This window comes from Bidens hawaiensis, unplaced genomic scaffold (assembly GCF_021521415.1).
Source record: "Bidens hawaiensis isolate Kalapana, Puna unplaced genomic scaffold, B.hawaiensis_p1.1 tig00022693_1, whole genome shotgun sequence".
Classification (NCBI taxonomy): Eukaryota; Viridiplantae; Streptophyta; class Magnoliopsida; order Asterales; family Asteraceae; genus Bidens; species Bidens hawaiensis.
Window position 1 is genome coordinate 163,765 of NW_027493547.1, and position 143,249 is coordinate 307,013.

At 36.5% G+C, this 143,249-nt stretch overlaps 12 protein-coding genes, 1 non-coding gene and 2 pseudogenes across 15 annotated transcripts in view; 8 read left to right on the forward strand and 7 right to left on the reverse strand.

Annotated features, from left to right (window-relative positions):
• LOC143566102 (protein SIEVE ELEMENT OCCLUSION B-like) overlaps positions 1-2,973 on the forward strand; it is a 10,211-nt gene extending 7,238 nt beyond the window's left edge. The window contains exon 7 of the mRNA XM_077052886.1: positions 2,353-2,973. Within this exon, the coding sequence (XP_076909001.1) occupies positions 2,353-2,973 (621 nt within the window). The remainder of the gene's footprint in view (positions 1-2,352) is intronic.
• Positions 2,974-18,757: 15,784 nt separating this feature from the next.
• LOC143566115 (protein SIEVE ELEMENT OCCLUSION B-like) lies at positions 18,758-22,661 on the forward strand (annotated as a pseudogene). Its single transcript, XR_013141182.1, has 7 exons — positions 18,758-19,364; positions 19,443-19,565; positions 19,634-20,069; positions 20,349-20,458; positions 20,535-20,677; positions 20,779-21,276; positions 22,003-22,661. The product of XR_013141182.1 is annotated as a protein SIEVE ELEMENT OCCLUSION B-like (transcript).
• A 130-nt stretch (positions 22,662-22,791) lies between these two features.
• Positions 22,792-22,870, forward strand: TRNAT-UGU (transfer RNA threonine (anticodon UGU)). The gene has a single exon. It is a non-coding gene; the product is annotated as a tRNA-Thr (tRNA).
• A 2,002-nt stretch (positions 22,871-24,872) lies between these two features.
• Positions 24,873-26,804, reverse strand: LOC143566103 (protein JINGUBANG-like). The gene is made up of 3 exons (XM_077052887.1): positions 26,344-26,804; positions 25,115-25,939; positions 24,873-25,021 (listed from the first exon to the last, which is right to left on the reverse strand). The coding sequence occupies exons 1-3, from the start codon at positions 26,774-26,776 to the stop codon at positions 24,873-24,875; spliced, it is 1,407 nt and encodes a 468-aa protein (XP_076909002.1). The 5' UTR covers positions 26,777-26,804.
• Positions 26,805-45,414: 18,610 nt separating this feature from the next.
• Positions 45,415-49,218, forward strand: LOC143566104 (uncharacterized). Its single transcript, XM_077052888.1, has 2 exons — positions 45,415-45,530; positions 48,980-49,218. The coding sequence occupies exons 1-2, from the start codon at positions 45,426-45,428 to the stop codon at positions 49,064-49,066; spliced, it is 192 nt and encodes a 63-aa protein (XP_076909003.1). The 5' UTR covers positions 45,415-45,425; the 3' UTR covers positions 49,067-49,218.
• Positions 49,219-51,448: 2,230 nt separating this feature from the next.
• On the reverse strand, positions 51,449-54,569 carry LOC143566127 (protein terminal ear1 homolog). Its single transcript, XM_077052906.1, has 5 exons — positions 53,993-54,569; positions 52,876-53,308; positions 52,657-52,764; positions 52,382-52,523; positions 51,449-51,745 (listed from the first exon to the last, which is right to left on the reverse strand). The coding sequence occupies exons 1-5, from the start codon at positions 54,567-54,569 to the stop codon at positions 51,449-51,451; spliced, it is 1,557 nt and encodes a 518-aa protein (XP_076909021.1).
• Positions 54,570-70,236: 15,667 nt separating this feature from the next.
• On the reverse strand, positions 70,237-75,618 carry LOC143566105 (oxysterol-binding protein-related protein 1D-like; annotated as a pseudogene). Its single transcript, XR_013141180.1, has 8 exons — positions 75,172-75,618; positions 72,910-73,263; positions 72,560-72,644; positions 71,756-72,217; positions 71,437-71,592; positions 71,048-71,356; positions 70,606-70,950; positions 70,237-70,499 (listed from the first exon to the last, which is right to left on the reverse strand). The product of XR_013141180.1 is annotated as an oxysterol-binding protein-related protein 1D-like (transcript).
• Positions 75,619-81,873: 6,255 nt separating this feature from the next.
• LOC143566118 (uncharacterized) lies at positions 81,874-84,678 on the forward strand. Its single transcript, XM_077052898.1, has 2 exons — positions 81,874-83,878; positions 84,275-84,678. The coding sequence occupies exon 1, from the start codon at positions 81,949-81,951 to the stop codon at positions 83,812-83,814; it is 1,866 nt and encodes a 621-aa protein (XP_076909013.1). The 5' UTR covers positions 81,874-81,948; the 3' UTR covers positions 83,815-83,878; positions 84,275-84,678.
• A 6,082-nt stretch (positions 84,679-90,760) lies between these two features.
• Positions 90,761-95,033, forward strand: LOC143566120 (T-complex protein 1 subunit epsilon). The gene is made up of 9 exons (XM_077052899.1): positions 90,761-90,971; positions 92,695-93,013; positions 93,084-93,432; positions 93,578-93,710; positions 93,801-93,853; positions 93,971-94,073; positions 94,187-94,353; positions 94,429-94,542; positions 94,707-95,033. Exons 1-9 carry the CDS (start codon positions 90,773-90,775, stop codon positions 94,875-94,877), a joined length of 1,608 nt encoding a protein of 535 aa, XP_076909014.1. The 5' UTR covers positions 90,761-90,772; the 3' UTR covers positions 94,878-95,033.
• Positions 95,034-95,656: 623 nt separating this feature from the next.
• Positions 95,657-99,247, reverse strand: LOC143566121 (ultraviolet-B receptor UVR8-like). Its single transcript, XM_077052900.1, has 7 exons — positions 99,143-99,247; positions 98,616-98,660; positions 98,117-98,389; positions 97,685-98,034; positions 96,925-97,326; positions 96,220-96,610; positions 95,657-96,113 (listed from the first exon to the last, which is right to left on the reverse strand). Exons 3-7 carry the CDS (start codon positions 98,330-98,332, stop codon positions 95,871-95,873), a joined length of 1,602 nt encoding a protein of 533 aa, XP_076909015.1. The 5' UTR covers positions 98,333-98,389; positions 98,616-98,660; positions 99,143-99,247; the 3' UTR covers positions 95,657-95,870.
• A 4,105-nt stretch (positions 99,248-103,352) lies between these two features.
• LOC143566106 (very-long-chain 3-oxoacyl-CoA reductase 1-like) lies at positions 103,353-105,586 on the reverse strand. Its single transcript, XM_077052889.1, has 3 exons — positions 104,919-105,586; positions 104,220-104,289; positions 103,353-103,614 (listed from the first exon to the last, which is right to left on the reverse strand). Exons 1-3 carry the CDS (start codon positions 105,545-105,547, stop codon positions 103,360-103,362), a joined length of 954 nt encoding a protein of 317 aa, XP_076909004.1. The 5' UTR covers positions 105,548-105,586; the 3' UTR covers positions 103,353-103,359.
• A 12,978-nt stretch (positions 105,587-118,564) lies between these two features.
• LOC143566107 (very-long-chain 3-oxoacyl-CoA reductase-like protein At1g24470) lies at positions 118,565-121,225 on the reverse strand. Its single transcript, XM_077052890.1, has 3 exons — positions 120,541-121,225; positions 119,020-119,089; positions 118,565-118,804 (listed from the first exon to the last, which is right to left on the reverse strand). The coding sequence occupies exons 1-3, from the start codon at positions 121,158-121,160 to the stop codon at positions 118,565-118,567; spliced, it is 930 nt and encodes a 309-aa protein (XP_076909005.1). The 5' UTR covers positions 121,161-121,225.
• A 2,189-nt stretch (positions 121,226-123,414) lies between these two features.
• On the reverse strand, positions 123,415-125,026 carry LOC143566128 (uncharacterized). Its single transcript, XM_077052907.1, has 6 exons — positions 124,650-125,026; positions 124,504-124,565; positions 124,337-124,405; positions 124,105-124,207; positions 123,771-124,013; positions 123,415-123,537 (listed from the first exon to the last, which is right to left on the reverse strand). Exons 1-6 carry the CDS (start codon positions 124,785-124,787, stop codon positions 123,415-123,417), a joined length of 738 nt encoding a protein of 245 aa, XP_076909022.1. The 5' UTR covers positions 124,788-125,026.
• Positions 125,027-130,690: 5,664 nt separating this feature from the next.
• On the forward strand, positions 130,691-138,705 carry LOC143566109 (ATP-dependent DNA helicase Q-like 5). The gene is made up of 20 exons (XM_077052891.1): positions 130,691-131,989; positions 132,081-132,134; positions 132,215-132,327; positions 132,408-132,620; positions 132,708-132,786; positions 133,387-133,440; positions 133,551-133,625; positions 133,737-133,790; positions 133,887-133,931; positions 134,343-134,437; positions 135,000-135,129; positions 135,218-135,316; positions 135,430-135,485; positions 135,895-135,997; positions 136,537-136,665; positions 136,746-136,915; positions 137,539-137,563; positions 137,648-137,763; positions 138,019-138,152; positions 138,676-138,705. The coding sequence occupies exons 1-19, from the start codon at positions 130,691-130,693 to the stop codon at positions 138,104-138,106; spliced, it is 2,997 nt and encodes a 998-aa protein (XP_076909006.1). The 3' UTR covers positions 138,107-138,152; positions 138,676-138,705.
• Positions 138,706-140,213: 1,508 nt separating this feature from the next.
• On the forward strand, positions 140,214-142,489 carry LOC143566110 (uncharacterized). The gene is made up of 5 exons (XM_077052892.1): positions 140,214-140,342; positions 141,394-141,550; positions 141,629-141,679; positions 141,841-141,933; positions 142,181-142,489. The coding sequence occupies exons 1-5, from the start codon at positions 140,215-140,217 to the stop codon at positions 142,256-142,258; spliced, it is 507 nt and encodes a 168-aa protein (XP_076909007.1). The 5' UTR covers position 140,214; the 3' UTR covers positions 142,259-142,489.
• The last annotated feature ends 760 nt before the right edge of the window (positions 142,490-143,249 follow it).

Here is a 143,249-nt window from a genome sequence, read left to right on the forward strand (position 1 = left end):
GTTGGGTGGCGGAGCTTGAATGGATCGAGGGAGTTTGAACCGGTTGCACGGGAGCCATGAGTTGAGGAACTTGAGGAGCAACGAGTTTGTGGGACTTGAGGTTGATAGGTTTAGACTTGGTAAGCTTGAGTAGTGTAGTAAGGAGCGGGTATAACTTGGGCTTGGTGAGCAAAAGCGAGTTGGGGAGGGGGCAAGAATTTCGGAGATGATTAGGGCCGCCACAATTATAGCAAGCCCTAGGGTGAGCATTGGGTTGAGAAAGTGACGCGACACGAGGTTGAGAGTTTTACAGAACGAATCGTTGTGGAGCGGTTTGTCCACGCGTAACTTCGCGGCAAGTGTTGGCAAGGTAACCAGAAAGTTGCAATTGGTGCATAGACGGTATGAAGAGTAAGCGGGATGATGACGTCGACAAGTGGTGCACAACATGTGACGCCTGGTATAGGGTTTCTTGTTAGGATTGGCCTGTTGATGTGGTGGTGGATTGGATTGGGTTAAAGCATAGTTGTGGTGATCGGCCTTGCGTTTGTTCTTGTTGATGGAGTAGTGGTTGGCATGGTTATTGGTCTTTGAAGATGACTCGGCCTTGAACTCTTTTGCGGGTTCGGTCGAGGCCTTCTCGGAGGGTTTCTTGGTATTCTTCCTCGTCAAGGTCCCGGCCTTAACGTGGTTCTCGGCGAGAGTAGTAGCAAGTATAATGGCAACATGAAGGGTTTGCGGATTGCTACTCAAGACGGAGCATTGAATTTGCATGGCCAACCAGGCTATGTATTTGTCAATGGAACGGGAGAGAGGAGTTATCAAATAAGGAACCAATAGACTAAGCTCATGGAAGCGGTTATTGTAAGTGTCACTATCACTGCTTTCTTGCTTGAGTATCCAAAATTCCGCTTTTCAACCTTTGTATCTCGTGTTTTAGGCAGAACTCTGTGAGAATGAGTTCCTTGAGATCACCCCACTACATAGCTATGGCGAATTCATCTCCTTAGGAGCACTTCTCATTGTTCCACCAAGTAAGGCCTTTCAATTCGAAGACACTCAAAGCATAGGTGGTTTATATGAGATCTGTCCAACATGTCCAAAACATAATTACAAACATGAAACATTGAAAAGTCATAAGCTAATTCGGGTTAATTCCTAGTGTAATTGAAAAGCCCCAATTTAGTTCTTGACATAAACGCTAGATTGAAATTAATTCAATTGAACATGAAATCACCCAAATCCATTGAAGTTGGATGTGGGCTTTCATTTCAAGGGTTGATAACTAACAATAAAAACCAAAAGTTACTTGAGGATTGATGGAAAAACAAGATACTTGATGCTTAAGAGACCCATTTGACTTTTGAAAGTCAAAACTTGAAGAGCATTTGATTGAGCCTTGAATTTGTGAAAGTAAGAGAGGATTGAGAGCCTACCCTTGTTTATATAGGAATTAGATTTAGGCTTATGGTTTATCAATAAATCACTAAACTTGCTTAAACCTCAAAAATGGAATAAGATAAACACTAATCTTGATTAATAACTTGAATTAAACGATAAAATTCGTAGGATCGTGATAGGATATGCTTAGGAATGTTCTGGAACTGAAAGGTTTGAATTAACAACGAGATTAGGATGAAGAGGTTGAATTTAAATAGGTTAAACGAGTTGAAAAACGAACTCTGATCTGATCAGCGCTGTAGGCCATGCCACGCGAGGCAATTGGCCCATTCCTATGTGCCACATTAGGAGGGTCTTTTCCCTAAAGTTTCATTTTGACAAGAATAGCCCTACAATTAATAAAATTGCTTCTAATTGTTATAACTTGATATTGAAACCACGTAAACAAGTTGTAACGCTAGTAACATATGATAAATGAATAAAATAAACTTTTATTAATAATTCAAGACCTGAATTATAATACTGATCGGCTACAAAACGAAAAAATAGTGGATGTTACATTATGGGTTTAGAGTATAGAATTATGCTTTACGCAAAACCACATATTTTTTTCCACAACGATGTCCATTAGTCACTTTCATATTTGTTTATTATTTTTTTTTCAGTTTCATATTTAAAAATATAATTATTGGTTTCTATCTGATCATCGTTATTTTTGTATTATTAAATACTTTAATTTTAATATATGCAAAATAAAGATTAATTAAAATTTTATAGTAGTTGATTTATATTAATCGTAAAAGTATGTCATGATGTGGAGTGTGAGGTGGAGGTTTGTTGTAGAAAAAATTGAGGTTTTTGAAAAAAGTTTGGAATCTGACGTGACACCTAGGTGGAGGTTTGTGCAAATTTGTTGTCTTGGATGTTGTCCATGGTTCTGCTTTATATAATGTATAGTAAAATTTTTGACAGGTTGATGAGGGAAAGTACATTTGTTTGTATGGAGGGGAGGATCTGAAGTGGATTCGAAGATTTACAACAACCGCTCAAGCAGTGGCACGTAAGGCTGGAATCCCGCTTGAGATGTTATATGTCGGGACAAGCGACCAAAGGGGGAGAGTAATGAGGATCAGCGATATAATCCATGCTGAGAATCTTGGCCACGTGCTCCAGAACCAAACTCTAATGCGGTCATTTTGGTGTCGACTCAAGAGCATGTTTTACTCAAAACTCAAACAGGGGAAATCATTTGAAGACGACCCGATTCTACATGAAATAAACGTGATGCTTACGTATGATGGAAGTGAACAGGGTTGGGCTGTGATATGTCGTTGGTCGAATGATTGGATGAGTAGGTCTGATGGTATCACGCTTTTAAGGAGTTTGAACAATTATAGTGAGTGGCAAGATGTGGCACAAGAAATCGGTTTTCTACCGGCCTTAAACAATCATCTTGCGGTTACCCAGCAACTTGTTCATTGCAACCGTTTAATCTTGCCTGAAACCACTGGGAATGTGCCGGAGAGAGTTGTTTGCGTTCAATGCGGGCGGCCAATGGATAGGTTATTATTGTACCGATGCTGCGTTGACTAAGTATGATTATTGTATGCTTCTTGAATTATAGATGGAGGAGATATTGGTGAGTCAGTATAATATGTTACGATTAAGTGGTTTGTTATTTATTTTAAATTGTGATTAATATAGTTGTATTGAATCCATAATACAAGTGATGTGTTAGTGAGTAAGAATCCCCTATAGCTCACTGGAATAGCGCAGTCTTGTAAACGAATTTTTTTTTTAAATAGGAAAGTTGAAGAGCATAAAATAGTTTTTAGGAGAGAGAAAGATTGTTGATTGAAAATAGGAGATCCGTCATTTGAAATGACGGATGTCAGATTACATATAGGGGTTGTTAGTTTTTGTCTGGTGATGTGGACGAGAACCATGAGTTCCGCCATTTGAAATGACGGATCTTGAATATTTTATTCGTGTTCTGTCATTTCAAATGACGGATGTCAGTTACAGCTAGCCGCCAGTCACCTAAATATTTTTGATTGACATCCGTCATTTCAAATGACGAATGTGAATAGTAACTCGTACTTTCCTATGACCCACCTATGTATTTTTTATTATATTTCAGTGACATCCGCCATTTGAAATGGCGGGTGTCATTTAAATATAATAAAATACATAGAGTGGTTGTCATGTCAAGTACGAAAAGTCACTGTTCACATCCGTCATTTCAAATGACAGATGTCATTAAAATATAATTGAATACATAGAATGCTAAAAGGTTAAAACTTGCACTTGCATTGTTGATTACTTTGACCATAGCTATAATGATCCTATAAACCGTAAATTTGTTTTTCTAGGGATATGACCTTTCACCCTATGTTGAGTTTGTGTAGCATGCTTTTAAAAAAAGTTGGTAACAATAACTATTTTTAAGTAAAAATGAATTAATAAGCAAATTTTCATGTTGTTCCAAATGATAATAATTACGTAAAAAACTTATAAATAATAAATAATTAAACTTGTTAAAAAAATATAGATAAACTAATATTTAAAAAAATAATTATGTAAAAATTTTCATGTTGTTCCATATGCTGAATTAACAAATGATAAGAATTAAGTAAAAAACTTATAAAGTAAATAATTAAACTTGTTAAAAAAAAGATAAACTAACATTTAACGGTGATGATAATTTGGAGTTTGGTGAGTCATGGCCATGGGAGTTCACTCCATTCAAAAGCTTAATATCTCGGTTGACCGAGTCTTGTTGTCACGTCAGTCACTGTTCATATCCGTCATTTGAAATGGCGAATGTCATTGAAATTAGGGATGAGCATTTGGTACTTGGTATCGGTACCATACTGGTACCGATTTGGTAACGTCGGTACCGAATCGGTACCAAAGTTTTGAGTTGATAAAGACGGTTTAAAACTGATGTTCATTAAATATTGAAAGTAGCTTTTGTTTTATTTCAAAAGGTGACCGGAATTTACGGTGTTTGTGGTGCTCAAGAAACTCAACTTGAGAAAAAATATTAAAGAAGAAAGTTTATTTGGGTATGAGATTGAAATTGTTGGCCAATAATGATGAACATTGAGTTTTATATAACGCATTGGATCTGCAAGAATTGTATTAAACTATTTCTTTTGAAGGACAAGAGTATGCATAATTCCATATGCAATTATTTTTGTATCGGATTACTATCGACTAATTTTCTGTAACAAGACTAAAGGTGTTACGAATCGTACTGTTATCTTCAATAGCATGGTAGCTAAATATTTTTGCAACGACTACCTAACTTAACATCAGTTGCTAAACTAAGTAAATAAGTAAAGAAATAAATAACAAGTGTCTTCAATACAGTTTCTTCTTTTAATATTTTAACAAGATGGAAGACATGATGATAAGCTCATGCATTTGTATGTTTATCTATCATTCTATTATTTGTTTGCAGAATGATAATAGAAATATGTAGCAATTCTACAACTTAGATCACACATAACAAGTATTATTTAAATAACTTGTTTGCATGCAATTAATAATTATAATTTAAAATATATTATAAATGCAAATTGCATATGTTTAAGGTTTGTTGACCTATGAAGGTGTTGCACATGACCACTAGCTCAATACTTGTGCTGAAGTTTGTGTGCATCTTTTCTTAATTCCATATCTTGTGGCTTTTCAGAACAATTTTATGCATCTATATGATGCTTCTTTTGTCACATTCTTTATGGTATTTTGCTAAAATGCTAAAATATTGTATCTATATTCATATTTTATAGATTGACAAAATTAGCTTATAAAACGAGCTAGATGATGCCAAATGTTGGATTTATTATATAGTTTGAATTTGAATAGTAAGAGTAGTATTTTAACTATTAAAAAACTAATAAGAAGAGTGTATTATTTCTTTCGAATCTATTCTATAAACCGCCTGGAGTTTAAATGTTTAATACGCTAATTTTTATACTAGATTAAAAGTGGAGTTTAAACCGCCTGGAGTTTAAACTAATAAGAAGAGTGTATTATTTCTTTCGAATCTATTCTATAAACCGCCTTGGATTTATTGTATCGTGATTGATTGTGTTCTATACGAAAACATATATTTTTTTCGAGCGACTAAATTATCTGTAAACTATAGTGTTTGAACCCTTAACCTCCTATACAAAAAGCATATTTACTGTAACACATATTGTAGTGTACAAAGGAAACAAAAACATTGATAGTGGTTTTCAAGAATATATTTCTTTTATCCCACAAGCATAGTTACTTCCGCCCTTCCAACGATTTCATTAAATTCTATTTAAATTTGTATTATCCTAATTAATTAGTTTATTAACCAATTAAGTTATAAATTATGTAAATTATGATAGTTTAACAATTAATAGCCGCGCAGTCCGCCGAATCAATCCAAATATTTCTTTTGGCCAAAGATGTCAAGATTGGGACCCTACCCGACTCCGTCGACCACCAAGCTAGGATTGCCGCTTTTCGTGTAACCTAATTATTCCCCTCCATTTTGTAACCCGGACAGGGGAACATACCTCAATTATTTTTCTTCTAGGCTAGAAGTAGAGAAGCAACCAAAATTATCAAGTTGCCAAATAATTTTACTTTGCCCTCAACCAAAACCACATCTCTACAAAGTAACAGAAGTTGTCAAGCTAAACTCCTCCACCTCCAAAATGGACCTTGGCACCCTCAACTAGTTCCATAACTAACCAATCAGCCACCGTGCACCCTTTGTCCCTATCAAGGTCGAACAGCAAGGGGAATTTTAAACAAAGAAGTTCGTCACCAATCCAAAAATCAAGCCAAAAGAGAGTGTTATTTCCACTTTTAATCACGTGTTTTAAAAGTGGATCTAACCGTATTTTTAATACATATATTAAAATAGAAAGTGTTCGTATTATGACCACTAGCCAGCGATGTGGCCTCCACAACTGCAAACAATACCACCATTGTGGCGGTATTGACTCGTAGGTCCTAGATAAGAGAAGGTAATACAGTCGCTAGTTAATTAATTGACTCACTTGGGTTCAAGACCATGACAATCTACTTTAAGTGAGAACTTTAGACTTGTTATAAAACATAAACTAAGATTTCAACAAAAAGGGAACCATCAAAACACATACAAAATAGTTCATAAAAGTATTACGCAATGATAATCCTTAATCCTAACCAAAGAAATTAAAACAGCTTTCATCAAGAAGTTTGTGGGCGTACAATGGTTAATTTTGCAGAGCACGGAATTGATGATAGCAGCAGCATGTCTCTAAGTATCTCAAGTTCTTTATCAACAGAAACATCTTCATCAAGCTCAATTTGTACATTATTTAGCACAGGTGACTTAGTCATGACGAGCTTCACAAATTCCATCTCAAAAGGTAAGCTACTAAAAAAACTTATCATTAACGTTTCAAGATGATCCAACTTCAAATCTGGGTGGTTTTCTGAATCGAGAAAAGTTGGTGTGAGTTTGCTGAATATGCAACTTCTCATTATCATACATCTAATTAGAAATCGTGCTAAAAATGTCAATAAAAGTGTAAAAAAAAAAAGCACTATCATAAACAACAATAATAAAAAAACCATTTACCTGAAAAGCAATATGCTCCAACTGTAGGGCCAATATTATATATTATTTTTAGGATTGTATATGTCGTTTTATTTTGCTTTAGTCGGTGTAGTACGTACTCGGTACGTTTATTTTGTAGGTTTATTGTGTAAAGTTTGGAGAAATGGAGACCCTATATAAAGGGCACTTTACCCATTTCTCCATAACCCTTTCTCATTCAAGATAACTTTAGGAAATAAAGTCTCTCTCCACCTTCACCTTTTTCTCTCTTTCAAGCAAATAAACCAAACAAACTAAGATCGGAGATCCGAGTGTCGTTGGTGATTTCCGCTAATCAACAACACGGATTGATCCGAGTCAAGTCTTGAGATCCATTTAGAGGACCTACAAGTGGTATTAGAGCTTTCGGCTCGACTTTTTGTGGTTTTCGGGTCAAACTTTTCGGGTTTTGATCTTAGTATTTGTTGGATTTGAGGTTGATTTCATGTTACTCATCTCTTTTGGAGTCCCTTACACCTTGGAAATACACGAGAGTCACTAAATCCAAGTTTTGTGTCTGAGCTCAGATTCGGCTTAAAACTCAGATCTAGGCCGATTTATTGATTTTTATACTAAAGTCTTTTTGACTTTTTGGAAGTTTGGGTGCTATATTCTTAAAAAAAAATTTCGCATCTGGTACTGTAGCAGTCGCTTCCGAGGTACTGTAGCAGTCGCGCGAGGGGGGGGGGGGGGGGGTACTGTAGCAATCGCTTCGCCGAGGTACTGTAGCAATCGCTTCGCACGGGGGGGGGGGGGGGGGTCTGTAGCAACCGCTTCGCTTCGCACGGGTACTGTAGCAATTGCTTCGCATCGGCACTGTAGCAACTCATGCGAAACACTGTAGCAACTCATGCGAAACACTGTAGCGACTCGATACTGTAGCAACTCATGCGAAACACTGTAGCGACTTGGTACTGTAGCAAAAAAAACTTAAAATTTTTTTCTCTTTCCAAAAAAAAAAAATCTAATCGAGTTAAAAAAAATGTCTTACGAACCTAAGCTTGGAGGAAATATGGATATGGGAGAAAGCCCAAAGGAAATATTGAAAAGAGAATTCGACATGTTTACACATATTAAAGGAGAATCAATTTCCTCTCTCATCAACAGATTTGAGTCACTCGTCACCAAAATGAGAAGTGTTGGTATCATCAATGGTTTGTTTCAGATCAACATGAAGCTGTTGAGTTCACTGCCTTATACATGGAGCATTATGTGGTTACCATCAAAAGAACCACAAATCTGTATACCATGACACTCTCAAAGTTGGCTTCTACCCTCAAGTCTTTTGAAATACAAGCATCAATTCTTTTTCTAGATTGGAATCCTTAAAAGAGGTCGAGCTACAGCAATTGCGCCGATTAACGCAACTAAAAGAATTATTGAAATAAATTCAAACGGAAGAAAAAAATCTGTTGATAAATGAATGGAAGATAAGCTCCAAATGAACATTCAGTTCAGAGAAAATAAAGTTGAGACAAGTGCTGCCGGTAAAAGTAGTCATGCATATCCTATCATTCCCGACACATCACCAGTTGATGAGGTAAATCACAATCTTTGTTCTCAAGCATGCATCAACAAAATCACATACTATAGACATCATCAAGATGAAGTTTTGAAAGAAAATGCAAAACTTCGTCAGTTAAATGCTGAATATGTAAAAGCTGACAAGATCTACGTTGAAAAGATTAAAACTCATCACGATGATGTAGCTAATCTTATACTTGAAATTTTTCAAGAAAAGCATAATGTCATTTATTATAAAGACATAATTAATGATTTAAAAGAAGAAATTAAGAAATTAAAACTCGAAGTTTCTGATAAGAAAGAAAAGGAAAAACAAGTCGAAAGATTTGAGGCATCATCTAAGAAGTTAGATAATCTTATTGGAGCCCAGAGAAGTACTAATGTTAAAGCGGGGTTGGGGTACGATTACACTGCCGTACCACCACCATTCAATGATAACTACACCAGTTTGCCCCACTTTAACTATAATACTTTTCCAGAGGAAGAAATGGAATACGGGGTTGGTAGAATACCGTGAAATTTGTTCCTGCTACCTCTCAAACTGCTGCTCCAGTCCCATCATCTGATAAATCTGACATCAATGTGTCTTGTATAGCAGCTGGTGATGTAAATGGTGTTGAATGTGGGACGGTTAACCTGGGTTGTAAGCTAAAAAGAAAGTTGGAACCACGTTTTGAATCATGTGTGGATCTAACCAAAACTATTAACAATCCAGTTTGTAATAAAGTTTGTGAATCCATGTTGGGATGTTTGATGTCGGAATCAAAAACAGTATTTTGCGAAACCACTAGTGAAGACAATTGTAATGATGTACGTAATGAAAGTGAATGTTCTTCTTCTGACTCAGATTATGAAACCATTTGTGATGAAACTTTTGTTGAAAAATGTGTCAAAGAAAGTAGGCGTGTTGAGGTGAACATATCAAGTTGTTCATCATCAAGTTGTGAGACTGAGGATAATTCATGTAAAAGCAAAGTTTTTGAAAATGAAAAGACAAGTACGTCGTGTAAATATGTTCCACCAAATAAACGATCATTTTCTCAAACAACCAATCAATCAAGAAACCCTCAGTCATACAACTTCTGTGATAACAACTACTATGGTCATTATCAACAAAATTTTGTTGATCCATATTATACAAATATGTTTTATAATCATATTCCTTTCCATGGATCACCTTTCTCACCACACCAACCACATTACAGTTCAGATGAGTTCTTTGGCACTCCCAGGAGAAAGTGTTGTTTTGTGTGTGGTCACTCTTCTCACCTTGCAAGACATTGCAAGCACTGGTTCAAGCAACAGCTTGATATTCAAAGGCGGCTTAGTCAGTCCCCAAAAAGAGCTTTTAGTAGCCCTGATTCAAGGACTGATCAAGCTGATAATGAACCTAGTGAAATGGATGTGAGATCCAAAGTAAATAAATTAAAACACAAAAAGAAACCTTTTTGGAAAACCAAGAAGGATAAAATCAAAAAGGATCCAAAGACTGTAAAGTCTGAGGATTTACCAAAAACAGTTTCAAAAGCAAGAAAAGAGAAGTCCAAAATTGCCAAAACCAAGGAACAAGTTTTTGCTTGGATTCCTAAGGACCGCTCTTCATCAAGTGAGGCTCCAACAAGAAATAAATGGTTTTCAGGAAATAAAATCAAGTTTGGTCGATTTACGGTCGACCTTCCCGGGACAAAAGTATCCCGGGAACCCATGTCTATTTGAAAGCTTAGTGCATGCACGGTCAATCAAAGAGGACTATCAATAGTATTAGGTACTTAGATAGTGATTGCACCCGGCATATGATGGGAGACGAACTCTTGCTATTTGATGTTAAACCATTTGATGGCGGATTCGAGTCTTTCATAAGCGACATGGGAGGACAAACTTCATGGAAGGGAAGCCTTGTTTAAATGGTTCAACAACAACTTTTCGAGCGTTTCTCAAACCAACCTCGTCCAACTGCTTCTCTCAAGTGATGGATCCAACATCAGCTGTTGGATCTCGGTTTGAATCTCTTCAACTTTGTCATACAATGTGATAATGCATGCTTAAGATAGTCCATCTGACAACAACTTTGCTGACCTTTTCACTAAAACCATCGATCATGCTCGATTTGAATTTCGGGTCGAATAGATCGGCATGATCAATTTTGATTAAAACAAACTATCTATCTTTTTGTATATAAAATTGTAAATATTTTTCAAATATGTCACAATTTTAGAGGGAGAAAATGAGTTAAGTTTAACTCACCAAAAAGATTTTCAATTCATCTTAAGAAAAGCAAAAACAAATCATTCGATTTACCAAAAAAAGATTTTATCTTACTTTTAAGAAAATCTAAAAAGAATTGTCCCGTTTAGAGGGAGCCCCTTCTTAGAGGGAGTCGGATATTTACCAAAAAGATTTTACCTTACTTTTAAGAAAATCTAAAAGAATTGTCCCGTTTAGAGGGAGCTCCTGCTTAGAGGGAGTCGGATATTTAAAATTTTGAAAAATTGATCCGACCATTGGAATATGATAAGAAATTATCTCTAACGATTCTAGCACATGAAAAGAGTAGATAAAAAACCAATAAGATCATTGCGTGATGTGTAGATAGGCTTGACAAATGAGTAAGTGTCATATTGATATAAACTTAAATATCTGCCTATGCTAGTGGTTACACGTTATGAAGCGGTTGCCGACTCCAACTAAAGTCATATTAATGAAGGCTGAAATGCAATTAAACATGTCATACCCAAGCCTCTCTTTACCTTATCACAGTTGTCTTATGAAAAATCAGTGTCATTTTTAATTTTTATTGAGTATAATTTTTATTGAGTCAAGAAAAGAGTCAAGTAAAGCGTCAAGAAAAGCAAGAAAAAGAAAAACAAAAGAGTCAGAAAAGAAAAAGAAAAATCAAGAAAAAAAGTCAGAAAAAGAGTCAGTTCTAAGAATTTTAATTTATGTTTTATTTCTTCATTTATTTTGATTCAAGCCTTGGACTTTCTCCTGCGCGATAATATGGTATTATCCGACCTAATTGTTAAGGCCCTGAATCTTCTGCTTTGTTTTATTTTCTTTCTTTTGTTCAAGCCTTGGACTTTCTCTGCGTGATAATATGGTATTATCCGACCTGATTGTTATGGCCTGAACTTGTGCTTTATTTTAATCTTTCTAGATTGAGTTAAGTGTACAAAGTTTCAAGTGCACAAAGTCAAAGTATCAAGTGTGTTAATAAGATTACTGTGATCAACTAAGAAAGGTTTAAGTCAAGTTGAGGTGACATGTGAAAGCAAATTAAGCCTGAGGTATGATGGAGTCTGTAATTTGTCGGATTAAATGGGGACCACACAAGCGTCGTGCCTAATTGTACCTTAACGTATCATGTTGACATCAAAATACTTGTTAAGTTTAAAGTGGACAAACTATATCTACAATCGACTTTGGGTTCTTGACATAATAATGTCCAAATAGAAGTGTGATCTAGAACGTTAACAGATAATGTGATTCCATGTTGTGATCTTTCTCATCGTTAGAAAATTCTGTAAATATTATTGATATATAATATTAATTTCATCTTTACTCCTATCTTTTTTTGTTTATTTGGATTTTGTTTTATTTTAGTTTCAACTTCAAAATGCTATGTATATATTTTCGTAATATTAAAATATATGAAAATGCCAAAAAGATTGTAAGTTTTTATTGTGTTCGTACATATTTTATTAAACCTTGTTTATTCAAAATCACGTGTTTTGTGGTTAAGGTCGTTCATGAAAAGTTTGTTGGAAACCTAGGACTTAAACAAATCACTTACAAGTTGAGGGACTAAAATTGGGAGGGCCGGTGAATGAATTCTTCTTTGACCCTCGAGAGGGTCTGTAAACAAATCTTATTCGTTCTAAGTTTTGTGCAGTTATACATGGACAGGTAGATCAAGATCAAGTCTGCTTGGAGTTGCAGATGTTGAAGCACTTAAAAGAAAACGAGAACGTGAAAGTTGGTGGTTGAACCTAAAAAGGAACTGATTGTATCTGAAGACAAGGAAAGAAACCAGTCGGCTCAAGAAAGTCAACAAGAGAAAATTAGATGTCGAGCCTCCCGCATCTGATGTTTCTAAAATTTGCTGTTGCCGATCCTTCCCAGAAAATAAGATTGAAGTTCAAGTCTATAAGACTGGAAAATAAAGAACTGTTCAAGATCCAATCTGGTTCAAGATCCTGGATCAAGACAAGTACTAAGTTTCAAGAAATAAAGATGAAGCAAAGAACTTGACGAATGTTCCACGACATACTCAATCCTAAAGGGAGATTGTAGGGCCAATATTATATATTGTTTTTAGGATTGTATATGTCGTTTTTTTTTTTTGCTTTAGTCGGTGTAGTACGTACTCGGTACGTTTATTTTGTATGTTTATTATGTAAAGTTTGGAGAAATGGGGACCCTATATAAAGGGAACTTTACCCATTTCTCCATAACCCTTTCTCATTCAAGATAACTTTAGGAAATAAAAGTCTCTCTCCACCTTCACATTTTCCTCTCTTTCAAGCAAATAAACCAAACAAACTAAGATCCGAGATCCGAGTGTCGTTGGTGATTTCCGCTAACCAACAACAAGGATTGATCCGAGTCAAGTCTTGAGATCCATTTAGAGGACCTACATCAACATAGGGGAGCTCCTGATCACACAAAGGACAGAAGAAATATGGTTTTGTTTTGCCAAGCACACATCCATACTGAGAAATTTGAGATGGACTAGTGAAGTTGGAAGATTGTGTGGTGAGGCGTCTGCACACAAGTACTTTAACCGAATGCGAAAGTCAAAATTAAGTATCACAATATTCTTATGTTATTGTGATTAATGTTTAACCTAAATTAATATTACCTTCATATAAGACTTTGATATACTCAAAGTCCTAATCAAAGGCACACAGAGTAAGAGCTTAGCAAGCGCAAGCTTGAATCCTCTTGCTACGAAGCCATCTGTATAAGGTCCCCTCTGCATTCATTAAAATACCTTTATAACAAGGGCAAATAATTAGTTGAAGGAACTTCATAAATGGTTGATTACAAGCAGCGGGCATTGGGAGAGGAACCGTTTAAGCGCTTGAGAAGTAACCCGAACACACCTAAATTCCATTCTTTTTAGCTTACTAAATACGTTAAATGTCTTTGGTGGTTCAAAAATACATAATTCAAGACGTATAAATTCTAGTCCTTGCATTTTAAAGAAAGCATGGGGAAGCTTGTAGAACCTATCATCATTAGCGAAAATCAGATCACTCACACAATTTCTCATAGCAAGAAGACTTATAATCTGATTCCAGATCTTTCACACACCGAGTCACAGCAAGATAACGTATCATCGGGGCAAGCTCAGGTTTCGTCATCTGAAGAGGAGCATATCGAAAATCGAACCCAACTATTTGCGGACCCTCGTGTAGTAACAAAACATGGAAGATGGCTTTGGCAAGCTTACACTTCCACTTGGTGCGACCAAAAACAATTGATGGTAATTTGACTAGATGCCTTGTAAATAAAACTTCGGGCATGCCCCGCCAGCTATACCGCCATTTCTTTGAAAGACCGCTCGTTCTCACTGCATCTCGAAGTGGCATAAGACTTAGAATACTCTCAATTATGTTTTGAGGAAGGTTGTTGATGATATCTGAATTTAGGCGTTGACCGCTTGCTGTGTTTTCATACTCCATACTGATACTCCTGCAAGGCGCAATGCAAAACAAAATCAAACAGTCTCCCCTTAAATTCATTCAAAATTTTCTACTTGACAATACCGGTTTTTGATGTCATGATTTAAGGCAATTATAATCTACCTATCTAAGTCTAGGGTTTAAGCAAATTAAATAAAATACAATTTTACGCCTGCCGTTAACAAACTGAATAATTCCCAAGTTTGGGCCAAACCCGTTTTGTGGCAAAAATCTCAAGAGATAATATATATTTAATATGAATTTTATATGGAATTCAACGAGAAGACAATAAATTTTAAAATATTCGTTAAAAGATAGATATCTTATAATAAATCTCGATATAGCCTAAAAGTAAATTGTATAAATTATAAGACAGATAATTTTGGGAGATTCAAGAGAAGAACAAATTACGATATAGTTTATGTTTAAGAGAATGGTAAACAATAAATAGATAGGTTAATATGAAAATACCTGGGTTGGTTCACGCATGCAAACGAGCACTCTAAAAGCAATGAATATGAGAGAGAGAGGTAGGGAGAATGATATATATTTAATTGAAAGTGTAATGTTTACAATGAATACATATATACATGAGAAGAAATCTTGAAGAACAAGATAAACTGTTTTAGTAGTTGATAATAATAATAATAATAATAATAATAGTAGTAGTAGTAGTTGTAGGTCCTTAGAACGGATCAAACAACTAAGTTCTTGAATCAATCTCACTCGTGAGCTAGCGGAAATCACTTGCAAGAACCGAGATATCAGATATTGTTGATGCTCGGTTATTTCCCGAAAGGGTAAGAAAAAGAGAGAGTAGAGAGGCTTGGTGAGAAAGTAGAAGATAAGGTTTTCGAAAGAGATATATTATGCATGCACATGCCTCCCTATTTGTAGGAGAAGCATGCCATGCATTTCTTCATTATTTCCGGCCTGATGGGCTCCAAGTATATGGCCTCGGGCCCAAACATACACAAACGAAACCGAAAGCTAATAAGTTACATCGTGAATAATACAAAAGACTACAACACAAAACAGGGCCCTACAATCTCCCTCTAGTCTTTAGTATGATTTCTTCAGCTTCCGTCTTCAGTCGGTTTCGTATTCGAATGGAGAGTCATAATCAAATATTTGATTGTCAACAAGATAGCGGACGAACTTGTTGAACTTCTCAACTATCTTGTCAGTGTTGTCCCATTGAACGTCTTCAACAGTGGACAAAGGAGAATTGTGAAGCTTCAACAAATCCCTCCTTGCTTATGTAGGTCCTGAAACCAGATCTAACAAAAATTATTCTTGGATCAATCTCTCTAGTGCTAGCGGAAATCACACTAGAAGAATCGAGATCTCGGATCTTGAGTTTAGTTATTTTGGACAAGAGAAGATAGTAGAGAGAAAGTGGGAGTAGTTGGAAAGATAAGGTTGATAGTTTTGCAAAAGGTTATGTTGTACATGATGAACTTATATTATTTATAGTGCAAGTCTCATGCACGTATATTATTCACATTGGGCTCAAATGGGCTTACACTACAAGAGGCCTTAGGCCCACTTACATAAGTTAATACAAAGACGAGAACTTACAAATATAAACAACACAAAAGACTTAAATATACAAAATAGGGCCTTACACATTACACTACTCATGTCTGATGATTGGATACTAACTTATTTGTAAATCTATGCAAGCCAATGTATTTGTATCGAGTCGCTTCTAAATTGAGAAACTAACGAGAGTACACACTATACAATATATTCGAGATGACTGATAAACTATCAAAAACGACTCCCGGTATGCAAATTGTCGTAGCCGCCGCATCGCGCGAGCTTATACTAGTATTAATACAAAATAAATGTATCATGAACAGGATTGTTCGCAGGTAGTGTGATATTTAAACTTGAAAATACACGAGCCAACTCACCTCAACTCAAAATCTCTATAAAAGCAAGCTCGCCTCGACTTAAAGTTTATTAGAGCCAATTTAATCGACCTAATTTCAAACAAGTTTCTTCAATTGAATTACAAGTTTACAACCCTAACTATGGAATCAAACCAAAACCATAACACAAATTAAACAATGTAATTGGTAAGATAAATAATAGTAGCTAATTATGAGAATTTTGTTACAAATTTCATTCTTCTAACTAAAACACATCACCATTAATCTTGAAACTTTTATTGTATTCATAGTTTCACTTTAATAAGAGGAGTTGACATGGGACTGCTTTTTTGTTTAGCTTTTAACTTAAAAAAAAAAAGATTACTATTTTTGTTTAGCTTAATTTGTAATAAATATATAATATTATTTTTTTAAATTACCAGTTGCGGTACTGGTTTGGTTACAACCCGACCCATTAAGGTCAACTAAATAATATAGATGATAAATCATACAATGCATTTCTTGATTGTGAAGGTTCTTAAATGGATATATAAGGTGGTCTCACTAACGCATTCAAAATTTGATGAAAAATCATACAAAGCATTTCTTTTGGTATGTTTGATAACTAAACCAAGCACAACAAGTAAAGGTAAAGGAGAATAAACAAAAACAAAAGGCATACAAGCAAGAAACACGCACAACCATTTAATAATTAATATCTTATAAACACACTATATTAGTGTATTTAGAGATTTATACCTATGACTAACAAAAGCTTAATTATTAAACACCATTAGTGAAAAGATATGATGTCAAATACATCAAATTAGATCGTTTAATCCATATTTTAATCAGAGACCAGTTATTACTTTTTGAATGGTCTTTGTCATGACTCAATGGTTATACCTATAATCGTGGACCTTTTACTGACCCATACTCGACATTGGACAACGAAAGGTAACTATAAATAACATAAATAAGGGATCATGATAAGGATTCAGGATATGTCCCCTTTCCTTATACTTACATTGTGATAATAATTATTCTTACTCATACATCTTATTCTCACATCATAAGTTGGTCACGTCGAGGATAACAATGGTTTGATTTGCAGTGATTCAACTCGCTAGAAATTTCAGGACCCATACCCGTGAAATATCTATCCAGAACTGATCTGTGACGGGAATTTGATTTTTAATTTAACAATTAATATATAAAAGAAAATTAATAAAATGAAGTATAAATAAGTTAGAATAATGATGGAAAAAGAGGAAAAGTAAAGTCTAATGGTTCAAAAAAACCAAAGTGAAGTTTAGATGAAGCTATACAAGCAAGGTACAAGATTCATTCTATTTTTATTCCAAAAATTGGTGTATATGTATGACATCTTTCTGTACTTCATAAAACCACAACACAAAATCTCATTATTCTAACAACTTACTCCTTGATCTCCTCCCCGCCCTGCCCGACAAGATCAGCAACATTCATGATCATCTCAAGCATCAAGTGGACCAATGCAATCACAATATCAGTAAGAAAAAAAATAATATGATAATTTACTTATCAATATAGATGCATGTGTCAATCACTATATTTTGAAACTAATATTGATGATCAGACAAGAAGAAGCGATGGAAGCATACCTAATGATTATCCGCGTCATGGAGACTCCTCATCTCGATAACACGAAGCCTCTAAAGCATTTGATTTACCTGAAAGATGATCAACTACCATTGTACGCGTGCTTTACAAAGAATCAGGTGCGTGTTCATTATTCGTTGTTTATTGTTCATCCATTGGTTTATTAAAGAAAACTAGATATAGCGATTAATACTTTGATCAAAATTGAGTATTTGTGCGTGATTAGGTTAGCATTGATATACTAAAGAAGAAGACGGTGTTGCTTTTCATTTCGGACCTTGACTTGCAGGAAGATGAGCTGTTAGTTCTTGACCGTATATACCAAGAGGCAAGGCTAAACCCATCAAGAGCTGAGAGCCATTATGAGGTGGTCTGGCTCCCGGTTGTGCCCAATCACAGGACAACACCGTGGACCCAAGAAAACCAAAGCAAATTTGAGGCGTTAAGAAATATCATGCCATGGTATTCAGTGTTTCATCCCTCATTACTTGATCCAGCAGCGATCAAGTACATTAAGGAGGTGTGGCACTTTAACCATAAACCGTTGCTCGTGGTGATGGATCCTCATGGGAGGATTGTCAATACCAATGCGCTACACATGATGTGGATATGGGGAAGCGTGGCTTTCCCGTTCACTAGCATGAGGGAAGAAGCCCTTTGGCGTGAGGAAACTTGGAGGATTGAGTTGCTTGTCGATTCCATCGAGCCAAATATTTTCACTTGGGTATGTTAGCGTAACTCATATTTTATCTTAAACTTAACAACATAAATACATTTTTATTTTTATAGGTTTAGTGTTCTGAGTTTAGGGTTCTTCTTTACTTAAGCGCACACAATTTGTCTTAATGTTAATAACAAAAGTACATTTTTATTTTATGAGTTTGATGTTAAGGTTCATGGTTCTGCTTTATATAAAGTAATGTAATTTGTCGACAGGTTGCTGAAGAAAAATACATTTGTTTGTATGGAGGAGAGGATTTGGAGTGGATTCGAAGATTTACAGTAGCCGCTCGAGCAGTGGCGGGTAAGGCTGGAATCCCGCTTGAGATGTTATATGTCGGGAAAAGCGACCAAAGGGAGAAAGTGATGAGAAACAACGATATAATCCGAGTTGAGAAACTTAGCCACGTGCTCCCGGACCGAATTGTAATATGGTTCTTTTGGGTTCGACTCGAGAGCATGTTGCACTCAAAACTCCAACACAGGAAATCAATTGATGAAGACCCGATTCTACATGAAATTAATGTGATGCTTACATATGATGAAAATGATCAGGGTTGGGCGGTGATATGTCATGGGTCGAACGATTGGATGAGAAGGTCTGATGGTCGCTCGGTTTTAATGAGTTTGTACAAGTATAGTGAGTGGCAGGATGAGGCACAAAGTAGGGGTTTTCTACCGGCCTTAAATGAGCATCTTGAGGCAAACGGGCGCCCGATGGCACCTATTTTGAGGTTTCCTACACGAGGTGACCGACACATGTTCTCCTCCTTGGACGACAATGCCTTGATGAAAAACATACTTGCCACACACGCTCCCGATGGCACCTATTTTGATGTCAAACCACTTCTGCAAATCATTGAGGACATCACGCATAGAGCCAATCTAGACAAAATCCCTATTAATGTTTGTTCTTTCTTTCTTTATTGTACTTGGTTTAATAAATCATCTTAATATTGAATATTAATTCCTTTTTGTTTGTAGGGTACTCAACCGGAAATAGATGCCATAGTTGAGATTGAAATAGATGGTATAGTTGAGAGTGTGATTGATAACGACGTTAGTTAGATGCTTGAATCCATGGCACTCCCGACGTTAAGATCAATGGTCATAAACTTATAATGTATTATACGTATATAGAGCAGGTACTGTTTTATAATCAATAATATGCTGAGAACCGCGTGTAGGTTTCCTGCAAAGGCATTGGAAGTAGCGACGCACATGCAACCACTACAGGGATATCCACATGCTTTCCCACTATGAGTGGGATGCAAAAGCAATTATTATACTAGCGTCTTTTATGGAGAACTATGGCGAGTTTTGGTTAAGGGTTCAGCAGTGCATTTCGGATCCACTGGCTAAGTCACAAGCCCACCTCAAGAAAATGCATGATGTGCTCAAGCGGGATGAGGCTACTAACCTCTTCAAAGCCATGCTTGACTTGACTCATTCTGTTGTTCAATTTAAGGATCTTCCCAAGCAATACATTAACCCGGATACTCCTGAACTCGTTACGGCAACTGCTCTTATTCCCACTGCGGTTTACTGGATCATTCAAAGCATCGTCGTGTGTGCTTCCATTCTCAATAATCTAATCGGAACAGTATATGAGTATGTTTTCATCTCATTTTTTTTTCGTTATACATTCTCTTATCTAGAACTATACAACATCACTGTTAGAAAACTAGACAATTGCGATCGAAATTTAAAAACAAAAAAAAACAGTCACAAAATTAGCAACTAATTTGCAACTGGAATTATAGCTGTAGTGCTTGCAAAATTCAAGACAAGCACAATAAAGTCGCAAAATGGTCACAAATGCCCATTTTTTTAGTAATTTAATTTCCTTTACAGATTCTCAAGAACCATAAATAACACATTTTAACATAGGCATATCACCGCGACCACGGAAGTTTGGGAGCTATCATGTTTGGCTCACAAGATCAGCAACATTCATGGTCACCTCAAGCATCAACTGGATCTATGCAATCGCCATATTAGTAAGATAATATATGTTAAATTAATAAGGTCATTTACCGATAATCACTATATTTTGAAACTAATATTGATGATTAGATGAGAGGAAGCAGCTTGAAGAATACCTAATAATTGTCCGCGTTATGGAGACTCCACATATTGATAATACGAAGCCTCTCAAGCATTTGATTTACCTGAAAGATGATCAACTACCATTGTACGAAAGCAGTACAAAGAATCGAGTGTGTTTTCATTATTCATTGTTCGTACGTTGGTTTTATTAAAGATCATTAGTTATAGCGACTAATAGTTTGGTCAAAATTGAATATTGGTGAGAGATTAGGTTAGCATCGATATACTAAAGAAGAAGATGGTGTTGCTTCTCATATCGGACCTTGACTTTCCAGCAGAGGAGCTATCAGTTCTAGACCAGATATATGAGGCAAAGCAAAGCTCGAAAAGAGCCGAGAGCCAGTATGAGATAGTCTGGCTCCCGGTGGTGCCTAATCATATGGCAACACCGTGGCCCCCCCAGGTTTACCAAAGAAAATTGGAGGATTTAAGATATATAATGCCATGGTATTCGGTGTTTAACCCCTCATTACTTGATCCAACAGCGATAAAGTACATTAAGGAGGCGTGGCACTTTAACCATAAACCGTTACTTGTGGTGATGGATCCTCAAGGGAGGATCGTCAACACCAATGCGTTACACATGATGTGGATATGGGGAAGTACGGCTTTCCCGTTCACTAGCATGAGGGAAGAAGCCCTTTGGCGTGAGGAAACTTGGAGGATTGAGTTGCTTGCCGATTCCATCGACCCATATATTTACAACTGGGTACGTTAGCATTACTCGCATTTTACCTTAATCTAAACAACATAAATAAATTTTTGTTTTATGGGTTTAGAGTTGAGTTATGCTTTACGCAAAGCCACATTTTTATCCGACGGTGCCCATGTGGCACCGTCCGGATCTATGTAGAAAAGGCAGACAAAGGGCGTTCAAACTTTGTTGATGTGGATGTTTTTGAATGCCGGTTGTCTATAGAAGCTGACTTGAAGCAGCCCTTGAAACTTGAGTGTTTTAACGAATGAAATAGATTAATTGCACATTCCACTAGTATTCCTCCAAATTTATGTACAAAAGAACCAAATTTATATATATGTCTTTAGAATGTTTTTAATACTTTAATTTAAATTTACTACATAATAATCATACGTAACCATATTTAATCTTGCACTTCCATATTTCTTCTTTTTTTTTTCAGTTTCATATTTAGCAATATATTATTGGTTTCCATCTGATCTTCGGTACTTTTGCCTTATTTAATACTTTAATTTTAATATATAAATTTTTATAGAAGTAGTTGATTTATAATTGTAAAAGTATGTGATGATGTGGTCCTGTGGAGTGAGGTGGAGGTTTATTATTGTAGAAAAAATTAAGTTTTTGAAAAAAGTTTGGAATCTGACGTGACACTTCGGTGGAGATATGTACAAATTTGATGTCGTGGATGTTATCCATGGTTCTGCTTTATATAAAGTAAAGTAAAAATTTTGACAGATTGCTGAAGGAAAGTACATTTGTTTGTGCGGAGGGGAGGATTTGGAGTGGATTCGAAGATTTACAACAACCGCACAAGCAGTGGCACGTAAGGCTGGAATCCAGCTCGAGATGTTATATGTTGGGAAAAGCAACCCAGGGGAGAAAGTGAGGAAAAACAACGATATAATCCGTGCTGAGAATCTTAGCCACGTGCTCCCGGACATAACTCTAATATGGTTCTTTTGGGTTCGACTCGAGAGCATGTTGTACTCAAAACTCCAACAGGGGAAATCAATTGAAGAAGACCCGATTCTATATGAAATACACGTGATGCTTACGTATGATGGAAGTGAACAGGGTTGGGCTGTGATATGTCGTGGATCGAATGATTGGATGAGAAGGTCTGATGGTATCGCGGTTTTAACGAGTTTGACTAAGTATAGTGAGTGGCAGTATGAGGCACAATACATGGGTTTTCTACCGGCCTTAAACAATCATCTTGAGAGACTTGCGATAAACCGGGAACCACATCATTGCAAACGTTTAATCTTGCCTGGAACCACTGGGATTGTGCCGGAGAGAGTTGTTTGCGTTGAATGCGGGCGGACAATGGAGAAGTTATTATTGTACCGATGTTGCATTGACTAAGTATGATTATATTATGCTTCTTGAATTATAGATTATGAAGATATTGGTGACTAGTGAGTATAATTTGTTATGATTAAGTGGTTTGTTGTTTATTTTTAAATTGTGATTAATGAAATTGTATTGAATCTATAATATAAGTGATATGTTAATTAATAAAAAGCCCCTATAGCTCAGTGGTAGAGCGCTAGTCTTGTAAACTGGAGGTCTGTACTCTGTAGTTCGATCCTGCATAGAGGCAAGCTGTTCTACATATTTTTATTAAAACAAAAAATCAATTTTTTTACTTGATAAAAACTGTTTAAAGCTCATGTTGATTAAATATTGAAACTAACTTTTGTTTTATTTCAAAAGGGGACCGGAATTTACGGTGTTTGTGGTGCTCAAGAAACTCAACTTGAGAGAAAAATATTAAAGAAGAAAGTTTATTTGGGTATGGCATTGAAATTGTTGGCCAAAAATGATGCACATTGAGTTTTATATAATGCATTGGATCTGCAAGCATTGTATAAACTATTTCTTTTGAAGTATAAGAGTATGCATAATTCCATATGCAATTATTTTTTGTATCGGATTACTATCGAGTAATTTTCTGTAACGAGACTAACGGTTGTCTGTCCACGAGAGTATGCATAATTCCATATCCAATCTTTGTTGCTTCTTTGCATTATTATTTGCTTCATGCTTCAAATCTCTTGTTCACTTTTCACCATGCCACCGTTTAGCATCCTTTCAAGTCACTTGTATCTATAATAACAAAATACACCGTAGTCATCTAATTTCTAAAAGTTAAACCTTAAAGCACACATTTGTTATTATAATTACTACGATTAAGGGTTTCCCTACGGTCCACCCGTCAATCGTACTGCTATCTTCAATAGCATGGTACCTAAATATTTTTTGCAACTACCTAACTTAACATCAATAGCTAAACTAGTAAATATAAATAAATAGCAAGTGTCTTCAATACAGTTTTTTAATTCTTTTAATATTTTCACAAGATGAAAGACATGATGATAAGATCATGCATTTGTATGTTAATATATCATTCTATTGTTTGCTTACAGAATGATAATAGAATTATGTAGCAATTCTACAACTTAGATCACACATAATTGGTCAAACATCTATTTAAATAACTTGCTTGCATGCAACTTTGATAATTTAAATACATATTATAAATGCAAATTGCATATGTTTAAGGTTTGTTGACCTATGAAGGTGTTGGCACATGACCACTAGCTCAATACTTGTGCTGAAGTTTGTGTACGTCTTTTCTTAATTCCATATTTTGTGGCTTTTCAGAACAATTTATGTATCTATATGATGCTTCTTTTGTCACATTCCTTATGGTATTTTGCTAAAATACTAAAATATTGTATCTATATTCATATTTTATAGATTGACAAAATTAGCTTATAAAACGAGCTAGATGATGCCAAATGTTGGATTTATTGTATAGTTTGAATAGTAAGAGCCGTATTTTGACTGTTAAAGCTATACAACTAATAAGAAAGCGTATTATTTCTTTCGAATTTATTCTATAAATCGTCTGGAGTTTAAATGTTTAATACGCTATTTTAATACTAGAATGGCGTTGATAGTAAATCATGTTTGATTGTGTTATATACAAAAGCATATTTACTGTAACAAGAACATTGTGAAGCTTAATTAGTTGTGCTAGAACAAGAACAAATGGCTATTGTAACGTACAAAGGAAACAAAAACATTGATAGTTGTTTTCAAGAATATGCTTCTTTTATCCCACAAACATTGTTGCTTCCGCCCTACCAATAATTTCATTCAATTCTCTATAATTTTATATTATCCTAATTAATTAGTTAATTAACCAATTAAGTTGTAAATTATGATAGTTTAACAATTAAAAACCTTACATTAATACAAAATAAATGTATTATGAACACGAACGTTTGCAGGTCGTGCCACACTCAAGCTTGAAAATATAAGAGCGAGCTCGCCTCAAATCAAAATCTCTATAAAAGCAAGCTCGCCTCGACTTAAAGTTTATTAGAGCCGGGTTAACTAGAGCTAATTTCAAACGAGTTTCTTTAATTGAATTACAAGTTTACAACTCTAACTATGAAATCAAACCAAAACCTAAATACAAATTAAATAATGTAATTGGTAAGATAAATAATAGTAGCTAATTATGAGAATTTTGTTACAAATTTCAATCTGCTAACTAAAACACATAACAATTAATCTTGAAACTTTTATTGTATTCATAGTTTCATTTTAATAAGAGGAGTTGACATATGACTGTTGAATTTCAAAACCTCAACTTTCCATATCTTAATTTCCCCTTCAAAGCTCCCACTAAAAACCTTAATCGTAGTTACAGATTCAGATTCAGTAATCTTCGAATCCGAATCTGCTTCTAGTGATCGAACTGGTTGTTTATGGCCGTCTAATACGGCCATACTTTTAGAGACAAACCCAATTCTCCCCGTTGTTAATCGTATATTTTGAATATCTGCCACCAGTGATCGGACTGGTTGTTTATGGCCGTCTAATACGGCCAAACAGCAAAACTTCCCCGCAACTCCACGTTGCCAAATCCTAATCGTCCGATCAGCCGAGCCACTTAACAACAAATCCGAGACGTTGATCAAACACAATATCGCCTTCGAGTGACCACGCAATGCACCCGTGACCGCCATATGATTCGCACTGTCTTCCTTCTCCCATACTAATATCGAACGGTCACATGCGCCCGAAAATAACACGGAACCGACTTCGTTTATTGCAAGTGCATTCACTGCTGATTTGTGCTTCTCTAACGTGGCAGTAAGTACATATTTATTTTCAGTTTCAGCTTTTCGGTTCGGTTTCAATTTCCCCCAAACTTTAATCCGCCTATCAGCGGATCCCGTGTAGATTGTCCCATCCACTGCCACGACAACTGCGTTAATCGCATCGTCGTGTGCTTTAATACTCTCCACACATCGGAGACTCGAAGTTCTCCATATCTTCAAATACTTATCCCATGAAATCGAACACATTAGCGTGTCATCGATCATCGCAAGTCCAGAAACCGCATCGTGATGCTCGATCCATAGCCTTCGTCTATGACGACGTACATTGACATAATTCTTTTTAAACACAGATCGGAGCAACCGATCTTCTAATGTCGGTAATGTTCCAATCTGTTTATGCCGTGAGTTCCTGGATGGGCCATCCATAACGGAAAATTTATGTGTATTTTCCTTTAGCTTCCATACTCGGATTTTAGTGTCTTGATGAGATGTAAATATACTTTCGTTATGAAACGTTACGGACTTAACTGTACCTGGTAATATTTATTTGATCATAAAAAAAATGTCAAGAAAAAAAAAAGAAAATATGATTTTTATAAACAATCATTTGATATGAAGATTGTTTATACGTTTTATTAAATTTTAACAAAATGTTATAATGTAACATAAGGACTTTATATAAGTTCACATCCAAATTCAAGTAACAAGATATTGATGGTATAAATTTTGTATTTTTGATTAATTTTCATACCCAAACCTTATTGTCTTGATGAGATGTAATAACTAAATATACATTAAGAAATTATGATTTTTAAAAAATCATTTAATATGAAAACCTTTTATATTAAATTTTAACCGAATGATATAATGTAACATAATATATCATATATGAAGTGTACAATATTATTTGTGGTACAAGAGGTCAGATGTTAATTACCTGATGAAGAGTCGTTGACACTGAATGTGTCCATCAACATAAACGACGTTGTGTCGTATACGTGGATGAGGTTTCCAGTAGCGGCATAGAGGAGGTTATTATTTACGGCTAGGAAGTTAACGTGTCCGGCCTGGGCGGGTTTGAGGGACGTGATATACCCGTGGGAGACGGCGAGGTTTAGAGTTTCGGGTGAGAGTTTTTGAAGGGAAGCAACCGAAGGTAGTGTTTGAATAGAGAGGTTGCTGTGTAGGCTGTTGTAACTAGTGTCAAGTGATGGACTAGTGGTTGTATCGGACATGATGCTGCTTGTGTCGGAGAATAACCGGTTAGGTGTTGGTTGTTTAGATTTATGTGGATGGTGTACGGTGGTTGTGTCGTCGGTGGCGGTGCAGATGGTAGCTGAGCAGGTGGAGAGAAGTGAGCGGAGTTTCATTTTTCCAGCGACCAGAGATCAACAGAAGTTGGAGGGGATAATACTAATAATATTAATGTTTGAAATTGTGAATTAATGTTGAGGCAAACGAAGGTAACGATGATTGATATATAGAGCATTGAAATTCCCACAAACGTGGATATATTCTTTTTTTTTCTTTTACTTTAATTTAAATTATTTTACTTTAAATATTATATGAGGCCTTTTTAATAATAACCTCTTTAAACTTGCTGTACACAGACAAGAAAATTTTGTTAAAGAAAACAGACAAAAATAAAAATAATTGTAATTAATTACACAAAGAGGCGGAGGTGAACTCACATTTAAAGTCTGTTAAACATCAGCTTGATTGTTGGTTTAGAGACAAAGTCTTTTAAACATCTAAAGATTTGAGATTGAGTCTTAAAAAACAAAAAAAAAGAGAAATTGTCTTTCAAAACAAATGGTAGATGTGTTGTTATTTATTAGTGTAACTTTTTTTGTTTTTTACCTTATTTTCCGTCTGCTAGATTGTTTATATTCAATATGTTGCCAATATTTAAAAAAAGTGTTACCACTAGTCTATTTTAAATTAAGTGACATTCAATGTATGTATATAAAATTCTTTTAATCTTTATAAATAAGTATATGTTATACAAGTTTAATAGCGTTGTTGTATCAAATTTCGGTTTAGTGGGTTTTCTTTTTGTATTTTCTTATATAGTTAAAAGAATTTAATATATACTTATTCATAACTTACAGAAAAAGTAAAAGTAAAAGAGGAAAGGCAATTATTATATTAATTACACTAGAGTTAAAGATTAATTAATAAATATCCGGTATTTGTATTTGGGTAGCATTCTCTCAATTCTCAACACTCAAAGTTTACATTTAAACATTATTTTAATTAGTTTTTTTTTTTTAAATATTAACTAGAATCAAAGTTAGTACCTTTATTTTTATCCTAACAAAAACTTCAATTACACGATTTTTTTTTTTAAAAAAAATTGAATGGTTTAACACACCATAAGGACATAATTTAAATCCATTGCATTGACTCTAATGCTCTAAATATTTAATAATTGATATAGACAGGTGAAAAGGGCATGAAAATAACTGAATTTTGTATGATAAAAAACTTTAACCAATTACTATAAAGGCTAGTTAGGTAAAACATAAAGGCTAGTTAGGTAAAAAACTTTATTTATGATGTCAAACTCTATAAAAGGGTCAATCCTGTTTTGAAACAAGTATACTATTGTCCCCGGTCCCACTGCATTATTGTCAAGAAATTAAGATTTATATGAAAAAAAAAACATTTAATATATATATTTTGTGTATGTTTGTTTAATTGTTTCTTAATTTTAACAGGTTGATATAGTGTGACTTATGTATTTTAAGCTTAAACCAATTTTAAGCATAAAATGTTTATTCATAAGTCATAACCAACCCATGAAAGGTACATCGACTTTCTAAATGAAATGGGATTTGTTAAAATGTTTTTCGTCCTGCTTGTTTTGGTGATTATCCATTTGTCGACGTCTTGTCCTAAGAACAAAGATAATTTGTGTTGTTATGCGTTGTTTTGGCTCTCGGTCTTCGAAATTTAAAATTGTGTAGTTCGTTATCAATGGTAAAGGCAATTTTTGGTATATATAAACTAGTCCTATAATTTGGCCATGTCAAGGCCGTCTTGGATTAATTAGTAGTGCTACTAAATGGACAGTCTTTCATATTTAATACTTTAAATGTTTATTTTAATCCAAAACTGCAACTAGTCTTTCAACTTGCCATATTAAAATCTTTTTCAGGTTGATTTAAAACATGAAAAGGCGTGTCTTGACAACCAACATCTGGTTAGGGATGTGCTCTTTGATATATTCAGGCGAGCTGGAATTTCTGTTAAGAAAGAAGCACCTGTGAATTTCCTGACTTACCCGTCGGAGGGAAGATCATCTCTTCGGCCGGCTGACATTTTGGTGTTTGGATGGATAGGAGGGAAACACGTGTGTGTGGATTTAATAGGGGTTTCTCCTTTGGTGGGCTTGGGGAGTAGTGGTTTCGCGGTCGGTCAAGCAGCATTAAAAGCTGCTTCAGGTAAGGTGGCAAAACATAAAAAGGCGTGTCTTGACAACCAACATGTATTTATTCCTTTTGCTTTTGACACTTTTGGTTTCCTCGCACCTGAAGCTGTGGAGCTACTTACCCGTGTTCAGCGGGTCATGCATACTAATGTTATGACTCCAAGATCAGCAAATATAGTTTTTAAAAGATTGGGTTTTGCGATTCAAAAGGGGGTAGCGGCGCAGCTTGTTGCCCGCTTGCCCTTCTGTTTCGATGAAATCCAATAAACAATTTATAATTTAGTTTATGAGATTTAAAACAATGATAGTGATTTATATCAAAGAAAACACACAAGAGCATAAAACTTGGCATATAAGAGTAATAAAGGTATAAACTGAATAAACATTTCTATATCTACAACCCTATTCTCTCGGTTCGGATTTCAACTTTAGTGGCCGGCCAGATGTTGAGTGACATGGTGGCGGTGTTGAGGTGTTTGAGATCGGTTCTTCGTTCCATCGCCAGAAAACCTTAAGTCTCTCCCATTTGTGACAAACAGAACGACGACCACCACCTTTGCCGGGCTCAATTTCGTAACCCTATGTAGCGTTGGTGGGAAGCGGCGAGTTCTGTAGTCACCGGCTATCGTTGCCGGGTTATATTTTGTAACCCTAGGTGGCGGTGGATGTTGAGACTTAACGCTTCGGCTCCTGAGACCGGAAAACCCTAATGGATCCGGCCGTTTCATTGCTTGAATTAGGGTTTTTGTTCATCTGGTCAAAATCCAAAATCTTCGGTTCAGATTATTATATGGATATATAATGCCGTGAATGTAATTCATTGATTAATTTGTGAATTTCGGATTATTAGGTCCCTGTCATGATATGATTTACTCGCATTTTTTGTGTTTTGGTGTCTTTTTATGTAGTTAGATATGGGGACTGACTTGAAGAGTAGCTTCTTATAATGATATTTTTATAACATTTTTTGTGTTATTGTTGTTGAAATATATGGTCTCTCTTTCTATCCAGCATCACACTTGCAATTAAGATTCTTTGATATCATGATGAAAGTTTAAACATTACTGGATTAAACTACAGTTTTAGTTAATATATGTGTGATTGTCGTCATGTAATTTGCATTTACTTTGCTTCACAATGTTTTTGTTAACTAACGTTTGAGTTGAATTTATGTGCATTCAACCGAGAAAAGTGGGGCAAAAGCGGAGCTTGAAGTTAAAGATTTTCAACTTTGCATTTTGCAGTTCCGTTTCTTGACATACAAAAGATCGTATGATTTTCCCGCACTAACATAAGTCAAATTCTGAAATCCTAAAACGGTTTTGTGCTGCCAGATGCCGATTTAATTCACAGGCGTGCGAAAGAAAATGACGAAAAAATTGAAGACGAAATCGATTCAGAGGGAGAAGATGAAGTCGCTTCAGAGTCATCTGTTCCGAATCGAGCGTACTCTACACTTTTTGAGGTAATCAACTACTTTCTAAGCTTTAAACTTTGATTTGATTTTAGGAACTTTACGACATCTCTAGATTTTTTTCATTACTATAACATTTTTTTAATAACCGAGTACGAGTACGAGTACGATGACGATGACGATGACGATGACGATGATGATGATGATATATAACATTTTTTAAAATATTTTGACAAATTATCGAGAAGTTTCTACCATAAATTAGATATTTATTGGAAATAGTACTTACGTTGAATATTGGCCTGTGAAAAAATCTATTTGCATATTTATCACTGTTAAAGATGAACAAATGTTGCCAAAATTTAAATCATTTCTTTGTTTCCACTTTAATAAAATATTTTTGTAGTTTCCTTACACTCTTCCAACTGAAATATTTTGGAAGAACATACATCCTATTGCAGAAGGATCTCATGTTAGCTATATGCACACTTCATAAGTAAGTTTATGAATATAACAGTTTGTTACTTTTGTGTTATGAATATCACCATGATTCTTCTATAATTTGTTCTTTTGGTACGTTTCCCTTCCATTTGGTGTTTAGTTGGATGCTGTAAAAAGGAGTCTTATAATCAGACCAGCTGAAGCTAGGAGTAGCGTTTCCAATGCAAGTTTGAAGCCTAAGTTGGATAAAAAACCGGATTATCTTCATGTGAGGCACGTCATGGGCAACAAGCTGATAGCCATAACTTAGTTGAAAGAATGAGATACCAAAATCAATTCTTTTTTATGTTTATGCTTCGTAAAAATATAATAAACAATACATTTCAGTTTTGTGAAGTTGGCTGAAATCCAATGAAATGCAATCATGAAGTGTGCTTTTTGTCAATTAATTGTGTATATTTACTTGCCTTACTTTATTCTTTGGTTTGAGTTTTCTCAAGTTGGAGTTATGTATTACAAATCACAAACCGAAATATAGTTCAAACTAACATGCTCCTTTTTGATGTCTGCAAGTGGCTACTTCTTAAAATGGGATTAGTTTAAGGTAACCATGTCGCATTCTAAACCTTAGTGTTCCAAACTTGTTCAAGTTAGAAGCCAATTTGATCAAAAGTTTGCGTAATTTATTACGTGTCAATGTTTCCAGGGTTTATCGGTCAAAATATGCTATTTTACACCCTTACACCCCTCCCCCCAAAACACAGGGGTTCAAAATACTAGTTTATATATAATACGTTACATATATGGCCGGCATGAGGTAAACCCTGTAAGTATAGCACTTAAAGTAACAAATACATGTGCTTATGCGTCTTTTACCAAGAATGGCTTTGTACTAAATGACTATATATATACACACATACAGTATAGAGGGCTTCGCCATGGCGGTGACCGAAGTCACGGATCCAAAAATTTTCGGGTTGGCGATTCGGTTCGTGTCGGTGGTTCAGGCCATGTCGGTGGTTTGGTTTGGTTCGGTTCGGTTCGGGTCGGATCAAACAATATGACATCCATATATATAATTTTTTTTTCATTCATTCAAAACGATTGTTCTTATAACTAAAAAAAACTAGACCTAATTAAGAAGATTCAATAGGGTAAATTAGAGTAAAATTTTATCATACAGTACCTATTACAAGCTTAAATGACTAATTTTCCTAAATCCCCAATTCACAATTACAAACCCTAATTTTATAATCATTGATTTAACAACACAATAACACAAAGGAAGAGCCGAAAAAGTATTACCTTGCGGTGGTGGATGAGTGGGGATGAGCGGCGGAAGTGGATGAGCGCGGATGGGTTGGTGGGCGGTGGCGATTGGCGAACTCAGACAGAACAGAAGGCAGAAAGGAAGCAACAGGTTAGGGCGATCCTTTTTTTAAAATTCCCGTTTGTTTTTTTTTATTTAAAGTTATGTTATCCAATAATTTACAATAAGCCCCTTCAAATTCAAGTGCTATTAAAAACTAAGTTTTTTACAATTTTTATAACATTTGTTTATAAAAATCGTGAGGTTTTATAAAAAAAAATCAAACGATAGGGTATTATATTTAAAAAAAAATTGGTGGTGACCGGTAGCTCTTTGGAAAAATAATTTGGCAGTGAATGCGCTTAATACCTATAAAAATTTTCGAAAAAAATCACAAAATTTACCCTATTAACGGAGAAAACGGCAGTGACCGGGATCACCCCCGGTCCCTCTTAAGCTGCGCCCCTGAGTATAGATCAAATATAGCCACAAAAATACTTATAAAAACTTTACAAAAACATTATTAAACATATTTTTTTCATTTTTATACTATCATTCTTTTTATATGTTACGTACACTCGATCTTTGCCAAAACAAAAAAAAATGAAATTATCTATAGCTCGCGAAAGTAAATGCATGTAGTTCGTCATCTACATATATACACACCCCATATGTGACAAGTGTGTTTTTGCGCACTGTCTTTTTAATTCCATTGAATTAATTACAAGCACAACATATATGCATTATATGATGTTTATGTTCTATACTACAAATTATTCATTATAAGCTTTGGTTGGAGATAGAGGTGTTCAAAAAAACCGGTTATAGAACCGGTTTGGTCGGTTTAACCGAAAACCGGTTAATAGAAAAACCGGTTATTAAAAAACCGGTTAGACCGGTTATTGAACCGCCGGTTAGTACTTCGGTTACTCATTCGTGGACAAAAACCGGTTATTGAACCGGTTAGTAAAAAAAACCGGTTAAATTTAAAAACCGGTTATTAAAAAACCGGTTAACCTAAAAACCGGTTAACGGTCAAAAACCGGTTAACCTAAAAACCGGTTAACCGGTTTTTAGGTTAACCGGTTTTTGACCGTTATAAAACGGCCATATGACCGTTTGGGTCCTTTTTTGCCCGTTTTTTCTTGATTTCTAGCCGTTTTTTTAACATTTTACCCCCACAAACAACTATATATAGTTTAGGTTGGGTAGGTTAGCTCACACTCGATTATACAACTCTACTAGCTCTAAACGTTTATTTCATACGCGATTATTTTGTTATCTCACACTCAATTATACCACATTACCACTCCATACGCTCTTATTTCGTAGTCGTTTATTTCATACTCGTACTCGTTTATTTCATACTCGATTATACGCTCTTATTATCATGGCCTCCCAAAGTGCTGCTTCATCCGTCAACATGGGTGCCTCGAACACAGACATAACGGTCGTTCGGATCATCCCCACGAAACGAAACCAAGATGTGTGGCAACATTTCGACCTATGCGAACTGTCTAACGGTCGCCAAAAAGCTCGATGCAAGCACTGTTTGAAGTTCTATGCCAAAGATGCAAACTCCACTTTAAAAGCGCATATACAACAGCGCTTTTGCAAGGCCTTGAAGGACGAAGAGGGAAGTAGTTCGCAGCCGGAGATGACGAATCAAGGAGGGGTGTTTACGTACGACGTTGAAGCGGTACGTCAACTGTTTTCAAACTTTGTGATTCAACAAACACTTCCTTTCAACCACTTCGACAACCCTCAATTCACGGAGATGATGCAAAACTATGTTCAACCACGCTACCAACAAGTAAGTCGTTCGACCCTTAGAAGAGATTGTCTTAAAGCATGGAAAAACGCTAAATCCGAACTAATTTCATACTTTTCAAACTTACAAACTAGTGTAAACTTAACAACGGATGTTTGGTCGGTACCTCATGGTTCGTCCGACTCATACATTTGTGTGACGGCTCATTGGGTTGACCCCGAGTCGTGGCAAATGATGAAACGAACCGTTGCGTTTCAATTGTTTGATTACCCGCACACGGGTAGAAATATTTTTCAAATCTTGGATAAAGTCATTCGACAATACAAAATTGAAGATAAAATCTTTTCAATTTCGTTTGATAACGCGTCCAACAATACGGCCGCGGTTGGCCATTTAAAATTAAAGTATAAACCTATTTGTGATGAAGCGTTTTTTCATAGCCGATGCATTGCACATATTATCAACTTGGCCGTGCAAGATGGGTTAAACGTGATCGAAACGCAAAGAAACAGTTTTAAAAGAATGTTACGAGATGTTTTTAGCAACAATAAAACATTTTCAAGATACAAAAAATTTTGTGTAGAAGCTAATTGTCAATGGTTGGGGCCAAATTGGGATTGTCCAACAAGATGGAACTCGACTTGTAATATGTTTGAGAAAGCCATCCAACAAAAAGAATCATTAATTGCGTTTCATCAAATTTTGTCAAGTAGGGGTAAATGTGCACCATATGATCCTAGAAACTGGTTATTGATTGAGATCGTTACGGAGGTCCTTCAAATTTTTAAATCTTGCACAACTAGTTTATCCGGAGTTTACTATCCAACAAGCCCCATTGCTTTACCAAAAATTGCTGTCATGTGCACAAAGTTGAGTGAACTTGATTGTAGGGGTGCACCTTATTTTGATATGGGTGTAAAAATGAAAGAAAAATTTAGAAAATATTTTCAACAACTACCCGCTGTTTTGACATGTGCTGCTGCGTTAAACCCTTGCATCAATGTTGGTGGTGTTGAAGCTTTAATAGAAAAAATTTGTGATGAGCTTGGGTTAAACGACGATCAAAACCCCTATTATAGTCAAACTTTAAAGAATGCTTTCAACACCACCTTGTCAAACATGTATGATGTCTACCTTACAAAATACGGGTCGTCTTCCCAAATTCATGACTCGTTAAGAGCTGTTGCCCAATCCCAATCCCAAACCGACCTTGAAATGGGGATGTACTACATGATTTGGGAAGACGCCGGTAAACGTCAAAGGGTAAACACCCCAAGCAGTGAACTTGGAATGTATGGTGGTACCAACTTTGTGAAACACATGACTCCGGATGAATTTAGAAGTCTTGATTTGCTGGCTTGGTGGAGAGGTAAGGAGGATGAGTTTCCGATCCTCGCCGCCATGGCCAAAGATTTACTAACGGTCCAAGCTTCCACGGTAGCTTCGGAGTCTGCTTTTTCTGTTTCTGGCAGGGTTATATCGATTAGGAGGACTCGACTCACTGCACCAGCTATAGAGATGTCGATTTGCTACAAGGATTACTTGGACTCTTTAGATAGGGCACAACATCAACGCTCACTCGATGGGGAAATGGAGTATGAAGCGGGCTTGTATGAAGACGAGGTCAATGAATGACACACTCAACCAATGACCGATGAAAAAGCTGCGTACGACGATTACCTAAGAAATAGCTCGGGATCGGGTAGCGAAGAAAATTAGTTAAAGAAACAGCAAACATGGAGGCAAATCATGAGTAAGAAACAGCAAGTTGTTCATGTAATCGTGTCTAAGCATTCTTTTTCCTAATATGTGCTCTTATTTACTTGTTGATTTGGATTTTTCTAATTTAGTTAAATAAACAGCAAACATGGAGGCAAATCATGAACAAACTGCGATTGGGAACAACAGGAGCATCTGCTAGTTCACGATTTAATGTTTGTATTTTTGAGTTAAATCATGAACAACAGTTATTGGCAGAGATTTCTTCAGTGTTAATGATTTAATGTTTGTATTTTTGAGTTACGAATATGCGATAACGATTTAATGTTTGTATTTTTAATGTAAAAACTATAAATGAAAGTTATGTGTTTTTAATCTTTGGTTTGTTGAAAACACATTCACCAACACACACTCATACTCATCTTCCAAGCAAAGAACCCTAACAATGAAAGCAAAGAATGGCTTCGGTCAGTCCGTTTTGCCTTGTAGTTACCGGTTTGCCTTGTAGTTACCGGTTTGTTTATACTGTGAAAAAATAATGGTCTTCATTAAGTACAAAATATAAAAAACAAATATTCGTATTTGAAACCGCGAAATTTAAAAAATAAAAATAAAAAAAACCGGTTAATAAAAAAAACCGGTTAATAAAAAAACCGGTTTATTAACCGGTCCTAACCGGTTTCTAAACCGGTCCTAACCGGTTAGACCGGTTAGGGTTTTGACAGAAAAAAACCGGTTATTAACCGAACCGGTTTTTTTCCGGGCCAAAAAAAACCGGTCCGGTTAATAACCGAACCGGTTTTTTTAAAAAAACCGGTTTGTGCACCTCTAGTTGGAGACCTGCTGCCTACTCATATAGTCATACTAAACTTTTCTAGTTAAAAAATGGAACGTCCATTAAAATTATGTATCATTTTTATTGATGATGACTCCATGAAAATTGATAAATAATTCTAGGAAACTGCTAACAAAAACGACAACACTAGGCTTTATATATATCAAAAACATGGATGTCGTATGACATGACGATACTTTTACATGTTAAATCTTTCTTAGAAAGTGAAATCTGATTTATTTCCCTAATGATTTGCTATTAAATAATTAGTTAGCATTAAACCAATAGGAACACTTCCATAAAGCCATGGACGTGGTATCTTTTTATTGGTTAGCCGATGGTATTATATATTTAGATGTAATTCTAATTATGTAATAGTGTACGGTATAATTATTTAATCAAGGTATACTTTGTTTATTGTCCTATTATTCACACTTCCTATCCTACAAGATAATATAGTTAAAAGTCTTGAGTTTTAAATAAGTGATCAATAAGAAAAAAGTATAGTATTATAACAGAGAGTTAACAGTCAAAAATCATAACCCTTGAAAAATAAAGATTTTGAATTTGTTACTAAAGTTTTTTATATCGGGTAAGGGTATAAAGGGTGCATGCCTTCAAACAAAAAAAATGTGGAGTGTTAACAACTAATTATTTGGAGACAATTCATATTATTTGAATATATCTAAGTTCGATTCGTATAATATTGTATGTTTTAGTTCTAACTTAATTAAGGTTGGATAATTATTAAGCAGGCTTGGAGTTGATACTAAGTTATGTTGTTGGACTTGTAGTTGGGCTTAACCGGAGCTTATAGCATAATGCACAGTACGCTATTTTGACTATACAAGGCACACGGTATAATCTAAGAACAAACATTTATGATATGTAGATTATAAAAGAAGATAGAGAGAAAACTCATACATTATTTAGTCTACCCGTGGAAAACATATTAACAACCAATATAAAATATAAACTACGTATTTAGTCAATACAAATATTTGACGTAAGTTTTTTACCCTCAGATGTTATAAAAGATGTTAAACTATGTCTATAACATAAAAAGAAAATACTTTATAAATATACAATACAATGAATAAGAAATAATATATCATAAATGAACTATTAGACCTGAAAAAAATAAAAAACACATATTAGTAAAAGATTTTGTAATATTAATTGAAAACTAAGTTTACAAATACATACCAGCTTTAAACTCTATCACATTAAGTTTTCAAAAATCGCTTTGTAAACAGCATTATTTAATTTTTTTTTAATGTTCCTAATTGTTCTAAAGAACATTTTTTTCTTTTTTCTTTTAGAGTATTTTTTATAAATAATTTTCAAAGATATCTATATCTTTATAACATTTTTCATGTCATTTCTTAATAAATAAATAAATAAAACTTAAAAAACATTCGGTTTGATCACTATTCACCGGCTCTTCTTTTTTCCTCAAGAGTAAATTAAATCATTAACAAGGTGGTTATTAATTGGAATAAAAGACTTAATCATGATGGAGTTAATTGCATTAATTTGAATAAATAGATTTAATTGTAGAATTAATTGAATTAAATTGGAATTTTGATTTTAATTTAGTGGATTAAAAATAATTGTGAATATATGGAAATTATTGATATGGAAATATGATTACATGGAATCCTATATGAATAGGCTAGAATAAGGACATGTGAAGAATCATCTTGCGTTAATATATTAGTAAGATTTGTAAAATAACAAGCATATTGGCATCCAAATGCACTTCATTCGTGATTGTTTTGATCCCGATCATAGGACCTGCACTTTATCGGTAGAGCTGTGAGTACCTACGTACAAAACGCTTTTGAAAAAACGTCTTCCACTAAACTCAAAGTTTTTTTCGAAATTGTTTCATTATTTCACCAACAAAAAAGAAGTAAAACATGTTTATCATTCGTTTAAAACCAAGGTTAAAGGTGTTGTTACTGAGAAGCTTGAACTCCTCGGGAACGAGGCCGCTCGAGACCTCGGTTCTCTCCTCGAGGACTCTTCTAGGTTTTCTGGGAATGTTTTAGTTCGTGGTGTGAGTTTTGTCGGTCATTTGGTTACCGATGTTGCTCCTATGGTTGTTGTCGGTGTGCCTGTTATGGTGATTGGTGTTCCCACGGCGTTAGCGGGTTTTTAAGAGGTTTATGGAACATTCAGGTTCATTGTTACCGTAGGGTGCACGGCTGGCTCCTTCCCATAAATCTCTTTAATGGGAAGGGAAGGCGATATCTTGAAGATTTTTTTTTATCTAAGAACCAAAAACTTATAAGTAAGATTCGAGTGTTTTACCAAGTAAGATTGAACTATATTTCCAAATAATTCTGCAATTTCAAAGGTACATTTAGATAGACTGCAACTCGCATAATGAAATAGAAATGCTATCTAATTAATATATTAAAGCAAAACCAATTTGTCCTTGTCCTTCTCCTATGGTGTCCACCTAATGTTTCATGTCATCCACTTTTTATGTTTATAATTTTCACATAATTAATCAATTAATTTTAATCCTAATGCCTGTTAACATTTAAACCAATATATAACACAAGCATTGGTCAAACTTAACATTTAAACCAATGATTTAAAATCCGATTTTGATTACAATTAATTATTTATTACTAATTAAAGAATTCTTATGATAGCTATATATGTTTTTCCTACATTTATAGTTTTGCAGAAAACAATGTAAAGAATTCTTATGATAGCTATATATATACATATGACGTTTTCCACCCATGTGTAACACGAGCCACTATCCTAGTTAATTAACATATGTATGGAATTAATTTGTGATTTATGAATGAATCTAACTTGAGTACTCTCAATAAGTGCAAGTTAATTATTAATTAAAAAAATCCTAGTATAAATTACATCTTATTTAGTATGCGAAAATAAAAAGCCCTAGCACAAGCAATTATATTATTTTATGTACTGATCTAATTATCATGGTTATTGTTGATTTGTCTTTTATGTTTTTTTTTACCTTTTTTATATATTTAGTAAATGAAATATTGGGTGAAAACATCAAATTACGACTATACCCTTGTTATTGTTGATTTGTCTTTTTTTTTTTTTACTTTTTTATATATTTAGTAAAATGAAATATGGGGGTGAAAACATCAAACTACGAATATACCCTTGTTCTAACTTTGGCAACAAGCCAAGGTTTAAATATAAAAAAGCTATAAACAACACAAAGTAACACACACACACTCTCCTACACACATCAAACCCTAACAATGTCTGAATTAGTTGGAAACGCCATAGGATCCTTTGTCGGCAAGGCCGTTAGCAAGTATGTCCAAAATGCATTGTCACCTTTTGCACTAAAATGAAAGCCGTTTCGAAGGTTTTTACTGAAAAAAGAAGCAGTAAAACCTGCTTATGAGTCCTTTAAAGCAAAGGTTGAACGTGTTGTTGATGAGAAGTTGGAAACCCTTGGAACCGAGGCCGCTCGCAGGCTTGGTTGTCTCATAGAGGATTCTGGTCGATATTCCGAGAAGCTGTTGGTTCGCAACGTGCAGTATGTGGCAACGGACGTTGCTCCGGTGGTGGTTGTCGGAGCTCCGGTCATGCTGATCTGACTTCTATAGTTCAATAATTTATGAGTCTCCCGATCTCATTCATCGTCCATCAGCACCGGCGTCCGGTGGTTAGACGCGTTCACCGGACATCACGACGGTTCAGATGTCAGATGTACTGAGTTGAGACGAAATCTGACTTCTATAGTTCAATAATTTCTATACTTCTAGATTGCTTCAATTTATTCCTTATTTTTTTGATTTTTTTTTTAAATTCGGATATCCGTTTCACTATCCGAACGGATATTTTCGGATATCCAAAATTTTGGATACGGATTTGGATAGTGAAATCCACTATCCGAAACTCAGGATATCCGACTTTGAACACCCCTAGTGCCAATGGGTCGTCAGAGCTCGGTCCGTTCAACACGCGTTTGGTTTATTTTAATAGCAAGTATTTATATATAACTAAATTGGTTTTACCTTATCCGTGGGGTTGAGCAAATTTATGACAAGCCTTGACCAGATCTGACTTTTGTTGACTTGTGTCCACACACACCAATTCTCATCCAAACAGCAGCTAACGTTTACGACTGTCACCACCACGTCGGCCACGGAGAAACCCTAGCCGCCGTTGCAGCTAGGTTTCACTGCAAACTCGTCTTTTTGCTCGCTTGTTGCTGTTCGCAAGATAATGTTGCAGCCGGCCAAGAGATCCTAATTACCCGTCATTGCAGCCATATACCACCAGGAGGTGGTGGCGGCCGGATTCTTTGGCTGCCACTCTCACAATGTGGATTCAAGGAGAAATATATATATGCTTATATCAGACCGACCCAACTCGAAAAGCAAGTACCACTGCTTGTTGTTCCGCCGCTGATTGGAGTCAGATAAACCACCGAGTGTTCTTATGAGACAAGATAAACAGAATGTTGTTTGTATCCTGAAAAGACTTTTGTATTTTTAATGTTTGGGAGAGAGATGATTGAAAAGATAAATGGGAATAAAGCTGGTAAGTGTACCAACTAGTAAAGTAGATGTTGACTTATCATGATTATCGTTACTTTTCTCAAATTCATTTAACAAGGGGATTTTTTAGGGACACCGCCCAATTGCTAAAACACCGGCCTATACGTCGCGTATATGCCGGTGTTCCTAGAAAATCCAATCAATTTTGTCTTATTATGTTTTTTTTTATTTTTTTTATTTGTTATTTTGTTGTTATTATTATTATTATTATATATTAATTATTTATTTATTATTTAATATCCTTTCGGTGAAAAACAGTTAACAAATATATATACCAAAAATCATTGTTAAATCTGTACAAATAAAAGAAAATACGACAACTAAAATATAAAATCTACGTGAAGTCCCCCATGTCGTCGTCGTGGCCCACGAGTCCCCCGAACGCGTCGCCAACGTCGGTGTCGTCCTCTCCCCTGCGCCTTGGCCCCGAACAGTCCGGGGCATCCACGTGGTCGCCCCGTCCGCGTCTCACGCCAGACGTGCTCGCCTCGTGGTCAAAACTGGGGGGTGGTGGTGGTGGCGGGGGCATGGTGTACTGCTGTCCAGACAGCTCCGCTACCCGACTGGCAACAAGCCAGTCGATCTGGCGCAAAATCAGGCTCATCCGCCAGTCCATCTGGCGCGACATCCGCCTCATCTCCAACTCTAGGGCCTCCAACCTAGCGTCGGTGGCGGGACAGCAGTACACCAATCTTGCCTTGTTGCCAAAGTTAAAGGGCAACATTGTACTTTCATTTTTTCAATGTTAAAATAAAAGGTAAAATAACAAAATACAAATCAAAGACATCTTTCTTTTCTTTCTTTTTCTCTAAAACAAACAAATCAAATATATTTATTAACATGTAGTAAGTTAATAATTAAGTAGGTTACACACAGATGAAAATATAGAAATCGTCTAACAAACACATATAATTTTAAATGACAAGATAATTTGTATTATATATTTTTTGGGATGACAACATAATATTTATCACATACGTAACTTAAATACACAAATAAATATAATGTAAAATCATATAAACATGAAAAAAAAAATCTAAAAAAACATATATATTTCACAAATAAATGTTGTAATAAATACTACAAACACATAATATAGAACTTAATGACTTAACATAAGAAATTATATTGTCAAAAAGATAACTAAAACTTATTATGTTGGTCGACTTACGAAACATCATGCCGAAAAATACGTACACGCTATATAAAAATTATAATGTAATTGGATTTAGGCGAATTGACTAAGTATTTATAATGAACCCAAAAAATGTTATCAATTGTACTGAGTAAAGTAAAATAATGCGGTGTTAATATCTGTAGAAATTAATATATTTTTAAAAATTCATAACTTCAATAGGAATATCTAAACAATATACTTTAAAATTTTAATAGTTAGTATTCATTACATCACTTAAAATAAACATGATAATTTAATTGGATTTATGTTGGTGACATTATTACATCTTGTGTTACACTTTTATTTATGGGACAATTTCATAGAATAGCAATAAGTTTCAAAAGTGTTCCAATTAAGTTACTCAACTTTAAAAAGTGTTCCAATTAAGTCACTCAACTTTCATATTTTATTAAATTAAAGGTTTTAACATGTTTTTTAGTCCTTTTCTTTTTTGTTTCACATAATAAAGCTTTTTATCTTTTTTTTTTATGTTAATGATGAGTGGTGACATGGATTTTATTTTTTATTTTTAAATTTTAATATAATTAACACTTTTTTATATTTTTTAAATTTAAATACATATATTGCGAATTCCAACCCCCACATCTTATCCTCCATTTCTTTCTTGACGCACAAAAAAACCGGTGAGACTCGATTTGAAGATTTAGTGACCCAATTTAAGGAAAAATTACATGAGTGACTTAAATGGAAGACTTTTGGAACTTGGTTACTATTTTATGAGATATTCTCTATATTATTTATTACAAGCTAACAAAAACAATCAAAATTGAATTTCGTCATAAGTGTTAAAATGCATTTAAAATATGTTGTCAATCAACATCGAAAAGGATGGTTACAACATATCTCATTATGTTAGTTTACTTATTTTTGACAAATTATGTATGTTACATTTTGTATAATTGATAGTACATAAAAATCAATTGTTATTTGACAACACATACATACATACATACATATATATATATATATATATTAAAAACCATTATTTTCTACACTCACACATTTACTATTTATATCAATGTTCAAATCTTCCTACATAATGTACAACTAACAATTGCATAAGTATTATATATGCATTTAAAAGGTAAAGACTAAAGTTTTTTTTTCTTATAATCTTATAACCAGTTTTATTACAAACTTTAGTTTATTAGACTTTTGGCATAAAGGTTTTTACACTTATATTTTCTTGGCCCCTCAACTTAGTTTCATATATTTACTTTTTGGCTATCAACTTTGTTGATGAAACTTTTGCCACAAAACATTTACCATAACAATCAAACCAATATCAACTGACTTCTCGTCGCGTGCCCGTCACAAAACGTGATAGCCTTCGAACATGTAATGCATTTAACCCGCTCCGTCACAGCGCCCAGAAATACTTGTTCACGTTTATAGTATATTGTATCCTTTGATGTAAGCTTTAACTTGAAGCTAATAACATAAAAAACATGAATTTAAATATATGTTACTGTATTAAAGCGTTATAAATAATTTGTTACCATTCAAAATGCTACTCGGTGGTTCTCTTGGTGTTGACATTGCACTTTTATATAAAAAAATATTATTATATAACATTTGAAGGGTAAATAAAGAATATTAAAATGACTAACAGTTTGATTTACTCCTTTTATTGGAAGAGGTTAATTGAACAAACCTCTTTGATTTTAAAGACATTTGTAATATAATATAACAAAGTTATTATATGAAAATGAGTAACGCTATAAATGTTGATAAAAAAAACGTATATAGCGTGCTATTTAATTTTGCTGTTTAAAAGATTAGGTTTTGCAATTTAAAAAGAGGTAGCAACGCAGTTTGTTGGCCGCTTGCCTGATGTAATAAAAAAAACTTTTAATTTATGAAGGATTTAATACACAAAACGTAACAATTAGAAAAACGGGACAATAGAGAGTATTAAGTTAAGTCACAATTGTGACTTTTTTATTAGATGTTCATAATATAATTGTAAAAACATGGAAGTTATAAACATTATCCGGAAAACGTAAATAACATACCTTAATCTAATTGACATTCAATAACGGTTAACTTCAAAATGACATAGAGTATTATAAAATCGTTACTGTAAAAGTGTCTAACCCACCAACATTGCGTGTTGAATGTATATGACCAAAATGTGTAGAGTTAAATAGTATTCAACTTTACATGTGTAAATTAGGAGTTACTATTTTATTTAATATCATAATCATTAGCATTAATATATGAATTGAATTGTTACTTTTGAATAATATTATTTATTTTTGAATTATTTAATTATCAAGAAAATTTAAGAAGCCTTGGTATATATGGAAACTATAGTAATGAACCAATAGGAATGAGCCAAAATGAATTTTTTTAATAGAATATATAGATATAAATTAACCCAATTATCCAACAATTATCCAACAAATTAACTTGGTATGGTTTTATCACCATTATCAATAGCGTCATCATACGTTTATACTTATATAATCGATGTTAGTTTTTTTTTAGTTTCATCCATGTTTATGTTGCGTTATTTTTCATACCAATGTATAGTTTTCATTACACTACGTATGTGTGATGCTTGTATACTAAACATATTTGTAAATTGAATTGGTGGTCAACGTATTATACAATATATTACGAGAGGACCGACAAACTATTAGAAATGACGGCCGGGATACAAATTGTTATCGTCGCCGTATCGAGCAGGTACCTAGAAGTTAACATGGGTGTTCAAAGTCGGATATCCAGACTTTCGGATAGTGAATCGAATATGCGAAAATCTGAAAAAAAAACAATAAATATTAAAAAGTTAAGGAACTACTTTTAAAAATATTTCGGATATCCGAAAAATTACACGAAATATCCGAAAATTATTCGAAATTTCAAAGTATTATCCGAATTTTATTAACAATATTTATTATTTAATAATTAAATAATATTTCGGATAGTTTGGATATCCGAATTATCCGAAAATTTTCAAAATCACTATCCGTTTTCTAAAATTCGGATAGATTCGGATATCCGAATTTTCTGATAATTCGGATTCAAATTCAGATTCAGATTCAGATTTTTATGAAAACCTCTATTAGTTAATAATAAACTGAGTTAAGCCGAAGCTTGAATAGAAAAACAGACGAGCTGAACTCAAGCTCAAATCGCTCGTAAGTCAAAACAAGCCGAACTCCCGGTCGAAGTTTTTTTTTTCTTTTATACGACGACGTATCACACTCTCGAGCTCCCTTCCGTGGTCGTTGTTTTACGCATCGATTGAAAATTAGGGCTCAGATTTACGCTCTGATCGAACACGAACACGAACACGAACGCGAACGCGAAGAAGAAGATGGTGAACATGACGACGTTTTTTGGTATGTCACTTGGCGCATTTGTGTTCTGGCAGTCAATGGACAAAGTTCACGTCTGGATCGCTCTTCACCAGGACGAAAAGGTCTAATAATATCTCATTATTCATATACCTATCAATTTATAGACATATATAACTATCTGATTGTGTTGTTCAATTTCGATTTGCATAATTCGTTAACTTAGGTTCCGATTTCAACACTCACTACAACAAATTCACGTATTTCGATGCAAACGCGTTGAGACGCGATTGCAAGTTACTCGAGATCGGATCGATAAGAAGCTCGAAATGAGCCGAGCTCGAGCCTAGTGTATATTTTTAGTTATGCCTATGTATTAGTTTTATACTGTGTAGTCGAGCTCGAGCTGAGATTTGGCTCATTTAAGGAACTACACGAGCTCAGTTTACATATTTCGATGCGAACAAGTTGAGACGCGATTGCTAGTTACTCGAGATTGGATCGATAAGAAGCTCGAAATGAGCCGAGCTCGAGCCTAGTGTATATTTAAGTTATACCTATGTGTTCATTTTATACTGTGAGTCAAGCTTGAGCCGAGATTTGGCTCTTTAAGGCACTACACGAGCTCGAGCCGAGATTTGGCTCGTTTAAGGTACTACGCGAGCTCAAGCAGAGCTTAGGCTCGTTTAAGGTTTTTCTCGAAATATATAAAATTAATTAAAAAAGTATATAAATTAATTGATAAATAATGAACGAGTCTAGCCTGAGATTGAAAAAGTACTCATGAGCTGAGCTCGACTAGGTAATGTAAAACTAATGCACATATATAACTATGTGATTGTGCTGCTTGATTTTGATTTGCATTATTTGTTAACTTAGGGTTCCGATTATATAACTATTTGATTCTGTGTTGTTCAATTTCGATTTGCATAATTTGTTAACATAGGGTGCCTTATACTCGTCGAGCCTTAACGAGCCTCGTGTATATTTAAGTTTTATATATTTTAGACTTCTATGTATTCATTTTATACTACATACTCGAGCTTGAGCTTTGGCCTGTTTAAGGTACTACACAAGCTCAGGCCGATCTTAGGCTTGTTTAAGGTTTTTCTTAAAATATGTAAAACGTATATAAGTTAACTAATGAATAATGAGCGAGCCGAGCCCGTAACTCCCGAGCCGATCTTGAGCTCTGTTAAGTCAAAACGAGCCGAGCTCGGCTCGGCTCGTTTACACCCCTATTTTGGACTTCTATGTATCTATTTCACACTACACAGCTGAGCTTGAGCCGAGCTTTGGCTAGTTTAAGTACTACACGATATCGGGCCGGGCTTAGGCTTGTTTAAGGTTTTTGTTTTCAAAATGTATATAAATAATTTAAAAATTATTTAAGTTAATTTTTAAATAATACATGAGTGGAGCCTGAGCTTGAAAAAAACAACTCATGAGCTGAGCCCGGGCCGTAGAAAAAGATCTCGAAACAAGCTTTGCTTAAGCTTTCGTACATCAATTGTTAAAACGAGTCGAGCTTGAGCCTAGTTGAGTTCGGTCTTGGCTCATTTACTACCCCTAGTAATTCTAATGAGACGAGTAGTTTATTCTATTATTAATGAAAATTTTGGATTAAGGATTGAAATTGGTGTAACTCCATGGATTGGAGATAAATCAGTTCAAATTGTATGCTAGCTTGTATCCTGTTTCAACTCTGAGACCTTAAATTGGGTGCAAACAGTATGTTAATGAATTTAGTTATACTGAATAGTTTCAGATAAGTTGTTGTTAGTTATTGTTTTCTAGGGTCTAGGGGTTTAACCAAACATATTACAGATTTTGTTCTTTGCTGCTAAGATATTTGAACTTAAGCATTGCAAGGTTATTATGATACGTCTTTTTATTAGATCACATCTTGATTGGTAGCCTACGGTTTTGGGGCATTCGGGATTTCTTGTTGAAACTGTTTATATGATTATTTGCAAGTGGAATAAGTTATCTTGAATTCAAGTGGTTTGAACTAGTTTGTTGTGGTTTCCAAACTGCTTATGTTAAAAGGCAATAAGCTGATAGCATACGTGGTTTTTTTAAGTAATCCCAAATATCTGCTAAGTATGTGAAACGCAAAATATGTATCGCTAATCAATGCTACAATATTGGTTACAATGATGGTTAGGTCACTTTATCACTTCCGAGTTAGAAATGTGCGTAGACATGATACAAATTGTTATCGGTATCTTTTCACATTTTTAGTTTTATATTATAACTATTGCTAGCACCACAAATACTGCTTTTCTGAAGTTGTCCTATAATTAAGTTGGAAAAAATTGGGGCTTTCCCTGCCGAAAACAGTTTTTAGTTACAAGGTCAAAGAGGCCTGTTTTTCAACTTCAAGATTGTGAGTTCTTTGAGCTTAATTAATAGGGAAAATGTTACTGAATGTTAATCAAGTACCATCATCGTTCCATGTAGGTCACTTAAACATTTTGTTAAGAGATTTAACCAGTCATGTTTCAATATATGTTCCTATGTAAATTGGCTACTATTTTCATGACATTTGTGCATTTAAATACCTACAATAAGTTTGAGGGAAGATACTATAAACGGAAAGGTTAGGATCTAACTATGTGTGAATCAAATAGGGCCGATGACATACCTGTGCATTGCATTTGTTTGACGAAATTGCAAATGCTTCCAAAAGGTTATAGAGTATTGATGCTTCTAGACTGTGATGGGACAATCTTCTTAAACGTGAACTACCCTGATCATGCGTACATGTTTGGTACGGTAATGATTTGACTCCAATCAAGATTTGCACGCAAAAACGATCGAATCTTGTTGTTCTTTCATATATAAATGCAAGCAACGCTCAGAATCTCCGTTGCATGCTTTCCGATAGCTGTTGCTTCTCTAATACGCATAGATAAAGTATATAACTTTTAGTTTGACAAAGTTATACACTTTATTTACACATCTTTCAGTAACAATTGATGTTGGTAAGCATGTGACGAACTTTTTGACTGTTGATCGCGTCTGTACATGAGATTAGATCGATTTTTGCATGTGATTCTTGATTGGACTCGGATCAATACCGCATCAGACATATACGCAGGATCAGGTCATTGACGATTAATGAGAGTGTCAAAAACATCACTGCTCGTTTCTCTTTAAAAGTGTTTTAATTTCATCGTACAAATGCAATGCGCAAGTATGTTGTTCGTCTTGTTTCATTCACACATGGTAAGATCCTAATGGACGGTAAGGATCGTGAGACGTTTGTTTAACTTAAAAGTTCATATGTATTCGCGTGGCAATTTTGAGCCTTTATATAAATGGTCAGTTTTGGTCTTCTTTTTTTATCTTTATTAATTCAAAACCAAGTACAGTAATTAAAAAAGGATCAATTTAACTGAAAACGGGTCAAAGGTGAGCCTGTTTCAATGGGTACCAGTTAACTGTCTATCCCAACCCTGGTAACTAACCCTCCTGACCTATGTATTACCTTCATGGAATTTGAGTGATTATATGATACAAGTGAGAACTGAACAACAGCATATAGTAAATTGTTTGTATACATCTTCAGAAAGAAAGAATGGAAAAGGAAGCAGAGATCAGGAGAGTGAGAGAACAGTTGCTACAAGAAAACAAAGAGAGAGGCCCGCTTGCTTGATTTACATAATCGCTCAATTTAACGGGTCATTATCGTTTATGATTTCCCTTCAAAATGTTGTTTGATTCGCTTGAGGATCAGGACATAACTTTTGTATTAAGAAGATACTCATGTTTGTTTGTTGTTGAATAAGTTTTATCTTCTCTATAATAGCTACTTTGTGCTGGTAATTTACTTTATTGCACAAGGATGAATTTCTGCACCTATTAATTTTTAGGGGTGTGAATGTGTTTAGTTTTGAGCTCGGTTCAATCCGAACTTTTAACAAGCCGACTGAAAGTGGCTCACGAGCGATTCGACTTGCTTACAACTCTACTGTTAGGGATATTATTGTAGAGGCTAATCCGCTATCCAGCTCTTTGCAAGTGGCTCACGGTGGCCGGTTGAACGTGTTTGCAAGTGTATCTACCTCTTTGCATTGAATGCTCCTAAACTTGTGGGTTTAATCAAGTACCGAATTCAAATATTCAGTACATATTGATATTGTCATATTGTTATCAATGTAATGGGCTTTGCCTAAAGATATGGCCCATTCAATGATGCTATGCGAGGTAGAGGTGAAAAAAAACCTGGATTCGGGACCGAACCCGAATAAAAAACTTGGGACCGGGTTTTTAATACTTGAACCTGTACCCGACACTACTTGTAGGGTAGATAGGGTGTGCATTTCAGTATCAAAACCTGTACCCGGAACCGGACCCGATTTATAGCAGGTAATACCTGAAAACCGGAACCGGTTTGATATATACCCTGAGCCAGGTATTTGAAAAAACCGATTTGTGCACCTCTAATGTGAGGTTCTTATCAACATGAGACTTTAATGGCCCAACAATTTCAGTTGGAACTTAGAAGAAACTCAAAACTGTGATTGAGTTTTAGTGTTTCTTTACTGACAGTGGTTAAATACTTTACAATCAGTATCCATAATAGGACGATTTTAAACATTTGTGAGGAGAGATGAAGTGGTGGTGATAGGGAGGACGGACGTTCTCGTTCAAGAACGCGGCAGGCGTGGTTAAATGCCTATACTCATGTACTAATTTTAGTTCGAAAATAATACATGAATATGCTTCGTTTATTATGGAAAGAGAAATAGGCATTTAATAATACACTATAATCTTAAATGTATAGAAAGAATTAAATGTTATAGAATGGTGGTGGCTATTCACGTCTTTTGGGAAGAAATGAATGTTAACCCATGGGTGTATTTCATACGTGTATCTTTATATTGACAAAAACTGTAACAGGTAATGCTCTATACATATACCTTAACAACATACAATGTCATATACTGACATATTGTAACATACAATCATACATTGTCCTATTTGGACGTATACCGTAACATACAATGCCTTGTAGGCGTTTTACCTTAGCATTCAGTGCGTATACTAACAAATCGTAGCCCCGTGTCTTGTATAACATCAAATCATAGGATGGTACCTCTTTCAATAACACCGTGACGGGTTGTTGACATCCAAAAGTATGCAGAATTAATTCTATACATGGGAGTTCTTCAAAATGAAATTCACAAGACATACATTTTGCATTTGTTCTTCAAAATAAACAACCAAATTAAAACTTATTTCTTCAAGCTATCTCTTAAATTATCTAACTTCAAGTTTCTAGAAAAGAAAGTTGATATTTTCGGTATTTCGATCTTCGAAAAATTACGAATAATGCAAAATGTAGTTTCCTAATTGTTCTTTTATGAGACGAAAAACAACTTTACAGATAGACGAATACAAAAGGTAGATATTGTAACTGGTTTCGCATAACATTTATTTATGATATTCTCTTGTATTATTATGAGACGTAGAGGCTAAAACATGAGTAAATGTACACGATAATGACTACGCATTAGCTGCCATAACACAATCCTCAAATAATCATATACTGAATTCAAATATTCATATGAAACTTATAATGGGCTCTCCATAAAGTTATGGCCCATGCAAAAGTCTCAACCTAAGAACTTGATGGCCCAACAAGGTAGACATTTTTCTTTTTAATTTATCTTTTAGTTATTTTTTCCCAATACACACACTTTTAACACATTATTATTAGCTTATTAACATTTTGTTATTGAAATTCTATTTTTCTATATTTGAAATTAGAATGACTTATACTAGAGAATATATTTAATTAAGTGTCTTCGAGTTTCAGTTCTTGAGGTAGTTTGTGCTCCCTTTCATATTTTAAAAACTAAAATCCAGATAGATTCTTAGATTCATATAACGAAGTTGAGTGTATGACGCTTTAGGTTGCTTTACGGGTACAATCTAATAAACGATTGATCGACAAAGAAGCTTTCAGTGTGAAGCCCATATCCATGCACAGTACAAAACAACACATCCACATAATAAATACACTTTAAATCAATCAGATTTTGTTTGCCGTCGTCATCTCCGCCGCCGGTGGTGATTCTGCCGTCTGATTGATATCTTTTACAAGCAAACTATCATTATTATTATTATAGTCAGAAGATATGGTGTGTGTCAAATCATGACACCCGACTTCTGGTGACGTGACGGTGGCAATGCTGGTGACGCTTACAACCGGCGTAGGCTCGGTCAGTGTCCTGCCGTCACGCGGGGGTGTGAATACTACCGGCATGTACTCCTCCGGCGACCCCGGAAACTTTGAGTTCTTGAAATGTTCTTTTAATGCCTCTAGACCCTGTATATATACACATACAAGTTTTAAAATACAAATAACTAGCATTTTGAGTCTGGTATTTTTAGACGGTTTGCTAAAACATCAAACTGGCGGTTTTTTCTAACATATAAGTTTAAACCCTAGATTTTTGAAATTTCACGACCTACATATTTTAAAAATTACTTTTAGCTTAGTAATTAGCATTAAAACGAGTAAGCTTTTAGATTATTTTGTGAAAATCGAGTGCATTTGTATTATTTATTGATTATGGATCACATTTCGTTATAGAATCATATACTTTTAGGTTATTTTATTTAATGCTGCATTTATATGAAATTACAAAGTAATTATTCAACCCAGTTAAACTTTCCGATACAACCCGATTTAACCAGTTATACCATTTTTTATCACAATCCGGTACGAGTTAAAAATCGGGTTTTAAAACATTGCAAATAGCACCAGTACACTAGTTGTAAATATTTACATACATATACTACCTGTATTCTAGTTGTAAATGTATTTCAAAATAACAATTATTTAATGTATGTAAATAACATTTACATACTATTTGTAAAAGATAAATTATAACTACAACTATAATTTCAAAATAACATTAATACAATGTAATGCTCTAATATTTGCATATAAATAATGTACCTGTACTCTAGCATAAGAAATTTGGCATATTTTCTTGGAATTAAAGACCTCCCAGTTTTGACGATCAAAAGCTTTGTATAACCTCCATGTCGCCTCCGGAGACGTCATGTTCACAAACCCATATCCGACATTGCATTTGTTCCTGTCGAAAACCGAATCTTAATGCTTTCTAAACAATATACTTTTGTTATTCAAAAAGGACTAGCGAGATTCTGTTACAGTTAACACTACTCATTTAAATGGAAAAAATATAACTTAACGATATTCCAACGTACACAAAATCGATCGGTAGATAAACAAAGTCGTAAGAAGACACCAGTTGATTTTCGCCCTCGTTGCATTGAATGCAATGGTGGTCCAACATGTTTAGCAACAGTTTTAGACTGCATAACAAAAAATAAAACACATGTCTGAGTGTAGCTGCCTCTGTATTATAATTGGATCTTTTTATTATAAACATGAAAGCCATTAATAAAGAATTTTACAAAAATAACCTGTACTTATTTGGAATGTTTTTGATCATCACAGTTGTTCTCAAATCTTCAAAACTGGAAACAACAGCATCAGTACCACCTTTAATCAAATACCTTGGATCCGCATTTCGATTGTATCGGGTACCCTTCCACGGCTTGCTACGGGCAGCATTCTCCGGTGACTTCGGGTGCTTGTTAACATTTTTCTTTAAATTAACATTACAAGGTGTTTTGTTTTGAACTTCATGGGATATAATATTGGAAATGTGTTTATTTTGCTTATTAATATTAAGTACATTCCCGTTAGGGCGAATGAACTCTACCACCACCGGCTTACCATTAATTTCTCGGCCATTGAGTGCGGCCACGGCCTTGGTTGCATCTCTGGTGTCGTAAAACTCGACAAACGTTTTATTTTTTTCCGATGGAATTTCACTAATTTCCTTCACATCTCCTGAAAAAAAAAATAACAACAATCATAATATACATAGAAATGAAATAATAGATTTTTATTAATGGAATTTCACTATAATAATAATAATATACATAGAAATGAAATAATAGATTTTTATTAATGGAATTTCACTATAATAATAATAACAACAACAATAATAATAATAATAATAATATACATAGAAATGAAATAATAGATTTTTATTAATGGAATTTCACTAATTTCTTTCACATCCCCTGAAAATAAAAATAACAATAATAATTTGTTTCCAAAGGAATTTTACTAATTTCCTCCACATCCCATAATAATAATAATAATAATAATAATAATAATAATAATAATAATAATAATAATACGTCGGTGGTTTTAATATATGATGATATTTAAAAGGACTAGTGTCGCAACTTCTTTCTCGTTAGCATTTGTAAATGCTACAATTTAATTAATAAATACATGATAATAAAAGCTTCAAAACATAATAATAATAATAATAATAATAATAATAATAATAATTCTTGAACCTTAAAGAGTATAAAATTTATGACACAAAACAACAAAAGTATCATCATCCTCAGATATGTGTTCAGATACATTCGAAAGCGACATGTCTAAATATGTTATCAGTTTATTACAATTTAAATATTAATTTATTAAAAAATAAAAATAAAGTTGAAATAGAATTACCAAAAGATTTAAAAATGTCAACGGCAGCCGTAGATACGTCGGAATCCAAAGTAATAACAACACCGCCTTGATTATACCGGTCCGGAAGCCCGGCCGCAACCGGGTACGCAAACTGTGCCCAAACCACTTGACCCGAAACCAGTCCACGCGCCTGCAGTGCAGGCGGTGGACCGGAAAAGGACCAGACCATGTGTCCATCAAAATACTGCCTAACACGGCATTGTTGTTGCATGTACTGTTGTCGAATATTATTCAACGCTTCACATGCGTGTCTGATATCATAAAAATGAACAGTTACCGTCCCGTCTCTGAGTCTGTCCGTCTGTACGGCGCGGACATCACCAAACAGTTCTAGGTCCCGCCGTATAGTGGATTCACTCACGTGCGTTGGAACCGAGGTTAAAACTAGCGCACGTGTGGGTTTTGGTGGGATTATTATTGGAAATGTGTAGTACATAATATTATTATTATTATTATTATTATTATTATTATTATTATTATTATTATTATAAGTTGGTATGAATTCTTGGGCGGTTGGGTTTAGTGGCGGAAGCCGCTGAACTCCGGCTTTGGCCATGGCGGTTGGTGGTGGGAGCTGGTTTTCCGGCTGAGGAAAGTGAAGAGTGTGGGTTGGTTGAGTTGGTGTATATATGAATGTATGTGTGTATTTATATATGTGTGATATGTCTCTTGGAAGGAACAAAAGGAGGTTGAGTTTGAGTAGTTGTTTAATGGTTGATGTTGGTATTAATTATTAATGGTTCATATCTTTAGCACTATGTTTTTTACCATATATCAAAAGATTGATATAATGTATAAGTCATGGTTCATTGTTTTTCATTTACTTATCATTAAACTTTGGAGTTGTGTAGGTTTTCTAGAAGATTGTTTATTTTTGAATAAGTAAAGATGTTTCAAAAATGATTCGGAAAAGATTATGTTTTACACGGATGACAAACAGATATTTCAATAAATCTGTTAAATTTGAATCGAGAAGTGTAGAGTGAGAGTCCGACGATCCATAATTATGGCATGATGCTTATCGAACTCATTAGGCATTGATTGCTATTGTCATGTTAGGTTACTCACTAGTGTTATTACGGGCAAGTAATCCTGATGTGCTTTGAGGTCATTCTAATACCTGGTATTTAATAAAAGACTGTCATAGCAAAAGAAAAAGTAAAATCCTAATATCATCTTTCTTTACTTAACATTGAATCATTAACCTAACACATTCATAATACTAATATACTCCCATTCTATGTAGAAAGTAGTAATAGGAAAAAACATTGAGTATGTGTTAACATCGTCAAGGTAAAAAGAAAAAACATATATATTGAAAATAGAGGAAGCAACCATTCGTGAGTTCAATTGTTCCCCTATAAAATGACACATTATATTGGGTCCCACTTCATCTCTACATGACCCACCTCGAAAATATGCATGAGATTAAAGTCACTTTGGAGTACTTTTGATGCCCTACATTAAAGGGGTATATAAGAGCATTCTCATCCCATCCATTATCCCCATCCCTATAATTTAGCTAAAAACTCATATTCTTTAAACTTATTTCTCACTTTTAAAAAACCTTCCACATCTAATCCCCCATTTCCTATCTCTATATTATTTTTTTATTATTTGTTTCTTCTTTTTTCATTCACAACCTTAACCACTATCTATTTTGTCTTATTGTCTATTTTGTCAAACAATCAAACCCATGAAACCGATTTGCGCTACTCATAAAAAAAAAGATATTATACTTGCTATTAAAATTTCTATATAAATAGGAAAACGGATCATTGAAAGGCTAATCATTCAAAACCATGCAATTAAAGTAAAACTATATCACAGAACGCAAACAATTAGATCATAACAAAGCATTAATACTCAAAAACTTAAATTCGACAACATATTATAACTTCACCAAAAGAAAGACTGCCTTTTTAACTTACGGTTATCTAAATTCGTCAACATCGATTAACGCTTCACTTGATGACGCTTAAAAAAACCACCAAAAAATAGTTAGCATCAAGTAATTACTAAACATTCAAAAAATAGTCTTCGGTCTTCAAAGTTGATTATCTAAATCATGGTGATGCCTCATTATGATTTCCCTTTGAAGTCCCTCAAAATATAGTCGTTGAATTTTAGACATGACACTCACATCCATCATCATAATTCTTTGATCTGAATCCTTCTTTGCAAGCTCCGCTTTCTCAGCTTCAATCCTCAACTTTTCTTTCTTTAACTTCAACCTTTCATCTTCAAGATGTAACTTTTTTTGCTCATTTGCGTTGTCATGCTCCATCTTCTCAGCCTTAAGACGATAATACTCTTTCTCTTGAGCACTCGACTCCTCTAAAAGGGTATATTTCATCTTTCTAAGTTGGATTATTTCCTCCGATTGAATGCTTTGGGCCTTTCGTTTTGCTTTTTCAGCTTTCCTACCCATTGGTCGGTCCAACTCGATAACATTCTCTGTGGGGGATGAGGTTGTGGTCGGGGTCGGGGATGGTACCGTCGTCTTCTTTTTAATTGTGTCATCTTTTGTGGTATATGAAATCCACTTAGGTTGGTCCTTTAATAGGTGCCAACAATGCTCGAACGGATAGATTTTTTTACGTATTGATTGGTACATAATCTTTGCCCTGTCAAACTTTCATTTAAACCAATAAAATTCATGTCAGAAAAAACAAAATATAAATTAAAATACTCTCAACACAAGTAAGAACGAAATTTCTACCTTATCATGGTCAGTCAAGCCACTTTGATTTAACCGTTCAACTTGATCTAGGTACGAACAAAAGTAATTTGTGGCCTTTTGAATACATGACCATCGATGTGTTAAAGACTTCAATGACCGCTCGGTTGTGGTTTTTTTATATTGGTCAAAGTATTCCAAGACTTTTTCCCAAAATTGAGATTGCTTTTGATCAGTACCATGAATGGCATCAACGCTACAATTTAGCCATGCAGAGACAAGCAACTTGTCTTATTCAGAGACGAAGTTAGTACCCCTCACTGATTTCTTGACGTTGGTTGGATAAGTAAGAGGCAAGGGAGGAGAGTCATCTAGGGTCATATGAGAGTTTCCAGTAAGAAGGTTGGTGTAGTATTGGCTTTGTGAGTCCATATCTTGACTTTCCATATCTAAAAGATTCACACACAATATATATGAAATGAAAAGATAAGACTATATTGTTTAGCAGGCTACCTAATTGACATGTTTAAATTAGTTTATAGTTTATAACATGAACAGCAGACGACCGTTTTATCATTTTCATGTTACTCCAACAGGTGACATATAACTATATAAGTATAATAATGTAACACCCCGACCAAAGGCGGATTATACATCGGGGCGCCACATATTGTTTCATTACTCGTGACACTATTGGGTGTCAATATTTAATAAATACATTCATTCGCGCACGCGCAAGGTAAACAAGAGATATAAATAAACCAACATAAATCAATATATTATAAATCATAATATTCGAACAGCAATAACTTGTCTTGATACATTTTAATCTAGGTCCAAAAGTAAAAACGTCCTATGTGTCCACAAGCTCCAAAACAGCTACTGCAAACCTGAACATGTGTTAAAATAAACGTCAAACACTTGCGTGTTGGTGAGAAATCAAGTTTAATACAATACATAGATAACAATAAATCTGCGCGCAACATGTGTATGTCTGGTTTTCAACAAGGGTGTAATCTGATCGGGACCAACTCTAAGATTCATAAGACTGCCAGTGCTCACAATTGAGCTCACAAACAAGACTAACTGTGCATGTGTAAACAAAAGAGAAAATCATAAACGATAGTTCTCCCGTGTTCATCTAATGGTACCATGAGAACTGCGGAATAGACCGACAAGACGGTTAATGATCCACACATACAAATAAACAGCCAAGTCTACGTCCTCAACACATGGGATACTGCGCGACTAAAGTTCATAAACAAGTTTAAGACTCTAAGTTTGTATGAACACATGAACATCCCAAAACATTAAAAGCAAAAAGGGATTAGGTACGAGATTACTCACTTGATAAACGATGCGGTGTAAGATAAAGCAAGAACCAACTTTAAACAAGCACAAGTTAACCTATAAATAAGATTATTGTTTTAATGATTTGTTTTAAGTCTTGATTATAAGTTAGCATAATTAATAAGTAAATTATTATATATAATATATATATATTACCGGAAAAGCAGGGCAGAACAGGGAGGAAGACGGAGGCAGAGAGGAAGACGGCAGAGAGAGCAAGGAGCAAGAGAAAAGGAGAGATTAAGTGTTTTGTGTGTGTAGTGTTGAAATATTATTATTATTTATAGGAAAACCCTAGGAGACATAATCCCTAGAAAAGGGGAAAAGATCTTTAACAGGATCAAGCAAAAGATATCAAAAAGCATAAGGATCCAAAAGCAAAAGATATCAAAAGATATGGCAGCTGCAGGGGGCAAGATAAAGCTGTCAGGGAACAGTAAAAAGCATGGGCGGGTAGATAAAGGTACAGGTCAAGCATGGCAAAAGCAGATCTCAAAAGATAATGTCAGTCACTTTTTCTGCCAACCAATGGGGTTGGTGCGCATGCTGCGCCGAAAGTAACTTTTCAGACATAAAGCAGATTAGGTCAACAGCTCAAAAGATAAGACAACTAAAAAGCAAACGGCTAGATTAAACAGAAGAAAACTCAAAGGGTTTAGCGCGAGAAGGCTGACACGGAAGGTCAAGAGAGCGCGAGCGCGAAGGCAGACAGAACTAACCTTAAGGCGTCGCGGAAAGAACTACATTTCTAAGCGCGCCGCGGGAAGAATCACATTTCTTAGCGCGCCGCGGGAGGAACTAAAATTCCTAGCGCGCCGCGGGAAGAACTAAAATTCTTCGCGCGTCGAGGGATGAACTACGATTCTTAGCGCGCTGCGAGAAGAACTACAAATCCTTAGCGCGTCGCGGGAAGAACTACCGTCCTTCGCGCGCTGCGAGAAGAATTACAATTCTTAGCGCGCTGCGAGAAGAGTTCGTCTCGCGTATCGCTGAAACAGGTGGTCTTCACGCAGGATTCCTTGTAAGGGGTCTGGCGCGTGGAGCTGCGCAGACAACCTTAGGCGGGAAGGAACAAAGGACAAGCAAAGAGTTAGAAGAAAAAGAGGGAAACAAGGCTTAAGGGCGGGACGGCGACAAGAGGGAAAAGAAGGCGGAAAGAGAGAAGGAGAGGGACGGGACGGCGGAAGGAAAGAGAGAGAAAGAGGCGGGAAGGAAAAGTATATTATTATTATTAAAAGTAAAATATAAGTATAAATAAATATTAAATCATAAAAGAAAGAGATCGGGTAAGAGAAACGGGTACCTGGGTCGGGTCGGATCGGGGCAGATGTCACAGTCTCCCCTACTTTAAGAAATTTCGTCCCGAAATTTATCTCGAAGTAGGTTGCGCAGAGAACAGGTGCGGGTACTTGATCTTTATTTGATCTTCCCTTTCCCATGTAAACTCGGCTCCGCGCTTGGACTCCCAGCGAACTTTAACAATAGGGATATGACTGCGCTTGGTTTGCTTTACCTCGCGATCCATAATCTCAACAGGCTTCTCAACGAAATGCATAGTTTCATCAACTTGAACTTCATCAAGTGGAATGTGAAGGTTCTCGTCAGCTAAACACTTCTTGAGATTGGATACATGGAACGTTGGATGCACATTACTGAGCGCGGGCGGCAGGTCAAGTCTGTAGGCAACTTTTCCCACACGCGCGAGAATCTTGAATGGACCAACATAACGAGGAGCAAGCTTACCTTTCTTCCCAAAGCGAACAACACCCTTCCAGGGCGACACCTTGAGGAGAACAAGATCACCAACTTGAAATTCGAGAGGCTTTCGCCTGCGATCTGCGTAACTCTTCTGTCGGCTTCTGGCAGTCAGCAGATGATCACGGATCTTGGCGATTTTATCGGTTGTCTCTTGAACAAGTTCGGGTCCTATGATTTGAGCTTCTCCCACTTCGCTCCAACAAATCGGGGAGCGGCACTTACGACCGTAAAGTGCTTCAAATGGGGCCATACCAATACTGGAATGATAGCTGTTATTATAAGAGAACTCGATCAAAGGCAGGTGCGAATCCCAATTACCTCCAAAATCAAGAACACAAGATCGGAGCATATCCTCAAGAGTTTGAATAGTTCGCTCAGACTGACCGTCAGTCTGAGGATGATATGCCGTACTCATGTCCAAGCGAGTTCCTAGCGCAGATTGGAGAGATTTCCAAAAGCGAGATATAAAACGGCCATCGCGATCGGATATGATGCTCAAAGGAGTACCATGGCGGCAGACAATTTCCTTGACATAAAGCTGCGCGAGTTGCTCAACACGGTAGTTTTCACGAATGGGCAGGAAGTGAGTAGACTTAGTCAATCGATCCAATATTACCCAAATGCTATCATGTTTGCTTGTTGTCAAAGGTAACTTGGTAATAAAGTCCATCGCTACACATTCCCATTTCCACGTAGGAATTTCTGGTTGTTCGAGCAAACCAGATGGGCGTTGGTGTTCAGCTTTCACTTTAGAACAAGTCAGACATTTAGCTACGAACACAGCAATATCCTTTTTCATACCGGGCCACCAATAAGTAATGCGCAAATCCTTGTACATCTTATCAGCGCCGGGATGAATAGAATACCGAGATTTGTGTGCTTCACTCAGGATATCAGCGCGAAGATTCTCATCAAAGGGAATCCAGATGCGATTAAGATAACAGAGAATTCCACTCAGATTAGGGACAAAGTGCGCTTCCGCGCCACACGCTAACTCGGCGCGAAGGTTACCATTACTGATGGATGCGCGCTGCGCGTCACGAATGCGCGATTCAAGGTTGCTTTGGATCGGCGCGAAGTGAAGCTGGGTGCGCGGCAAGATACAGTTAAGTTGGCAGGGTTTTCGGCTGAGCGCATCGGCTACCACATTAGCCTTACCAGGATGATACCGGATCTCACAATCGTAATCGCTGATGAGTTCGTTCCATCGGCGTTGTCTCATGTTAAGTTCCTTCTGATCAAAGATATGCTGAAGGCTTTTATGGTCAGTGTAGAGGATACACTTAGTACCATAAAGGTAGTGTCTCCAGATCTTCAAGGCAAAAACAACTGCACCAAGTTCGAGGTCGTGAGTTGTATAATTCTTTTCATGAACCTTGAGTTGCCTTGATGCGTAAGCGATAACCTTGCCTCGTTGCATAAGAACACAACCGAGACCTTGGTTTGATGCATCGCAATACACGACAAAATCTTCATTACCCTCAGGTAGCGCAAGAACAGGAGCTTCACACAACAAACGCTTGAGCGTCAGAAAGGCTTCTTCTTGCTTCGAGCCCCAAATAAACGGTTTACCTTTGTGCGTCAGAGCTGTTAAAGGCAAAGCGATCTTTGAGAAGTTCGAAATAAAGCGCCGGTAATAACCAGCTAAGCCCAGAAAGGAACGGATCTCAGAAGGAGAGGATGGCGTAATCCAGTTCTTGATTGCTTCAATTTTGGATTGGTCGACATGGATACCCATCTTGTTTACAACATGACCAAGAAACTGTACTTCATCCGACCAAAATTCACACTTGGAAAGCTTAGCATAGAGTTGCTCGGTTCGAAGCTTTTGCAATACCAATCGGAGATGTTGCTCATGCTCGGCCTTGGTCTTAGAATAAATCAGAACGTCATCGATAAACACAATCACGAATTTATCCAAGAAAGGCCTACACACCCGATTCATTAGATCCATGAAAACGGCGGGTGCGTTGGTTAAACCGAAGGACATGACCAAGAATTCAAAATGGCCATAACGAGTTCGAAAAGCAGTCTTCGGAACATCTTCATCGCGGATGCGCAACTGGTGATAGCCAGAGCGGAGATCAATCTTGGAAAAACAAGAGGCACCTTGGAGTTGATCAAAGAGGTCGTCAATACGCGGTAAAGGATACCGGTTCTTAATGGTGAGTTTGTTCAACTCGCGGTAATCAATACACATGCGAAACGATCCATCTTTCTTTTTAACGAACAACACCGGAGCACCCCAGGGCGAAGAGCTAGGGCGAATGAATCCTTTAGCAGTCAACTCTTGAAGTTGGCTGGCCAATTCTTGCATCTCAGCGGGTGCAAGACGGTAAGGAGATTTAGCTACGGGGGAAGCACCAGGGACAAGATCAATACGGAACTCGACTTCACGAGCGGGAGGGATACCAGGAAGATCATCAGGAAAAACTTCAGGGAAATCACGCACAACAGGGATATCGCGAAGCTTCTTCTCTTCAGCAGGTTTAACCACATGGGCTAGAAATGCAATACACTTCTTCCGCATGAGTCTTTGGGCTTCGGCGCAAGACATAAGTTTAAGACCGCGGGAGGGTTTCTCGCCGTAAATATGAAGATCACCATTTTCTCGAGGTATGCGAATCATCTTCTTGGCGCAAATAACTTCGGCGCGACTATGCGTAAGCCAGTCCATACCAATAATAACATCAAAGCTTCCAAGAGGCATGGGGATGAGGTCGATCAGAAAATCGTTTTCGTTAAGGTTAAGCGTACAATCCTTAATCACGGAGTTAATTAAAACAGTTTCACCATTAGCCAATTCAACTGAAAAATCTTCTTTTAAGTCGTTGCGCGGTCGCGCAAGCTTCTGCTCGAAGGCGCGAGAGATAAAACTTCGATCGGCGCCAGTATCAAAAAGTATAGAAGCATAATTTCCGTTAAGTAAAAATGTACCATTAACTACGTCATTATTCGCTTGCGCTTGGTGCGCGGTTATGTTAAAAGCTCGTCCACGCGTTACTTGGTTCGAAATCTGGTTCACCGGATTCGCTTGTGTGATTTGCACTTGTAGCCTTGGGCACGCGTTCCGGAAATGACTGGGATCACCGCAGTTAAAGCACGATCTGGGTCGTGGGTTTTGGTAGATTGATTGTGGGTTCTGCGGGTAGACTGGTGGTGTTGGCGCAATTGGATTGGCGGGAAGGACTCTACAGTTTTCAGCAGTGTGACCAGTACGGCCACATCGGTTACAAAGTCGACACGGGGTTTGGGTTGGGTGGTGAAATCTACAGGTTGGGCAAAAGGGATGGTTTCCTGTGTAAGGTTTCTTAGTTGGCGGGGCAGGGAGTGCTGGATTGGTTAAGGCATAGTTGTGGGCTACAGGAGGTGTTGGGTAAGCTGACAGTGGGTTAGGCGCGTAAACTGGAGGTTGATAAATGGGTTGCTGGACAATGGGCGGGTTGGTAAGCGCGTAAGCTTGTCTGCGCCTACGATTCTGGTTATGGTTTGAGGGTTCAGGTTTGGTTTCTGCGGGTTCATGGACAGTTTTGGTGGGTTTGGTCTTTTCTGTTCCCCGCAGGAACAGGGTTCCTGCTCTGACATGGTTGTCGCTGAGCACAGCGGCCAACTCGATGGCGTCAGAGAGGGTAACTGGGTTTCTGGCCCATACAGAATCTTGAATTTCCATGGGGAGACCCCCAAGGAATTTCTCTATGGCTCGGCGGGAAGGGGTAACAAGGTGAGGGACCAGTAAGCTTAGCTCGTGGAAGCGCGTCGCGTACTCGCGCGCTTCACCGCTGTATTGCTTCAAGTTCCAGAATTCTTCCTCCAGGCGCTTAACTTCGTTGGGAGGGCAGAATTCTCGCGTCAGAATTTACTTAAATTCCTCCCAGAGCATGCTGGAAGCAGCTTCTGCGCCACGCGCATGAGCTACTCCATTCCACCATGTAAGCGCTCTAGATTCCAGGACACTGGAAGCATATAGGGTTCGTCTGTCTGAGGGGCATTGGGTGTGGAGGAAAGTGTTTTCTATTTTCTCAAGCCACTGGAGCATCACGGTGGCTCCTTCAAGACCTGTGAACTTTGGAGGGTTACCCGCGTTAAAGGACTTAATGTTGTAACCAGAGGTGTTGGTATTGTTTTGGCTCAAAGCTTGGGCTATTGCGGCGGCCATTTCCTGGGAACGTTGCTGTCTACGCATGCGCGAGGCTTCTCTTCTCTGAAATCGGTGAGATAGCGGAGGCATTCTATAAAAGTTTTAATTTTAGTTAATATCTTGGTTTTATCGCAAAGTATAACTTTATAAAGCTTGGTTTCGCAGAGTTAGATACTATCAAAAGTTAAAGTAGATTAAATGACCCTAAATGCAGACTTAATAAAGGTAACAAATTCGAATCAAGAATCGACAATTCATGTATCACCATGACTTTCCGAATTCCCAATTTAAAATATACGGGCAAACGAGTATTGGAGATTGACGATTCATGTATCACCATGACTTTTCAATCTTCAATATAAAATATATAAGAAAATGAGTATTGGAGGTTGACAATTCATGTATCACCATGACTTTTCAAGTCTCCAACCTCAGAACATAATCGTAAATGGAAATTGAAAATCAACTATTCATGTATCACCATGACTTTTCGGATTTTCAATCCCAACAAACGAATATGTAAGTAAAATCAATAAAAATCGAAATATCGCGGAGTAAAACATAAAATCATATACCGCGCAAGCGCGAGCATATTCATAAATAACGAGTAATTAACAATAAGCGCGCAAACATGAGATTTCTCTCATGCGCGATAAGGGACTCTTAGGTATTCTAGGCCGTTACGTCTAACCACCTATCCTAAAGTCAACGAGCTCTGATACCAATCTGTAACACCCCGACCAAAGGCGGATTATACATCGGGGCGCCACATATTGTTTCATTACTCGTGACACTATTGGGTGTCAATATTTAATAAATACATTCATTCGCGCACGCGCAGGGTAAACAAGAGATATAAATAAACCAACATAAATCAATATATTATAAATCATAATATTCGAACAGCAATAACTTGTCTTGATACATTTTAATCTAGGTCCAAAAGTAAAAACGTCCTATGTGTCCACAAGCTCCAAAACAGCTACTGCAAACCTGAACATGTGTTAAAATAAACGTCAAACACTTGCGTGTTGGTGAGAAATCAAGTTTAATACAATACATAGATAACAATAAATCTGCGCGCAACATGTGTATGTCTGGTTTTCAACAAGGGTGTAATCTGATCGGGACCAACTCTAAGATTCATAAGACTGCCAGTGCTCACAATTGAGCTCACAAACAAGACTAACTGTGCATGTGTAAACAAAAGAGAAAATCATAAACGATAGTTCTCCCGTGTTCATCTAATGGTGCCATGAGAACTGCGGAATAGACCGACAAGACGGTTAATGATCCACACATACAAATAAACAGCCAAGTCTACGTCCTCAACACATGGGATACTGCGCGACTAAAGTTCATAAACAAGTTTAAGACTCTAAGTTTGTATGAACACATGAACATCCCAAAACATTAAAAGCAAAAAGGGATTAGGTACGAGATTACTCACTTGATAAACGATGCGGTGTAAGATAAAGCAAGAACCAACTTTAAACAAGCACAAGTTAACCTATAAATAAGATTATTGTTTTAATGATTTGTTTTAAGTCTTGATTATAAGTTAGCATAATTAATAAGTAAATTATTATATATAATATATATATATATTACCGGAAAAGCAGGGCAGAACAGGGAGGAAGACGGAGGCAGAGAGGAAGACGGCAGAGAGAGCAAGGAGCAAGAGAACAGGAGAGATTAAGTGTTTTGTGTGTGTAGTGTTGAAATATTATTATTATTTATAGGAAAACCCTATGAGACATAATCCCTAGAAAAGGGGAAAAGATCTTTAACAGGATCAAGCAAAAGATATCAAAAAGCATAAGGATCCAAAAGCAAAAGATATCAAAAGATATGGCAGCTGCAGGGGGCAAGATAAAGCTGTCAGGGAACAGTAAAAAGCATGGGCGGGTAGATAAAGGTACAGGTCAAGCATGGCAAAAGCAGAACTCAAAAGATAATGTCAGTCACTTTTTCTGCCAACCAATGGGGTTGGTGCGCATGCTGCGCCGAAAGTAACTTTTCAGACATAAAGCAGATTAGGTCAACAGCTCAAAAGATAAGACAACTAAAAAGCAAACGGCTAGATTAAACAGAAGAAAACTCAAAGGGTTTAGCGCGAGAAGGCTGACACGGAAGGTCAAGAGAGCGCGAGCGCGAAGGCAGACAGAACTAACCTTAAGGCGTCGCGGAAAGAACTACATTTCTAAGCGCGCCGCGGGAAGAATCACATTTCTTAGCGCGCCGCGGGAGGAACTAAAATTCCTAGCGCGCCGCGGGAAGAACTAAAATTCTTCGCGCGTCGAGGGATGAACTACGATTCTTAGCGCGCTGCGAGAAGAACTACAAATCCTTAGCGCGTCGCGGGAAGAACTACCGTCCTTCGCGCGCTGCGAGAAGAATTACAATTCTTAGCGCGCTGCGAGAAGAGTTCGTCTCGCGTATCGCTGAAACAGGTGGTCTTCACGCAGGATTCCTTGTAAGGGGTCTGGCGCGTGGAGCTGCGCAGACAACCTTAGGCGGGAAGGAACAAAGGACAAGCAAAGAGTTAGAAGAAAAAGAGGGAAACAAGGCTTAAGGGCGGGACGGCGACAAGAGGGAAAAGAAGGCGGAAAGAGAGAAGGAGAGGGACGGGACGGCGGAAGGAAAGAGAGAGAAAGAGGCGGGAAGGAAAAGTATATTATTATTATTAAAAGTAAAATATAAGTATAAATAAATATTAAATCATAAAAGAAAGAGATCGGGTAAGAGAAACAGGTACCTGGGTCGGGTCGGATCGGGGCAGATGTCACAAATAAGGACCTATATCATTTTCATTTTCATATAATATGTTTATAAATTTGTAATTTTGGCCCATTTGTTTAATGTAAAGTGGTTTTAAAAACTATCTTTTGATGTCCGGTGTATAAATGTGGAAACTATATGAAGTTAGTTGCTATTTATTGATATTTTCCTGTAGTAAGTTTTGGATTAGTTGAAAGGTGCTTACTTGTCTTACAATTTACCAAGGATTCAGGGAATAAAGTGGAAGAGTGCAAGCTAAAAGTGGTATATCTACTTACAACTTACAAGTCCATGAACTTCATATACTGGTAAGTTAAGAAAACTTTAGTGACAGTATATTTACACATAATCATACAAGGTTCGGTTCAGTTTCAGTTAAAGTCGAGCAACGAAGACACATTAACCATAACTGAATTCACATATATTTACACTCAAGTCACAAGCATAATGAAATAATTCAACAAACATACTCATTCTTCATAATGCAATAATACAACAAACAGAATCATACTTCATGGCATGATAGTCAACAATGTTTGGTTCAGTTAACTCTTGGTTACTTTAAAGCTCAGGCATATGCAGTTGCAGCATGAATTCAAATTTGGTAAAATACAAACATATAAGATTCGGTTCAGTTTCGGTTAAAGTCGAGTAACGAAATCACATTAAGCGTAACCATAACTGAACAATCATTTCGGTTGGTAGCGATTTGGTTTGGTTCGGTTTTACATATCAACGGTTCGGTTTTGGTTTATAATTATCAAAAACCATTACTAACGGTTTGATTCACGATTAATATATCAAACACCTGGTGGGCATCAAAGTATTATGCTATATATAATTTTCAGTGGACAACATTGCCCTATACAAAACCCTAGAAATTGTACTATAGGGCTTGCATCGAATTGGGAATATATAAACCAAGAATACGAATTAATTACAAAGGATATATGAAACTCAAGATGAATTACCCGTGAATGAAGGCATTTTTTTGAGAGAGTGGACCGTTTGATCGATCACTGGCCAAAGAACGAAGGTGTGAATTCGATTAACACTATCCCATTTGGTGAAGTCTTATCAGAAGACAATTTGGTGAGGTAATGTAAAAAGATTGAGGTGGAGAAGATAAAAGAGAGGAGATAGGCGGGAAAGACGAGCGGGAGTTGGAAATAGGGGAAAGCTTTCTTGTTTCTAAATATGGGGTCAAGTTTGGTATTTTCTTAAATTTTAGAAATGGGGTAAAGGGATAGAGAATAGGATGGAGTAGCTTTTTAACTAATTTTCTTAAATTATAAGGATGGGGATGAGTTTAGGGGATGGGATAGGAATGCTCTAAGTGGAAGGTATGTCTTTTTGCCGAGTTTGTTTTTTTTATAAGTTTCATAAGAAATAAATAAATACTATATACAAAATTTCAAGAATGGAGAGAAGAGTTAATTTATTTTTCATTCTTGAAAATTTGTTGTATGAAGTATTTATTTATTGCTTAAGAAAATATACAAAATCACACAAAATCTCCTGTTGAATGATTTGAAAGAGCCAAGAGCAAGTTGACTTTCATAAAAACCTCCTTTTTATTTAAATGTTCATCTTATAAAAAAAATATGTATTTTTTCTTTAGTTTGAGTATGTTATTTGTTATATTAAAAAATAATCATGCTCAATATTTTTAGTAAAAATTTTAAATATGTAATATTACATATTGCAATATTGAATATCATATTTATGTAATGACATATTACATATTTAGCATCATAAATATTTGTAATACCATTGATATTTCTTATCAACATAAAGTTATTATTAAAGTTTTTATTGCGTGCGTGCGCATACACACATGCACACTTTTATATAAATGTATGTAACATTGTAAATGGTTGAGAAACACTAGACAATATATAGTAGTTTAACGAGAAAGTTTTAGGGTTTTTGTAAATAGAAAGACACGAGAGGTACTTTTATCAATTTGTTTTAATTATAACTTTTTCCTCATATTGAGGCCAATATCTGTATTATATATAAAGCATTTTAAAGAGGTGCGTTAAAGAACTTTTGGATTTTAAAAGTTTTAAGAATGTTTATGCATATGATGTAACACTTGATGCGTTCAATTTAAGTAACAAAAAAATTTTCAATAGGTAAAGTTGTCTTTTGAAACAACTAATAATTAGTATACATTATTTTTTAATGCACATTTAATTCACTATATTAAGTGCATTTAATATTTCACATTTAATAATAATAGTTTAAATGATAATACCTAAATATTAATCAATGTTTAACTTAAACCGGTTAAAAGTCGGGTTAAATTTAACTCTTATGAACCCACCGCAAAACGCAGAGCACCTGCTAGTTTTTATAAATTTTAAGAGTATCATTAATTGATTTAAGCTTTGAGTTTATTCTTTTCTTGTATGTGTTTTGTATGGAATCTCACCCATATATACATTCATATAAAGTTTAAATCTTTATTGTTGTTTTAATCATGTTTTCAAGTGACTAGATTTTTTTTTATATATTGTACTAAAAAAAACTTAAAACCGACACTTAGATATGGAGAACATAAGTGCTACAAACACAAACTATTTAAAACACAAAGACCATAACTAGAGGACATTGATTCCATAAGACCATTCTTGTATGTTAGTGCTTGTGAACAAGGGTTGATGGTGGCAGGCATAATACTAAGTTTAAGTTAAGTGGTGCACCATTTGTGTCTCAAGGTGTACCTCGGTAACAACGTTTTTGACGTACGTGTGTGTGGGTGCCTTGGTAGTGCCAAAAGGCTTTTGTTTCATGGGTTGGAATCTATGTTCATGTTTCCTAGCAAATTCAAATATTAGACCAACACTACATTCAAGAATGGTCTTCATTTGTTTATTAGAGCTTCAATTAGTCTAGATATTGGTGTTCCGAAGACACGAAATCGTGTTTATTATAATAAACAAAGATGTAACAAAATAACGTTTTGACTCTACCTGCATCCCGTTTAAGATATAATTATTTAGTTCTTCAATGTGTGCTGTGTAGATCCCCGTTTTTTAAATTTCTATTCACATCATCATAACCCAATCTAGACTATATTTAGGAATAATAGTAAAAAAAAAGGTTAATATTAACTGACCTATACGAGCGGGGCCTATCGATCAAGAACAATATAACATGCCAAACATAGTGAGAACGGCATGTGTATGCAAACCGTATTGATACCATAATGAAACTGTACATTGTAATCTCATCTATTATTCAAATCAAGCCTATACATTCAGAAAACTATAAAAACCGTGTAATGCATGATGAATAAAGAGTTGGAAAGAGAGTGAGATAAGCCAAATGCGTTTGTCACAATCCTCTTGGTTATGTAATGAAATAAGTTTGTATTTTAAATTTATAGAGCTAGAGCCCAAGAACAAGTAAAACTACAAAAGCATGAATAACAACGTGTTGGTAGGTACAAAACATATTGCATGACAAGAATTTAAGAGCATGTGTTCATTGATCATGCAGCCGATGGGTAATCAAAATCATCGATAATAACAAGCGCGCTTTGAACATAATGTTTGCACGATTACCTTTTTATTTATGTTATAACATTTTCAATGCCTAAAACATCACCACTCTTCCTTTTCTTCTTCAACATTCTGCCCAAATATATCGGGAATTCCCTTCCAGTCTTTCTTTTCTCTCGTTTCCCAATAACCACCCGTGTATCGAAAACAACCATCTTCGTCTTTTTTAAACCACCTCGGTTGCCATCCTCTTTCTTGCAGTTTTCTCGCCTATTCACATAAACAAGATAATAATAATAATAATAATAATAATAATAATAATAATAATAATAATAAATGTTCATGTAACGGACTTTAGGTATTTCTAAAAGCACACCTGTCTCTGTAACTGTTCAAGTCTTAGTTTCTCTTTATTTGCCAGCTCATATTCACCGTTTTCCAAGTGGCGTTGGTCAGGTCTAAGTCTAGAGTCAGTTGGTGGCAGTTTATCCCTTAGACCGGGCGTAATCTCATTCAAAGATATCGCAAATGGTGTGAGATTGTATCTTGTTTTGGTAGCAGACTTATCTCTTTCCCATAGTAACACGGCTTCTGTCATAGGATCATATCCTTTCGGTTTTGTTGTCGGGTCTCCTAATACGTAGTACATGGCTTCGTCCCATTTTCCTATTAACATTGCCACCTTTTCTCCTGTTCTGTTATCATGCACAAATCCATGTACCTGTATATTGTATAACAACAGATTTTGGTTATCGGACTTGAGTGTTACAAGAAAAGATTTTGTTTAATAGACCCCGATTTATAAAATTATTCGTTACCTGATGTGGATTTCTGTCGATAATTGACTGCTCTTGGAACTTGAGTTTGCAAGAGTACCTACCACTACCCTTAATCCGCATGGTACCATAGTGATCACAATAAATTTTACCAAGAATAATATTGTATATAGACGTGGTGACTTTGCTCCATTGAAATGTCTCGCCATCTTCAAATTGCAGTGTAAGGACCCCCACAGGATCAAGCTGAATAGAGCGTCCCCAAAATTTGCCCTTTAGATTGGAATTTGCCCAAAATTTCCAGCCTCGGCCCTCACAGTGACACGCAACAACCATCGGATGGTGACTCACCTATAAAAATGCAAAAAATCATATCATGATAAAGAAGCAAATGGCAAACCTTATATTGCGTTTTAAACTAAATAATTTACCTTTTCAGAAAAGAAACGTAGGCCCTTGTCTGGATAATCTGCTTCATAGGTTTCTCCAAGAAGAGGATTAAAAGGTTTGCATTGTCGACCTTCGGTTGATGCATAACCAGAAACAGCAAAGGCTGCAATGCTTAAAATTCTCATCAAATCATTCCCCTGCATGGAATATCAAACTTCAAAAGACCAAATATAAAACGCGTTTTATAGCAAGTTAAGATGTCAGAACGCTTATTAGCTAAACATTTTGAGAATGTTGTATATTTTCATGGAGTACATTAATGTTACAAAACCGTATATAAGCATAAGTAGAGGACCTGACCTGCTTTCCCCATTCCAATGCTCGATCAACCAAACAAGAATACTCCAAATCCTCGAAGCATTTTTGTAACGAAGAAAGCGGTTCGTTAAAATAAACGGGGAGACAAACACCAGATAAATCCTTTCCAATGTTATCTTTGATTATGGACCAAAAACCAACCGGTTTTTCTTTTTTCCTTTGGTTCAGGTAAATTGTCCCTTCTTGTAATTTGAGGATACTGAATTAAATTAATTTCAGTTCCAACCCGGCCAGATGAGGAAGGATCTGTTATGTTGGATAAAGAACTTGACCCATATTCTCTACTTCGATAAGAAGCACATCTTAAAACATCAGCTGACATGAATTCATTTGTATCGAAAAAGGTTCCGGTCTCTTCGTCTGATTCAATGTCGACTCCATACCGGCTTTCGTTGTCAGCATCAGAATCTGTTCCGCTGCCTTCGGACATGATGGAATAGAAATCTGTTTGCAAAATAAGTGAACAATTTTAAAACATATACGCAACAGTCTTTTTAGTTTCGTTTAACGCAAACTGTATGAGATAGTTATTTCCTGATTTTAGAGACCATCTTTAAATTAGGCAGTAGGCACAAAGTAGAAACTAGGCTAAATTTTATCACCAATTTTAGCAACCAGGTAACATTACTAAGTGCGTCAAGTATCGACAAATGAATAATGCAATTTTCTCAAATCAATTGGTATCTTATACTATCTTAAACGCATTAATGTTAAAATTCGCATTACGCTAATTAAAATTTAAAACTGTAATAAATGTAAATATCTCAAATCTCTTAATTAACTTACCACTGAATCTTCTATCTTGCCCACAAGAAGAATCCCTCTCTTTTGTTTCATCAACCACAGTTGTTTCCAGTTCAACTTTCTCGGTCTGCAAATCAAAAGTGTAAACCAATCAATCCAAGATTTTGAAGTAAATCTTCATGAAACAAATGTGATCTAAAATAAGTGAACCAGTTTGTGTTATCTAGAGTTTGGTTAGGTGATGGAATTGAAAAATCAATTCATAAATTGCATGCATAAACTATCCTTTTACATACACATGTATATAACTAAAACATGAATGACCTCAACATACAATATCTCTTAAAAAAAGTTCATATCAAAATTAGATATCAAAGCCTCATATGTAGTACCTCCAATTGTCTTAATGTGTCCAGAAGAACTATATGTTTAAGTTGTAGAGCCTTCATTTGGTTTTGCAGGGTGGTGAGTTCACTCAACATAATCGATTCACAATCTTTTATTATTTCCTCTGTTATTCCTTCTTGTGATAATCGTGACCGTAATTTCTCGGTTGAAATAACCATTTCTTCTGAAGGAGCAAGATCCCCTACAGATAATCTAGGGAATTTATGTTTAGCAGCTAAAAGGGACTCAATCCATGCAGCTCTGTCTTCTCTAGATATGCACCTTAGATGAAGAGTTTTTGTCCCAGAAAATATAGATAATCTTTTGTCATCAGACTTGTTTGCTCTAACAGATGACACCTGTAGGTCATATTTTTTTAGCAACCAGAATAAATTAGAAAACAGAAACAAATTGGAAACCACCTTACAGTTTATTCCAATTTTAGCAATCAATATTATGCATTATTACAGATTCTAGCAATTAGTTACCAAGTCAGCAGGTGGCAGGTCCTTATTGTGAAATTGCCAATGTTAAATCTTATATATCATTTTAGTGTATATTTACAAGCCATGTCGCATCTGATTCTACATTTAACCATTATTGTAATACATAGATTTCTTTAAAAAATACCATTTTCCCAAACTTGTATATTATGCTACCTGTGGTTTACACTTTACACATAAGTATTGTTTTCATATGTGGCATCTTGATGTGACAGTCTGTGTAACAACAACCAACGTCACATCAGCAATTTATAAGCAAATCAGTCAAAATGAATCAGATTGCTAAATTTGGTAATAAAATGTAAGTTGGTTTCTATTTTTGTGGCTTTGTGCACAATTTCATGTTGATTGCTAAAATCATAAAAAGAAAATAAAACTAAAGTGTTTGTTTTTGTTTCTTGCAGTTAGCAGCTAGCCTTTATGATAATGCCGATGCCCATACAAAGATATATACAATCAAAATATGATTCCATAGCTAGTTCCTAAACATGCATTCAGAAATTGTAGATATCAAAAACAGATTAAGGAGAAGGATATCTATTCCGTCTTCAGCCTGCCAAACAGCAAGCCTGATCCGTATTTTCTATACTGTAGGTTATCTACTACTCAAAATCCAACTTCAACTATCGCAACCAAATGACCAAATTAGCGTCATTAGATCGGTAGAAGTTGACGCATTTAAGAAAATCATTTAATAATTTAAGCCTATTGATTGTGCCCAAAGTACACAACTTTTGTTTCACAGTTAAGAGCCAACATTTGCTTCAGAGGTAAGAACCCTCCACTAAATGTACTACCTATCATAGAATCTTTAAGTTTCCCATAAAGTACAAACAACAAAAACCATAAAATCACACCTAACCAAATGCCCTGCTGTCTGTTTTTATGGTAGCAATTAAAGCATATGGAATCCTGTTTCTTTCCATTTTCCCCATTTTATCCCACATGCCAAATCAGCTTTTTTATTATTTTCCCGGTTTTTTCCCAAACAAAATCGCGATGTAATCCAACTTTTTCCCAATTTTCCCATTTCTTCCCAAAGCCCAAAACCACTCAAAAATAGAACCAGGAGAAACCGGCTAGTACATCCCGGTTTCCGTGGAAAAATAATTGGGGCAAACCAGGGGACGGTATTCCCGGCTGGCCCCGTTTTTTCCCACCCATTCCCCAGCTCTCCAAGCACTCCACTCCGTATGCTCTTACATAGTAAAGATTTATAATAACAAATATGCCAAATAGTTACCACCAGTGTTGTTAAAATCTCGACTAGGCGCCGATTAATCGGATTAATCCCCGATTAATCGCTACTCCCCACCCCATCGATTAATTTTGGGCTAATCGGTCAATGGTCAAATCTGGCCAAAATCAGGATTAATCGAACTTAATCGGCTTTTTCTGCCAAGGTTCTGACCAAAATCAGTGGTTTCCAGCGAGATTCCCAATTTCTAGCCAAAATGTGTTTGTGTGTATATAAAATGAAACTCACATATAAAAATGTGTCTGTGTCAGCGTGTATATATAAAACTAAAAATTATACATCAAAATCCAATCCCCATCCCACCGCCCGACCAACGATTTTTACAACACTGGTTACCACAAAAACTTAACCTAACAATTCTAATTGCTTTAGAATGCAAATTCAATCCTGCATTCTCGCTACATTATCGATCAAACACTTTAACTTACTCTTACAAATCTACAAAATATCAAAACACAAAATGCACATGATAATACGAATTACCAATCTGTATAATAACAGTATACCTTCAAATGTATCTCTCCATACGGCTTCCACCGCTTCGAACCAAACCGACTCTGACCGCCAGCACCACCACCGCATTTCCTCATATACCGAACCGACTCGTCTCCGATGACCTTAAAACCTTTCTCCCTACGTAAACCAAACACAATCTTATCCGGTCCATGCGTCTTATAATAAGACAACACTCCATCCTCTAACGTAAACCACCTAGATCTCCATCCTTTGCCATAATTCACCCACTTATACAATATTCCGGCCACCACACCACCACCGGCACCGCAATCGTCCGGTTCGTTAATCACATTGTCCGATTCAGACGCCGTGAAGCTCGTGTCAAACCCTAACCCTAGCTGCAAATCTGGCTTTACAACGGCGGATGGTGGATAGTCCGTACGGTCGTTGTCCAGTGAGACTGGAGCTATGCAGCATAACGGATTCATGATTTGGTTTGGTTGAATTGAATTGAATAATAGCGTGTATGTGTATGTGTATAGATTCATTATTATTAATGTAATGAATGTGTGTGTACTGGTGGTGCTAGTGTTGGTTTGTCAGAGGCGTAGGTTAAGCGAGAGGCGCATTCAAGTGTAGGTCCGAGTAAATGCATGGTGTGTGGTTCAGTTGAGTTGAGGTGTAATCATTGTGTGTTCAGCTAATCTACGCATTGGTGTAATGTAGGTGCTGTTTGTTTTTGCAGACATAAACTGTCTGCAAGCTGATTTCATCTGTTTTCATGTCTGCAACTGAAGATGTGGTCTGAAGATCTGCAAGCTGAAAATATAAGACTGTTTGTTTTTATAAGCTGATACTGTCTGCATAACTGTCAAACTTATCTCACAAGATAGAAGTCATTTATTCAAGTTACATCTAGTTTTTAGTCTTTGCTTGCCATGCCGATTTGGTTTTGGTGGGTGGTGGAAGGTGGTGGTGGTGGATGGTGGTAGTGGCGGCGGACGGTGGGTAGTGGCGGTGGATGGTGGTGGTGGACAATGGGTGGTGGTGATGGATGGTTTTGGTTGGTGGTGGACGGTGGTGGTGATGGATGGTGGTGGTGGTGGGTGATGGATGGTGGTGGTGGTGATGGATGGTGGTGGTGATGGATGGTGGGTGGTGGACGGTGGTGGTGATGGATGGTGGTGGTGGTGGCGGACGGTGGTGGTGATGGATGGTGGGTGGTGGACGGTGGTGGTGATGGATGGTGGGTGGTGGACGGTGGTGGTGGCGGTGATGGATGGTGGTGGTGGTGGGTGATGGATGGCGGTGGTGGCGGTGATGGATGGTGGTGGTGGTGGCGGACGGTGGTGGTGATGGATGGTGGGTGGTGGACGGTGGTGGTGATGGATGGTGGGTGGTGGACGGTGGTGGTGGTGGTGGCGGTGGATGGTGGTGGACGGTGGCGGCGGGGTACGGGGGTGGTGGTGGCGGCGTACGGTGGGTGGTGGTGTTGGCGGACGGTGGTAGGAGCAGTGGATGAGAGGGTGGCTGCAAAGGGAGAAGAGTAGGGTTTTTTTGTGAAGATGTTTTAAGCAAGATTTCCTTGCTTTTCTTTTAAGATGAAAGAAGATAACTTCAGATCTGTTTTAAGAAAAAAAACAAACAGTCTTCAAGGGTAATGTCTGCGCGCCTGCAGACATTAGCTCCTTGAAGATGTTTGAAGAAAAAACAAACACCCCCGTACTCTCTATGGTACTATGCATTGCAGCATTGGATGCTTTAAGCAAGGACATGGTGGTTTAAATGCTTTTGTAACTAAAATATCTCTTTTTATTGTGTGTTGCTTTTGGATTTTGGATGTTGGGTTTGATGGTTTAGTTATAGCCCGGTTGTTTTTACTGGTAGAGGCTGACGGTTTGAGCGTCGATACAGGGAGACGGGTTTTACTTGAATGTTGGGGTTTCCACCTATTAAAGGTTTTCAAGTTGAACTTAAAGCGTTGGAAACAAGGGACGGTGGAAATCCAGCCATGGTTGGGCTCGAAAAAAACGTTGTTCAAAAGTAAATTTATAGGTTTTGTGAGTGATGTGGAGAAGGGAGGTTGGAAATTTCATGGGCATGATTGAAAGAAGGTTGGTTGTGTGTTAAATCATGTTTTGGTAGTCTGTTGTGAACTCAAATTAACACGACTAAGTGAGAATCAAATATGAAGTAACCATTGTGATTAGATTGATTCAATAGTACGATTACAATGAGAAATCAAAACAATAACGTAGAAGGAGATGAGAAATAGATTCCCAGAACGTGAGATGAAAATAACAGATAGACCAATTTCTAACAATTTTCATTCCTACTCACTCTCAATCGTTGCAGCTTACATCCTCCCTAACTTCATTCACATTTCCACATACTTGTTCTTTTAGCGGGCTTATGCTACTAGGTTGGGCCTCATTGTCATCTAGTCGGTTCATAACATAGTCAATTAAAGGAATGGAAGTTAAAGTTTGTTTTAATGGTTCTCTTAATTAATGGAATTTACTTTCTTGAAACTAAGGTGAAGGAATTCTAGTTTGAACGCTTAACAATAGCTAAACGGTCTATTTGAAACTATGATTCTACATCATTTGACTAACATAATTCAGTCCATGTTATAAAACATAAACCAGCCTAGTTATAATGTCAACCATCCCACGGGACTAATGAGTAATGATGAAGAAAAAGGCTTAGAAGATTAAAAGACAATGAATCTAGAAATGTATATCAGTCAATCAAACCTAATAACAAATCAAACAAAATTTGTATATTCGTTGTTTTTTAATGAATAAGATGTGTGGTTATGCAACATAGAAGTGGTGTGGTGGCCGCAAATTCCATTATTTGAAAACCGTAACTGATCGTAGAAAACCAGCTCGCAAATTTGAAAACGAATACCAAATATCGGTTTAAGTGATAGAATCGTCTTCGTTTACATCACAGTCTTTGAATAGGGAACAAATTTTGGTTGGGGGAGCGAGGGGTTAAAAAATGTGGAGGCTTTTAATGGTAGTTGCGTCAAATAAGCTTTTTATGTTAGACATTCGCACTCGAATTTGATATTGTAACTTGTATATTTTAATGTGCAACTTTACCATTAGTCCACTACACATACGTACTAATGATTACTTTGCAGGCATAGCACATGTAACACTTTCATCACAAAGTCACAAGGTGATTTTTCTAAGTCATCCAGAGTTGAAACTATTACAAGTATGTGATTCAAATAACTCAACAACTAAGCATATGGGCAAATCCATAACATTAAACATTAAATTGTTACATAGGAGTCTAACGTTTTAAAAGTTTTCACACAAAAGAGTTTTATACAAACACTGCTAATTAAACCTGCACCTCAATTGTGGTTATGGATTGTTGACCTCGCATTATCACAATGAGATGGTGAGTGTAAGTGGAAGTTTAAGGGCCTTTGTCACTAAATTAACCAATCACAAATAACATCTCATTATATCTAACGTTCAGTTTTACTAACATGTATAAAAAAAGTATACTAATGGCCAAAGGCATATAAAAGAATGTTTTAGTATGAATATAATATGAAAATTTTCATATATAAAAAAATGTTTATTGGTTAATTTCGTATTTGTGTGTTGTAAAAGTTGTTCTTCCCTTTTTTATACCTAAATGTCACTTAATCCCGAATAGCTATAACTTTAATCTTTGACTGTTTTGTCTAAAAATGGTTCATCACTATAAACTCAATATCGATATAACATTGGCCTTTAACTGTTTATAATCTTAGGGGGTGTTTAGTCTAGCTTTTATTTTTTGACTTATGCTTATATTTTAAAGTAGCTTGTAGTTTATTTTCTATTATTTGATAAGCTTTTTATAAGTGTTTGGATCAACTTATATTCTACAAGTTGATAATAAGTTGTTAAATCAATCATTCTTTAGTTTGTTAGAGTAATAAGTTGCTTCAATAATTATTAATCCATCACCATTTGAAAGCAAATGAGTTACTTACATCCTTACACAAATAAGCTAAAAAACCATCTTCAAATTAGCTTATATAAGCTTATAAGCATAAGCTTAAAAAGCTAAACCAAACACTAAGTTAAGCTTATTTTGTAAAAAAAAAAAAAAAACTAAAAAAGCTATAAGCTTTGTTAAAAAAGCTAGACCAAACACCCCCTTATTAAAAAAGAATCTAACACTTTTATTAAAAGCTATTCCAACATTGGCCGAATGGTATACAAGATTCTTAAAAAAAGAAGGTTATAGTGTTCCATGCCATTAATTAGCCTTACCACAATACGTTGTTTGTGTCTACACACAAGCAAGCAGATTCATTTAGCCTTTTTGGTTAAGAATTCAAAGCCATCGGTTATTATTGGTTCAGGAGCATATGACATATATGAAGTTTGTCTTGAAATAATTGACGAGGCTTCAACTTTTTCCCTTTTGGTGGTTGTAGCTTTTGTTCGAGGCTAGCGTCTAGCTTTGTCTTTGTTTTATTAATGCATTTTGTTGGTCGTTTAAAAAAAAGAAATATTATTATTATTATTATTTTATTAATATTAATTGGGCATGAAATGAAGGAAGAAAATAAGAAATTAGTTAGGTATGTGAAGGAAATTTCCACATTATTACAATTATGAAACCAAAGCTGTGGAAAAGATAAGATCTCGTGATTTTGCTTCGAAGCTCTACACACACACACACACAGATACATACATACAGATAGATACAGATGATTCAGCTTTCAATTTCTTAACACCTCGTCCGTCCGATCTTCTCGTAACACCGGTTGGTTCGTTAGCATATCTCTATTTTTGTTTTTACATTTCTCGTCGTTCGATCTGTTTACCCTTACTATTCATCGTTAGATCGTTAGGTTTTGAGGTCATGTAGCTGCTGCTTGTAGTTAGTTGTATGCCTGACGAGATTAGGCTAGTTTTATTGTCATTATTATTGTGATTACTTAGGTGAATTTGTATTTGTGTGTAATTGGGTTAGGTTAGATGAAAGAAATTGGGGAAATTATGATCAGGATTCAGGAACATAAGTTTTATGTGTTTATAAGGTTTAGATCTGTTTCTATATCATGGAATTTTTGTTAGGTTGACTTTTCATATTTTACTCAATACCAGTACCGGTACAGGTTCATCGTACGCATTTTTCATGTTTTAGGTGTCGGGACCATTTGGTTTACGGTTTTTCAATGGTACCGGTAGTGGTGTAAACAAGTTGAGGTTAGGCTTGAGCTCGGCTCGTTTTGACTTACGAGTCTGTGAGTTGTTTTCTCAATACCTGTACAGTACCCCCTATGGGTACCCACTTTTGATGTTTTTGTTATCGTACCATTCGGTTTTCAGTATTTTCAATTGTATATGTAGACTGTAGTGGTGTAAACGACCCAAGCCCAAGCTCAATTAGGCTTCAGCTCGGCTCGTTTTAACTTACGAGAGCTCAAGATTGGCTTGTTTATTATTTATTAGTTAATCTATATACGTTTTATTAATTAATCTATATAAGTTTTGTAATTGTTTTTATATATTTTGGGAAAAACCTTATAAACTTAAAATTACACAAGGATCGTTAAGACTTGGCTTGATTCGAGCTTTTTATTGATTCGTGCCCGAGCGGCTCTACTCGTTTGCACCCCTAGGTACCGGTACCAGCACAGTACCCCCCCCCCATGGGTACTCACTTTTCATTTTTTCGCTATCTTACCATTTGGTTTTCGGTTTTTTCAGTGGTATCGGTTGTGGTGTAAACGAGCCGAGCGCAAGCTCGACTAGGCTTCAGCTCGGCTCGTTTTGACTTACGAGAGTTCGAGTTTGGGTTGCTTATTATTTATTAATTAAGTTATATACGTTTTGTAATTATTTTTATATATTTTGGGAAAAACCTTAAAGTTTTAAATGCGCCTAAGCTTGGTTCAAGTCCGCTGTGCAGTGTGAAATTAATACATACAAGTCCAAAAGAGGTAGTAAAACTTAAAAAAACACAAGGATTGTTAAGACTCGGCTCATTTCGAGCTTTTCATTGATCTGAGCTGGAGTATTTCGTGAGTGGTTCCACTCGTTTGCACCCCTAGGTACCGGTACCGATCGATAACGAATTTGGAGAAAACGTCATTGGTGTATGGCTTCACTCGTTTTTGGTATCAGTATTTTTCGGTACGTACAGGTTAGGCCGGATCTAATCCCTTGGATATGCTTAATTGAATCATTTTCTGATTGATTCTAATAAAACAAAGTCAACCTTGAGAGAACTTGATTAGTCAGCAAACTGAAATGAAATCATTTGTTTGGTTCAATGGCGTCAATCAGTTGTTATAGCCCTTAGGTTGTGAGTTTAAGTTTCTTTACGGATGTCATGTCAATTATACATTTGCTAATCGTATCGTCAACGAATTAGCAAGTAAGTTTCAAAAGTTCCATCTTAATATGCAAAAAAGAATGCATATGAGTGTGATAATACAAAGTTGTTATTAATAAATCTTTTTGTTAGGATATGCAAGTGAAAACCATGAAACTTAATATTGAATTTGGCCATCTTAATGTTGTGGATTCTAAGCTTTCTAATTAGGTTAGCTAAATTACAGTTTATAGTTAGTATTATTAGTGTAAAAATACTGTTGTTGGAATAGAGGGCATGAGCTGTTATAAGATTTGACGTTATAATATTGTTATAACTTTAGATAAGATATTCTAGTCTTCTTTGGTATGTGGTTTATGTCAACCAGGATATGCTATTAATTCTTTTCTTTTTTGTATATTATATAATGCAGGTTAAGGTAAATCATTGTTTGACTCATCAGGGTGTTGACTTGAGTTGTCTTGATGGCTGAAGAACATTTGGATTTTGGAGATGAGGAGTTTGGTGGGTCCCAAAAGCTGCAGTATCATGGTGATGGAGCAATTCCTGCACTTGCAGATGATGAAATTGCAGGTGAAGATGACGAGTATGATGATCTGTACAACGATGTTAATGTTGGTGAAAATTTTCTTCAAATGCAACGTGCTGAGTTACTACCGTCTACTAATGCTGGAAATGGAAAATTCCATGATCAAAAACCGAATGCTCCGGAAGCCCGTTCCGAAAGCCAACCCGAACGCCGACCCGAACCAATGTCACAAGACTTAAACATAAACACAAACATACCCAAACCTGTTTATCCAAATGCCGGTTTGAATAAAGAAGGGCTGACTGTTGACCTTTCGCAAAAACGAATTGCTCCTCAAGTGAGTCACGATACAGGTTTTCACGGGCATCAAAACACCCAAATCGAACCCGTTCCTGGCCCAATTGGAAATGAAGCTGGTCCTGTGTTGAATACAAATACAGGTCATGATCCAGTTGGCGTTCCTCAAATGCCAGGTCAGCAGATGGGTGTAAATCAGGTTCGACCGCCAGCAGACAATGGTGCGACCACTCTGTTTGTTGGTGAGCTGCACTGGTGGACAACAGATGCTGAGCTGGAAAATGTTTTATCTCAATATGGAAGAGTTAAAGAAATAAAATTTTTTGATGAACGGGCTAGTGGAAAGTCAAAGGGATATTGTCAAGTTGACTTTTATGATTCGGTTTCTGCCGCTGCTTGTAAAGACGGGATGAACGGTTATGTTTTCAATGGAAGACCGTGTGTGGTGGCGTTTGCTTCCCCACAGACTATAAGACAAATGGGTGCTTCTTATGCTAACAAAAATCAAGGACAACCGGTTCAGTCTCAGGTGGAACCACCAGGGCGGAGACCGGGGAATGACATGACGGGAAGAGGTGGTGGAAATAACTTTTCCAGCGGAGATGCAGGGCGAAATTATGGGCGGAGTAACTGGGGCCGAGGAGGAGGGCAGGGCGGTATGAATCGGGGGAATATGAGAGGTAGAGGGGGTGTGGGACCGAAGAATGTGAACACACCCGGGTTTGGAAGTGGTCCAGCTGGCGGCGGTTTTGGGGGACCTGGTTTTGGTGGGCCTCCTGGTGGGTTCATGCATCCTCAAGGTATGATGGGAGGTGGGTTTGATCCGACATATATTGGTCGTGGAGCGGGTTATGGTGGTTTTCCAGGATCGGGTTTTCCCGGTATGATGCCTCAGTTTCCAGGTGTGAATACCATGGGACTTGCTGGGGTGGCGCCACATGTGAATCCTGCTTTCTTTGGGCGGGGGATGGGTGGCGGTGGTATGGGGATGATGGGTGCTGGCGGGATGGAGGGACCGCAATCGGGAATGTGGGGTGACACCAGCATGGGTGGGGGGTGGGGTGGAGAAGAACAAGGTCAAGGTCAAAGAACTCGGGAGTCAAGTTATGGCGGCGAAGATGGCGGTTCAGAATACGGGTATGGTGGTGGTGTGGCTAGCCATGAGAAAGTAACCGCCAGCAGGTCGAACGCGGTTTCTCGTGAAAAAGAGCGTGAATGGTCTGGAAATTCAGAAAAAAGGCACCGTGAGGAGCGGGACCCGTCGGATCGTGATCGTTACAACAAAGATTACAAATACAAAGAGGAAAAAGACAGTTACCGGGACCACCACCGTCAGAAGGACCGCAACACTGATTATGATGACGACTGGGACCATGGTGGTCAGTCTTCATCACGTTCCAGGAGCCGGTCCCGAGCTGTACCAGCAGAAGATGACCACCATCACCACCGATCACGGTCAAGGGATGCGGATTATGGGAAACGGAGACGCATGAGGTCAGATTAACATTAACTGGTGGTCAACTTGTTGATGTGTGTCATTTGCAGAAATCAGCTTCAGAATTGAAAAGGTAAGTTGTACACATTCGGAAGCAAGGCGTAGATTATATGATATAATATCATCCCTACAGACTTCCATGCTTTATTTATCGTCCTCAAACCGTATAATTACATTTGTAGTTTGTGTGAATTTCTTTATTTTGGTTACTAATAATCCTTCTGCAACCTTCATTAGGCATGTGACCTTGAGAACTCAAAACTGTTTTTCTATTATTATTCGTGTTATAGCCGAGTTAGATGTAGATGATAGTTTTTATAGCTTAGTATAAATATGACCATGATATACCGTATTAATGTAGATTTGAAATGACTTTATGACATTGTAGATACTAAATTGCATGATGTGGTGATCATGAGCATGATAAAATATATATATAATTATAATATTTAACATCTGGTGTATTCAGGGAACAGTTATGACTTGGGCGAAGCAGACCTGATTCATTGGTTTCTTTGGATTCTATGAAATTGGCTTAAGTTATATTTTGCATCAACTGACTGCTGGTCCACACCAAAATTATAAGTTTTTATTTTTCATGTATATCATGCTGTCACTGAGTATTTGATTCGTTGTATCGAGAATCTGTTTATGTTTGTTTAGAATCGAGTATCGGGTATGCAGCCCATTCTTCAGTTGTAATTACCGATGTAATGTATGCAGCGTTTAGCATATGTAAGCTCCAAAATGGAGATGTAATGTGTAGGTCATGTTAATTTTCAGGCCGCGGGTTGCTTTCTGTATTTTTAAAACGGCTGCAATCCAAACAGTTTTCTGCATGCTTGTATGCTGTAGGTTTCTAGTTGTACATTGTAACATAATGTGTTTTTTTTGTACATTGTATAACATATTACAGTTAGGAAGACATGTCCTGTATTAATCTTTTTTTGTAAATTCCACTGCTTTTGGGATTTGATTTTCCCGGAATGTATCCTATTCCTTTTGTGTTTTCATACTAGATCATTTGCTTCACCGTCGTGTGTTTTGTTGCCTGTTTTTTCCCCCTGATTGGGATGTAGTAATTGTGTGTTAAGAACATGTCGCTGCCTGTTCTGTTTGCTAAGTCTGGTGATTGACATGATTATGTTCTCGATGCGTCTTCCTTGCTATTTCTGGCAGTTGTGTGGGGAAGAAAAATTGTGCTACTTTATAGAATAACTTAGGGTGTTTGCATCATATTATGAACAAGTAGAACAAAGATGATAATGATATGAGAAGAACATACATATATGCTATGCATTATCGAGTATATTGATTGCAAACACACTTTGTATTTTGTTTTTCTGTTGTCATGTTAGTTGATGTGGTCTTATGCTTTTCTTGATTGATACATTATAAGATGATAGTGTTACTAATTAGATTTGTACTTCATTTGCATATGCATTAGAAATACAATGAATCAGTATTGTAAGTAAGACGTTAGCTCTACTAATTAGTATCGTAAATAAGTTAAAACATTAATAAGTGAATAACAAACTCAACGCACCTGTCAACTTAAAATTGTTTCGATATTAAACATTCAGACGTATATGTCTATCACGAATAACAAACTCACACACCTATGAACCTATCATATCGCTAAACCATTTTGTTTTCGATGAAATATAAAATTGACTACCATCTGATTAGAGAGTTGCCAACACATTGTTACCATGATGCCTTTCGATGAAATGCTTATACGTTGATTAATTGGGAGACTTTGTCATTTCATTCATTTCGTAAACCTTAACAATCGAGGCTTCTTATAAGTTAGAGATGTTCAAAACGGTTTGGGACTAGGAACCGGAACCGGTCCCTAACCGGTTCCTATATTCAAAACCCCCTTTGAAACCGGTTCTAGGCTCGAACCGGTTAGGGAACCGAACCGGTTCTCCCACCCTCGGACCCCTAACCTATGGAACCGGTTCTTACCGGTTCCTAAACCGGTTCCTGCACTAACCGGTTACAGTGTAAATTTTTTTTTTTTTTTTCGTTTTTCGTTTGCGATTTGGATTCTAAACTACGATTCGTATTTGTATAGCATGAAAAATAAACAAAACAATTAACATAAAATTCATTTTATTTACTTTAAGAAGTTCAAAAAAAAAAGGTTACATGTTTTAAAATCTTCAAAAACAAACTAACAAAACATTAAACTTATAAATATAAAGTTGTGACATATTGTTTCTAGAAAAGCCTTCTTGTTCATCGTAATTATTGAGCGACGACTTCTTCCTCGGAATTACTTGTAGAAATGCCTTCTTGTTCGTCGTGCACTCGAACATCAAGTGGTGTTTCATCTTCGAGAGTGGTTAAGTGTTGAATACGATCGATTGAGTCTAAGTGATCCTTTAAGCAAATGCACATCTCCACCGACTCCGAATTTAGTCTTGTTCTTCTCACCGATATTACCCTGCCACTAAGAGAAAAAGCGGATTCCGAAGCTACCGTAGAAGCTTGGACGGTTAGTAAATCACGGGCCATGGTGGTAAGAATCGGAAACTCGGTTTCCTTTACCTTCCACCAAGCCAAAACATCAAAAGTGCCATATTCCTCTTCGGATAAACCGGTAGAGTAATCATTTGCACTATACCTTCCTAGTTCGCTTGAAGGGGTGTTACCCCTTTGTTTTTTAGCCGTTACGTTGCGAACGGTGTTCATAAGGCTAATCATGGGATCTCGTACTCTAGTAGCACTTGAACTTGATGAAGACCCCCCCGGCATAGGCATGTGTATGTTTGACCCATATTTATTTAAATAAAAGTCATACATAAATTTAAAATTCAAGTTAAAATAATTTTTTGCCTCTGTTGAAAAGTTTGGGTCAATTTCATGCATATCTAAGGCTGAAAAAATTTCGTCTATCACACATTCAACCCCCGTAACATTTAACATTGGGTTTAAAGCGGCGGCGCAAGTAAAAACCGGTGGCAATTCAAGAAAGTATTTTTTTAATTTAAACTTCATTGGTAATATGATGTTTGAAAACATTGGACTTTTATTTTCAAATTCTTTAAGATTGTTAACCATTAAAAATAACTCCGAAAGAACCAAGGGACTTGTCGGATAATACGTTCCCGATAGTTTCGTAGTTGATGTTTTAAAAACTTCAAGAAAAGTCGATAAGTCATTGATAATTTCCCATTTCTCATTTGAAAAGGGGATTGCCAAATCATTCTCGACAAGACTAGAATGAAACATTTGTAAAGTTTCTCTTTGTTCCAAAGCACTTTGAAACATTATGCAAGTGGAATTCCATCGATGAGGTACATCCCAATTAGCTCCCAAAGCTTTTCTTCCCGTATCTTTACAAAATTTTCTATAATCCATTTGTCTTTTTTTACTTTTCTTAAAAACTTCATGTATCATTAGTCTAAAATCGTTTATAACCGATGTAACCTCATCCGAAGCAAGTCCGTCTTGCACGATTAAATTAATGATATGTGCAACACACATTGAGTGAAAAAATACACCATTGCAAATCGGCGTATATTTTAATTTTAATTTATCAACCGCCGATGTATTATTCGACGCGTTATCAAATGCCATTGAAAATATTTTATTTTCTAGTTTATAAGTTTTTATAACATAATCTAAAATTTCAAACAAATTATCTCCCGTATGTGGATACTCAAAGAGTTCGAAAGCAATGGTGCGTTTCATCATTTCCCACGATGACGGGTCTACCCAATGAGCAGTGACACAAAGATAAGATTCGGGTAGACCATGTGGAGCCGACCAAACATCACTAGTTAAGTTTATTCCCGTATTTATATTTTCAAAATATGCAATTAGTACCTCTTTGGCCTTCTTCCACAATTTTAAACAATAACGTTTAAGAGTATGATGACTTACGTGAGTGTATTGTGGTTGAAGCGTATCTCGAATCATGGCGGTTAAGCGAGGGTTGTCGAAGTGGCTAAACGGCAAAGCTTCTTGAATCACAAACTTCGCCATACGATCTTGAACTCGATCAATTTGGTATGTAAATATTCCGCCTTCACTATCCATTTGCGTTTGTTGCGAATCGACGTTCTTTTTCAACGCCTTGCAATACGGTTTTTCGATGTGTTTCTTCAAATTTGAATTCGAAAGTGGGTTAAATAAACCACACAAAACTTGCACCGAGCCTTCAATGAATGGTCACTCAATTCAACCAAATCCCAATTGCACCAAATCTCTTGATTACGATTATGAGGTACAATACGAACCTTGTTAGATACACCATATCAAGTTATAAAATATATAACTTATATATATTTTATAACTTGATATGGTGTATCTAACAAGGTTTTCTAAAGAGTAATAATAATCCTACTGCTTAACTATAGATCGCTACTTACTAGAGAATATAGCAGTAACATACATCTACCCAAGTGTGTTTATGTAACAAAATGGTAATTTGATTGTAATTTTTTTTAATAAAATACATGTTTGCAAATGCAAAAATCTGATTGTTGTGAAACAAATTCATGGTTGAAACTCTATTTCCAATTTCTATATTTATATTTACATTAAGGATAGAGGATAAAAAAATCAACCACAAATTTGTGTGGTTTAGCGACATAACTAAGCAGGGGCTATTAAATTATTACTAAATTTAACGGCCAGTAAAAATTCTCCCATGTATAAATATGAATTGCATCATCTATTTCATCGTGCAATCATCACACAAAAACATCTATAAAAATCATCTTTTTAGTTGATTTAAACAAAGGTAATAAAAATGGCCATCAACCGATTTGTTGTTCTTGCACTCATCTTTGTTGCCATGGTTGCATATGTCTCGGCTGGTGCTGATGCTGATACACCCGCTGCGGCAGGGGAAGCCCCTAGTGATTCTGCCGGTGACGACGGAGGGGATATTAGCGGTGCCCCTTCAGGGTCACCTGATGCCGCCGAAGGTGCTGGGGGACCTGATGCTGCCGGCGCAACCAGTGCCGCCGCTCCAGCAGAAGGTAATGCTCCGTCCTTCAAGGCTTGTGGAGTTTACGCCGTCGTAGCAGCCACTGTTGTTGTCGGGTGTTTCTTTTAAATAGTTTATGTACAAACTATAATAAAGGGTGTTGTCGATACACACTATATCTGTCCATTGTATCATTTACCACTGTGATTATTGTTGTAAAATAATGCTCCCCTTTGGATGTCATTTTTATGACTCCTAGGGATGTATATATGAAAAAGAAACAGTTATATTCATAGTATGACCCGCAAATTTCGTGAAAATTTGTTTCATCAGAAAGAAAAAAAATCAGTTTACGGCTTGATCATATATATATATAATGATATAATGATAGATAACATTTTCATTTTGCAACTTATGTTAATAACCTACATACAAGATTATTCTTATAATTGTTGGTGTATCTTATAACCATTGTATTGTAATAAAATACACAACCATTCCAATTTACACTTCAATTTACTTATTACTTCTTTGTTAATTATTATAAGTGATGACATAAACAAGTGACAATGCTAAACCATATGTACTGCTCTATAGTTTCAATATATTTACCTTGTTGACGACAACGAAAGCGAAAAGGTGATAAATGTGACCGGTAAACGACGGGTTAACACTAACAAAAAGGAACAAGAAGTCGATAGAAACAAAATGTCACATATCGCCACTAGTGCGTATGATTATGGTTGATGGTCCAGCTACAATGCTTTTATTTAGTAATTAATGTATATTGTACTTATAAAAATCTAATCTAGTTTTTTTGCAAATTAATGATTAAAAATTTTTCTTGAACTCGTTAATCAAGCATAATGATATTCAACTTGGTCTGGAATCTTGGAGACATTTCAATATGTTGTATCTATGCGTTTTTTATGCATTTGAAGAACCCAGTAGGAAAGACATCGGTATACACGGCATAATACTTATTTTATTCAATAAGTATTCTCATGTTACGAAACCATTTCAAGAGGTTTTTAGCATCATATTTGTTTCGGTATATGATGGATCGAAGAGCAAGATTAGGGATTGGGGAATTGTTTGAAGACGTCTATAAAATTAAAATTAAGTAATTTTCGTATTTAAGATGTTTTTAAAACCTTAATAAACAATGACTATACAATAGAGCATTATTTTTTTGTGAGGAAATTAATCCATACATTGTGAATGGAAAAACACTATTCACAAATTAAGGCTATGTAAGTAGATAATGATAACCTCATAAACAATTTGCATTAAGTAGGTTTATTGTGTTGCAAAGACAATGGTTGTCCATGACATGGTATGTTTAATCCCATGGGTATGCTTGCTTTTCCCAACTAATCCGTTCTTGTATGGTTGAGTGATAAAAATCGCTATTTACCAACGTGCAGCTACTGGTCCAAAACTCTTGGGATACACAACACTACCTTTTTTAATACCCGTAGGACTAAGTGTAAGCCACTGGCTCATCTACTCAGAGTTCGAGTATATCAGTTAAACTATTTTAAATAAGGGTGGCATATCGTTAAAATCAGGGTTTGCTGAGTGTATAAACCACAACGGTGCTTGAAAGCCTGTGTCCTACGTGGCGATGACGTGGAGTAGAGGTTGGCGAATAAACCGGTTAACCGAAGGGACCCGAAAGTCGAATTGATTTGAAACAAATTATGCAGAAACCGGTTTGGAATCGATTGAACCGCAAGTTTGAAACAAGTTTGCAATTTTCTTTACCAAAACCGGTTCTAAACGGTTAACCAAACCGAAACCAAACAAAACCGGGGAAAAGAATTTTGTTGATCAAACAGAAGCGGGTGTTAAGTTCTAAAGCCCCTCCATAACAGATGATAATCTAATAAATCTCATTTATGAGTTTACCCGACCCGAATGGGTAAAAGAAGGTCCGATCCGACGAAGCTATATAAAAGGTTTAGGGCAACACATACACACATATACATACAGTGTTCCTTGGATCTGAGTGCAGCGACAATGGCGTTAGCGTTCGACGAATACGGGCGGCCGTTCATAATACTACGTGAACAGGAAAGCAAGAGCCGGTTAAGAGGTCTAGACGCTCAGAAGGCGAACATCGCCGCCGGTGTAGCCGTCTCTCGCATCCTCCGTACGTCGCTTGGACCCAAAGGCATGGATAAGATGCTTCAGAGCCCCGACGGAGACATTACAATCAGTAATTAATTATTCTCATTTCATTTTCACTTTTTAACGCTTGTTATTACTTATTAGATCTGGTTTAATTGGATAGCTAGGGTTTACTGTTACTGTTCATGGTGTGGTTTGTGATAATTCAATTGTTTAGTGCCATTTCACTGTAACCGAACCGAACATTTTTTGAACAAAATGTTTTGTTCATTTAGTTAAACGAACACGAGCACACGTTTATGTTATATTCGTAGGGTGTAAACGAGCTGAGCCTTGAGTTTTGACTTACTAAAGCTTGACATCGGCTTGTGAGTTATTAGTCAAGCTAAGGCTCGGTTTATTAAGTATTAATTAAACAAACTCAAAACATACGTCTTGTTTATTCATTTATGTTTGTGAATGTTCGTTTATGTTCATTTCATTATATTTGTTTGATCTAAGGGTGTAAACGAGCCGAGGCTAACTCTCAGCTTGTTTTGAGTTACTAGAGCTCGAGCACTCGAGTTTTTTTTCTTTCTAAAGCTTGACATTTGCTTGTGAGTTGTTTTTTCAAGTTAGGGCTTGGATTGTTTATCAAGTATTAATTAATTTATAAACGTTTATAATTATATTTATATATTTTGAGAAAATCCTTAAAACAAGCTTAAGCTTGACTCGATCTCGACGGTGTAGTGTGTAATTAATTAATCAAAGTCCAAAAGAGGTGAAAATTTAAAACACACAAGGCTCTTTAAGGCTCGACAAACCTAAAAAAGCTTTTCATACAAGGCTCGAGTTCAATAACTAAACAAGCTTTTTTTGAGTCTCGAGCTTGAAAAAGCTAGGCTTGTTTATTAAGTTTTAATTAATTTATATATGTTTATAATTGTTTTTATATTTTAAGAAAATCCTTAAACAAGCCTAAGCTCGACTGTGTAGTTTGTATTAATACATCAAAGTCCAAAAGAGGTAAAACTTAAAAATACACAAGGGTCTCGTTAAGGGTCGACGAGACGACGAGCCTAAAAATGCATCTCGTACAAGGCGCAAGCTTGAAAAGCTCGGCTCGTTTTGAGGTTTTAAGGATTTGATTTCGAGTAGTTTGTGAGCAGCTTAACTTGTTTGCACCCCTAATCATGATGGATATTTTGAATGAATCATGCAATTTAAATCACTTGTTTAAATGTGTTTTTGGATGAATTGTGTTGTATTAGACTTGTCTGTTTGTGTTCATTAATGATTTAATGCTAACTTGTGTTTGGCTGTGTTCATTTATGTTTGGTCAAATATGTTCATTTGTTTTCGTTTATGCTTGTTCGTTTAAGTTTTTTGTGTTCGCTTACATTTGTGAACCATTTGTTTAGGTTTTGTACAAACGGACAATAACGTACATGAGCAAAAAAATGTGTTTGATTATATGCCATGCTTGGTTAAGTTAAATTGAACGAACATGAACATGGTGACCGTTTGTGTTTGTTCGGTTCGTATACAAGGTCTACATTTGACACGAATTATGCATAAGTAGCTTCATAATGAGCTCATCAAACAGAGTACTTTTAACATAAATTTGTTACACAATTATCACCATCTAAAAGTAAAATACTGATTACTTGTTATGCTTCTAAGTCATGTTTCCTGATAATGAATGGAGCCACAAATCTTGTGTGTATTAGGTGTTTTGAACTGAGCTACAATTTTGCAATAAAAGTTGGAAGCATCTGTTACTTTAACTGTTATTTTTGTTCTTTTTCTAATTTTAATTTCATTTCTAGCAAATGATGGCGCAACAATCTTGGAGCAAATGGATGTTGACAATCAAATTGGGAAGCTTATGGTTGAACTGTCACGAAGTCAAGACTATGAAATCGGTGATGGAACAACTGGTGTAGTTGTTATGGCTGGTGCACTTTTAGAACAGGCTGAGAAGCTTCTAGAACGTGGAATTCATCCCATTCGAATTGCAGAAGGGTTTGAAATATCTTCAAGGATTATTGTGGATCATTTAGAAAAAATCGCACATAAGTTTGATTTCAGTGACACCAATATTGAACCTTTGGTTCAAACTTGCATGACTACCTTATCCTCCAAAATGTAAGTTTGTGCAATTTGTTTTAAACATTATATTGTTTCGCCAGTAATCTGATTAACATGTACCTCTCAGTGTGAACCGATGCAAGCGTAGCCTGGCTGAGATTGCTGTGAAAAGTGTGATGGCTGTTGCTGATTTGGAGAGGAAAGATGTTAACCTAGATCTGATTAAAGTGGAGGGAAAAGTTGGTGGGAAATTGGAAGATACAGAACTTATTTATGGAATTATTGTGGATAAAGATATGAGCCACCCGCAAATGCCTAAACAAATATCAGATGCAAAAATTGCTATTTTAACTTGCCCGTTTGAGCCACCAAAGCCTAAGACCAAGCATAAGGTTGACATTGATACCGTTGAAAAGTTTCAAACTTTACGTAAGCAAGAGCAGAAGTACTTTGATGACATGGTTCAGAAATGCAAGGTAACATTGATTTTTTAGTTAGTAGTTTGTCACTCAAACCAGTCCATTTTTCTTGCTTTTGTTCCAAAGTATCAATTTTACAATTGAGTTATTGGATTTGTAATTGGTTGTTGGAACTTTACGCCCTTACTTTTAACTCATTCAGGATGTTGGGGCAACTTTGGTAATTTGTCAGTGGGGGTTTGATGATGAAGCAAATCACTTACTAATGAACAGAAATTTGCCAGCTGTCAGATGGGTTGGTGGTGTAGAACTCGAGCTTATAGCAATAGCAACAGGTTTGTGCATACTATTACTAATTAACTATTTAAAACGAAGTTTTGTTTGATATCACATTGTTAATATAACTGCTATTCCGTCTTGTGCAGGTGGTAGAATTGTTCCCAGGTTCCAAGAACTAACACCTGAAAAACTAGGAAAGGTAATTACTACCATAATTAACACGAAAATATGAATGCTTTATAGTTTGGTATTATATAGAAAAGGCACGAGATAAACACATGTTACATTGTAATATAGTTATCTTTTTGAATGACAGGCTGGTTTGGTTAGAGAAAAGGCATTTGGTACCACAAAAGATCGAATGCTTTATATTGAGCATTGTGCAAATTCAAAGGCTGTAACCATTTTTATTCGTGGAGGTAAGTTAACTAACTTTATATATTGTAAGCTAACCTTATGAAGATGTTAATCAACAATGATCGTTTTTCAAACATGCTAGTTTATTTACTTGGGTTATTTTGTGAGAAATCAGGTAACAAGATGATGATAGAGGAGACCAAACGGAGTATCCATGACGCATTATGTGTGGCTAGAAATCTCATTCGTAATAACTCGGTTGTATATGGTGGCGGGGCTGCAGAAATTTCTTGCTCAATTGCAGTTGAAGCTGCTGCTGATAAATACCCAGGAGTTGAACAGGTACTGACCGTTACTCTTTTGGCGTTTTCGTTTTGTGGGTCCCATTTATACTGAGTTTTTGTTTATTGTGTACAGTATGCCATCAGAGCTTTTGCAGATGCTTTGGACTCTGTCCCCATGGCTCTTGCTGAGAATAGTGGTTTGCAACCCATTGAAACACTATCTGCAGTCAAAGCCCAGCAAATTAAGGTATTTTTTACAGTGGTTTGTTTTTTTAATGTATTTATAAGTTCTCTATTATTATAATAACAATTATTCAATTTCCATTAGTTAAATGATTTAGATGATATCTTTTGTATTTTTGTTTATTTGTCTGGTTAGAAAGAATTAATGTTTTTGGTTTAAATATGCAGGAGAACAATCATTGCTGTGGCATAGACTGCAACGATACTGGTACGAATGACATGCGTGAGCAGAACGTATTTGAAACCTTAATCGGCAAGCAACAACAGATTTTGCTTGCTACACAAGTCGTGAAAATGATTCTGAAGATTGACGATGTCATTTCTCCGTCCGAATATTGAGATATCTGGTTCCTACGTACCTTCAAGTCTTGCTCAATGTAGAACCGATTCATTGTTGGAAAACCTAGTGTGCGTTTTAAACTACGGTCGCTGTCATTTGTTTCGTCGTCATGTTTGTTTCTTTATTTTTGAGAAAAGTTTGTTTTTAGTGTCTTTTGGTGTTTAGGATTTTGATTACCTGCATATTTTATATAAATGCATCTGTTTATTGTGTTTAAAAAACAATTTAGCATTTTTGAAAAATTTGTAAGTTGATTGTGTATAACGTCTTTTTCCTACACATTTTTTCCTTTCCATAACGTCTTTCGGGACACATTTTTCTTTCGATAAAGTCTCTCGGGCCACGTTAATGACTTATTTGGTCGTGTTTCTCACGATTTCACTAGACCTTGTGGGCCTATGTACTGTGGTTGAACTTGAACTTGGACATGGCGAAAGAATAGGATGCATCACATAAACATTTATCTGTTAAGAACTGTAAGAATCGTATAATGCACTTGTATCTCTTGTTTTAAAGTTGATAGTAAGACAGTCACGTAACGATCCTTTTCAAACTCTTGTACTTGTCATGTACTATGTGAGCGTGCATTATATGGTTGACGATGCCCGAGTATCTGAGTCGTTAACCATGCCCTCAAGTTAAATTGACGAAAATATCATAGTGTAATTACATTATCTACACTAAATTACCCTGTGTTGTATATATATTTACATTACTTAATTTGCACAGTTAGCATGTTAATTTAAAAATAATAAACCACGAATCGTAAAAACAGGCAACTTATGAATATTAACTTGTTTAAATCAAATGCAGTTGAAATATTTACAAGTTTAGCATTATCTACCCAACTATCTACACATTCTTTACAGATCCTTCTTTTGTTACTATGTTACACATGGAAGGAACATACAGCAAACTGAAAATAAATTAAATAACAGAAACAAACAAATTCATCATGTTCAGAGATTAGTAATAGTCATCGTTGGACTCCGCTAACTGAGATCGATCTCAACCCGTCCAGGTGTCGGCCTTTCGGTTTGGTTAACCGCAAGTTCCACACCGAGTTGGCCTTTGTCACCCGCCCCAAATGCATATAGTTCCCCGCTTTCTGTAAGTGCAAACGTGTGTGCGTTCCAGTAGATCGAGTTTGTAAGGCTCACTTGTACCACCCTTTCATTAATTTGCTTTAATGATGTCACTAACTTTGGGCTCAAGATTTTAGCATGCTGATTTTCCTATGTACCAAACACAAAAAAATATAAAAAAAATAAAAAATAAAATAAATATGCATTAAAATCACAAACTGGAAAATGTAAAAGATTAATTAATAATGTCACTAACCTGTGCATCATCAGCATCTGCAGTATTGTGGCCGAGACTCGACGATTCACCACATCCAAAAGAATAAACATCACCATCATTAGAAACAACAAAAGTGGTATAGTCCCCTGTGGCAACATGTACAGCTTTCACATTGCTTAAAGATTCAACCACTTTTGGAACCGAGTTACAATCTTCATTCCCGTGGCCTAAACAACCGTACCGGCCCCACCCCCACGTGCACACCCTGCCATCAGTCCCAACCACGGCTGCATGCCACGCACCAGCTGCAACCACCATGGGCTGTAGGTTTAAAGTTTGAAACTGTTCTATTAGTCTTGGCTGTTTCTCATCAGTTTTGGTCCCATGTCCTAGTTTGCCTCCTAATCCACATCCAACTGAGTACACTGACCTGTTTCGTAAATCGACTTAACATGGTTAAAATGCACTCATTTTGATATGAACCATTTGACCGCAAGTAAAAAATTAAAAACCAAAACTATTCACAAAAAAGTTCTTGAAACCGTTTGTGTCAGTTGTCTAATCTTGACCCGATGCCATTTGTCCCACGTGTCTATTTTTAACATGCACAAAAAAAATACTCATTTTGACTCGAACCCATTTGACCCATCATCAAAAATGGTCAATGCAAACCCAAAAGTTTTGAAACTATTAAAAAGCAATTTTTAACATGTATTAAAAGGTACTAAAGCTATTGAAACTCACATGCCACTAGGTTGACAAGCCAAAGCAAGAAGATAGCAATATCCAGCCACGATCTGAACCACGGGTATGTTTTCAAGTGGGCCCAACAACGGGTGTGGCTCAAGATCAGTTGGTTCGGTCTGGTGACCGAGTTTATTCTCCTTTCCCCAAGAAAACGTGTAGACTCTTCCTTCTCGTGATAAAACAGCTGTGAAAAAATTTCCAATAGCAGCTTGTACCACGAATATGTCTTTCAAAGACTCGACTATTCGAGGAGTGTTGACTTGTTTACTTCCTTGAACTCCATACTCCGCTTCCCCAAAAGAGTCTTTTCCAAAGGCGTAAACCTGCCCGGAATCACTTATTAGCATTGTTCGGCCCGCCCCTGCTGCTGCGTGTATTATGCGTATTCCTTCCAATGATCTACAACATACAAAACACGTTAATATAATGGGAATCGGTAAAGACTAAATGTGGCAATTTCGACCGAGTTTACCAAAAGGGTAAAAGGGTCAATATAGTTTATGGCCATAGGGTCAAAAGTCACTTAAAGTGAATTCTTAACTGATAAATATTCTTATTTCTATTTAAAAAGTATACTAGTATTTAAAAAAAAAAAGGAAATTTGCTATTATAGTTTCCATGCTAACTATTTACAAAATGTTGGATATAATATGCCAAAAATACCCTTTTTGACCCGTTATCAAACCTGCATGATCCGTCCATATTGCCACCTCTAGAAATAAAATGGGTCAAATATTAACAAAATTAACAACTGAACCTGATTATGCGAGGCCGAGGCTCCTCTTCGGTGGTTCCATGACCTAACTGGCCCGAGCTATTTGACCCGAAAGTATAAACGGAACCTTTTGAAGTAACAGCGATACTGTGGCCCGGCCCGGCTATGGCCTGAGACTTTTCCCTTCTAGAACATGTTTCTCCAGCCAACAAGAATCTTAAAACTAACTTCCAAGAACCCCCGCATCTTAATTTCAAATCTTCGCGCTTTTCTAAACTCATCGGTTTAAAAATCGCTCTTTTTTGGCACATATCAAGAGCTGCAAGCTCCGATAAACAGAGTTGATGATCAGGGGCAAAATGGGCAGGTTGCCTAAAGAAAGAACATGTAGCCTGCAAAAAGGAACATTTTTTCACAAATAAATATTGGGTTAAAATCTTTTTATCTTTTAAATATATAAAAATGTTAACTTGCCTCTAGTTTTGCTAAATCTTGTGGATCAAGATTGCAACCAGTGAGAACATGAAGGACAATTGAAGGGTTTGCAGATAATGGAAAATCTCCTGGTGTTGCATCTCCAAAACAATGTCGGGTTTGTCGGTCGAATGACAGGCTCGTGGGACCGGGCACGGGTTGTTCGGTAGTGTTGTGGTATTGAATACTTGGCGTTCCACTCGTGGTGGCATCCATGGGCACTGCTCAAGCACTGCAGTGCGGTGCCCTAATTAATCAAGATGAGAAGATTAACTGCTAGAATCCAGTCACATCAAAATATGTTAAAAAAATAACCACATTATTGTTTTTCGTTATTTTTCGGTCTGAAAACTACTCGAATAACATTATCTCCTTAACAAAAACCTTAATTTCTACATACAATCTATAGGGGTGTTTAGATATGGATCATTGCAATGGATTATAATATTCCGTTGCAGAAACACAATCCGAAAACTCGATTAATTAGAAAACAAATGACATACCTTGAAATATTGCTTAATGCAGAACCCTCAAGTCCCAAAAACTACAAAAAGACAACAAATTTAGAATCAGAAACAATAATAAAAATGGAATCTAAAAAGTAAAAACACACCCATTGCATATAATAATATTCAGATTCAGAAATTATACTAAATTTGATAAAATAATTTCAGGGAACATGATTTAACAAATTCAAATAAAGGAGACAAAAGGTTATTTAAAAACATGATATGAACCAATACAATTGCTTCACGGAAAGATATTCCATTCATATCCCAAAAAAAAAAGATAATTTTCAATCAAAGCATCTAACAATTCTTGGAATCTTGAAAACAATGAATTAAAGACAAATTCTTGATCAATTATAAACATACATAATCTTGATCTTCATCAGATATTATTAAACAAGTTAAAGAAATAAGAAATTGGGTACTTTAAATTTCAATCAGATGAGATAAAGATTGCACATTTATGATGATCAAAGATAAAAGAAAACAAGAATAATAAGTTTTCTTGAAGACCCACCAATAAAAATGGAAACTTTATGGAATTAGAATGAAATTGGTGATGATCAAATATAAGGGTTCTTGAGAGAAAATGGGATTTTATTGATTGAAATGAAAGAAAGAATAGATGATAAATAAGGATGGAGGTTTTGTTGTTGTTGTTGTTGTTTGTGTGTTGTATTAATCTTGCAATGGATGGATGGAGGGTCAAATCCAGTTTTGTTGTATACGTCTCTTAATATTTCTTTTTCTGTTTTCTTAAAAAGCGACTTTCTTATGTGTCATGTCGTCAGATTATGTTGTGTTAATCGGGTTTTTTATGTTTTAGTTTGGATACAATTAGATAAGAGTACTTATAGATTTTTTACTAGTTGGTTATAAAATACATTTAGTGGTACACAATCGGTGTGTTGCGACAGGAAAACAGAGGAAATTTGATCGATATCGGATCGGTTCGTTACGGTATCACTATGCATTTATAACAATCGAAAACGAAAACCCAATCCTCTTCATTCGTAGATTTAAAATGCATTGAAAAATTTACGTAGAAGTTAACTTTTCTTTCAAATAATAAATAGATTGGAATTAATAAACTTAGAAATCTTAGAAATCTACTGTTGTAGCCACCACCATCATGGTCGTTGGCTCGTTGCCATCAACATTCCGCCTCATTACCTCCGCTACCACATTCCAATGTTATCTAAATAGTTGGAAATCATACGTAATTATTTATCAACCAAATGTGTTCGAAATTTCAGTTTCTTTACCATTCTTGTTTACTTATAATTCTAAAATTTTTAACAAATATTAATTCTTTTGATTTCAATTCTTTTGACATATTCTAATTTATTGATAACTAATTATGAACCAAACGCCTCTTTGTTTAAAATGTAAAATCTTTGAATAATCACAATCAACTATCTAATTAAATATATAGATCATCTTATATGAACCATATTTGAAATGTAATTGAAAACATTAGAAGCAATTTAAATATGCTAGATTTGTCAAGTATAATATATTTCTTAGTAACATATAAAGAATTGTATGATGATATTAATAATTAGAAATTGTAATATTCATGGATAAGAGTAAAAGATATTCCATTTCTTCTTTTATTATTTTATTCCACAACTATTCAAAACTAGATACTTTCATTAACAACCCTTTAGTTTTACACTCTTTTACATTGACATCCTCTTCAACATCTCGAAAACCAAATCAATCTCATCGAGCAACTGCACGATACAAATACAACGATGCCAAGCTTATAGCTCTTATCATCATTATTATCATATTGTGTATCATCAATCGCATGAGAATTTAAAAGATTGACCCATAAAAAACTACCAACTTTAACAAAATTCCCGAAATCTCCCGTAATAACAGGTGAATTTCTTCTAAACCTTAAAAATATACTTTTCTATCATCTTATATCTGGCTTGGATAGTGGACTGACTCTAATCATGCAATTGACGAGACAAGGATCAATACATTGATACACACCACATAAAAGTGTTTTGTAAATACAAGATAATATTATTATGTTTTTAATGACAAACTAACATACTGCTAAATACTTAAAAACAATGATATTCGTATTGCATGATCTGAAATATTCAGTCTTTCACGTCTAGGATACATAATATAATTATTTATGTTGTTTTACAACAAGATACTTTAATTTTACCAAACAAATCAAAATTCAAATGCTCAAATTATGATGCTCAAATTCATATTTTTTTCCTACATTATTAATAGGTCAAAAGTGAAATGTTTTTAAGTTTGAGGGTGGGAAATTGTACCAATACTTATTTGGTGTTACTTAATGGTAAATTATATTATTATAATGATTTAAACAAACAATCACTTGTTTGAAAGATAACTGACAACCTTTACACCTATATATTTCATTATTAATAGAATCATCCTCCATTTATTTGTTCGTCGACCGGGAAATTAAGATACTCCATGAAACTTGACGTAGACGGCAATCCATCATGTTATGGGTGACGTCATCTTTTCTTTTTTTTCTCTTTCTTCTTACACTGGTTTTTTGTTTTCTTTTTCTCAAATGATTTCTTAGATCAGGTCACCAGAAATAGAATTTGAATCTCTAACCTTTAATTGAAGAAAACAGTGGTAACCACTCCATGTGTCGGTTTTTACTTATTCCTCACTGTTTATGTTTATAGGAATCAATTTGTGAGTCGATTTTAAATTCATGATTCAATGCCACTGAGAGTTTGAGACTGTCCTTGGCCAAAAAAAGAAAGTTGGATGGTGAGCAAGCTAGCAAATTGTCAGTATTAGTTATTATCGACCAACGAGTAATAGTTTGGATTATTAAAATTCATTTTTTAAATATGGTTAACCAACACTGTTGGGTTTTTTTATTTATTTATTTTTATTTTGTAGAGCTTGACTCTCAATTTATTATTAATTTTTTAGAAAACGAGAAAAAAAATCATTGAACCATACTTTCAATTGATTAAAATAAGACTATCTCTTATGGGACACATCTCCATGCCAAAACCCATCTCTCTCCTTTCCCTCTCACAAAACCGTCATGGGTGCGCCCTTGTGCAAGGGCAGCCACGCGTGCCTCTCCCATCTACGTCGGCATCCTCTTGCCTCCCCTCTCTTTCTTCTACCCCTCTCCACGGGCGCCTCAATTGCGACTAGTTGGAAATAGTCTAACAACATTACTAGCAAATAAATCATGTTAGATTAGATATTAGACTCTCACATTAACAACAAATAAAAACATCTAGTGAAAGAAATCATGTTAGAGATTAAAGTGACAGGCTTTGGAATTTGGTTATAGAAGAAAATGAATGAATGTACGTGATTATTCTAACCCATGCCATCAAGGAATGCAGTTGTTTTCATATGCTTTTAATGTTATAGGGTTAGAAAAGTCAGTATTTGAGTGCAACTTAATTTGGAAGATTGTATGGTTAACATGAAGATAAAGCTAGCTACTTGGACAAAATTCTTTTAAAGATGACACAACACAATTAATGCATCTGTCTAACATGCAAATGAATCATTAAACTTAAAAATAAATAATAAAAACAGCTATATATGATCCATTGGTTTTATGTTATTAATTATAGGCTAAACAAGATCAAATAAAGGCAAGCTAAGTTTTTTTTTTTTTTGTAAATTTATTATTATAAGAGCCAAAATAATTGTACACATATAGTGATTTTTTTTCATTTTTCTAATAAAACGTTAACAATTTATAATATTTATATAAATCTGAATATACATCTTTTAATTTCTTTTGTCTACATGGCAATATAAATTTTATTAAAGTATAAGTTCTATCTAAAATAACGTACTTTTTTTATTACATGACTAAAAATACTCTATTTTTAGGTTTTTGCTACAACTGACTTTTTAATGGAATCATTTTTGAGCTTCTATTTTTTTTTTTAACTTGATAAACTCATTTTAAGACTTTGATAAGTTGGTCTTATTTTAGAAAGGAGTTTTTCATTTTCTTTAATTTATTTTCTATGGTTTGAGAAAGTTTTTGGGCTCATCCGGCTTTGAAGGTTGGGCTGGCCTTTTGGGGTTAGATCTTTCAAGGCTAGATTTTGGGCTTAAAGTGGCAAAGGTATAGTAGGTATAAATAATGCCTCTTACACAAGGCCACAAGGCCCACAACAATATAATAAGAGACTAAGAGTACAAAGGCCCATCTTTTAATAGGAGTTAAAAGTTTATCGGTTTGGATAACGGTTTAATCGATCGGTTAATTCAGATTTGGATTTTTTTGTCACTGACCGATATACGAACTGGATTTGCAAGTGGGATCGATTTTTCTTTTTATCACGCATATGGTTTGGCTTCGGATTGTGGTTTTCCGTTCTTTTTTTTCACACTCCTAGTAGGGGTGTATTAACGAGTCAGGCAAAAAATAAGTTGCTCAAGTTTGGATAGATCAAACTTAAGGGAATAATAGTCAATCTCTAGCTTAGCTCGGACAAAACCTATCGCTAGATTAATTTGACGAGGCGAGTTTAAAGTTTCAATATTATACTCGTTCGAAATCCCATTTCAGTAAAACGAAATAACATTTTAAAGTTAAATTAACAAAATGAGCAAACGACACTATTAAAATTATCTTGTTTATCATCCACAAAAAAACCAAACTGAATTCACTGATAAAGTAAAATTACAGAAAAATAAATAATAATTAAAAAAAACAGAGCAAATATCATATGATTACTCTTTCTTCCTTGAATCCTTGAGTTGTCCTCTCTTTCTGATTTTGAGGCAGAAATTATATCTCCAAGCATCGACGGCGGATTCTGGCAACGAGTAAAGCAAAGCCCATATGACAGAGTGGGGCCAGTACGGTGTGCAACGAGGCTCGTACCCTAACCACCTCAGCCCTGCTTTCGCGTATCCTGTTGCAGACGGTACGAAAAAGGAAGATCTCTTGATTGACGCCATCTTTGTTGCAACGTATAACGGGACCTGTACAATAGTTTTCAAATATAAGCCAACAGCAGTCACCTTTATTCACTTTTTAGTTAAACCACTACACATAGTCTAACGAGGCTGGTTGGTACGAGTGGTCGGATGTTATTGTATGACTTAGATTTCTATTGTATAAAGCCTATAGAAACTTAAATGAAACAAAAGGCGAATATCACCAAAATTTCATAGCACAATATCATAATACTAGCAAAGATAGCGTGTGTGTAGACTAATGAACGAACAATGTAATTATGTGTATGAAATTTGGTTTCTTACAAACAAATACGCCTCTAAAACAAGTTAAATGCAAAGTTGAAGAATCTAACATGCAAATATTGTTCGATTAGTATGCCTCTTGGGCCCTAAGCCCAGCCCGTTTAGTGATTTCTTAATCATGAAGTTATTTATCTCTATATATTTCTCATGTCCTGTAGTCAAAATTGTCACTCAAAATAAAATGTGGGAGGTCAGTTTAGACCGAATCACGTTAAATTCTTGTGTTTGTTCAGTTCGTGTGTTTTAATCCTAACAAATATGCGACTAAACTAAGTAACTAACCAACCCAAAATGCAAATTAATAAAGCATCATGACAAATATGTACCTGGCACTGCACATCAATGCCACTATTCTTGTATTCAACATAAAGACACCTCGAAAACTGATCAACATACCTAAACAAATGAACAAAAGACATCAATTAGCACTAATCAAGATACATAAAGCAATAAAAAAGCTTGAATCTAGCCAAGGCTTAAACGAACTTCAGCCTAAAAATAATCTTGTTTAACAAACGTGCCCAAGCTTTTGCTGGTCGAAACAAGTCTATATTTATATAACTTTTGTATAATATATATTATGTAATATATAAAATTATAACTAAAAAATATATATGTAAATTAATTAATAAATAATAAACAAGCCAAGCCCAAGCCGAGCTCTCTATAAGTTACCCTAGGGCTGTTCGGCTCGCTCGAATAAAACTAGCTAAAAAAACTTGATTTAAAACATCCTGAGCTGATTTGGCTCATTTTTGTAACCGAGCCAAAATCGACCCAGACTCCGCTCGTTGGCTCGATCTTAAGCTCATTTAACTTCAAAATCGAGCTAGAGCCTAGCTGACTTGCCTAGTTTAATTTCAAGCCCGAGCTCGAAACCACCCTGGCTCGACTCGTGAACAACCCTATAGCCAAGCCAAGCTCAATACTAGTCAATCTTGGCTCGTTTACACCCCTACTACTAATCAAGATTCATAATGCAATAAGCAAAATCGATAAAAACAAAATCTTTATCGAAATCTTACGCTTTCGTAGCAGCATAAACTGCATAAAGCGGATCCGACGGGATAACAATAGCCGCACCCGACCCAATATTCACAATTGCACCTCTTTTCCTCTTCAACATCCCAGGCAACACAGCTTGAGTCACTCTAGTAGTCCCCTCAATGTTGACTTTAATCAAATTAGTCAACAACTCATCATCCACCTCATGAAAGAACCTCGCATACGGGTACGAAACACCCGCATTATTAATCAAGATCCCAACATCCAACCCATCAATTGCTTCACTAATGCTCTTGATTCCATCAGACAAATCACCAGAAAGATCAAAAACCACTTGTTTGATCTGGGTTTTCAAGAATCTTGATTTGATTTCTGAGCTAACAGCTTCTAATTTGCTAGGGTTTCGACCCACCAAGATTAAATTGAGACCCTGTTTGGCTAATTCAAAGGCGAAAGCTTTACCGATGCCGTCGGTGGATCCGGTTACGAGTGCCCAAGATCCGTATTTCTTGAGGTCTTTGGCGGGTCGGAGGAAATTGGTGTAGACCCATTTGAGGATTGAGGCTGAAGACTTGAGAAATGATAAGAGTCCTAAGAGGAATAGGGTTGTAAGCCATAAAGGTTGGGTTTGTGAGAGTGTGAAGAACATCTTGATTTGGATAAAGATTGGATCTTGAAGGTGGGTTTTGTAGATGAAAGAGTATAAATACAGTTGGTGGCTGGTGGGATTAGTTGGAACTATAACTCTATTAAGATCTTCATGCATAAGGTGACGAATGGATGAGATCGGGAAGGTTCCGGTACATAAATTTGAAATTATTTGGTACCGGTATTTCATATAAAATTCAAGAATTACTGGTACTGTATTAAATTGTACCGGTATCGATATCGAAAATTCAAAATTTGGTATGGTTACCAGTGTTGAATATCCTCATTCTTATTCATGACCGATAAGTATACGGAGGGGACATAAAAACAAAAAAAACAACTTTTTGCAGCTTAAACGGCCCGTGCAGCTCTGTACGAGTCATATAAACGAAAAATAGTGTGTAAAAATCTATGATTGTGTGTGAAGTTTATGTGACAGTCTTATATAATATTATATGATTATATGAGAGGACATGAAGATTTAAGGAGTTGGTCATCCCCTAATCATGGTGCATGAATTCTGTGTGTTTTGATTTTTGTTAAGAAAACAAAACAAAAAATTAAAAAAAGGTCTTAATATATATTTATATCTTTTGGATTACATCGAAACAGAAGGCAAGCGGGCAACAAGCTGCGCCACTACCCCTTTTTGAATCGCAAAACCAAATCTTTTAAAAACTATATTTGCTGATCTTGGAGTCATAACATTACTATGCATGACCCGCTGAATATGGGTAAGTAGCTCCACAGCTTCAGGCGCGAGGAAACCAAAAGTGTCAAAAGCAAAAGGAATAAATACATGTTGGTTGTCAAGACACGCATTTTCATGTTCTGCCACCTTACCTGACACAGCTTTTAATGCGGCTTGACCGACCGCGAAACCACTACTCCCTAAGCCCACCAAAGGAGAAACCCCTGTTAAATCCACACACACGTGTTTCACTCCTATCCATCCAAACACCAAAATGTCTGCCGGTCGAAGAGATGATCTTCCCTCTGACGGGTCAGTCAGGAAATTCACAGGTGCTTCTTTTTTAACAGAAATTCCAGCTCGCCTGAATATATCAAAGAGCACATCCCTAACCAGATCGTGTCGGTACTTGAACCCCGGGAGCTCTTTACAGTGCACCGCGTGCTCCCCATATGAGTCTAAACACGCCTTACGACAAACAGGACATATCTCATCAACCGGAAATAGAGGAATCATAAGGCGATACTTATTTATATTACAATAATGTAAATAACCCAGCAAGATCAAACCCTGGGTTGCGACAAGCGTAAACTTTTTTGATTTTGATGTAGTTATTATAACAAATGAGAGAGATCTGAATATAGTCGTGGTATAGGTAAAACATGTTTGTTTTGGTGTTTTTTTTTATTATGTAACATCTAATTCATGCTACTAAGCTCGTGCATTTCGTCGGATGCCAAACAAAAAAATAAAACTCGGAAAAAAGTGTGGTTGTTTTTTTTATTGACCAACTAAATAGTGTATTAATCCCCCACTTGTGGCCTAGTGGTAAGAGGTTTGGGTTTTTCGGTGAAGACTCAAGTTCGAATCTCACTTGTGTCATATTTGGGTGGTTTGGCAATGAAGGATTTGAGCTAGCCCTTGTGCAAAGGTTGTCAGTTTGAATCCTGAGCCCACCCGGGTTTTCGTCCAACCGTGTGTTACGCCAGAGAGTTCTGCTCTTGTGATGGCACAACGGCTGTCAAGTGGCAGTCGGCGGTATGGTTTCCTGAGGGAACCCCCAAGCCAAACTCTGAAGCCAGCGTGGGTCCGGTTAAGACAACATAGTCTGACCAGAGTGTGACATCGGGGCTCTCCCAATTTGAAGAGTGCGGTAGCCTAAATATAAGAAAGTCGCAGTCCTAAAAAAATAACAAAATAGTGTATTTGTATATGTGTGTGCAATTGGGTCAAAAATAACCAAATTTACAACCATCAAAACATTAAGATGTAATACATTACTATACTACCAAACTTCTTCAATTCTCTCAAGTTAACACATCCCGTTTTAAACGGGTTTTTTTTATTCTAAAAAATAAAAATAAGAAATCCCAATCATCCACTATAAATACAAATACAGTTGGTGGCTGGTGGAATTAGTTGGAACAACAAAATCTTTTATGAATAGTATGAGGACATGAAGAACAGAAGAATGTGAGGAATTGGTCATCTCCTAATCATGGTGCATGAATTCTACGTTTTTTAATTTTTGTTAAGAAAAAAAAATAAAAAAAAAACTTTTTAAAAAGATTCCAAAATAAAATAAGATAACAATAATGTAAATAACTAGCGAGATCAAATCTAGGTTGCGACAGACGTCATTTTTTTTATTTCGATGTACTCGTTCTAGCAAATGAAAGAGGAGATCTGAATATAATCGTGTTATTGGTTAAAGATGTTCGTTTCGTTGTCTTTTTATTATGTAGCCTCTAAATTCACGCTACTAAGTTCGCACCTTGCGTTGAATATCAAACAAACAAATAAAACTCTAGAAAGAAGCGTGGTTCGTTTTTTTTGAATGACCAACTAAAAGATTTATATATACATGTCCAAATACTAAATTTACAACCTCAAATCACTAAGATGTAATGCATTACTACACTATAAAACTTCTTTAATTTTTCCAAGTGAGCACACCCTGTCTTGAACGGTTTTTTTATGCATAAGGAAGCAAGAGACTTTATGCACCCCACCACATTAGCCAAACGAACTAGCCTCCCATTAAAAACCAGCTCATTCCTAGTCTTTCATATACTCCAAAGTGTTATGAGAAGCCACATGAAACATCTTTGCTTTATCCTTTGGAAAGCCCGTAAATTTGTAAAGTTCCAAAAGATGGTAAATAGATGTTTCCCATAGATGGTAAATAGAGACTTTATGAAGAAACACTAATCGACCCCTGGCAGATTACAGATAATCTGGGGGTTAAATAGATGTTTCCCACGAGGGTTAGTTCCGGCAAAGATGGTTGTTCTTCTGATGACCTGCAAAACAGACACCGTGAAGAAACACCGTGAGCTCGTCACTGAGAACATACCTGCAAAACAGACACCGTGAGCTCGTCACTGAGAAGGGGGGTACCTCTTTGTGACCACCCTCCGGCGTGAGAATCAGACTAGATTGCTCTTGAATATAAGTGTATATTAAGAGATTGCTAGAGAAGATAAGATAATGAGATATCAGATAATGTAATGTGTCCATACCATTCCAAGGTGTTGGAGTATTTATAGCCGAATGTAGGTTTCCAAGAAGGTACAGCCGGCTGAATAGTATTCCTGTTCTGCCAACTGTGGGCTACGCACGTGCCATGCTGGTGGTTGGTGGGTAGGCAGCGGCTGATAGTGACCAGGCCGGCTGTGTACTATTCCTGTTCCACCAACTGCAGGCTACGCACATCCTCCGACAGGTTGGTGAGTAGGCAGCGGCTGATAGTGACATACAGTACAAGAGCGTGCTGCTCGTCATACTGTTGTCAGTGAGCTGTCGTATCTTTGGTCAAATCTTTTATCCATACCTCGTCAGGTACAGTATAAAAGATCCTCCAGTATCGTACGGACTGGCTCATTTGTGAGGGAGTGTCCCCGGCTTTGTGCGGGAGTGTTCCCGGCTTTGTGCGGGAGTGTTCCCGGCTTTGTGCGGGAGTGTTCCCGGCTTGCTCACTCCTTCTTCAGGTGACATTACTGAATTATTTAAGAGTTAAGTGCCTTGTGCGTGTAGCCTTGCTGCGCGGGTAGCCTTCCCTGATGGCTAGTATCCGTTGCTGCGGGAACAGACGGAGTACGTCGACCATTGGGAGGCTTTTCCTGCGGGAACAGCTTGCGTACTGCGCGTAAGGACGTCACGTCTCTGAGCATGGTGGGTCCTGCGGATCCAGTTGGTTTCTGCGCAGACGTCTCTTCAAGGTGAGTCTTGCGAGTTTAGCCTTTGCGTAGACGTCCCTGTTGAAGGTGAGTCTTGCGGGTTCAACTGCGCAGACGTCCCTCTTTGAGGTGAGTCTTGCGGGTCCAACTGGGCTCTGCTGGGACCTACCTCTTCAAGTCCCCCCAGTCCAATGTTCTTCTCATGAATAGTTAATAAGTGAGGTGAACTTTTGGACTTAAGCAAAGGGTTTTGAAAAAGGTTTTAGTTTTAAGGTTTTCCATGGGGATTCTTCCCGCGGAAGTCCTAATGTCACGTGCAGAAATTCCCGACTTTTCTGCTTGATCTTTGGGTATGATGCGGGTAGGTCTGTAACCTCCTCGCAAGTCAGGAGCGTTGAGTTCCACTTGTGTAGATTCTCCCTGAGATTTTGGTAGTTTTGAACATAGTGATCAATTATGTTAAAACAACCAATTCCATCTTGGAGCTTCAAACAATCTAGTTCTCGACGTTCCCGCTATGCGGGGATGTTATTCCCTTTTCCGCAAGCATGGCCCAGAAGATCCTTCTTGGTTTCAATTCCCTGCGGAGTGCTAGGTATGTGAAGGGTTTCGCCTTGACACTGTACCCGCACTCGTCTTATAGTTACTTTACTTCCAAGGTATTCCTGGCTTCAATTCCCTGCGGGTGCTAAGTATGTGAAGGGTTTTGCCTTGACACTGTACCCGCACCCGTCTTATAGTTACTTGGTTGCCGAGGTATTCTTGGCTTCAATTCCCTGCAGGTGCTAAGTATGTGAAGGGTTTTTCCTTAACACTGTACTCGCACCTGTCTTATAATTACTTGGTTGCCAAGGTAAGGGGTATAGTCCCGCTTACTTTTGAATCTTTTTGAATCTTTTTGAAATTCGAAGAGTTGGTGAAAGGATAAGAACAGTCCAAACTGTTGAAACGTCGTCCGACGGTTTCTTCTGGCAGTGTCAGGACGTGCAGGAAGTTATGGCGACGTGACAGTATATGGTCATTCCAGACGCTTTTTCAGGCGCGTGGGCGCGAGTTTTCGGGCGCGTGGCCGCGAAGTTTACGGCACGCGTCCTGTCAACAGCTGTTGCCAGCTTGCTTTTTCCACGTGTCATAGTTTCATTGCACCAGTGTTTTCCTCTCTCTTCCGCATTAAATTTATCACATTCATTGCGATGAGTATATAAAGGGAGGATAGGTTGCATCTCAACTCACAGTTTCACCTCTCTTCTTCTTTTAAACGATTTCCGGCGAATACTCTAACTTTTCTGTCGAGCATTCTCCTGAAATCGTTCTTCTTTACATCCAAAACATGTCTTCTGTTCATGATCTTGAGGCTACCGCCGAGGAGTCTGACGTGTATGCCGATAATCAGTCGTCCACGTCGGACAAGGATGACAAGAGTACTGCTGGCGAGTGCCAGTGTGCTCTTCCGGCCGACCTCTATCAGTACATCGTCAGGAAGTTCATGCTCGAGCCTTTCGAGCCTGAGTTTCCTGCACCTCATCAGACGGTGTACGATGCCCCCAAGGGCAAGATAGAGGTGTACGCTGCATTCTTCGTCTATGGGAATCTCAGGTTCCCATTGACGAAGTTTGTATACCGTGTTCTGGAGAGACACGGTGTGCATCTGACTGAGGTACACCCAATGGCGATCGCCAAGATCCGCCATTTCGAGTGGGTGTGTCTCATTCTGGGTGTGGAGCCCCATGTTGACCGCCTAATGACCTTCTATTCCTGGAGGTGCATCCAGGGGTGGTATACCTTGGTCACCCGGATCAAGGGTTTGAAGATTTGTGCTACCGAGCGCAGTCTTCGGTCTTGGAAGCGGGAGTTCTTTTACATCTCTGCCCGTGTCGTCCCTATTGCGATGACTTTCAAGAACAGGAGAGCTCTCCCGAACCTTCACGCCTCCAACTACCAGGAGGCGGAATGGTTCTCCAAGGTTTCCCGGATCCAGTCTCCGGTTTACCGCTTTGCGGAGTCCGGGATGGTGATGCTCGGGATGAGCCGGGTGTGGAAGGAGGCGTCACAGATTCCCATCGTCCTCGAATACGGTTTGAACTCTGTCCCTTACGGTATGCTTCATATTATCCGTTAATTTAGGGTTTTTGCTCTAACCGTTTTTTCTTTTTGTTTTCAGAGGGAAACGACTTGCAGTCCCTCCTGCATCCGCGGGAGGCTGATGGTCCCGCTCGGTTGGGTACTCGTGCTCTAGATGAGAACGAGTTGCCCATCCTTGAGCAAAAGGCGGATCGGTTCGTGGAGGTCTACCCGCCGGGCCACGAGATCCTGAGCGCCAGGCGGCCAGGTAAAGAACTTTTTGACCCTCGCCCTCTCAATGCTCAAACCTCTACGGGAATTCCTCTAATCTTGTCATCTTCTGATGAGGAATCCGCAGATGGTCCATTCTTCGTAAGGAAGAAGAAGGCTGCTGGCGGGAAGGGGAAGGCGAAGGTTGCCTCCACTACCGATCCGGTGAATCGGTCTGACTCAGAGACCGAAAGCGAGGAGGTGGCGGGGAACCCTGGTGGTGTTCAGATCACTGCTCCGGAGGTTGAGACGGCTGTCACCTCCGGGCAGCCCAGTACAGCGACGGTGACCGGCGCAAAGTGGCCGGTTCCATCGGGTTCGTCCCCGCCTGTTCGTACCTTCAAGCTCAAGAGGACTCGTGAGTACAACTTCCTTTACTTTTAACTTCATATCTTTCCGCCATTATACTTATATATCTTGTCTTCGTGTAGGCGTGGATGCTACCGCATTCCAGGGTGGAGCGGGGAAGAGCACCTCCGGACCCATGATGGTAGGTTTGGTCAACCTACCTGAGGCGATGACCCAGGCGGCTGCGCCTGCTTCAGTTGGTTCAGTTGCTCACTCGGTTGAGGCAACTGCTCCAACTGTGACAACGTCTCCGCCGGTTGTCAGTGCCATATTCACTGATTCTTTCACTGAGCCGGCGGTGAGTTTTTCTGTGGTCTCTTCCGCAGCGGCGACCACGGTTGTGAGTTCACCTCCGGTGAGTTCACCTCCGTTGGTTCCTACGACGGCGGCTTCAACCGCGCCTCCGGCACCGGCGACCACCTCGCCCCCGGTCGGTTCAGCAAGTATGTTTGGGGTTGGGGCGTCTAGCCAATCTCTGCATCCTTCCCATCTGCCTGACCTCTTGGATGGATATCCGTTAGGTTCAGGTGATGGGTTTGGCGGCTACAGGCCTGTCGTCGACCCTACAGGTGCGTAGGGTTATTTTGGCCTGTTATGTTTTTTTTTATCATCTTTTCCTAACTGCTTTTTGTTTTTGCAGTGTCGGATTCGAATGAGGTGTTTGTTCCGCGGTGGAACATCCGCCGGGGAACCACCCTTCGAACGGCTGTGGACTGCGTCGAGTGGGCGCGCCACGCCGCCCCCAGTGGTGCACTGGGAGAAGCTATGTCAAGCTACCAGGAGGGTAGGCTGACAAACGAGCTTCGAATTCTCCTTGCCCGGATGCAGCCGCGCGTCGAGCTGCTTTGTCGTGAAAACGACAAGTTGAAAGCAGCTCGTATCCAAGAAGTAGCTCAAGCGCGGGCTGTCCGGGAGGAGAACAGGAGGCTCTCCGCCGTTGCTGCGGAGAAGGAGAAGGCCTTCAAGGCCCTTGAGGTTGAAGTTCAGGCCCGTCTCGAGGCCCGTTCCAAGGCTGCCCAAGCTGTTAACGAACAGCTTCGGTTGGCTAAGGAAACTGCGCGCAACGCAACCGAGAGGGCCACCAAGGCTGAAGCTGTTGCGGAGCCTCTGCGCGCCGAGAATGAGGAGCTCAAAGCCAAACTAGAGAGGCTCCAGCAGGCTCATGACGCCTTGGCCATGGAAGACGCCAAAAAGCTTCAAGAGATCTTGGATCAGAGGGGTATGCTTGACCATACTGAGCGTAAGCTGAAGGGCGTTGAAGAGGCTGCTGCTAAGGAAGTGTTGCTTGCCAACCTTAACAAAAATGAAGCCGAACGCGCCCGCAACCAAGCTCAAGCTGCCCTCCAAGAAGCTCTGATTACCAAGGAATGGCTTCTACGAGAAGTGTTGTCGCAGGTATGCATAGCTTCATAATGTCTTTACGCTTTTCTTGATAGAAAAGGTTTTGACACTTGTATTTTTGTTTTGTAGGTTGTGCATCGGGTCTTCACGGACACATCATATGACGATGCCATGAGCGTAGCCCTCAACGCTTCTCATGAGGATGGGGAAAAGGCTGGCTTCCTGCTTGGTCTAGGGTTCGTTGAGAAGGGCATCCTGCCTTCCAACTTCCCTTTATATGATGTGGATACTGAAGCTGCTTATGACCAAGCAGTGAACCAGTATGCTGCCTTCCCGCATCCAGTGGTGGAGAAGGTGAACGAAGTTGCTGCTGCTGATGATGGGTTAACCATTCTCAAGACCTTCCTTGAACCGCCACAGCCAAGTGATGGTGCGGTACAAGTGGGTTTGGAGGGAGTGGTCCTGAAGCTTGAACCTTTAGATCCCTTCCCACTGTTAGGATAGGTTTATGTTTTTTGTATAGATTTACACTCTTGTAGGCGGGTAGATACCTGGTCATTCTTGTAATACTTGAATTTTTATGGAATGTAAATCTTTTGTGCGGGTAGGACCGTCACTCTTGCTTTATAAACGTTATACGACTTGCTCATGCATATTATAGTTTAATTTGGCACTTGTTTTGCCGCATAAACAATATATGATTCGCTTGTGCATACTTTAGTTTAACTTAGCAATTTCTTAAGTACTTTGAATAAGTTAACCTATCAACGTGGCAGATAATAGGTTAAAGTTTTGCTTCCTCTTTCGTGATTGTGCGGGTAAGACCGTCACTTGCACTTAGTAGGATGGCTAAACTTTACCTATATCTGACCTGCGTGGAGGTTTTCCTCATTTTTTCCTTGAAGATATTTTCTGTGTTCTGAATAAGTTAACCGTTCGACGCGCGGTTGTCAATAGGTTAAAGTTCAGTTTCCTCTATCATGATTTGTGCGGTTAGGCCCGTCACTTTCATTTAGTGGGATGACCGAACTTCACCTATGACTGACCTACGTGAAGGTTTGCCGTTTTTTGTGTTTATGCGGGTTTTGCCGCCTTCCACACGCAACGATTTCTTTACACTTATTTATGCGGTGAAAATCGGCATATCAGTGTTTTGAATAAATTAACCGTTCGACGCGCGGTTGTCAATAGGTTAGTTCGGTGTCCTCTACCATGAGTTGTGCGGTTAGGACCGGCACTTTCATTTAGTAGGATGATCAAACTTTACCTATGACTGACCTGCGTGAAGGTTCGCCGTTTTTTGTGTTTATGCGGGTTTTGCCGCCTTCCACACGCAACGACTTACTTCCCCACTTATGTATGCGGTGAAGACCGGCATATCAGTGTGGAAAGTTTATAAGTATAAATGTAAGATCATCAGCGTCAATGTGATAAGGAGAATCATTTCCATTAGAAGTGGCTCTGGGTCTTTTCTTTTACAAGTTTGGAATTGATCTACATGCAGACTGTGTAATTGAGCTCCCTTCCATGTTCTTGGGAGTGTCATCGAGCCTTTCGAGCCGATATGCACTTGGTTCGGAATCTCATTGTTTACGCAGTATGTAGTCTCCGATATTGAAGCTGCAGTTTTATTCGTGTTTTCCCCAACTGGGGTTCTACACGCATTAGCCCGCTCAGCATTCATTACGCCACGAGGTGCGTGAGCGTCCCATCTCTGACAAATGCTTCGACAATGTCCTTCAAGTCTACGCATTCCTCGGTGTTGTGGCCTCTTGTCCTGTGGAAGTCACAGAATTTGCTCTGATCAGCGTTGTGACGCTCTCGGATTATTGGAGCCTTTGGCCATGGGAGCCTCTCGGTGTCAAATATTTCGGTGACGCTTTTGGTGAGTGGCGTCCATCTGGAGTTCTGGTTCGACGATCGCATGTTATCCTTTCCGCCTAACCGAGGATGCGAGCCGGATGAGGTGTCAAAGTTTACCCTTGACTGCCAAATGCCTAGCTTCCTCTTTTTGTTTAGTCGGGCGGTAAGGACATTGTTTTCTCTTGTTTTCTGGGTGTAGAGGTTTGTGCTCTGGGGAAGATCTCTACCCAATTGCTTTTCCGTTTCCGCGAAGCGTTTAGCTGCTGTCATGATGGCATGCCATCTTTACCCGTTAAGGTGCGGAAGAGCTCTGGGTCTTTCGCGCCCTGGATGAAAGCAGCGCGAACAAGATCTTCGCTAATACTACCCAGACTTAGCTTCTTTGAGTTGAAGCGAGTGATGAAGTCTAGCAAAGATTCATCTTCCTCTCGAATGCAATTGAGGATTGTCCATTGCTCTTCGGTATACTTTCTTTGTTGGCTGAAGTGTTGGCTAAACTTCTGTTGGAAGTCTGCCCAATCGTAGATGTGGTGGACCGGTAGACGGTCGAACCACGCTCTGGCTGCTCCAACCAGCGTCATCTGGAACATATAACACCACGTGGGTTCCGTCCAGTTGCTGACGGTTGCCCCCGCTATGAATCTGTTCAAATGATCGTCTGGGTCAGATATACCATCATAAGTGCCGATGTTGGACATCTGTTTGGCACTTCTTGGGGCGATTGCTTCCGCAATGTCCCTTGCAAACTTGGAGGTTCCCGCATTTGCAGCGGTTGGTCTGAAGGTTTTAGAGAAGTCACGTGGGTTTCCACCCGCGTTTTTTGGTTTGAAGGTTTCTCCAAAATTCCTTCTCGGTTGGAAGTCCATTTCCTTACGCTTCCCTTTCGCCCTATGGCGAGGGTTTGCGTCGGTGTCAGATTCCTCCGAATCATCGTCCAAGTACTCGCACTCATTGCTCATGTTGAGCTGTTGTCGAGTGCTTTCGAATTCGTCAGCCTGTTGGAGTGAACGTAAGCGTTCATCCAACTCAGCTTGGAATTCCCTTTGACGTTTTTCCGCCCACGCTTTAACTTGTTCAAGTGTTTGGCGGGGGGGTCTCGTCTGTTGTCTTTCCACCTGGGTATCAATGAATCCCAGGGGAGGATTGTTTACTGCACTTGCCCCGGCTCGGGTAACCGGGGTAGTGTTCGTAAAATTTACTGCACTTGCCCCGGCTTGAGTAACCGGGGTAGTGTTCGTAAAATTTGTGTGCTCGCCGGTGTTCCTCCCAGTAGCTGGGGTTGTGGTTACCGGGGTTTCTTGGTTACTCCCTGGCCTGGGGACCTGAGTAACGTTAACCATCTTTTCGGAGGTTTGAAAAAACTGAATAAATCAGTTCTAGCTTTTATGCACGGATGGCGCCAATGAAGAAACACTAATCGACCCCTGGCAGATTACGGATAATCTGGGGGTTAAATAGATGTTTCCCACGAGGGTTAGTTCCAGCAAAGATGGTTGTTCTTCTGATGACCTGCAAAACAGACACCGTGAGCTCGTCACTGAGAAGGGGGGCTACCTCCTTGTGACCACCCTCCGGCGTGAGAATCAGACTAGATTGCTCTTGAATATAAGTGTATATTAAGAGATTGCTAGAGAAGATAAGATAATGAGATATCAGATAATGTAATGTGTCCATACTATTCCAAGGTGTTGGAGTATTTATAGCCGAAGGTAGGTTTCCAAGAAGGTACAGCCGGCTGAATAGTATTCCTGTTCTGCCAACTGTGGGCTACGCACGTGCCATGCTGGTGGTTGGTGGGTAGGCAGCGGCTGATAGTGACCAGGCCGGCTGTGTACTATTCCTGTTCCACCAACTGCAGGCTACGCACGTCCTCCGACAGGTTGGTGAGTAGGCAGCGGCTGATAGTGACATACAGTACAAGAGCGTGCTGCTCGTCATACTGTTGTCAGTGAGCTGTCGTATCTTTGGTCAGATCTTTTATCCATACCTCGTCAGGTACAGTACAAAAGATCCTCCAGTATCGTACGGACTGGCTCATTTGTGCGGGAGTGTCCCCGGCTTTGTGCGGGAGTGTTCCCGGCTTTGTGCGGGAGTGTTCCCGGCTTGCTCACTCCTTCTTCAGGTGACATTACTGAATTATTTAAGAGTTAAGTGCCTTGTGCGTGTAGCCTTGCTGCGCGGGTAGCCTTCCCTGATGGCTAGTATCCGTTGCTGCGGGAACAGGCGGAGTACGTCGACCATTGGGAGGCTTTTCCTGCGGGAACAGCTTGCGTACTGCGCGTAAGGACGTCACGTCTCTGAGCATGGTGGGTCCTGCGGATCCAGTTGGTTTCTGCGCAGACGTCTCTTCAAGGTGAGTCTTGCGAGTTTAGCCTTTGCGTAGACGTCCCTGTTGAAGGTGAGTCTTGCGGGTTCAACTGCGCAGACGTCCCTCTTTGAGGTGAGTCTTGCGGGTCCAACTGGGCTCTGCTGGGACCTACCTCTTCAGTTCCAAACACTAAAGTTAAGCATATATCATAGGTAACTTCCCACCACAACTAAATAAGTTGCCATACATCTTGCGCAAAGCCACACGAAACAAATAAATATTCCACGGATTCTTCACACACCCCACAAATCAGACACAATTCCAACCCAAAATGGATAGCGTGCTTGGTTAATTGGTTAGTTAAATATATGACTTAATTAGAAAAAAAAATCAAAATAAATAATAAATAATAATATTTATCAATAAATAGAACTAAAGGAATGAAATAAGCAAATGAGACATTGTTTGTATTCATTTGTCTCCATTAAACTGTTCACCCAACACTCCATTAAACTTACACGTTTGTGGCTTAAGATTTTGAGAGGTTTAGTAGTTGGGCAATTTGGTGTGTGTAATCAATATTGAATATCGAACACCATATATCCAAGTTGTAATTATAAATTATTATATTCATTTTCGTGTATTTACACATTGCACAAGTGATATTATGGACCACTTTTTGATCACAAGAGATTGATATAATATTTATGAATAACTTACATGTACGAGAGATTCATTCACTCTTACAAAATTACATGATTTCTAAAATTCATTTTCGTTCATTTATGCATTCGACAAGTATTATAACGGACCACTTATCCACATTAACGTGCCACGATGTGTTTCAATAGTCAAGGCAAGAGGACCACTCATCGAAATGTAAGTAATTTCTAAATCAACGTTATTACATGATCCAAATAACATGTTTTGAACATAACGTATATCATTCCACACATATTATATCGATCCTCTACGTTGAATGCCAATTGAAAGACGCCATGCATCTAGTAGAGAATCGGGAGCCAGTGAAGCAAAGAACCATTGTATTGAGTGAGCCCAATAGGGCATGCAACGAGATTCGTATCCTATTTGTCGAATTGCGGCTTTTACATACTCTTCGGCTGTTGGTATAAATAATAATGATTTTTGGACCATTGCAACTTCGGATGCCATTTTTGTGGATACATATAATGGTACCTAAAAACAAACTTTGGGAGTGAAAAACATAAAAATGATCTATAATAATACATGAAAACCCTTAGAAAGTACATGAAAACTGAAGAAAAAACCATTTTTATAAAAAATCATATTATTCTCAGGAAAAATAACTTAAGAGAGCAATTAATTCACAAGCACTAGATCATCAAACTTTAATTAGATAATGATAAGAGTTAATAAAGATAATTAAATACCTGGCATTGGATGTCTATACCAAAAGACTTGTATTCCACATATAAAGACCTTGAAAGTTGGTCAATGTACCTGTTTTCAATTAAAATGCATCAACTTAAAGCTAGATTACAAGTTATTACAAATTGTTTGTTTTTTTATGCTACTCAATACACACGTTATTCACAGCGTGCGTGCGCCCAGGGGGGGGGGGGTTCGAGTTAATTTAATGTTGGATAATAGTTTGTTTCTTGACGGGTAAAGGTTCGAGTTCTGTGATAGACATAATAGTTGTAATTTAAGAGTAGATTATGAAAGTGTTATTGAAAAAAAAAACTCAATTTAATGTAGTTAAAGCTTAAGACTAGTCTTAATCTTAATAGGTTGATTCTAGCTAGTTCCACCCTTGTTTAAAAGCATGTGGTCCATTATCATAAAACAGTAAACTCGTCAATGTCATGTTAACCAAAACCCATGCCATGCACTCAACAAATCTTCCTAATGAACATATGAATCGACTCTAGCATTATTCATAAACGAATTTATGAAACTCACCAAAACGGAAACACACACGAAAACGAATAATAAATTGTTAATATATTGTAGATGAAACGTAACTCAAAAACCTCTCCACAATCGCTTATGAAAGTCCAACTCAGTTTCATCTTGTATATATTAAATATGTTTTAACCATAATCCAGTTTGTAAAGATTAGCTTTAATTTGCTAGCTAAGACATTACCGTATTCTAATTACGATGCTATTAGGAAACATAGCCAACTATGATCTACTTGTCAATATTGATCCCTCAAGTTTACCAATTTGTGGCTTGTCCGAAATTACCTTACGTTTGTTACGATGAACCAAAAAAATTAACAAAAGGTGAAAATCTTCTGATTCCAATTCGAGATCTTATTTGTGAGGGAAACATGTGGGTGTTGCTAAACTATGCTATGTGGAAAGGCCTAGCAGCACAATTTTTAAGGAAAATTCTTAAAATGACCCAAAAAAAAAGAGAGAGAAATAACCCTCTTTTTTTAGGATTTCATAGAAGTCCCTACAAAACCCGTTGGTGGAGACAGGTTTTGAACTAAATTCGTCTTCACCAACGAGTTTTAGCCAATCAGAATCTCCCACGTGTTTCAAATCCGTCGGCTCAGGCGACTTTTACGAAATTCGTCGTTTTTGGAATTCGAGTTTTCGAAAACTTGGTAAAAACGACCGGTTTTAAAAACTCGAATTTAAAAAACGGCGAGTTTTGTAAAAGTTGGTAAAAGAACGACGGGTTTTGTAAAAGTTGGTCAAAAATAGCGGGTTTCGTAACAATTTCCATTCAAAAGTCTTCTGAGCCGGCGGATTTTGACGAACTTTTATGGAATCTTGAAAAAAAAATTTGAGATTCTCACTCCTCTTTTAGGAATTTTCCCAGCTTTTGTCGTTTGTCTTCAATTTTGATGTAAACAAGTGAAGATATGCTAAAAATAGAAAGACAGACACAAATAAAACATAACAAGTATATAATCAACAAATATATAATCAACTTACGCTTTGCTAGCAGCATAGATTGCATATAGAGGATGTGAAGGAACAACGACAGCAGCACCCGAACCAATATTAACAATAACACCTCTCTTTCTCTCAATCATTCCTCCAATCACAGCTTTTGTAACTAAACTTGTACCTTCAATATTCACCTTTACAACCTTCATCCACACATGTTCTTCAACCTCATGAAAATACCTAGCACAAGGATAAGTCACTCCCACATTATTTACCAAAATACCCACTTCAAGATTCTCACCAACAATCATTTCCTGGACACTCTTAACTCCGGCCGCCATATTCGCACCCGAAAATTCCACAGCAAAAATCTTGATTTTAGTACATGGGTACAAAGATAATATTTTTTTTGTGACATCATTGAGTTTGTCTAGGTTTCTGCTAACCAAGATTAGGTGAAGACCCTTTTGGGCTAGCTGAAAGGCGAAGGCTTTGCCTATGCCGTCTGTGGCTCCGGTGATCAGAGCCCAAGAACCGTAGTTCTTGAGGGGTTTGGGTGGCCGGAGAAAGGTGGCGAATACCCATTTAAGGAAAGTGAATATGAGTTTGAAGATGGAAAGTAAACCAAGTGAAGAGAAGAATATTATTAGCCATGAAGGTTGCATGTTATTATTAGTGTTGTTGTTGTTATGAGTAGAAGGTTTACAACTAGTATAATGAAGTATTCTATTATATAGTTCCTAAAAACCTAACTTGTGACCTGTTTTTGGAAAGGTGTATTTGTGAGTTACTAAAATTGATATATTTATTATTATTATTTTTATTCAAATAAAGTGGTGAGTAAATGTACTGATTTATTATATTCTTTATAAGTAGTTAATTAAATACTATGTACTCCCTCATCCCAAAATTAATATATTTATTATTATTTATTGTAATTCAATTGGTAATTAAATGTAATGCAATGAATTATGATTTTTTTTATTAAAAAAAGCTTTGGTAAAAGAAAAGGATTAAATTGTAATAGGTTAATACGTGTGTCGGTGTTTTTTCCCCAAACGTTACGATGTTGAGAATGTATCGATTCATAGTGTAAATACACATGATCTATGTATGAACAAATAGCAATATATATCAAAATCAAGCTTGCGACTATTTCTTGTTCTTGTTCATTACGAGAACAAGAACAATAAAAAAAATTCAAGTCCAGTTTCTTTTTTTCATTTTAGTAAATTTTAAAATACAAAAATGATTGAATTGTAATGTTATTGATCTCTTATAGCGCATTATAAGAATTACATGAACATAATTTGTTTATTTGTAATTGAAAACGAGCATATGAACAAATTAAGTTTTTTCGCATAGACCTTTGTATGCCACACGATTAAGGTGTTTGTTTTCACAATTTAAAGAGTTATATATATCTTAAAAGTTTTAAAAGAAAATATTCTATTATAGTTCTTTTTCCTCTTATCAATTATTTATGTAAAAAGTTTCCATTCACATGTGTTTGAATTAATTAATACCGATGGAACTGTACATAACCAAATGCTACATTAACAGACGTGAATTACTACTACTAGCTATTAGTAGCTAGTACCACATGCATCATCACATAAGAGTTAAAGTACAGGATGAATAGCCCAGTGGTCCAACATCAATATATACATTTTGCACTAGGTGTTTCACGATAGCCATAAATTCTAGTATGGTAACCCTTTAATAACTTGTACCTTAAGTGATATATAAGTAAGCTATATTAACTCATAGTAATGCTATTGTAACTTGTACTTCTCAAGCTGTCACAATAACTAATCAAGTGCAACAAAATTAGCTTGTTAGTTCAGAAATCTGGTCCGGCTTTAGCACGTAGTTACGCTTCTCCATGGATTCGCTTAAAGAAAATATATAACAACTTATAACTCTGGCACCAAACAACCTTTTCGACGCCATTCGTCTATAAAACTGCCCAACTTTCAAAACCTACCCCCCCCCCTCAACCAATTGACCCAATAGTCACGAACGGCCTCGGATGTTGTATATCTCATGCTCTCAGCTTCCAAGACCAAGTTAAACAGTATTGTAGAAATCGCTAATCGGGGGGTGGGGACTAGCGATTAATCGGGATTAATCAGATCGGACGTTAATGTGTGCGTATGTAATTTTGGCCGGAATCTCATTTTTATATGTAATTTTTAGTTTTATATACACACATATACATTTTGGCCGGAATCTCATTGGAAACCGTTGAATTTGGCCGGAATATTGTCGAAAACCGTAGATTTTGGCCTTAACCTAGTCAGAAAACGCTGACTAAGTCTGATTAATCACGATTTTGGCCGGATTTAACCATTGACCGATTCATTGGGGTGGGAACTAGCGATTAATCTGTGGGGTGGGGACTAACGATTAATCGGGAATTAATCGACACCTAGTCAGGATTTTTGCAACACCTAGTGGACGCTAGTGGTTTCTTTACATGTTTTCACAGATGTAAAAAAGTTGTATCTTAATATCATTTTTGAATGTGTTCTTTATTCAAATATAAGTTTGACGGTCGCATTTGGCATGCTTCAATGTAAACTGCATTCGTTGATATGTTTGGACAATGGTCCTATATTTTGATCACAACTCTAAACCTGTCATGTCCCTTTTTTACATTTATAGTAATGAAAGTAACAAGAAAATATGTTGCATTTATGTGTTAGTTTAGATGGTCCAAATATGATCATGAAAAAACAATGACTAAATCAGATAAAATGTTAAATTACATTAAAATTGATTTTTTATGTGTACACAATTATACTTTATGTAACTTGCTTACTAACAGTATTATTGAACTAAATCATTACAAAGAGCCATTAACATATTTTCTGTTGAAAGAAGAAATCAACAAGCAACACTTGCAAAACCTTATTATTAACTCTTTAGCATCAAAGTTGAATAATCATGCAATTTCTTACTTGGCAAACATGCCATGGAACTACTTAACTTTTTCTTATTTATTTCTATAAAATTCTTTTTCCCAAGCTTTGGTGGAACCTGCATCATAAAAATAAATAAAAAAGGTTAATGATTATATATATATATATACACACACACAATATTTACAATTTTTGGGTGTTTAGGATTGCTCACATAGACAAACTTATTTGCTTATTGTGTTTCGTAAAGAACCGATAACACGTTGACGTGATACATCTTCGTAATGAGAATTATTGAGTGTAAAATTACAATTTTACCCTTTTAAACAGTTTTATAATTCATATGTTTACCTTTTGAATAATATTACTTGGCCTTGTTGTTTCACTTGTACTTATTTTTTCTTGTGGAACACCACCCCAAGGCAATTTTTTATTTCCTTTCTCCTGCAGAAAAAAGTTAATTTTGTCAATAATGAAGGTTATTTTAGTCATTCGCCAAAACCGAGGGAGTATATTTATAACCTTTAATTTTGGTTGAAGCCGAGTCTTTTCGGTTTTGTTGATGTTTCCCTTTTCTTCTAGCTTCTGAAAGAACTGTTATTAAAAAGCAATAAAATTAAAATATCAAGAACATACAATAATTATATAGTTTTCTATTAGTGGTTTTTGTAAGATTCAAAGCTACCTCTTTACGTTTTGCTGCTCTTTCGTCACTTTTAAAGCTAAATGATGAAAACACAGTAGTGGATCTCGGTTTCTTTGTAGACGCAATTGATGCTTCTGAATGGCTGATAAAATAATAACTTCTGGTTATTATTAGAGCATATAAAACATGTAAAGGATATTTAAAGAATTAATCGTGTCAAAATGTCATCAAGTTTAGCGAATGACATAGTAACATTAAAACAGGTTCTTACTTTATTGAAACAGACTTCAGAACAGTTGCTTTGCTGCTATTGAGCGAACAACTAAGCAGCGGATTAGACCTGAAAAAACATTACAAATTTTTATACATAAAAATGGACTTGCTTTTAAGATTTTTTACAAAAAATGAAATAAAATTGCAAAGTATTTAAAAAATAACCTTTTGTTTTCTGGTCTTGGGAGTACTTGAGATGTTTTTTTTACCGCGTTGACTGATGGCACCTGCAATAATCAATCCATTGTTAGAATACTTAGAATTGATTTAATTGAAAATAAAACTGAAAGAAAGAAAGTTGAATTACTCACCATTGTCAGAGGTTCTTGAATTGGTCTGTCTTTAGGTTTAGTAAAAGTTTTTAAATTTAAGCTCTTGTTTAAAGAAGCAGGAAACTTAATCGACGAATGAAGGGATTGTAGAACCGATTTCTTCTTCTCCGTTGGCATTGCAGCAGCCTTTTTATGTTGAATTTCAGCAATTGGTGGCGTTTTTCTACTTGAATATTTAATCCCAGAAATTTCGGTTTTCGTCTGCGTTGATACTTTATCCTATAAACACCATCATAATAAAAAAATCACAACCGATAACTTAAATATTTTAAATTTTTAATAATCATTAGCAAAAACATTTCAAGTAAATGATCATGCATACCTTCATTTGTCTTTTCTTATTTTTCTCCATGTGATTTAAGTTCCCGACAGAGGAAACGTTCTCGGTTGACGCATTTTCCTGTTCCATTTGTTGGCTACTAGTGATCATGTTCATGTCATCAACATTCCTGTTTTCTGAGGAAATTAGATTAGCATGAGGTAACCCGACATCTTCGTTTGATGATATTTCCGGTTCTGCCCCTCTCTTATTCAAAGTGTCATCCTGGCTAGTACTCGAGATGACACCATCAACAATGCCGATTTCTGAGAAACCTAAGTTAGTAGTACTAGGTAAGCAAACATCTTTGCTTGATGCTGTTTCTGGTTTAACCACATTGTTACTCGAAACTAGATTAGTACGCGAGATGATACCATCGGCATCCCCTGTTTCTGAGAAGCCTAGATTAGTACTAGGTAAGCAAACATTTTCTGTTGATGTTTTTTCCTGTTCCACCTGGCAAGCACTCAAGATGGTATCATTGACAGGTTCCACCCCTATGTTAGTTGGTTTGTTTTCATTTATATTTGAGAAATTAGGAGGTTTAGTTTCTGTTTTAGGCGGTTTTGCTCCTTTTTTGGGGCCAAGGTTCTTGTAATAAGCTTCAAAAAAAGCTTTTTTTTCAGCAACAGCACCGGGCCGAGAGTATTTTTGAACATCTTCTAGAGTTCGGTTATGAGAAAATGAAGACCATTTTTCCCAATCCAACGGTTCGGTCATGAACCGCCCGAATGAAACTGACGTCGTAAGGGCTCGAAGCCGATCCCCCTGTATTAGACAGTAATGTATCAGAGTCAACATTAACAACCTATTTCATTGACTCTCTAAAAAGTCATAACTTGAGCTGCTTTTATAAACGTTTATTTGCCTTTTATTAATAATTGTTTATGTCATAACTAGAGCTTTTTGAATTGAGCTTATCATGGCTAATGAACATGCCATTTAATACAGAATGTTAAGCAAAAATACAGAAATTTCTTCAAGAATTTAGATGGTGATGTATAAAATTCAAGTACTCAAAAACAATAAAATAATAATATAATAATAAAATAATATATGGGGTGGGATCCGGTACAAATAAAATTAACATACTAAACATACAAATAACTATAGTAATTACAGCTTTGAACTAGAGTAATTATGTTATAAAAATAATACGGTGTAATAATAATTACTCTAGTTCAAAAGTTATAGTGTAATAATAACTACTCTAGTGTTAACATAATTACTCTAGTTATTTGTACACTTCTCACGATAAAAATCATTTGTATTTGATCCAAACCCATAGTATATAAGTATATGAAAAATTACAAAAGATTTTTGTAAGATATAATCTATGATTGAAAAGTTGTAGGAAAATAAACACATATAATCAACAGCCAATTGTGATCTATGACTCTCTAAAGTCAAATTTTGACACAAGTGTTAGTTAATTAATATGACTCGTTCAAGAATACAGCAAATAAATAAATTCCAAAAAATCATACAAATATAAACTCAAAAAACATCAAACTGTATGCAAAAAGATCACAGGTATAGTCAACATTTAGTTTGCATATTTGACTCTGGTAACTTTATAGTGAACACCAGAAATTAAAATTCTTGATCAAAATCCACAAATTTCACTAAACCAGAGAGAGAGAGAGAGACCCATTTTATAGTTAAACTGAATCAAAATCCTAATTGGGTTTCAAACCATAGATGAAAATCCCACAACACCAGTTAAAATATGTTTTTTTTCTACACATACAGAATCTTGATGATAACCAATAATTTTCAAGAAAACCAGATACAAACCAACTAACTATATAAGCTGAATTTTGACAAAGGAACACATTTTTGACATAAACCTAAAACCCCCAGTTAAACTAAATCAAAATTCTAATTGGCTTACAAATCATAGATAAAAAATCCTACAAAACCAGTTAAAAAATATGCTTTTTTTCTACACATACAGAATCTTGACAATAACCAATAATTTCAAGAAAACCAGATACAAACTAACTATAGAAGCTGAATTATGGCAAAAGTACACATTTTTTACATAAACCTAAAACCCCAGATTAAAATGGATCAAAATCCTAAATCCTAATTGGGTTTCAAATCATAGATGAAAATCCCACAAAACCAGCTAAAATTATGATTTTTTTCTTCTACGCATACAGAATCTTGACAATAGCCACTAATTTTCAAGAAAACCAGCTACAAGCTAGCTAATGAAGCTGAATTTCAGCAAAAGTACACATTTTTTAGCATAAAAACAAAACCCCAAATCAGATTAAACTAAAAATGAAAAACCCAGAAATTAAACCCAAGAAACAAGTGAAATTAGGGTTCTTGAATCAACTAACTGACCTCTTTGAATCCGAATAAAGGGTGTGAAACTGAACGCATTAAACAAGGAGCTGCTTCACCCATTTGCAATTGGATATAAAAATGAAGTCTTTATGTGTTGGTAAAGATTAAAGATTGAAAAGATGTGGTTTTTATTGGTTTCTTGAATAGAAGAGGAAGAAGGGTGTGATGATAATTGATGATGGAGATCTTTGCAACGTCTAGTATAGTTTTATAAAGATTATTAAATATGGAAATCGGATGATAATTTGCACATCACAACGGCTATATAATCTTTGTCTTGTTATAATATGGGAAATCTTGCACCATCCTCGGTAATTTTCTGTTGGTGAATCAAGTTATTTGTAGAAAGATTTTATATTGGTTTAAATTTTAAGATTAAGATTGTGTGTTTTGAGTGTATATAAAAAATTAAAACATTTAAAAACGATATATGACCTTAAAAGTGATATATTTTGGGATCAAAGGTATTTACTATTTAAATGAAAAAAGAATTAATGATTTTTAGTTTAATTATAGGTTTGAAAATATGAGACCAAGTGAAGTGGAGGAAGTCAAGTTAACCAAAAGTATTGTCAGGTCATTGCCATATAGGCAGAGAAGATTAACTAACTAAACCTTAAATTATGTGTAATGGTTAAAGTGTTAAACCAGTTATTTAGTAAACTGACAGTGGACCCAATGCTCAACACTCCCTAATGCACGGCATTGCACGCCATTGGATTAGCACCTCCCCATTGGCACCTCTTCTTTCTCTCTGTAATGGTGTGTAGCGCCCTCCCTGGATAACATGACATTTTGTTAACGCTCGCTACACCTGGTCTTAATATACGTACACTATCACTTGGTCACTTTTCGTGACATGCTATTGTATAACGCCCTCAAGTCCTTCTTGCCTGCTACTTTATTTATATATTTTTTATTGTTGGTTGATTCTTAAGTTGTAGGTTGACCATGTTGTTCTACCCTTAAAGCCAGACAGAGAAACTCGATTAGTTTCTTATGGCAACATACCCAACTACACACCATCATTAAATTGGCGGCATCAGCATCTACATCTATGATTGACAACATTCAATTCACACTCAATCCCCAATCTGAACCATTTGCCAAAATCGTTACCCTACCAACCAACTTGGACCATAACCCGCTAATCCTTATCAACATCGACAACTCAACTCGTGTTGCACCACCATCAAAATGACCGTCGTCACCCACCCCGCCACCATCATGGCAATTACCCCTCATCACAATGGACGGATTGAAAGCCGTTAGATCCATGTTGTAGACGACTGTGATCTCAACAACGACAAATAAGAAACTAACATTATTCATTGGCGCACCTAGTGCGTCCATTGTGGCATTGAGGACAAGTACGTTTGTCAATAGCGCATGATTGATACGTGCACCAAAATTTGGTCACTTTCCATGACACGCTCCCATTGATACAAGTAAAATACTTTTGAGGCAGTGGCTGATCGGTGGACAATGTAAGCAGTGTTTAGGGTGATATAATATATATACATTAAATTTTAGATTTTTTTTATTGACATTTATGCAAAACCGAACAACTATAACAATATAGACGTCCTTTTAGTTATCATAGCACGTACAACACTGTAACAAACTGATACCGACCAACACGAGTTCACTTAGTAATAATACCTCAAGAGTATCATTTTAGCAAGAGTTAAGTGCCATTTTAGTACTTGTGGTTTGTCAAATTACGCAACTTTAGTACCGATTTTGAATTTATTGCAAACAGCTACTTCACTTTTCTAAAACTTGCCATGTTAGTACTTTTTTCTAATCTCGTCTAACTTTGTCCGTTGAATCAGGGGTAATATGGTAATTTCGTTATTTTATTTATATTTTCCTTTTCTTTTAAAGATCTTCCCCTTTTAATTATTTCAAACCCTGATTCCCTTTTAATCTAGATTGAAGCTTTAAACCAACATTGAAGCTCAAGTTGTGATGCCATGCCACCATCAATTAGGCCTGTAAATGAACCGAGCGTTCGTGAATTATTCGTGAACCGTTCGATGGGAAGTTCGTTTATGTTCGTTTATTTAATAAATGAACGAACATGAACAAAAAATTTGTGTTCGTTTAATTAAACGAACCAACATGAACACATGTTTCGTTCGTTTATGTTCACTTATGTTTGTTTATTTATGTTCGTTTATGTATTAATGGAAAATAATTAAATATTATCTGGATAGGTCATCTGCTTAAAGGTTTAATATTTGTTAATTTGTTTTCGTTTAAGTTCGTTTATATTTGTTTCATTCATACATGTTCGTTTAGATTTTAAACAAATGAACACAAAAGCCCATTTTTAAATAAACGAACATAAACATAAATAATTGTTCGATTAAGTATTCGTGTTCTTTTAAAGTTAAATGAACGAACACGAGCATGCCCTTGTTCATGTTCATTTGATTCGTTTACAGGCTTTCATTATTCACACTGATGAACACATCAGTCTCAATCTTTAGGCTTTGCCGATTTTATTTGTGTTCGTAAACCGTTTATGAACACATTAAGTTCCTTAATGAACGAACAAGAACAAAAAATCTCGTTCGGTAAGTGCTCGTGAACACATTATTTTCTTAACGAACGACCATGAACAGGGCCTTGTTCGTGTTCGTTCGGTTCGTTTACAGCCCTACAACATCAACTACTACTAACTACAGTAGCTCATCACCATCGCCGGTAGCCACCATCTTCGACCTCCACCATTGCCGGTATCCACCATCTTCGGCCTACCAACGATCATTCTCTCTCCCTCTCTCCACCAGATCTAGCCGATAACCACCGCATACTCGTTAAAAACTCTAATCTAGTTCCGGAAATGGGATAAGGTGTCGGAATCGACAACTATTGTGGCCGTTTTCTCCCCGGAAAACCTGCAACTATGGTGGTGGTGGTGGCGGCAACAAAGAGAAAGATGGTTGTAATCCACTATCTCGCCGGATACTATGGTGGAGGTGGCTGACGGTTCATGATGGTGACGAGGCTTGAAAAGAGAATTTAGGGTTTTAATTTTTTAAAGGAATGTAAAGAGGTAAGGCAATTTAAAAGAAAAGAAAAGTTACCGAATTACCCCTCATTTAACGGACAAAGTTAGACGGAGTTAGAAAAAAACACTAAAATGGTAAGTTTTAAAAAAGTGAGGTAGCTGTTTACAATAAATTTAAAATTTGTACTAGAGTTGCGTAATTAAACAAACATATACCTTTTAACTCTTTTAGTAATAATATTTTCCCTCCTATAGAATAGAATAGGCGGGAAAACACGATTCCACTTATCTTACACTCACCGTCCTCTCCGGCACAGTTCACCGATGGATCACTCCGATTCCGACGGATCTCACATCTCATCCACTCCTCCTCGTCAACCACCACCAGCACCTCCACCGGCACGTCATGCTCTTCAATTACGACAAAAAACCCCCAAATCAAACCCTAGCCCTAGCTTCTCAAGGCCCATTTTGAAAATTAAACCGTCCGCAAAGCGAACTAAACCACAGCCACCAAATTCTCAACCTCAGTTACATGAATCTGTATCCAATTGTGATGAATTTGATGCCACTAGCATTGTTACTACAAGTAGTTCTAATGTTAAGCTACCGTTTATATTACGGCGTGCTTCCGGAAACAGTTCGATTTATTCTGTTTGTCCTACTGAGGTTCTTCCAGCTGGTGGATCATCCTCAGCCAGATTCTCGTTGTTTTCTAAGCTCTGTAAGTTTTCATTGAACTTTAATTCAACTGAAAATGGAATTGATCATCATGATGCTGACAATTCGGTTACGAAGAAGCATCCGAATTCGATTGTAAATGAAAGTGAAACCCTAGGTGCGGATGTTAGGCCTAGGGATTTGGGGAAAGTTGCAAAGAAGCATCCGAATTTGATTGGGAGTTGTGGATCGAATTCGGAACGAGCGGATGCTTATGATTTTGGTAGTGTGAATGAAAGTGAAATCCTAGGTATAGATGCTAGGTCTAGGGATTTGGGGAAAGTTGTGAAGAAGCATCCGAATTTGATTGGGAGTTCGGTGTTGCCTGCTGCGCAGGCGGGAAAACCGAAGCCGGTGAATGAGGGGAATTTTGTGAGGTTGAATATTAATGGTCATGGAGGTAGGAAAAAGTTTGTTAACAGAGTTAGGAAAAGGAATCCGAATGCGTATGTTGGAAGTCGGAAGCCGTATAAGAGAAGTAAAAGGAAGTTGAAAAGTGTTGGTGAAGGTGAAGAAGAGGACGAGAATGGTTTTTGTGATGAAGGTTTGCCTGTGGAGGAAAACGAGGGGAGTGAGATACGGCTTGATTCGGAGGTTATTGAAAAGGCTGTGGTTGATGTTCGGCAGGATCCGTCTGATGATAATTTGGTTAAGTTGTTGAAGCTTGTTTTTGGGTATGATTCGTTTAGAGACGGACAGTTGGAAGCGATTAAATTAATACTTTCTGGGAAATCTAGTATGGTGATTTTGCCGACTGGAGCTGGGAAATCACTTTGCTATCAGTTTCCTGCTTTGGTTTTAGAGGGCATGTCACTTGTTATAAGTCCGTTGGTGGCACTTATGTTTGATCAACTTAAACAGCTCCCACCTGCGATTCCTGGCGGTTTGTTGTGTAGCAGTCAGGTATTATTAATAATCCATGTGTATGTTTTTACTTTGTGCTCTATCATATGTATTAAGATGCTGGTTTGTTTTGTGTTTTCTATGGTTTTAGACATTAGAAGAGAGTTCTGAAACACTTAGACGAGTTCAAGAAGGAACCCTGAAGGTGAGATACCTTAGATATTGAAATCTTTTATGACATATGTGTTGTTACTGTCAGTAAAGGTGCATACCCTTGTGTTTCAGGTTCTCTTTGTTTCTCCAGAGAGATTGCTAAATACAGAATTTACATCCATATTTTCTGCAAATTCACTCATATCGCTTGTTGTGATTGATGAAGCTCACTGCATTTCTGAATGGTGAGTTGACATAATTGCTTCCTTTGTCAAACTATCAAGATTTTGTTTATTGTTTCCATCTAATTTATGTTTAATGACAGGTCACATAATTTTCGCCCATCATATATGAGACTTAGAGCATCCTTGCTCCGCTCTAGTCTTGTAGTAGATTGCATTCTTGCAATGACGGCAACTGCAACAACCAAGACTATGCATGATGTGATGCATTCTCTTGAAATTCCTTCTACTAATCTGGTTCAAGCAGCACAAGTTAGGGATAATTTGCAGTTATCTGTATCTATGAGTGGAAATAGGCAAGTGAATCTATGCTTACTTTTTTGCAGCTGTCCTTAATATTAGATAATGTTTTGTTTATGATCCTAGTTTGTTGATGAATTCAGAATGAAAGATTTGATGACATTGCTCAAAGATTCACCTTACACGGAGGTTAAAAGCATTATAATTTACTGCAAATATCAGGTATGTGTTTGGGACTTCATATTTTTGTGTATGCAACTGTATGAAATAGAAACAAACTTTATATGTTGTTTTAGCTACCAATTTAAGTTAGACGCAAACAAAAACCAACTTATACGCTATTATCGATTTTAGCAAGCAGGTTACATTTTTCTACTGACTTATTCAACCCTTAGCAGGTCTTTTCTTTTGTTGATTTTTCAACAAATTTTGATGGGACATCTTATTTGTCATATTAGTGTATAATTGTATATAACATGTCATTCGATTTTGATTATTATTTTTATATAATATATAAAATTTAAAAGAAGACCATTTTTTTAAGTTGTAAATGAATCTATTTTTATAAGCTTTACATAAGCATCTTATGCATACGTTAACAGGTAAAAACAATTCAAATGAGGGTATATTTTTTATGGTGCTAGAATCAGTAATAAATTGTAAATTCTTTTCTATTTTGTGCCTAATTAAAATTTGGTGGTAAAATCGCAAAGAAGTTTAAATTTCATTTCTATTTCGTTTGGTTTGCCCTGAATTTGATTCATTTCAGCACGTGTTTTCTTCTCAATCCTGGCTGGTAATACATGTCAATTTTAATTGCAGTCAGAAACAGATATGATTAGCAAGTTTTTATGTGATAGTAATATCAAAGCAAAGGTTAGTATTTGATTAGCTTCCTAAAGTCACATGACTGACAACCATTTTGCGTTTTTGGCTGACATTGTTATTTCTATTCCAATATGACGCAAACAATAAATTGCCATTAGAGTTACCATAGTGGGATCCCAGCTAAAGATCGAAGGCGTACACAAGAGTTATTCTGTTCAAACAAGATTCGTGTGGTATATGGTTATTACATGTTTTTTAATAAGTTCTAACACATTCATTTTTATGTAACTAGATTGTTTTCAAATACCATATATTTTTTAATATCTTTTCTTTTCTCTTGAAAGATTGTTGCAACTGTTGCATTTGGTATGGGGCTTGATAAAAGTGACGTTGGAGCTGTAAGTACAAATCTTTAGTACTCAATTTTCTAAGGTTTTGGATTTACATATACGCTGATCCCTTTTTATTTTATTTATTTTTTTCATATTTTACAGGTAATTCACTACAGTTTACCTGAAAGTTTGGAAGAGTATGTCCAGGTTCGTGCAATTATTCACTTCAGGTGGAAATTTTGGCCCATTTATTTATGAATGGTTGATACTTGATTTGGATCATGTTTTGTCTTAAATAGGTCATATATTAAATTCAGCTAAATAGACAGACAGCTCAATTGGTAGTCACACAAAGTGTTTATCTAATGCTTACATTTTCACCGAATCATCTTTATTTAAAATCAACTCATCAATTATTATTATTATTATTATTTTAAAAGGATAGAACAGTATTTGCAGGTCAACCCAACCTCCCCAAACCTGTTTTGACTTTTGACCAGTACTAATAAGTTGCCCACCCATTTTTGTCGGCCCACCTATCTTGCCACATTTATTAACCACCAAGCAGTTCCATATTGAAAAATAAATCACTCAATTAAAGGTATTTTTTTCTTATAGGAAATTGGACGTGCTGGGCGTGATGGGAGAGTATCTTATTGCCATTTATTTTTTGATGACACAACATACTTTAAGCTCAGAAGTCTTATGTACAGGTAACTAAGGGCAAACTGCGAAGGAACCTAGTTTTGTTTTAGCTATCAGATTTAAGGCACAAACTAAAAACCAACTCACAATTTATTACTGATTTTAGGCCCAAAATAAAAACCAACTCACATTTAAATGATTTTACATGTGGCACTGGTTGATACTAAATCAGCAACCACATCGGATACCACCTATGCAAAAAAATGCTAATGTGAAATAAGTTTTAGAAATAATTTTTTTTTACAAGTTTGAAAAATGATCTTTTGTTAATTCTGCATTTTAAAAATGCTACATTAGAGCCACGCGGCATATATGCACACTAAAAATGAGAAATAAGATGGCAATACACTTTTTAAAAGTCGGCAAAGCATTGTCTGTTGCTACCTGTTACAGTCGTTAATCAAATGTATTTGTCTGCTAAAAAATGGCTTCTATTTTTCATCTAATTTAAATTTGGTTGCTAAAGTCATGAAAATACTGTAAAGGTTTGTCTCTGTTTGTGCAGTTTTCCCAGGCAACTAATTGCAATTCATGTCAACAATTTCTTATGTTCATCATGCCTTTTTTCAGTGATGGGCAAGATCAATACACAATAAATAAGTTTCTCTCTCATGTGTTCGGTGGAGATTCACATTCACAAGAAAGGATATGCATAATAGTCAAAGAATCTGCATCTAGGAAATTTGATATGAAAGAAGAGGTTTTAAAAGCTAGCATTATTGCACTAAAGTTATAATACTTTCAATATGCTATAACTCATTAACATGGAACATATTCAATTGTTTCAGGTTATTTTAACTGTCTTAACTCGTTTAGAATTAGCTGAAGAGCAGTACTTGCGCTTACTTCCCCAAACAAGTGTAACATGTGTGCTAAATTTTCACATGGTGGGTCCCTAATTAACTTGTACTCTGTCTCTCTCTCTCTCTCTCTCTCCCCCCTTTGACTACAGTTGTAGTTTGACCTGATATTATTCTCATTATAATGTTGATGAATGCAGACCTCCCCAGCATTACTTGCTGCTAAGGACACTGTAATTGCAGCAATTTTGAAGAAGTAAGTGAATTGAGTATGGTTACTATTAGCAGTGTAATTTTTGACCTATGTACTTATGAACAAGTCAATTTGGGTTTTGTTTTATCTCTAACGGCCTAATGGTCAAACAGAAAAAATCAAAAAATAAATTAGCTATAGAGGAAATAGGTGAAATGGTCAAAAGTTATATACACATTAGATTATTATTATTGTAATAAGGTAGTTTTTTATAACATTGTTAAATGCATTAACTGTTTATAAGCTTTTTTAACTGGACAAAAAACACTTATTTCCTACCTCGTTTTAACATGGGTTAAGGCTACCAGTTTTGACTCGATTTCGTTTTGCATCGTTACCCTCTCCTACACATTTGCCACATCAGCTATGAAACATGCAGTTTATACACTAGTAACTGGAATATGGTTTTCAGGTCTGAAATAAAAGATGGTCAATATATTTTCGAAATACCATCTGTGGCTTGCAGCATTGGAGTTCAAGTCTCTACTGTAACAAATCATTTGTTGAATCTAAAGGTTTGATTCTGCAAAGTCATATTACTTTAAGGTCTTGTTCGTTTCAAGGATTTGGAAGGAATTTTAAGGAATGGAATTTTAAATCCCATGAATTGATATGTTCGTTTCATTAAATGAAAGAAGGGGAATGGAAACTAAATCCCATCAAATCCCACATTTCATGGGATTTTAAAATCCCACCTATTCTATAAGGATTCTTATGGAAAGTAAAAACCCCTCCAAAAAAATTCTAAAAAATTAATAAAAAAATCATAACTCAAAATATAAATCAAAAACGAAAAATGTAAAAAAACTAAAACGTTTCCGCCGTTTCCCTCGTTCTTCAAAAAAAAAAAAAACCGAGAATGAAGAAGATTTCAATTCCAATACATATTAACCAACCAAACACATGATAGGGATTCTCAAGCATTCCATTCCAATTCCAAATCCAATTCCAATTCCAATTCCAAATCCTTTAAAAAAAGTCCGTGAAACAAACACGCCCTAAATTGTTTTTAATTATTTACACTTTTCTGAAGCATTGTTAACCTCTCTTTTAGTTGAAGGGTGAAATTACATATGAGTTGAAGGATCCAGCTTATTGCTACATGATTTTAAATTTCCCAAAAGATATATGTTCTTTGGCTGCTGATTTGGCTAAATGGTTATCAGATGTTGAAAGTTGCAAGGTATTTCTTAATGTTATTATGCGATATTCTAAATAAAAGTTTTTTTTAGCTTTTACGCTATGCAATTTATATTGACACAGGTGCGCAAAGTGGATGCAATGTTTAATGCTGCACTTTTTGCGGTGAAAACGTGTGATGGAACAAACGGTTGTACTGGTTCCCAACACACGCCTTGCTTGCAAAAGAAGATATTGGATTACTTTAACGCAGATAATGACAACGATATTCCGAATAAAATGGCCCAAACCAGGTACGCAGATAGTGACATAGATATTCTAAATAAAATGGTCCAAACCAGGTTAAGAAGTTTACATATTTGAGTTGACCTACATATAATATATGAAATCAATAAATATTGGTAACCAATTTACACTATTTTACTTAAAGTTCAAACCTAAATGCATATACAAGATAATATCTTCTAATGGGGTGTTTGAGATTGCTTTCTTAAACAGCTTTTTTGCATAATGCATAATTTGAAAAGCAGATAAGTTCGTTTGATGTGAAAAATGCCCGCTTATCTTCTTATTTTGGGTGAAATTAGCTGTTTTCATTAAGCGGTTTGAGATTGTCTATTTTAAACTGATTAGTGGATTCAAAATTACGAATTCACCCTTAGGTTGATAAAGCTCAATATCTTCTTCAGCGTATAAACATACTCATCTGCATAAAAATACTTAGATTGGCCCGTACATGCGTTATACCTACTTTTAGTTTCTTATTTCACACCACAAGAAAAAGAGTTTTAGTGTATGCATGTTCATTGGTGGTCTCTCACGTTTCTTCAAAGAGAAAATTAACGAAGCCGTAGTTATTTTTGCACTTGTTGGATGATTGTATTGTTTACTGATGTCTTGTTTTATGTTTCTGCAGCCGGTTTTTGAGAGCAGATATTAAGGTAGTGCATATTACATATCATGCAGTATGTTTTGTTAAAGTTAGTTGACTTTGATATGTGATATTTGCCTATTTGGTGTTGTAGGTATTTCTTCAAAGTAACTCACATGCTAAGTTTACCCCTCGAGCAATTGCTAGGATAATGCATGGTATAGCGAGTCCAGCATTTCCTTCTTCAACTTGGTGTAAAACTCATTTCTGGTGAGTTTAAAAAATAGCATTTTAAATACAATTACATTAATCTATATATTGTTATCGTATACTTTTAATTTCTAGAACAAAATGATCTATGAGGTTCTTTGAATTGAAAGTTGACTTACTTTTAACTCACTTGAACACTTCTTTTAGCTGTTTCTTTATTTGATTCGTTAAAGATATAACATACCCTGAATCAGTTGGTTTATAAACAAATGGGTCAAACCGGCACCTCTACTAACTAACTGATGGTTATTGCAGGGGAAGGTATATGCAAACAAACTTTGATGTTATCATGGAAGCAGCAAAGGCAGAGCTGATGGTTTGCGCAGGGAAATCCGTAGTTTAAATGAATCTTTATTGAATATTTGTTTGGATTCCATTTGACTGCCAAGGTATATGGTTTTACTTTCTTGAAATTATAATACACTTTGAGCATCTGTCTGAATGTCGAATAAAAATGTAGTAACTAGGTAATTTTGTGTGGCGTTTCTAAAAACTTAACAGACGGTACTGTCCATGGTCAAACTACAATGTAGTTGGTGATGGTAGGTACCAACTGCTGCTTTCAAAACATGGCATGTTTGATCATGGACCATGTTGTGTTTTTCCGTTTTGTCTTTGTTTCAAACATGTCACACCGTTGTCTTTTTCTTCTAGCTAGATTTCAAGTACTAGAATTTCTTCAGATAGTCGCTCCTAGTTGACCCCCCGAGTCCCCTAATTATGATCTTTTATGTATCCTGCCAAATGTATAGCCTCAAAGTCACCATAATTCATGCACTAGTATGCTAGCTAGCATGTAGTTGGCAGACTTTGTGTAAGCTAAAAGAATCTTCTTTATGCTAAATCTTGATTCTACTGTTGATACTTTATAAGTTTATATAATAAAACGTGCGCTATTATGTTATATTGCAGGTTACGTGAAGATAGCGCATAGCGTGGGACTATAATTCAAATTGTAAAAATGTGAATTAAATTACAAAATTTTCTTAAATATGAAACATGGCACGTTGTGTCTTGCACGAGGTAAGCTATGCGGTTAGGGGAAGTTTTGTAACTTAAATGAAACTGTGATTATTACTATTATTTGTATCTGCTTTATATAACATGCATTTCTGTATTTTTATAAAGGTTTTTTTTTAAAGACAGTATTTGTTTTAATGGATTAAATTACAAAATTTTTTGAAAGCAGATTTGGTTGAAATAAAAATAACTTATTCAATGAGAACCTCATGAGATGTGATCTGGAATCACATGTTACAATTTTTTTCTTTTGTTTAAATAATTATCACAATGATTTTGGAATTAAGTATTTTTTTCCATAAAAATTTTGAGCATTCATTTGATCAATAACAACATGAACAAAGTATATATATATTTTTAGAAAATGGATTTTAATAATCTTTTAAACTTTGATGACGTTAATCCTAATTAAGAAATGTATGAAGACAATCCTGTCTTTCGACTTAATTTTTTTCACTGAGCTTTTTTTCTAGTGAAGTCTAACCCAATCATTGATAATGTGGATGATATCACACAAAAATAATGAGTCAACTACCGTTTCTTCTCCATAAAAACCTTAACCCCTATTGTTATTTATTATAATCACCAATCTCCCATCTTATTCTATTAGACGGGTTAGACATTCTATTAGAGAAAATTTCTGCGTCACAAAAAATTAGACGGGTTAGACATTCTATTAGAGAAAAAGCTCGATGGATGTGTATGCACTTGTACATTTGTTTATTGGGATTAGTGTCGGCTAATAACTGAAAAAAATCTGGTATCTCATTATATAAATAATAATAATAAATAAATAGAAAAAGAAAGTGGCAATGTTATGTTAGGAGGAAAACACCGGATGGATTGGAGGAAAACATGTGTGTGCAGATTTAAGAGGAGTTTCCTCTTTGGTGGGCTTAGGGAGTAGTGGTTTTGCAGTCGGTCAAGCCGCATTAAATGCTGCTTCAGGTAAGGTGGCAAAACATGAGAATGCATGTCTTGACAGCCAACATGTATTTATTCCTTTTGCTTTTGACACTTTTGGTTTTCTCGCGCCTGAAGATGTGGAGCTACTTACCCATGTTCAGCGGGTCATGCATAGTAATGTTATGACTCAAAGACTAGCAAATGTAGTTTTTAAAAGATTAGGTTTTGCAATTCAAAAAAAAGTAGCGGTGCAGCTTGTTACCCGCTTACCTTCTGCTTTGATGTAATCTGCTTTTCTAACCATTTCAAATGCCAAGTTATTTGATTACGCCAAAAAAAGAATAAAAAATAAAAAAATAATTGATAGGTCCGTATATAAGAAAAGCATAAATTTGTTTCTTGATTCTTTCTTGTTAGCTCAGCGGGCAGAGAGAGACACAGACACAAAACCCTCACGTTTGCTTCGTGTTTCAACAAATCAAATAGAATAACAAATTGCAGTAGAAGAAGAAGAAGAAGAAGAAGATGAGATCGGTGGCGATGATGTCATCAGCTTCTTCTTCTTCTTCAGAAGCTGTTTATATGAACTATGTGCTGGTGTCTGCACTGGCTGCCTTTGCTCTTGCCCAATCAATTAAGGTCTTCACCACCTGGTACGTGCATACGCTTCTTTCCGGTTATTATTTTATTATTATTATCATCATCATCATCTAATTTAGGTTTCCTTATTAATTAATTAGGCTATTATTGATTTACGTTGTTACTCCTTAGTGCTAGCTAGGGTTTTATCGTTATTGTGACATGATGAACACTATCAATTTCAATTAGAGTGTGCTGCAAGCTAGATACAATTTGTAACAGCAACTCCTTACAGATATCCAAATCCGATAACTGCAACCGTAGAGAGTTGGAATATATGAATCGTATTGATTAACTCAAATATTGCACACAATAATAATAAGTTACTCTCTCTAATAATAATAATAAGCTGACCACATAGAGATTAATTCACTGTTGCAAAAGTCGGTCTAGGTGGCAGAGTACTCGCCTACTCGGCGAGCAATCAGTAGAGTTTCTTCAACTCCGCCAACACTACTCGGAATCAGTCAAACTCGGACCTAGTCAGTCCGGTTTTTGCTGTTTACTACCTGATTTTTGTTTTTCGCAGAGATAGAGATACCTTGGAAGATGAGAATTGAATTATTACTATGTCTATAATATTATACAGTCGGTGAATATCAGTTTTTCAAATACTTTAGTATTTGAACATGTATCCTTTTGATTTCTATTGATATTCATGTCTTTTGTTACGAATATTAGTAAACTTATGATATTTGACATATATGTAATTTCCGGAAAATTAATTTCTTTATATATTACCATGCCTAAGTACTCCCTGTCTAGGCCGATTACTCACGGCTCCCCAGTTGACCAATCTGGCAGCGCTTAGCAACTTCTACAAGATTGCAATAGTCATGTATTTCATGTTCACCACGGTTCCTTACAATTTCTTATGAGCTTCCATACATCTGATTATTTTGACCCTTAATAATCACAAAATCAGAACCATATTAGTTTGTTAAACAGTCTAAAACCGTGTATTACGATTAAATTATTTTAGCACACACCAAAACACCTCCTAATTTATGATTTATTGTTAGTGATACATCCTAAGAGTCTTATTATTATTTGGTAGATATGCAGGTATAAGGAACACCGTTGGGATCTTAAACAGCTTATTGGATCCGGTGGCATGCCATCATCACATTCTGCAACAGTAACTGCTCTTGCGGTTGCTGTTGGTTTACAAGATGGCGTTGGGGGTTCAACCTTTGCAACTGCACTCATTTTAGCTTGTATTGTATGATTTTCTTCATCTTCACTTTAATCATCTGCCATTGTTTAAAATGCATCCATCTAAAACGTATATTTGTGGCAGGTAATGTATGATGCAACTGGTGTACGGTTGCAAGCAGGGCGCCAAGCAGAGGTTTGTTTATGTGTCTGAAATTAGCAATTTTGTTACATTTTACCAGATTCTTATAAAGTAAATAAAGCATAGATTGTAATGTGTGGTTACTAGTTGACAAAATGGTCATAAATAAGGGTAAATATGTCATTTTTTATGTCTTAACATTGTTAAATTTTCAGGTTCTGAATCAAATTGTGTACGGACTTCCTGCTGAACACCCCCTAGCTGAAAGCAGTCCATTACGTGAACTTCTTGGCCACACCCCTCCGCAGGTACGCTTTCATAAATGGGGTTGTTTGAGTTGTGCTATATGTTAAACATGTCAAAATAGTTCATATAAAAGAATTAGCTAAAAAAAGAACATGCCAAGTGGGTTGAACGTCACCCAAACTCTATTTTTTATGCATACAATGTACTAAATTTTTGTCATTTAGACTATGATCGAATTCATCTAAATTGGAAGCATGCCAACTTTTTGAAAGATTGTTGAATCATATACCAAACATCGTTTATTTGCAGGTTATCGCCGGTGGGTTATTGGGAATAATGACATCAACAATCATTTACTTAATCTCTCATTCGGGTAATAATGCTTGAATTCTGTTAATATGTATGTGTCTCAAGGATCAAAGATGACTCAATATTCATATTTGATGTGAAGGTGTTAGTTGTTTGAATTTAAAGCTAGGTACCATGTATTGTGTGATACATAGTACTTTTGATGATCAATGTATTTGTTGATTGGCTATTTAGTGTAGTGAAAGTACTATGTTGTACACACCATTAGATGCCAATGTTTTACCTAGTTTGTTATAGAAACAAACTTTATCATGTTTGATGAAATATAGTTGTATGTACAATGTTTGATGAAATTGTATTGGTTTTATTTGTCATCATTTATAAGGGGGGCCCAACTATTTAAGGGGGGTGTTTGGGATTGCTTATTTTCACCAACTTATAACCTATTAACTTTACCAACGGTTTATGTTGTACTTTTTTTTAGCTATGAACATGAACTAGTACAGTTGATTGAGTAAATAAACCGAGCTCTCGTGAGCTATTTGAAATTGACTTGTTGAAAGTTTGAATTAAACAAGCTTAAACGAGCCCGAGCCCGAGCCCAAGCTTATCTTGAGCATAGGTAATAAATGAGTTCAGTTCCAATTTCCAAACTTCACACATGGTGGGTAAGGTACAAGTTGGATGATTCTACGCTTTGGGTTAAGACAATAAAAGCTTAGCACACGGGTGCTTGCAAATGGGAAAGCATCTGGGAGTTGGAGAACTCAGATTACCCCAAAACTGGGGATAATAATAAGTGGCTTAAAACGTGACCGCTCAAGATAAATTGTTTCGTTTGGCGTTTGTTGCTGGACCGGATAGCAACCAAGGAGGCACTTTCGGTTAGAGGTATTATTTTGGATAACATAAATTGCGTTTTTTTTTTTTGACAGTAGAAGAGAGCTCAGAACATTTAATGCTAAATTGTGAATGCACAAAGTTGATTTGGACTTGAATGTGCTACAATATAGAGGCTGGAATAATAAAAAATAGTTCTTCATATAGTTCTATCTAGAGGTTTTATTCA

What these genes read in the sequence shown, in the direction of transcription:
- LOC143566103 (XM_077052887.1), bottom strand. Translation starts at nt 26,776, where the DNA reads ATGAAACTCCGCTCACTTCTCTCCACCTGCTCAGCTACCATCTGCACC. An exon ending in TGTCAACGACTCTTCATCAG is followed by an intron (nt 25,940 to 26,343) that starts GTAATTAACATC and finishes AAATATTACCAG; the next exon opens with GTACAGTTAAGTCCGTAACG. An exon ending in ACTGGTGGCAGATATTCAAA is followed by an intron (nt 25,022 to 25,114) that starts ATATACGATTAA and finishes CACTAGAAGCAG; the next exon opens with ATTCGGATTCGAAGATTACT.
- LOC143566109 (XM_077052891.1), top strand. Translation starts at nt 130,691, where the DNA reads ATGGATCACTCCGATTCCGACGGATCTCACATCTCATCCACTCCTCCT. An exon ending in ATAAAAGTGACGTTGGAGCT is followed by an intron (nt 133,791 to 133,886) that starts GTAAGTACAAAT and finishes CATATTTTACAG; the next exon opens with GTAATTCACTACAGTTTACC. An exon ending in TTTTGAGAGCAGATATTAAG is followed by an intron (nt 137,564 to 137,647) that starts GTAGTGCATATT and finishes TTGGTGTTGTAG; the next exon opens with GTATTTCTTCAAAGTAACTC.
- LOC143566107 (XM_077052890.1), bottom strand. Translation starts at nt 121,160, where the DNA reads ATGCAACCTTCATGGCTAATAATATTCTTCTCTTCACTTGGTTTACTT. An exon ending in ATCTATGCTGCTAGCAAAGC is followed by an intron (nt 119,090 to 120,540) that starts GTAAGTTGATTA and finishes AATTGAAAACAG; the next exon opens with GTACATTGACCAACTTTCAA. An exon ending in GTATAGACATCCAATGCCAG is followed by an intron (nt 118,805 to 119,019) that starts GTATTTAATTAT and finishes GTTTGTTTTTAG; the next exon opens with GTACCATTATATGTATCCAC.
- LOC143566110 (XM_077052892.1), top strand. Translation starts at nt 140,215, where the DNA reads ATGAGATCGGTGGCGATGATGTCATCAGCTTCTTCTTCTTCTTCAGAA. An exon ending in CACTCATTTTAGCTTGTATT is followed by an intron (nt 141,551 to 141,628) that starts GTATGATTTTCT and finishes TATTTGTGGCAG; the next exon opens with GTAATGTATGATGCAACTGG. An exon ending in AAGCAGGGCGCCAAGCAGAG is followed by an intron (nt 141,680 to 141,840) that starts GTTTGTTTATGT and finishes TTAAATTTTCAG; the next exon opens with GTTCTGAATCAAATTGTGTA.
- LOC143566120 (XM_077052899.1), top strand. Translation starts at nt 90,773, where the DNA reads ATGGCGTTAGCGTTCGACGAATACGGGCGGCCGTTCATAATACTACGT. An exon ending in AATACCCAGGAGTTGAACAG is followed by an intron (nt 94,354 to 94,428) that starts GTACTGACCGTT and finishes TATTGTGTACAG; the next exon opens with TATGCCATCAGAGCTTTTGC. An exon ending in TCAAAGCCCAGCAAATTAAG is followed by an intron (nt 94,543 to 94,706) that starts GTATTTTTTACA and finishes TTAAATATGCAG; the next exon opens with GAGAACAATCATTGCTGTGG.
- LOC143566118 (XM_077052898.1), top strand. Translation starts at nt 81,949, where the DNA reads ATGGCTGAAGAACATTTGGATTTTGGAGATGAGGAGTTTGGTGGGTCC.
- LOC143566127 (XM_077052906.1), bottom strand. Translation starts at nt 54,569, where the DNA reads ATGGCCAAAGCCGGAGTTCAGCGGCTTCCGCCACTAAACCCAACCGCC. An exon ending in AACATTCCAAATAAGTACAG is followed by an intron (nt 52,765 to 52,875) that starts GTTATTTTTGTA and finishes TTTGTTATGCAG; the next exon opens with TCTAAAACTGTTGCTAAACA. An exon ending in TATCTACCGATCGATTTTGT is followed by an intron (nt 52,524 to 52,656) that starts GTACGTTGGAAT and finishes GGTTTTCGACAG; the next exon opens with GAACAAATGCAATGTCGGAT.
- LOC143566121 (XM_077052900.1), bottom strand. Translation starts at nt 98,332, where the DNA reads ATGGATGCCACCACGAGTGGAACGCCAAGTATTCAATACCACAACACT. An exon ending in CCTCGGCCTCGCATAATCAG is followed by an intron (nt 97,327 to 97,684) that starts GTTCAGTTGTTA and finishes TGTATGTTGTAG; the next exon opens with ATCATTGGAAGGAATACGCA. An exon ending in CAGATGCTGATGATGCACAG is followed by an intron (nt 96,114 to 96,219) that starts GTTAGTGACATT and finishes TTTGGTACATAG; the next exon opens with GAAAATCAGCATGCTAAAAT.
- LOC143566128 (XM_077052907.1), bottom strand. Translation starts at nt 124,787, where the DNA reads ATGCCAACGGAGAAGAAGAAATCGGTTCTACAATCCCTTCATTCGTCG. An exon ending in CTGAAGTCTGTTTCAATAAA is followed by an intron (nt 124,208 to 124,336) that starts GTAAGAACCTGT and finishes TTATTTTATCAG; the next exon opens with CCATTCAGAAGCATCAATTG. An exon ending in GAGCAGCAAAACGTAAAGAG is followed by an intron (nt 124,014 to 124,104) that starts GTAGCTTTGAAT and finishes TTTTAATAACAG; the next exon opens with TTCTTTCAGAAGCTAGAAGA.
- LOC143566104 (XM_077052888.1), top strand. Translation starts at nt 45,426, where the DNA reads ATGGTGAACATGACGACGTTTTTTGGTATGTCACTTGGCGCATTTGTG. An exon ending in CTCTTCACCAGGACGAAAAG is followed by an intron (nt 45,531 to 48,979) that starts GTCTAATAATAT and finishes ATACATCTTCAG; the next exon opens with AAAGAAAGAATGGAAAAGGA.
- LOC143566106 (XM_077052889.1), bottom strand. Translation starts at nt 105,547, where the DNA reads ATGTTCTTCACACTCTCACAAACCCAACCTTTATGGCTTACAACCCTA. An exon ending in GTTTATGCTGCTACGAAAGC is followed by an intron (nt 104,290 to 104,918) that starts GTAAGATTTCGA and finishes TCATTTGTTTAG; the next exon opens with GTATGTTGATCAGTTTTCGA. An exon ending in GCATTGATGTGCAGTGCCAG is followed by an intron (nt 103,615 to 104,219) that starts GTACATATTTGT and finishes ACTATTGTACAG; the next exon opens with GTCCCGTTATACGTTGCAAC.